General features: G+C 36.9%; 3 protein-coding genes across 3 annotated transcripts; 1 reads left to right on the forward strand and 2 right to left on the reverse strand.

Moving 5' to 3' along the window:
* Positions 1-39688: 39688 nt before the first annotated feature.
* On the reverse strand, positions 39689-58324 carry wdr3 (WD repeat domain 3). The gene is made up of 27 exons (XM_056465170.1): positions 58223-58324; positions 56132-56318; positions 55828-56037; positions 55628-55746; positions 54543-54621; positions 53954-54049; positions 53750-53845; positions 53218-53319; positions 52735-52832; positions 52547-52648; positions 52230-52460; positions 52067-52160; positions 49700-49801; positions 49465-49550; positions 49227-49365; positions 46129-46185; positions 45948-46048; positions 45598-45709; positions 45179-45313; positions 43215-43265; positions 43064-43129; positions 42886-42978; positions 42668-42718; positions 41594-41637; positions 41340-41468; positions 40069-40162; positions 39689-39975 (listed from the first exon to the last, which is right to left on the reverse strand). The coding sequence occupies exons 2-27, from the start codon at positions 56303-56305 to the stop codon at positions 39820-39822; spliced, it is 2817 nt and encodes a 938-aa protein (XP_056321145.1). The 5' UTR covers positions 56306-56318; positions 58223-58324; the 3' UTR covers positions 39689-39819.
* Positions 58325-58762: 438 nt separating this feature from the next.
* gdap2 (ganglioside induced differentiation associated protein 2) lies at positions 58763-114861 on the forward strand. The gene is made up of 14 exons (XM_056465156.1): positions 58763-58957; positions 61491-61712; positions 63131-63270; positions 63431-63584; positions 67597-67685; positions 67795-67871; positions 68156-68315; positions 76719-76869; positions 78320-78396; positions 81336-81412; positions 83827-83966; positions 88569-88623; positions 90456-90599; positions 113864-114861. Exons 2-14 carry the CDS (start codon positions 61513-61515, stop codon positions 113903-113905), a joined length of 1506 nt encoding a protein of 501 aa, XP_056321131.1. The 5' UTR covers positions 58763-58957; positions 61491-61512; the 3' UTR covers positions 113906-114861.
* Positions 114862-134320: 19459 nt separating this feature from the next.
* tent5c (terminal nucleotidyltransferase 5C) lies at positions 134321-140049 on the reverse strand. The gene is made up of 2 exons (XM_056465377.1): positions 139937-140049; positions 134321-138768 (listed from the first exon to the last, which is right to left on the reverse strand). Exon 2 carries the CDS (start codon positions 138754-138756, stop codon positions 137581-137583), a length of 1176 nt encoding a protein of 391 aa, XP_056321352.1. The 5' UTR covers positions 138757-138768; positions 139937-140049; the 3' UTR covers positions 134321-137580.
* Positions 140050-144179: the final 4130 nt, after the last annotated feature.

Here is a 144179-nt window from a genome sequence, read left to right on the forward strand (position 1 = left end):
ACGGATATGCCCTTAATGCTTTTGCGCCCTGCGCTTTAGACTTTGTGCTTAGATCATTAAAACAGAGCCCATGGCCTTTATTTTTATTCATACTCTACCTACTTCATAATTATAGTACAGACTCACTTAATGCATTCTGCATCATTTAACTACACCATTAGAGGAATAAATATGTCAATTAATTAAACTACACATGAATGATAACAGCTATTTCAGCAGTGAACAGCATTTCTTGTGGCGGCTCCATGTATTTGCACAGCAATATAAAAAATCAGGACCTAGGGGCCGATTCATACTCATGCCCAGGGCTCCTTAGGAACAGCCTCTAAATTATATGAAAGGGAAAGGGCTGCCAGACAGAAAATTAAGGAGGAAAAAACTTTTCAAGTTGAAATATTCACTGGACACAACTTCTGGGCCCCAGACGTCCCTTTACGGCTTTCAGTCCCCTGCTCTCAGAATGAGTTTCCGCCCCATTTTTCCTACATCAAGGAACTGTCTGCACCCCAATGCTCCTTACCCCCACAGCCCTCTCGATAGTTTAATTATTGTGCAGAAATGTCAGCGGATCCATTGTAGCTCTCCGATTTACTGCGAGCTTCTCACTGATGTATAGAGCCCCAGTCACAGGTATGAAGTCTCAGCCTCTCGGCATCCAATGAACACTTAGGGATTCGGTAGGGGGCTCTTAAGTCGATCGCCATTTGTGAAAGCCATCATCCTGCTTGACCTTCACATGTCTAAATGCTGTAAATATCCCAGTGGTCTTTGCAGAGAAGCACACGAGCCGCTCAGCACTCACTCAGCTCAAAGATGCCCCGTAAGGCTTTTGAATGTTATTAAACCCTGAAGGAAGGCCGCATGTCTGACCTGTAGCAATTACGGTCTTGTGTGATTTTTCACACCTTCACCTGTTGAGATTGATTTGACTGGCAGTACTTCACTTTAAAACTGAGGTGGGTCAGGAGCGTGAACTAAACGATTCCTCTGTGTACTCTCTGTTTTAAATGTGATACTGTATGTATTACAATGGATGTGATACTAAAACACCGGGCTCTGTTAAAGCCATCAGCGCGTGTCTGTCTTTTTCTTGGGTGGATAGGCAGTGTTACGGCAGCAGTGGGGAAAGTCACAGCTTTGGGTTACATGAGTTGCGGTGGTCCTGAGCAAGAATGGCAATTTAAAGAGCTCTGTGAGGGCAGGTCCCAGAGAGCGCTTCATCAGGTCCTGTTTCTAGAGAGATGGAGGAAGGGGATGTGACTGTCAGATACTGCACAGGAAAAGAGCCTGTGAAAGTTTACAAGTGTGCGTGTGTCTCTTTATCTTACAACCTTACACTGTTCTGTTTCTGTCATGTCTTTTCTTTTCAATACAATTGAATTCATCTTTATTTATATAGGGCTTTTACAATATAGATTGTGTCAAAGCAGCTTAACGGAAGTTCTAGTAATTGAAACAGTGTCAGTCCAGTTTTCAGAGTTGTAGTATAGTTCAATGTGGTTAAATATCACTGCTGAAAGCCCAAACACTGAAGAGCAAATCCATCGATGTGCAGCTCCACAAGCACCAAACCAAAAAGCCAGTGGCATGGAACAAACTTCACCAATTGTGAGGGAAGAAAAAAAAACTTGAGAGAAACCAGGGTCAGTTGTGCTTGACCATTTCTCCTCTGGCCAAACTTCTTGTTTCAGAGCTGCAGTCTAGGCTCCGGAGGTTGAAGAACGCTGGACGTCCATCGTGAAGAACTGCAGGTGTGAGCAAGTCACCGGCGGGTGTTCAGGCTGGCCCATGGGATCAATGCGATGACTCGTCTGTCACTGTGGTCTTTCAGGAATCAGTCTCATGCTCTCCACTCAGCGTCCACAGCGTCTGCTCAGGATACGGCCTGGCCCAGGATCCCTGGAGAAGTCCTCTATGGTTGGCATCATCTCTTCACAGGTCTTGGATCACATCAATCGCGCTGCACAATCTCTAGAGGCCTTGGGATGAGTATCCCCAGGTGAAAATAGAGAACAAAGAAAATAATTAGTATAATAATAATTAATAATTTATTAAATAAATATAATTTTTTCAGTTAATGGCATAAAAATGAAATGAAAAAAATAAGTTATTTTCCTCACAAGAGTTTGTGTGTTCTCAAAGGAAGGGTTTATATGGTATAAGGTATAAGTAAAGTAAGTTTAGTTTCCGACAAGTGCTGTGAATGGTAGACCCATCACATCTGACCAATCAGAGCAGAGAATTATCCATTTCAGATAACGTGAAAAAGCAGTGATCCTGTGATTTTTATTTTTTACATTGGATGGATTTAAACCTATTGTTGGGAACCTCAAAAACAAAACTATGGCTATTTAAATGGGGCATTTTCATAGTCACCAAACAGTGTAATATACTCGTTATTATGACATTTTATCAAATAGCTGATATTATAATTTGACATTTATTTCATGAAATCTTTTAACATAGAAACAGCGTTTTGTCTGTTCAAATGACATTGTTTTTCATGCAGTAGAGGTCTTCACACCTGAACTTGGGGATCCAGGGCCCGACGCTCCAACAAAGTGTTTTCCAACATCACTGGAAAATGTCTGTTTAAACCAATTTAAATCATATCTCTCATTACAAATAAGTGGGATGTAAGATAAGTAAAAATCATTCAAGGGCCCTTTTATTGTAGAAGTATGCCTGGCTTGGTTTGATTGCTCATATTGGCAGATTTTGCATTACAGTACTCTGCAGCAAAACCATGATCATTACGTGATTATCATGGTTTACTACCTTTTTCTGGTTTATCTATTGTAAAACTATGATTTATTTAGTGTTATATTTACTAAAACTTAAAAGAATCGTATTTTTCATCAACATTCTATATACCCTGACCCTGTAAAAGTCAACATGTTGCTTTTTATAAGTGTAGAAATATTGATTTATTGTAAGCAGATCTGTAGTTTGACCACACACACTGAAGAAACAATAATATATTTAAACTAACAGTGTGCAATATGGAATAATTAATAAAAACGAGAATTGTGTGATTTTTAAAATATTGTTTGAACATTCTACAAAATAACAGCTTGGCTATGGGACAATGGGATACCACTGTTTGTAAAGGCAGTTATTGTATATTACCTGACTACTACTGTATAACACTTTTTTTTCCCACAAGTACAGTATTCTGCACTGCACACAAAGACACACACACCTTACAGTATTACTAGAATATAACCAATCAGCACTGACCACCAGGATCTTATTTTAATGCTTTATGTTTATATGCAGGATTTTTTATAAGCAAGGTTTGTTGTTTTGTGTGCTTTTGGTTGGACCAGCCATAAATCTGAGCGGTCCAGAGCTACCTTGACATGTAGCTTTGCCAATGACTTCTTTAAATAGTCAATGTCATTTGTCACACTGCACATAAAGACAATAAAATGCTCAAAAATCACTGGAGTTTAAGTTTGAAGAAAGGCTAAAAATAAACGGTGATCATTTTCAAGAACTTAAAACCCATGTTTCCTAGATCCCTAGTGGTTCATGAACATTACGCATCACCTACCCACTGCATTATGCGTTTAATGTGCGGCCATTTTAGAAACCATTATACACATATATGCACGTATAGACCTCTTTAGGCATATTGAAACATGTATGGTAATTATATGGAAGGCTGTGTGTGTGGCATGCCCTACATGTGTTCAAACATTTGCAGAGGAGGCTAAAATTTTGTGTTCATGACAGCCAGGTTCCTGTCAGGATTCATATCACTCTGCAGCCTTTAGTGCCACGCGTCTGTCCAGGGGTGAAGGCGTCTCTCACCAGCACATCTGGCCAACAGGAGAAGCCTACCAATGTCCATTACACACACACACACACACACACACACACACACACACACACGCACACACACACACACACGCACATGTATGATTTGACAGAATGTTTTCAAAACATACTATTAATTCATTATGCATTGATAGAATGTCATGTATTACTTGGGACAGAGGTTAAGTGCATATTTGTCATACAAATCTAATGGTTCAAATGTGTTTTGACTTAAAAAAAAAAAACTTTGCCAGGCTTGGACAGGAAAACATGTCTCTGAGGGTTTTTTTGTGAATGACCATAACATTACCATTAAACAATTTTTCTATTATGTACTGCACGTGTGTGCATTTTTAACGATTTTTAAAAGATCCTAATTAGCAAAAGTCCCTTATGTTTCACCATGTAATGGGTTTTAACTCGTTTGGCCTATGACCTCTGAAACATGGGCTCACTTCAGCTGTGTTTAGATACTGAGACTGATTGAAAATATGTAAATAATTTAAAGCTGATGAAAGCTGTGTGCTTTTGGGTGAGGGATTGCCACTGAAGGTTCTGGAATGTTCTTGCAAATGAAAAGGAATAAATCCAAGTGCATTAACAAGATCACATAGACAAAAGATCACACAGACAAAAGGAATTCTCAGAGCAGATGTGATTCAAGCCAGTGTTGTTGTTATATAATGCTTATAATCAGTTCAGTACAGTAAATAAATTCTTAAAATTGTATGTTTTTTTCTTAGCCAAAGATAACAGTACCAAATAAAGCTGACTGCTGTACACTTCAGAGATACAAACTAATAGAATTTGGTTGCAAAATGAATCATATTTAAAATGAGCTGATTCAGTGTTCAATTTATCGACTCACTCATTGATAGATAGATTGAAGATATTGACTGAATAGGTACTAGGTACTAGCATATAACTCGCAAAGAATAGCATGCTAGTATGTAATTCCTTATTCTGCAACTTACCAGTTACATTCTTGAATGAATCTGAGCTTTGAAGGGCTTGACTACTTAATGATTCAATGAATCACTGATAAAGACAGTCATTGGTTTGTTCAGAAATAGCTTAATGATTAAATGAATGTCGACTGTGGTCCTCAACCACCGGGCTGCAGACTGGTACCAGTATGTGTATCAGTTGGTACCCGGCTGCACAAGAAATCATTAATTATGTGCATTTTATTTATTATCTGAGTCTGAACGATCTTTTATTTTGAAAAATCTTTTATTTTGAAAAATTACCATATTCTTTCAGTTACTTCTCGGTCACTTGAGCGCCCAAATTGAACCCACAAGCAGCAAAATGAGTAAGAAACAGATGCCTTTGGAAAGTTTCTTTGCTAAAGGGAAAAGGCCCAGTGAAGGACCCGCAAACTGCCGAGGAATAGATGCGCAACCCATTTGTTAACAAATCAGGTGAATCCACCATGGCTGTTCATGAAGATCAACTGCTAGAGATCACAAATGACGACGGCATTTTAGGGGCCGTTCACATATCGTGTCTTTTCTAGAGTTTGCGCAAGTTCGTTATTTCCAATGAAGGTGACTGCAATGTTTTGTCAGCTTGTCATCCTCTGAGAAAATGGTTGATAGTCGCCTACAACCTTTAAAACACCGCTCCTGAACAGATCTTTTAATCCCAGATGCTTTGCGCAGGTCTTGTCTTGTGGATACGATTATACGTGTTACTATGGAGACGTGTTAATACGCGTATGTCAATCAATTTGGTGGGCGGGGAAACCGCACTCCTACGTCATGTAGCACTGGACTTAATGTGTATATATCACCACAATATGACAGTGGACACACTATACCTACAGTTCTTTCCAAACAGCTTACAAAAGTTGATTTTTAAGTAAGTTTGTAGCAGTGTATATTCCTAATCGAAATTAAGTTTTGATATATTTACGTTGGAAATTTACTAAATATCTTCTCGGAACATGATATTTACCTTATTTTATATTTTTGGCATAAAAGAAAAATTTATAAAATTCATTATTTTTTATTATTATGCCTTTTGCCAAAAATAAATTTGTGCAATAAATAACCTTTGAAAAAAGGAGTGGGACTACATTTAGATAATGTATAAAAACCTAAAATAAATAAATGTATAAATAATCCAACCTGCGAATATGAGAAGCCACTATGTGTTTCAGAAGAGCTGTGACTGTCTGTGTGGGTGTGCAGAAACCAAAAAACGTGATTACACTTAGCAGGTAAATTTGGAAACACAGATTTGACAGGGAAGTTGTATGGAATGTTGTGTTGGATTGGGTAAATTTGCTGATGAAATCTGGGTAGGGAAGCAGCAAAGGTTGGGTACTCGTGTTTGGATTGCGTGGGTAATATTGGCAGATCAGTTTGAGCTATAAATTGACATGATGCTGACAATTCCTAACTTTCCCTTTTCAAGTAAATTGTTGGAGATTAATTCCCAGTCTTTTCTGATCTCCTCTAAGCTCATGGTGTGAACAATGCACCTTGTTTTTGAACATTGTCACCCTTGCCTTCACCACCTACTACTTGCAGTCCACCTTCATAATATTTAGCTGCACGCCCCATGACACAAACACCCCGCTGACATTTTGATTTCATCTGTCTTTGTCGGCCTGTCTGGATCCTGTGTCTGCAGACATCCCTGGGTGTGAGATAAACTTTCTGATAAGCTGTGAACAATGTTACACGTTAATGATGGCTGCCGCAGAAAGATGGATGAGTGTCCAGCACTTCACCTCTCACGCCCTTGCGATAAAACATTTCAATTATCTTGTTACCTCATTATTCATTAAAAGGAGTCATAAAGAGGAATCAAGTTTGCCTTAATCACTGAGGAGAAAAGGTCAGAATGTCTCAGCTTGGAAATATCACCGGCATTAGAAGTAGACATTAAAGATAAAAGTGAAAACTGAAATAATATACAATAATTCTTTTCAGGATTAATTCATTAATTAATTTAATTCAAAATTACAAAAGTAGAATATTTCATTGAAAATATGAATATTTTGTTACCTCATAAAGTCTTTACTGTAACATTTGACAAATATAATGCATGTGTTCTGAATCATTTCATGAAAATAAATACCTAACTCCATTTGAATGTATCATCTGGCCCTTTTGAGCAAAAATAGTTCCTTCGAACTTATTAAACTAGCTTCATTTTGGCTTAATTGTATTCAAAATGAGATCACACTAGTTTGTTTTTCATTTTTGAAGTCTATCAGCCTTTAGCGCTCGGTTTTCTCCTGAGAGAAAATAGCCTGGGCAATAACTCACCCGCACTGATGTGTAGACAGGCAGACAGATGGATTAAAGAGGATCAAAAGATGAACTGAGAGAACATGAGAGGAAAGAAAACCTGAACAATGTGTGAAAATGCGATCCCGTGGGGCACACTGTGACCCAGCCTCCATAGTTTTTAATCATTTTGGTTAGTACTTCATGGTACTTTCAGCCCAAGAAGGGTTTTTCTTAAGGCAAAATTAACTTAATTAATCTTATATATTAATAATAGTAACACAGTCTTGGTCAACACAAAAGTTATCAGTTTTGAACTTTTTAACCAGGATAAAATAAAGCGGTATACTTCCTTGTCCAAAATGCAACAGTCATTATCTTCAAAGATATTTCAGTAACATTTTACAATAACAGTACATGAATAATGATGTAATAATATGTCAATTAAATGTTACTTCATTATGATGTAACAATGAGATAAGGAATGCTCTAATAATGAACTAACTTAAACTACAACATGAATCAAATGAGTTCATCTGTGAATAATACATACCTTAATTACTTGTTAGTACATTTGTGTTAATAAGTGTTACTCCCCTCGAGATGAAACAAAGACTCAAGTCGTTTTGATTTTAACAGACATTTATTCGGACGCGAGTCTGTAGGATGTCTTGTACATTCTAGCCTTGCATTCCTTTATGTCCCAATAATGCCGTCAGAACTATGAAAAAATACATAAACTTAAATTAACCCTTTAAAGGTGATGTTGCACATAATGAACAAAATATATACAATCAAAAGATAAAGTGCACATTCAACATGTAAAGAAATACACTTAATTGGCTAATTATACATTAACATACGGACACATAATCATACATGTTCACATCCGTTAACACTATACGACACATACCTCATTGGCCTCTCTAACTGAAGAGGAATAAACTTGAGGGGTAGCAGTTTCTCTTTAACAAACTTCTTTGTACTTCTTAATCCTTAATCGGTGTTATTAGCACAGCACCTCGTGGCTGTTCTACTTGTAGTGCATCGGAAGAATATCTTGATTGCAACAATGAAATAAATCCCAAGCTAAACATAACAAGAAAAGGTTCCCCCCTCCCCCTTATAGTTTTAGTTAAATAATTTTAAATGAATTAACATGCATTAACAACAAATATACATTACTTCTTTATTCTAATGATTACTCTGAACATTTTAACTATTTATTGACCTTTTAACTGTAAAATGTATGTTTATAGAGTGTAATATATAAGAATTGCTTCTGCAACAGCTACAATAAGTGTATTAATTAACACTTTTGTTTTAGCTAAAAGGGGGCTTAGTGGTTAGCACTGTCACCTCACAGCAAGGCGTTCATTGGTTCGAGTCCCAGCTGGGCCAGTTGGCGTTTCTGTGTGGAGTTCGCATGGGTTTACTCCATATGACATACCAATGACATACATTAAAGGTGAATTGAATAAACTAAATAGGCCGTAGTGTATCAGTGAGTGTTTGTGAATAAGTGTGTATGGGTGTTTCCCCGTTCTGGATTGCAGATGGAGGGGCATACGCTGTCTAAAACATATGCCGGTATAGTTAGCAATTCATTCCGCTGTGGTGACCCCTGCTAAATAAGGGACTAAGCTGAAGGAGAATGGATGAATGTTTTAGCTAAATGTATCTAACATGAACTCATGACCTGTTAATGTCTCTTTATGTCATTACTTTACTGGGGGGGTGCAAATAACAATAGGAAATTGTTCTGTCTACTTTAAAATGTACAGTTTAAACACCGGAGTTTGTGAGTAATTAAGAATGAGTTCATGATGGTGTTCTATACATTGAAAAAGTACTACTAACGAACAGTTTCCATATTTTGTGATTTTTTTTCTGTTTATTTATGGTTGTAAATTGCATTTTGATATTGGTAAAGGTGTCTGCAACTTTTGCAAAGCATCAAATCACCGACATATTATCTGTCAAAACAAGTGTAACTACATAAATTATTATTCCTTTATAAAACACAAACAAACAAAAAACAGTTGAATATTGTGCATGTCTATTATCTTACAGAAATTGTACTAGAACTGGATCAGTATCTTTAAGTAGTACACATCTGTATCTAAAAAAATCCATATTAATAATGTTCTCTTGGATCCCCTTGGGGAGAACCACCCCGTTTTTGTACTTGTATTTACTAAGTTTTATTTATATATGTTTTTTAACGTATATGTATATAAACATAAATATTATTAATTATTTAAAATAAAATATTATTAATTATTATAAATGTGTATATATAAACTTTTTTAAAACTATTTTACTTTTTTCCCAAGTGAGTATAATCTATTACTACTGTAAGAAAATATCAGCATTTGGTACATACTTTCAGCTTGAAATGACCCGATCTAATTTACATGAAATAAACCTGCTGCCTAGCAGGTTTGAGCTACCAGAACTGTTGCTATGACAACAACTATCGGAAGAGTTTTGAAGAAGGAAATGATTCTGGATCTTGTCAAATCGTCAATAAAAAATCCAGCTAATTGAGTAATCCACGTATGAAGAACGGACCCCTGATCTCTGCTCTGTCGACGTTTGATGTTGAAAATTCAACTCTACAGCTTAACAAAGTGACTTTCATATACAGTTTGGTAATTTGAAAAGATATGTATAAGGAATAATAAAGAGAAAAGTCAGTAAAATAACAAAAAATGTACTGGCAGTTTATCACAAGGTTTGTGTATGGTAATCTACAACACCAACCCTGACAAAATAAACTTTAAACTATTAAAATGTTAATAAAAGCCACTTTTTCAAACTTTTCAAGGTTCAAAGTTGTTGTAAGTAAGATCAAAATCCCATAATGTAATTCTAAAGCATAAATAAACTAAGAAAAAGTTTATAAAAACATAAATCGCAAAATGTGGAAAACTGCTAATTTACAGATATTTTTCACAGTAGCTAACAAATCTAAATATATAAGTGATGATCTGTTATGTGAGAACACATGAAGTGCTGGACTGGCTATCATAAGATTATCTAGCCTGATCTTACGAGGAACTATTTTACGTTTTGTCAGTTTAGTGGCTGATTTGTACGAATTCGAGTTCAGTCGTCTGAAAATGTACGAATTTTAAAAGGAGGCGTGGTACCCAACCCTGCCCCTAAACTCAACTGTCATTGGGGATGAGCAAATTGTAATAAATTAGTCCTAATATTTGATTTAGCTTTGTATCATGTATAATTGGATGAAGAGGCAGATAAAAACTGTAGCCTTTACATTCTCAACCTTTTTTTGTGATCTCCCAGGTGTAGTGCACTTTTCATGCATTAATTCTTATTTACCATTGTATCAACAGCCAGCCTGATCTCACGAGGAAACGTAAGTATTTTACATTTTATCAGTTTAGTAGCTAATTCATACGAGTTCAGTCATACGAAAATGTACGATTTTAAAAATGAGGTGTGGTACCCAACCCCACCCCTAAACCCAAACGTCATTGGTATAAGCAAATCGTACTAAATCAAAAAGTTACGAATTGAGATTGCATTGGATTATCTTGTAATGTTCGTTGCTTCACATTTTTCAAAACGTGTACCCTGTGCATGTTTGAGAGACTATGAAGATCAACTACATTTTATAATCAGGATTTACGTCTGTGCCCTGAACTCGACATAAGGAAAGAAAATGTCACTTCTTCCTTCTCTACATTTGTTCCATTAGTGACGTTACTCTGTTTATGGAGTTACATGCAATGAGAATTATGCATTCATAATAAAAGGATTATAGATGCATATTAAACTGACACACTGTAAATAAAAGCCTAGTGAAAGTGTCTCTTGTGCCTTCTGCATGTGCCATTGTCGTTCTTTTAGTCCTGAAACCGCTGAGAGCTGTTAATGTGTCTATGAATGAGCACAAGAAACTCTTGTCGGTGTAAATGTGCATTAAACAGGTTTAATCTGTTGCTGCTTTGTGCGTGCGCAGTAAAGTTTCTTCGGAAAAAGTGATGATGGTTAAAGGCCAGTGGTTGATGTTGTTGATTTAAAGCAGAGGTTTAATGTCTGTGTAGGCTGTGCATGATGGAAGCGTGTATGTGTATGGTTATGTACTGGGTCCTGAGGTGGTTTGTTTTCCCAGCTGTTCAGAGGGAAAGCCCAGTCCCATGTGATCTGTGTTTCTCCAGCTGTTCTCAGATCAGCCGCCTCAGTCAGGACCCAAGCGGGACCTCAATAAAAGGCTGATTCTCACATGACTCAGTTTGTTTCTCTGATATTTAAACTCATTCTGCTGGCTTTATGTCACAGGATCTGATGGTCTGCACTAAAACTTCCTGAAGTATTGAGAAAATGTTTTGATTTGTATGTACATTTTCTGCTGTTTATTTTTTGTGTCCACAACATTTCTTTGTGATCTTTGTTTGTTGCTGATTTAAACAAATAGAATAATAATTTAGCCTGAGCTACATGTTATTGTTTGAATCTATTAATTAGATGTCATTTCTTTTCATCTATTATATTACATATGTGTGTTATTGACCTTTTTTGCAATTCCAGCACTTATTGTCTTTATTAATTGATTGATTTATTGAATAATTGATTGAATAAATGATTGATTGAATCAATTCAAAATATGAAAATGACACATTTAATCAGCAAGGAACATTTTAATTCAGTAAAAGTGACAGTAAATACATTTAAACCATTATAAATACCCTATTCTACTCTTTTTATTCATAAAATAATATTGGAAAAATATAGTAGTTTGCACAAAAATAATAAGCAGTATAGCTTGGATTTCACCCTTGTTAAAAATAATAATAAAAAGAAATGAGCATGCTCAAATTGTATATAAAAGATAATGTGACAGTTTTTTTAAAACTTGTTATTTTACATAATAATATTTAATAAAACAAAACAACTATTTTGCATTATATTTACATCTTTTACTGTATTTCTGGTCAAATAAGTATAGAAAATACTTTAAAATATTATACAGATTCCAAAGCTTTGAACATCAATACAGTATATTGCTTTAAATATGGCAAAGACAAAATACTGATTATCCATTCATTCATTCATTTTCTTTTCGGCTTAGTCCCCTTTATTAATCAGGGGTCGCCACAGCGAAATACACTGCCAACTTATCCAGCATATGTTTTACACAGGGGGTGCTATTGAAATAATGGCAACCGAAGAAATAGCATTTTAAAAATAGAGTAGCATTAAAGGTGCAGTATGCAAGTTTGACACCCAGTGGTTGAACTAGGTATTGCACCCCTGGTTCAAAACACATGCAAAAAGCAAGTTGCCAGTTTGAAGACACAGACAAATGCTAATTTAAACTGTGTTCTAGGTAAAAGCAACAAAACACAATAGAAGGAATATTTTCCATATTAAAAGGAATTTTTGTCCCAACCAACACCTGAAATTTATATTTTTTAGAAACCGCTTCTATTTCTTGCAGCTGAACAACAAAAAACTGACAACTGACAACTCACCTTGTGTGCTTTATTCAGTGTTAAATGCTAATAATGTTTGAGTTGCCAGTTTACATGACATTTATTGCCATATACTGAAAGCAGCAGCAGATAGTTCACCTCAGATCTTGAGTAAGATAGATAAAGTAAGTAAGATAAACCATTTGATATTGGCCTTTACTGAACTAAACACATATCAGTCATTCAGCATGTACATTTAATAGTGTGCAACTTGGGGTGCTGAAAGGTAATTGGCTAAACTGGCATTGGGCAGGTTAAATGACCAAAGCAAAGACAGACGTTCGGGCAAGTAACGCACATTTACAAAGCAGAATATCTGACTTTAGCATTGTTTTACAGATAGACAAGAATGTTTAGCATGTTTCCTAAATATCTGCAAACATATTATAGCATCTTTAATGCTTTAGAAAAGTGAAAAACATACATACAGCACCTTTAATAAGTGACTTGGCAAACAGTGTACCCTTGAAAGTGTACCCATGAGGTTTTGCCCAGTGTATAAAACATAAGTCCTCTAGTCTTAAAGGGTTAACGTGTTAGTGAGGACGGTCCCAGCTGGTCAGACACGTCTGTCAGCACAGCTATTACAATCCTCCCTGCCAAGGGAAGGGGAGCGAGGCCAGTGACCTTGGAGCCCGTTCTGAACATTATTTTCTGCCTGTCACCCAAATGCACATTACTTTTAGAATTCACTTGTGGACATATGTTTATGAATGTGTATTTTGATTTAATGTGAGCATGACAGTCCTGTGCTTGCACTCTGTGGTGCCGTGTTAACGTAAGTCCTCGTTCAGGAGAATGGTTTTCTGCTTTGACCCCTTAAACTTCATACAATGTGATAATGCAACAATGGGTCCATATGGTGGGTGCGAATATGTGTGAATGTCAGGGAGAGACCCCGAGGAGTGAAGGAGAGTGTTAATTTTGCTACTCAATGAAGCTTTGTGGTCTTCAGTTCGAAGCCCCCATGTGGAGATTTAGAGAGATCTCATTTTTTATTGTGAGTGATAATGGGAGCTCACTCAGTACAACGCTGAAAGATATACTGACCTGGGTTAGTATGAAGTGCATAGACTAATTTTATTTCTGAAGGGTCAAGAGGTTATGGCAAGACCTGAATTCCACAGAATTGAGCAGAACGTCTGCACAAATGTTCCAAAGGACACTTATCTTAAGTGTAGAATACGCTACATGACTTTTAAAATTGAAACAGATTTTAATGACTTTTTGAACTCAACAAATTCATGAAGAAACGTAAAAGATGAAACAAACATGGATGTAGAGGACATGGAAGCAGTAGTTCTTTTAGTCATCAGTGGCCAAAATGCAGTTTTGGGTTGATGGTGGTCACAGTCAACATGGTTTCTACAGAAGATTTCAAGAGTTAGAGATGAGAGGAGCATTTGTTAAAAAAAAAATCAGTTACAAAACTCAGATATTCTCAACTGCTCTGTTCTAGAATTGTTTGGAATTGCTTTTCACCAACAACATTGTGTCTAAGATAAAAATAAGAATTAAATCCATTTACTATTAACTCGTGATACTGATTTCATGCAATAGGTTATACAATATATCTATTTTGCTATATATTTTGCCTCCATGCGTCTCTGACACAGACAGAGCATTGACTAGTGCAACTTTGTTATGATTAATAATATCAAACATTATTTTTACCGATCACTATCATTTTGTTGTAATATAATTAATAGGTCACAGATTTTGGTATTTGTGTAATTATCCTCTTATCATGGACAAACATTAGTTAATTAGATAACAATATAGAGCTGTATTCATCTGCTATCTGAAATCAGTAGCAACAAATTACATTAAATCAAGATTTGATGTGACTAACTTCCCATTTTTGATTGCAGCCAGTCTGTGAATCTATAGCATTGGATCTACCAGTGCTTTAATCTGTTAAAAGACTCAGACATCAGACATCTGAATCACTTTATACACACAGACATCAAGAATCAGCATATGAATCACAACAATGGTGATTTTATTCTGTAGTTAATTCTGTGTACTCACTAAAACTTAAACTGCTATGGCTTTTAGCATGCATTGTGGCTTGAAGCATGTCACTGTTGTGGGGATCCATAGCCTGAATCCAAGTCAAATACAGAGTATTTTAAAAAGATATAACTTTTCAATGCAAATGTTCCAGAGAGGCTCTGCTATATAGGATTATTAGACGGTAGCAAACTACAGTATGTTGTGGTATATGTGTAACATTCTTTTGCATAGATTTTAATTCATATCTTACGGATGCTGCCCCAGAAACTGATGTACAGGAACCAGCCAGGTGGTGGAGAGGATAGCAGGGAGTGTCAGTAACAGTAACACAACTACAAGCTCTGTACTTCTACACAACGGGGATCAAGCAGTGATTGATTCAATTGATTATTTATGGGGTCCTCGAAATGCAGTCTTAGAAATGTGATACTAAAAATATTGGCTTTGTTATTGCAGGATTTCTTAGTAGTCCCTTGTCAGTCTATGAAGTTTATTTTGCTTTTTTAAATATTATTCATGTTCTGATTGGAAACACAGTTCTTTTAAAGACTGTTCTGTGTAAGGTTCTTTCTTGGACCCCAAATAGTTTTTCTATGGCACTGCTGTGAAAACACCATTTTGGGAACTATATAATAGCAGTGTATATAAAAAGTTTTCAGAAGTCTCATATACAAGTCAAGACATTGACTTCGTTAATTGAAAGAAACGGGATGGGGGTATAATGCCGCCGACAGCTTCTGTTCCTTTTTGCGCTACCAGCTGACCACATACCTCCGTTTGGATGGCTTTTCCAGTGTTACCAGTTTTCCCAGTAGCTCGCCGTGTCCGCCGATGGACTTAGTCAACAGCAAGCTGGCCTGGTCGGCTGTAATGTATATTGTGCCCTCTGGTGGATTAATGCGAGAAGAGGATGCGTGAGAGAAATTTGAAATAATCAAAAAGCGTACACATCGATCTCTGGTGGATTTGCAAAAACAAAACCTGCGTGCAGATGTACCTCCAGTTATGTATTTTGCTGTCCCAAGAAATGTAGACCTGGGTACGTAACTGTAATTAACCTGGGTTGGTAATTAACTGTAATTAACCTTCATATTTTTACGAAAGTCTTTGTTTTATTTCGGCTAGAATAAAAGCAGTCTTTAATTTTTAAACACCATTTTAAGGACAAAATTTTAGCCCCTTTAAGTTATATATTTTTTCGATAGTCTACAGAACAAACTATCATTATTCAATAACTTGCCTAATTGCCCTATCCTGCCTAATTAACCTAATTAACCTAGTTAAGCCTTTAAATGTCACTCTAAGTTGTATAGAAGTGTCTTGAAAAATATCTAGTCAAATATTATTTACTGTCATCAGGGCAAACATAACATAAATCAGTTATAAAGAGATGAGTTATTAAAACTATTATGTATAGAAATGTGTTGAAAGAATCATCTCTCCGTTAAAAAATTGGGAAATCATAAACAGGGGCTAATAATTCAGGGGGGCTAATATTTCTGACTTCAACTATATATATATATATATATATATATATATATATATATATATATATATATATATATATATATATATATATATATATATATATATATATATATATATATATATATGTGAGAAGAATTATTCTTACAATTGTACACTTGTTGACAAATTTCTACTGGCATATGGTTGCAACTTGAAAGTTTGAATGTATGGAGCAAACTCGTGAGAAGTATTGGTGAAAACAGTGGAGCACATTGACAGCTCTGACAGGTTAGGGTCTCGCAGTCCTCAAGACCTCATGTTAAATATAGATAGAGGGATTGAGTGTGCTCTTGGAGACATGAGCCAAGACAGGAGGAGAAAGTGATGAGCTCTCCACTTGTTGGACATTTCTAAACCCTTGCATGTCTGTCCATCACTTGTCTGTTGGCACCTCGACGCACAAGTCTCCTTCATCTCATGACTTCCCTCAGCAAGCATCTCCAGCTTTTAGAGCCCCGTGGTTCCGTCTTGATACAAGCTGCCAAATAAATCTTTGCGCAGGCATGCTAAGTGAGTGTTTGAATGGCTGCACTTTTGTAAATGAGTAAACGTGAACACAGTGTTTCTGGAACAAACAGAGCTGTAGTGTGTTGCTCCATTAACGTTTTCACCTTGTCATGCCTTCTGAAAGTAAGACTACACCACAGTGGTTCAATAACAAGCTGGCAGAGGCTAAACATCTGAATTGCGTGGTACAAGATGTACGTCTGGGCTTCTAGAATTCAAGTCATCATTAGAACATGCTTTAACCATGGTTCCTTGCTGCTGTTCCTGTCCCTCAAATGACATGACACCTTTAAACCCTTTAATGCCCACCGAACATGGGACTAAAGCAGTGGTTCTTCAATCCCAGTCCTTGTGACTCACCGCTCTGCATATTTTGCATGTGTCTCTTACTTACGACATGTTTGAGACATCACCGTCTTTAGAATGTATGAACGGTGTTCTGATTGACAGGGTCCCTACGCAGTGTTCATCAGTGGTGTAAAGTAAGCAATTACAAATACTCAAACGATTATAATTGAGTAGTTTTCCTCAGGAATTGTAATTTACTAAGTGGTTTTAGAAATGTGTTGTTTTACTTCCCCTTGAGTACATTTTTAGTGCAGTATCGATACTTTTACTCCACTATTTTCCTTCAACCTGCAGTCACTATTTTTTCATGTCCAATGAAAACGCACATAGAAAGTATATACTGAACAACCTCAAGACATGGGCAATTTATATATGTAGCAAACTGTTTGGAAGCATTAAAAGTGTCCAAGAAGATGTCCGAAAACTTTACACGCAATAACCCAGAGACTGCATGCCACTGATGAAATGATGACGGATATTAACTGTATGATGACCATAAATCTACTACAGAATGTTACGTTTACACACACAACCACAAATTACATGTAAACGCATCAGCTTTTTACAGCGTAATACTCACTCTTCACTTCACTTCACTAATACTACTCACTACTCTTGAGTACTTTTGAAAGGTCTACTTTTACTCATACTTTGAGTAATATTTACAACACTACAATACTTTTACTCTTCATGAACTACATATTTGGGCAAGTATTGGTACTTTTACTTGAGTATGATTTTCAGTACTCTTTGATCCCTGCTCCTTGAGTACAGGAAATCTTTACTTCACTTCAAACTGTTTATTCATGAATTTGCACAACGCCACTGTCTGGAGCACCGATGACACACACTAGAGAAGTGTGAATTGTGACAATATTCCTCTGTAAATAAATGTACGTCGGCCGACTTGAGATGCAGAGCGGACTTGACCGCGACAGTAGGGTTCGAGTCTGGTGAAGAATGGTTTCAGAAAGCAGGTAAGACAAAAACAAAAGCTAAAAAATAAAATAAAGAAGTAAATAACATAGTGAGAACGTGGTAAAATCTGAAAACGTGGTAAAAAAATCAGGGGGCTTTTCTTTTTCTGGATTGCTTTTTAAAACACTATTTGTTGGGTTCAGGGAAAGGTGTGGGTGGGGGGATCGGTCGGTCGGTCGGTTGGTCAGTCAGTCAGTCGACAGCGGCCTCTGGTGGATTTAAGCGAGAACAGCAGGTGCGAATGGCACTCACAAGAGAAATTTGAGATCTCAAAAAGCATACACAGCGGCTTCTGGTGGATTCACGAAAACAAAAGCTGCAAAAAAAACAAAAACGTAGCTCCTGGGATGTATTTTGCTCTTTTCAAAAATGTATATAGTGGTATGTAATCAGAATAAGCTTGGGTTGAGTAGATATCAACACTGCCAGGTGGAAACCATATTCATATTGATCTATTCACTCACTCACTATTATTTGGGATGAACTGCCAATTACTCTGGCATATGTTTTATTCAGTGAATGCCCTTCCAGCCATAACCCAGCACTGGGAAACACCCTTACACTCTCTTATTCACACACACTCATACACTATCGCCAATTTTGTTAAGCCAATTCAGTTATACTGCATGTCATTGGACTAAAACCGGGAAACCGGAGCACCCATGAGACCACAAGGAGAACATGCAAACTCCACACAGAAATACAACATGGCCCAGCTGGGACTCGAAGCAGCGATCTTGTGGTTAGCGTTAACCAATGAGTCACCATGCTGCCCCATATTGAACTATTTTACTTCAATAAATGTTTTCATTCCTTTTTAATATTAATACTGGCCTCTATTCAAGAGACTACGTTGACTATGATTAAAGCCCCCTTGTGGATTGAGGAAAGCCCAAGCTTCAAAGCTGTTGGTTCAATGAATGTGTGTCTTCACTGTCCTGATGGAGGTTTTAAATGAATTTAGAGCTCAAGCCTAGTGCCTTGGTTAAGCCTTTGTCCTGGCTACCAGGCCATAAAGCAGGCTCACCTCTGATCCAAAACGTGACAGAACGGCAGCCTGCTGGAGGCTCCTGGTAGTAAAGCTGGCTCAAGTGTGATCCTGGCCGTGGTATCTTAGTCTTAACATCTCTGATCTGGACAAGTCATCAGAGAGACTTTGTCTACCAGCTAATAAACAGAAAACTGTGATCTGCTTCATGCTAATACCAGCTTTTAGGGGTTTAAACTCGGAAATAGATTTATGAGGAGTTTACAGCAATAATAATTAGACTAATGCCTTACATGTGTGTCTATGATGCTTGCCTCTTTAGATTAGTTATATATATATTACAACAGAATTACTGGACATGCACTGTAAAGCCCAACAGTCAACTTTATCAAATGAAATGAGTATAGTTAACTCAAAATTGACTGAAAGTTAATTCTACTCATTTGAAAAGAGTTTTGAACTCAGTGTTGAAGGTAATGAGTTAATTAAATACCTCATTACTTTAAATTAAATAGAGGAAGTTCACAGTACTCATATTTACTAGTTTTCTAAATAATACCTTATTGGGTTTTACAATACTCAGTTGGTTTGAGTTCTCTTCATTTATCGGGTTTTACTGTGCTCAAATTGCTTCATTTACTCAAATGGATTGAGTTCACAGTACTCATTAGGATTAGTTTTTGAACTTAAATGGTTTGTTGGAATCAGTTTCCTCAAATGGTTTGAGTTAACTTATTGGGTTTTGCAGTGTAGTATTTGGATGATACGCAAAGAAAATATCGTTTGTACGAAATAGTGTTAAACAACTGTATAATTCAACAAATAGAAAGATTTTGTTGAAACAAAATGAAAATTAATTCAGAAATAAACTAAACAATTGTGTTCAGGTCATTGTATAAATAAGCTGCATATTTTGAGTGTTAATAGAAAAAAAAATTGTAATTTATTTTTTCAAAATAACAATTTACTAAGTTCTGACAGCCACTGGTACAGTAAACATGGTGGAACCTAATGGACTTATTAGGTTAAGAATAGACTGAAAAAGATGAAAATATACCAATGGCATGATCTTGATGATATCTAGAGTAGATCTTTTCTCACTAGTATCAGATGACTGGCCTCAGTTCCTTTGGTGTTTCTCTTTTTGGTTGGCATGGACGTGAGATTAGTTTCCAGCTGTCCTGCCGAACCTTATCGCACTTCAATATTCTGGTTTGTCAGAGAATGAAATAACTTTTCTGTCCCCGGAGGCCGAGTGAGAGCGGCTGGGACCACCTGACACTGGATCAGCCCTATGGAATCCTGGGAATGGCGGTGTTCATTCTGGGGAACCGCACCACAGGGGATCTGGCATCCCTGAATTGTGTTTATTTGTTGGCACCCTGTCGTGAAAACCTTCCCATCAACTGCATATTAATCTTGTCAGCAAATTTCTAAAGGTCTTTCTTCCTTTGCATCCATACCCTTCCCTGCTCAAGCGTCTGCTGAATTTATGGCCCTCTCCTCACCTCCTTGCTCGCCTCAGCCTCCTGTTCTCCTGTTTCTCTGCTCCTTTTCTTTACGGTGCATATATACATTCTCTAATCACATGTGAATAAATATACAGGTTTCTTTGGTGACATGTAGGCATCATTAACGGTCACTAGTAACTGCAGTAAAAAGAGACCATCTCTTGGCTGAAGTAATGGATACATCAGGATCTGACTCAATACGTAACTGCAGGAATGAATCATTATTGTCTAACATTTCCTCATACAGAATGGAAAGGTTAATACTAAATTGAGTCCTAAAATACACTAGTTAGTACTAAAATGCACTCGTTTTTACATTGCCACATGGTACTGATTGTGCTTTGTTTCTCTATAGTTACCTAATTTGTTGTCATGGCAACTCATTGGTTATGATTACCTGTTGCTAGTTTAATTTGCCCATTTCCCTGTGTCATGTGTTTCTGTTAAGTTGGTCAGATCTTTTCCGGAGATTTGCTTCTCCTGATTTACTGGACAATGTCACTGAGTTGAATAAACTAAATTGGCCGTGGTGTATGATTGTGTGTGTGTGTGTGTGTGTGTGTGTGTATGGATGTTTCCCAGTACTGGGTTGCAGCTGGAAGGGCATCTGCTGTGTTAGACATATGCTGGATAAGTTGGTGGATCATTCCGCTGTGGCGACCCCTGATGAATAGCAGAAGGAAAAGGAATAAATGAATAAATGAGTCACATAGTGACAAATCTAGGACAAGTCTCATCTATTTTGTATGAAACTATCCAGCGACAGTTTGATGTCATTGAGCAGCATTGACAATTGAAAGTAATTAGCAACACTGGACATTTTAGATAGACAGATAGATAGATAGATAGATAGATAGATAGATAGATAGATAGATAGATAGATAGATAGATAGATAGATAGATAGATAGATAAATAGATAGATAGATAGATAGATAGATAGATAGATAGACAGACAGACAGACAGACAGACAGACAGACAGACAGACAGACAGATAGATAGATAGATAGATAGATAGATAGATAGATAGATAGATAGATAGATAGATAGATAGATAGATAGATAGATAGATAGATAGATAGATAGATAGATAGATAGATAGATGGATAGGATGGACAGAAAGAAAGAAAGAAAGAAAGAAAGAAAGAAAGAAAGAAAGAAAGAAAGAAAGAAAGAAAGAAAGAAAGAAAGAAAGAAATACCATGCACCTAAACAAGCTTCTGATAAACATTTGAGGCAAAATCAAACTCCATGTGGCAGGAAACATTCCCCAAACCATGACACTTCTGCTTCCACCTTTCACTGACACTGACTTTCACCTGTTTGACGATGTTCATAATGTTTTCCATCAGACCCAAACAAATTGAACTTTCATTACTAGTGTTGACAAGTTCCTACTGTTGGAGGGTTTCAGTCACTTAATAACAGCTCACCATCTTGTAAAGTCAGTGAAAACTGTAAAGTTAGGCTGCTACTTAAACAAATATTGCCTGCTACATTTTCAGAACATCATCACCAGATGCCAGATTATTTGGGAGGAATCTCAAAGTGTTGCATAATTAAAAGAGTTCTTTTTCAAATACCTAATAAAATTTTTTTTAAAGGGGTGGTCCACTGCGATATCATAGCTGTGTGAACATAAACAGCATCTGTGAATGTAAAATGCTTAAAGTTCAATGCAAAGGGAGGCATTGGTTTTTAAAGAGTTAGCTTAGCAAAGCCTACAATGAATGAATTTTCGAGACTACAAAAAAATACTTCCGGGCCTTATGAGATCACAAACGTACTTTTACCACGCACACACACTGCGCAGCTAAGGGGCATGGCCAGAGGCATTGTAATGTTACAGCAGAGGGAGAAAATGCCGTCCTGCTATTTCCGCAGAGCTTCTTCTGTTTCTGTATTTGGGCTTCCAAAGAACATGACACAGAGACAGAAGTGCTTACAGTTCAATATTAATTATGTTCCAGAGAATTATAAAACACAAGCAGGCATGATTTGACAAAACACAGAATCTCCAGAATCTCTCCCAGTTCAGTGTTGGATTCGGTTAAAATCTCCTCAAAAAAGGAGCAGCCCCAACAAGCAGAAGCTGTGGACTCACAACCTGTAAGTGTTTTAATTTGTTAAAATTGATTATGATATGCACAGTGTCTAGCCTTAATGGTATGTTGTAGCAAAGATGTAAACAACAGGAAATGCTGTTTGGCACCGCTAACGATTTAGCTACAAATTCATATTTATCAGTCAAACAGCTGTAAACACAAACACACGCACACACACACACACACACACACACACACACACACACACACACACACACACACACACACACACACACACACACACACACACACACACACACACACACACACACACACACACACACACACACACACACACACACACACTTCACCAGCGCGTGCGTGTCTTTAGGCAGCTTTTCTGTGCGTTTTACATCTCAGATAATGAACTCGCAAAAGATATGTGAATGATTCATATTACTTGCACATGCATATTCTGAATATATGTGAAAGATGTTGTGTAATGCGTTGAGTTAAAAAAATACAGGAGAGCTAACTCATGTAGCAGCAGAAAAATAAATCAAGGCTCACACAGGTGGCATCCCACATCTTGCGCTTTATTCCTCTGTCAACAGTGTCACTGTATTTTACAGAACAATAACCTAATCCGAGCATCAGAGAAAAATAAAAATAAACATCGGTCCCGCGCACATGTGCTTCACGTGTTACATGCGTCTACAGATATATACACACACACACACAATGGAAAACTCTCTTAAAAGAGCCGCACCCCATTTTCACTCGTTACAGACACTTGTCAGATGTTATTTTAGAGAGCGGGCATGAGATTGACTGACTGTTTGCACAAAACGCGCATGCTTGTACGGGCGTGACGTGAAGCCAATCCGCGAATCGCAGCACATTACCACACATGACCAATCAGAGTCACTTGAGGGCAGGCCTTTCAGAGGAACTAGGAAATATATCAGTCGTTTTCATGTTAGCTGAGTAGCTGTATATAATCAAAGTGAGATTTATGAAAAAATAACGTGATTTCCTTCAAGTGAAACATGAGCACACATTGCTTTGCATCTTATTAACATAACCAAGCCTTAAAATTACATTCTGGACCACCCCTTTAATGTGCTTCAGCATATAAGTTACTCATTTAATACATTTAAAAACAACACTTTTATGATACAATTTTTAGTACTAAGCAAATAGAAGTCATGACCTCAAACTTTAGGAAACTAGGTTTCTTCCAACACGATCTCATGGCAATTCGTAACTTTTTGATTCAGTGGCTAATTCATATGAATTTGTCCGACCTTATTTGTACGATTTGCTTATCCCCAAAGGGGTTGTGTTAAGAGGTGGGGTTGGGTGCCACGCCTCCTTTTTAAATTCGTACATTTTCATACAACTGAACTCGTACAAATTTGTACGAATTAATCACTAAATCGACAATATGTAAAATAGTTACGTTTCCTTGTGAGGTCAGACTGGTTTGTTCAGTCTCCAATGTGGATGTTGTGTTAAAAAAAAATATATATATATATATATTATATATTACAGGGGTGTGAGATCACAGGCGTTTCTACACTGTTTTAAGCAAATGTATGCGAAGAACGGGGGCTATGTCATCTCTTTGGGAGATCAAAACCGGTTTATAAGGGCAGACCGCGGCTGGCAGGCAAGCCGTTGCAAAACCGCCCAAATTTTCACTACCCGCCTATGTCATTTTTTACTCGCAAAAATAAACTCAAAACCACCAAATCTGGCAACACTGTGCATGCGTGCTTACATCTCGAAGGTAAAACAACCACAGAAGAAACGTCCTTTTAAACATTTATATAAAATGCATATCAAACATTAAGCGACCGTTACAATATCACAATAATTAATCCCAAAAAAAGCAGCGCAATAACTACCAGACTGCTGCTGTTTCCGATAAGGAAAAACGCTAAACAGATGCGGGCATTTCATCTTTCTTTCTGCCAACACAACACACACAACACCTGATGTGCGAGTCCCATATCTCACACTCAATGCGCAACATTATAGTGACAGCTCGTCGGCAGCCATACTCTTATTTCACGTGGCCGCCATTTTAAAGAACCAAAGCGAGGCTGCGGTGGGAAGAAACCCGGAAGTATTGGACCAGTACTATAAACATTGCTGTAACATGCTGTGGAATACAAACCTCCAGCTGTTGCCGAGATTTCAAAAGAATTTTTTTACAGAAATTGTTTACAGAAATGGTGTAAACATCACTTTAATTTCATTCAGTAAATTTAATTTAAACAATTAAAAGTAATTTAGCATCAACAACATCACAATCTCTGTAAGAGTAATATGCTCAAGTGTCCTCCTAGGCTTCAGTTCATGGCAGCAGGTAAACACCGTGGGGACGCTTCCCTGCTTCAGTCTATGTAACCTGGTGAGCAATAAAACACTGCAGTCCTCTGTAGCACACCCTCGTGTTGTCTGTAATAGTGTTGTACCGGTACTAAAGTTTTAAAACCGTCTATTTCCCGCTAACATTGAAGCGCCGCTGCAGTCTCCGTGTATCTGTGTTTGCACTGGGTGAAAAGCGGTAAACTGAGTTCAAACACAGAAACACAGAGACTGGAAGATCAGTCGAGTCATCAAGCAGATCGCTCGGCTCGGCTGTGTTTGTGCTCGGTAAACAGCATAGGGTGAACTGATGACCTTCTCGGCCAATCATAAGCATTTCTGTTGAGCACGTGAACACAATGGCAAATCAGCCCTGTTTTAAGAAAGCCATCAACAGTGCCTTTAATGTTAGCGGGAAATTGACTGTTTTTCTTTTAATTCAGTATCGTTACAAGTCTAATATAGTGAAAGAATCAGTTCATTAACTTGAGTTTGATAAATGGCATCTAAAACGTGTGTTTGGGAAAGAAAACGTTAGCTAACTAGTGCCGTTTTCCTTAACTTAGCTGAAAATGAGCTCTGATATCCCTTTTTATTTTCACCATTCATTCAGAACGGACCTTCGGGTCACTCGGAAGGCGATGAAATTATAAATTTATGTCACTTTCTCTTCGCTGATAAGATATACAGACAAGTACACAACGTTCCTATGTAACTCCCAACGCTACTTCCGGGTTTCTTCCCACTGCAGCCTCGATTTCGCTTTTAAAAATGCCGGCCGCCTGAAATCAGTCTATAGCCTGCCATACTGAGTAGTGAACCAAAGACGGTTGACGTACAAGATGGCGACAGGACCGCATAATAGAATACAGCTTAAAAAAGACTGATAATAAGCCCTTAGAAGACTAAAACAGTGTAACTACAGCTGCTCAAATCATTATTAAACTGGTAAGTGATATTTCAAGTTGATCTCTCTCTTTTGTATGTTGTAGTGCTGTATTTATAACGTTACCAGAACTGAATAAAAAATTAAGAGTGAGCCATTTTGATGATTTATTTTATACATTTTGTGTAAACATTTCTTGTACTTTTTTGTTAGTATCTTAATGAAAAGACCAAAGCATTTAGATAGTCTTTAAAACTTTGCTAAAATCAGTGGTTCCCTATGATAAATCTGACAATAAAAGAACATCAAATCATGTTAAAACATCCACACAGAACATTTAGCTTCACGGCCTTATAAAGTTTATTAAATAGGCCGTAGACTAAAGGTGTCCAGTTTAACTCTGCACATTTTCCGTTGCTTCCCATCAAATTATCAGGTGCTTAATACTTGTGTTTTACAGGCTTTAGGCTGAACATGTGTGTTGGGAATCGGGTTACGGGGTAGTCTTGTGTTTTAGGGGTCCAGGGAGACCTGTAGTAAGAAAGAGAGCTAAGCTTATCCTCAGTAGAGCACAGCTTCCACAAACACTGCACCAGACTGCCAGAAGGAACTCAAATCGTCATCATAACAACTTACACTTTCATTTTCAAAAACAGAACTCGTAGATATTTTGGGTAATATGGAAGTATTTAACAATTCAATGGAATAATTTAATGAAGAAAAGCATTTCTTTATGATGATGCGGAATTAACAAGCCCATATATGGTGGTCCAGTGTGCATATTTTCAGTCACGGCTAAAACAAATGACACATAAACACCTGCATTGTAACACACACCCTTTGGAGTAGTATGGTACCAGTCTGGCCGTTAGAGTGCCATTCTGAAGCCCAAATGTCAGGCAAGCAACAGGGTTACAGGACACCTTTAATGCATGCTCACTCTAGACTCAAGCTGGTTAGATTTACTGAGATGTTGAAATATGGGAAGAAGATCTGGGCCTATCGGAGTACAGCAGGAGGAAGGGTCTGTCACAGTAATGAAGCAGTCCACACTTCTTAGAAAGAGGGTCAGACTGCTCAGAGAGAAAATATTATCTCCAAAATGTCTGAGGTCGTAACTCAGACCCAGCTCTGAAAATAACAAAGCATCACAGGACTGGATTTATAATGTTTTTTAGTAGTATACCTACTTTTTATGCCATTTTTACCTCTTTATAATATATATTCAACATTTGTTAGATGTCTTTTACACTATAGATGATAATATGTTGTTTTATAGTATGTTAAAATAAGAATAATTTTCCTCTTCAGAAAAAAGGCACTTTAAACTTTTAAAAAATCAAAGCTTTTCTCTGCACAATTCATAACTATTATTCAAAACTCACTGTCAATGAGGTTTTAAACTATTCTCTAGTATTTTAAATTAGAATGAATAATAGCCAAGGTTAATGAAAAAACATCTGCTTCTAATACCTAAGTAATTTGTGGAGGAAAAATATGGATTAAGTTTCAAAAATATATTAAAGTTTAAAGTTTGTGCAAAAAATAAAATCATAATATATTTCAGGAACACTTTATTACACACTATTAATTATTCATTAAGCATTAGCAAATAGTAATTCAAAATTTGTTAAGCATTAACTCTACATTAATAGATGTTAGTAAATATAGTATTTATAATGTGCTTAATAATTGTGTTTTCATACTTTATTACGTATTAATTGTTGGATTATTGGATTATGTACAAATCATTTGTATTTAAGAATAGTTTTGTGGCTTTTAGAATCATTCAGAATGAGTTAGTAAATTATTAATAAACTATTCAAATCAACATTAATATATTTTATTATTCAGGCATATAGTAATGGTTACTATGTATGTTAATAAATGGTTTATTAACTCAACTTCATGCAGTTTTGTAGCCTAATCTAAAGTGAGAACTATTTTTGCTTTGTAAATCTCTTATAAATAACAATTAAAGGCTCAGTATCAAGTGAACAATAAATGTTTGCAATCTTATCTAAAAAATAAAATTACTGGAAACTTTAAACATTACCGAATAACTTGAACGTCAAAATACAATTAGAAATAAATACAATTTTTAAAAATTGGATAAAACAACAACAATAAAATAATAAAACAATAAATTATGATACAACAATTCAATGTTATTTAGCGATGTTTAAACTGCACATTAATTTTATTTAAATATGGTTACAAAGATTTATTTTTCATTTGATACAGTTTCATTTGTGTATCTTCAAATAAATAGAATTAATTAATTCAAGTCATTTTTTTTCTTTAGAATATAACTGAGCCTTTAATAGTCATTTATGAAGCATTTATAAAGCATAAATGGTCTAGATTAGGTCACAAAACTGGATGAAGTTGACTTAATAAAGCATTTATTAACATACAATATAACATACATGCCTGAATAATAAGATATATGAATGTTAATTTGAACAGTTTATTAATCATTCTGGAGGATCTCTAAATAGCGCCTTACATCACTAATTTGTAAATAATGCAATACTTAATTAATGAAAAAAATAATCATTAACAAAGTATGAAAATACAATTATTAAGCACATTATATATGTACTAATAAGTCAAAAATACAGCATTTGTAGCTGTATTTCTAAAATGCTTACTAATGTCTATTAACGTAGAGTTAATACTTAACAGATAATGAATTAATTATTTGCTAATGCTTAATAGATGGTTCATAGTGTGTAGTTATTATAAAGTGTCACAAATATTTTATTAGGAGGCTCAATAAACATATTCATGTTATCAATTTTAAAAACCATCTTGCTTCCTAACTATTTTTGGAAATCATTATTTTGTTAATAAAAACATTATGTGATGAGTAGACCATAAAGAATCAGAGCTGTTATAATAAACACCAACACGCTCTGAGCTCTGCTCAGCCAATCAGAATGGAGAACCGGAACTAACAACTGTACAAATTCCATTTGGGCCCCATGTAAAAGACTCAAGGGAAACAAAGCCACACTTCCCCCTAACAGGACCTTAGCGAAGTGTGATCTTACATCCTTATGAGCATGAAGCTTCATAAGAGAGTGGCCACTAAATCCCTCTTTCCCCTCAGTGCGGGATCTCACTGTATAAATATTACACTGTATGCTGGTGTAAAAATGAAACTCGAAATGCGTTTGAAATGAAATACAGACTCTTCGCTGTAAAATGTGCAATGATAGATTTAAACTAGTTTCAGTTTTGTGGGGCATTTTAATAACAGCTCGGAATTAAAAGAAAAATATAATCAGTATGGTGATGTAATCGGAGCGCACAAGATATTTTATTGCTTCAGTAGATTTATGGCCCCACGGCACATTGGCCAGATTAAACGTAACTCGAGACACCAAAAACAAAAAAGGGGTTCTGATTTGACTCATTTTTTGTCGAACTAAAACCAACAAGTCCAAAGATTACATCTCAGTCTTCAAGAGAAGATCTGCAGCGAATGAAGGTGCTAAGAATACATCTTTCAGTGCGTAAGTGTGTGCGTTTGTGCAGAACTTCAGTTTGGGGGTCATTCTTAATGGTTTTATTGAATTAATCACATAAGTTGGAGATCAGCTTTAGCCAGGGGCTACAGGAGGCCCCGGCGTCCTGCCCGTCCTGCTGATGGCAGCCCATAGGAATGGCACACGGAGAGGGAACGAGAGCTTTTTAACTTAATTAAACGCTAATATGAAGCAGTCAGTGCGTCTGCCTTTGTTGTACGGGGGTGTCGGGACGGATCTGGGCCTCTTAGTGGGCGCTGAAGCTGCTGAGATGTTATTAGTGCAGGATTACACAAACCCCGGGGCTCTGGGCTCTCAGAAGGGAGATGCTGGTGGAGGGGCTCCTGTGATGTGGGACCGGCTGAGGTGTGATCACTGGCCAAAAGATTAGAGCCAGATCTACGTCTCAATCCCGGCGCGCTGACAGATGGAAGGGAGGCCGCGTGGAACCTTGAGCGCTCCCGTACAGGACGGTGGCAGGCAGCACTCCTTGGTTTGTTTTTCCGGTGGTTGTGGTGAATGAAATAGGAGGAAAGCGAAACATTTTAGGCCAGCCGATGTGTTTATATCTCTTGGTATACCTTCCCATCAGAAATGTGGGATCTTTAGTGCTAATTTGAGAAGGTTTTACTGCTTAGTCTATAAAAATGGAGGCATATGTTTGATGATTGACGGGTCGCTTTGCGGTTTGGGTGGTCTGGCGGTGGGGGAGGGATGGTTATGACAGCTTGCATGCCTTCGAGACATTTTTATTTTGTCCTATACTCCCTTTTTGTTCTTAAAAGACGAAGTAAACCTTAAAGGGATTGAACATACCCATGTCAGGCATGAATATCGCATCCCCGTAGGCACTTCTGACATGTGGAGCTCTGAGTCCACATGTTCCCAGTAAAAAGAAAACCCATACAGTCTCTAATGAATACAACCTTTCACTGACTTTTTTTGTGTATAATTCGCTTTTTACGGCTCATTTTTGACTTGGTTTACTTTCAATTCTTCACAGACTCGGCAGAATTTATCGAGTCTTGATGCCAGAGGGACTTCATAGCATTTCTTCACAGTCCAGCTGAGCTGAGACTCACAAATACACCAAGATTTTAAGCTGTTGTCCTCAGACACTACGTCTATTGTCTTTGACGCTGGGATGTTTACATAACAGACCTCTGTGACCTCTACGAACATCCATTAATTGGAGATAATTGCATGTTTCCAACTGAGAGAAACGGCATACAAAATCCAGACAGATCAGGGGGCAAAACAAAGTGATCCATAGGACAGGAGATCCCATCATCCTCACTGATCCTCTGCTTGAAATCGCGGATGTTGGATTTTCCTGCCTACACCTGTTGCTGGACAGCTGAAGCCAGTGGTCTGAAGGGGAGGCCGGGGCTAGGTGTCAAACTTTGTATACGTTTATTTTTTTGTCTGTTTAGACAAAAACCCAAAATCTTGACGCCAAAAAGTTATAATGTAAACTGCAATTAAATAACCTATTATAATGGTTTTCAACATTTTGACTCCACAAGAATATATTAAATGGACCAATGAGTGCCCCAGATGATCTACTGGAAAATAATCATGGTTAATACATTTTAAAATGTTTAGTTTGTTTGTTTTTGCTTAATTTCAACTCAATAAAATATGTTAGAGCTTGGTACAAGAAAAATAATTAATAAAATATTTATTCACTAATGTATAAGTATAGACTACTTTAATTTTTAATAAGGCTTTCTTGCATATTTTTTGCAATTATTGTAAAATTAAACTGCTGTCCTTGAATATTTGCGAAAATGGTTAAAATTGCAATTTCAGCTTATTCTAATGGCTATTTTGTCTTATTTTAGTCAAACTGTGGACTTGTTTAATGTTTGCCAAGTGCCTAACAGGAGAACCACTGGCTTTTTAATGTCATAAATCTGCAAAATTAGAAAGGTAATATACAAAATACTACTATAATAAGTTAATAATTTAATAAAATAAAATAAAAATTATCCATTCGATTTTCAAATTGTAATCATATAATTAGTTATTACTAGGGATGCACCGATACCATTTTTTGTAACTGATCTGCACAACTCCTTTATTTATTACAATATCTATAAAAATGAATATGACTGGAAAGGCAAAGTGATTTTATGAATAATTTCCATATTAAAACAAGAATCATCATTTAAAAGCATATGTTAAAAGAAACTCATAAACATTAATTATTAAGTTCTATAATACAATAATACAAAACAACTGGTTTTACATAAAACTATACAGTAGGTATTGTAAACTAAACATTTAAGGTATTTTAAATAAATGTTTGGTAAGCATTTTTAACACTGTAAGGTTCAAAGTGGTGGTACCTTCATGGGTACCTTTGATGAAGGTATACTGTATCTGCAGGTTTTAAAAACCATGATTTGTTCCCATGGTACAGATCATGTCCTTAAAGGGACAAACTGCAATGATAGATATTTGTTTCTTTGTCTTAAAGTACAATTCTGTTCCATAAAAATGTACTGCCCCAGTGACGAGGGTTTGAACCTTTTTTGGTACAACACTGGACCATTTTTTTGTGGCTTGTGTGTAGGCTTGAGCATTCATTATGACATTGATATGATCTGTAGTGTTCCAGCTTATGTTTCCTTTTTAAATATTACGATTTTTCTTTGAAATATGTAATAGGGTACCACTATTGACCCTTATCGCTGGTAAAATAACCAGCCTTATAGCAAAGCCTGATTTTTCCTACAGGTTTGACGCAGACGAAACTAAACTGTCTGAGGCCAGTTTTACTTATTAAACACTTTACCCCTTAAAGTGAGATGGAGAAATTACAATTGTATTTTAAAAGTAATAAATATGAATTAACATTTAGCTTAATCAAAAATTAAACAAATGATATGCAATATACAAAAATATCAAACTTTTTTTTGGCACTCTCAATTACAATAATATTAAAATTGTAAATTAGAATGTTAAAATTGTAATGATTTTAATATAAGATAATAATAAAACAACAACACAGTTATGCAGCTGGACTTTTGACACCGTGACATCTAGCCCCATTTTTGTGATACTTCAAAAATGTATAGGCCATAAATCTTCAGTAGACATGTCTTAAAATCTAAAGCAGGCACACTGGGTGAATAACACATGGGTGCGACAGCCTCCATTGCATTCAACCATTTTATATTAGTTATGAACGTGGGAAGAAAGTCAGGTCATATTCACCACATGTCAGTTTGTACGTCTGCCTTCATAAGTGTGCATCTATGAAGTTATACTGACATTTCAACACTGTAAAAAATCCTGTTTGCTTTAAATTTTTTAACTGAATCAAATTAACCTTATGAGTCCATTAAACTTATATTATGTAAGTTAAAACTGCTTGCATAACTTATAAAATTAAGTTAGAACATGATTAACTCAGTTCAATAAAATGAACTAAAAACATATGCTGTTATGGCTAGTTATTTATATATATATATTTTTTTTTTTTACAGTGAAACAATGTTCACTTTCATCCTCATCACTTCAGCTACTCCTCAATGTCTAAATAGTGGACCTGACGTACATATCAGTGTGCATTTTAATTGTATAATTTTCTTATAAAAGCACAAAATCATTATGAACCAGGAATCTAATTATTTAGCAAAGCATAATTTAGTGGCAAACAGAAGGCCGGTTTGCTTGTGTAATCCAGATTTACGCCAGGATATATTTAGATAATGATGTAGATCAAACCTTTGGGGGGGGGGAAAAAACATGTCAGGAGGACATATTTCATTCATCACCCCTGCTGCATGTGCATCGTAAATCTAAAGGTGTGCACTGTTATAAAAGTGTTTTGGGAACAAATCTCGACACTGTGTCCATAATCGATCTATATTTATTTTCCTTGTTTAATTGGACAAATGAACAGCATTCCTGTGTGGCGGTATAGGAGCATTATTGTTGAGGAAGGATAAACAGACGGTGGTCCAGAACGGATTGTAAAAGACTAGGATAAACAGTGAACGCTGAGGAAAGGATTGAATGTCTGTTTATAGGGAGTATTATGAAGTGCATGACTCTGAAATGACTAATTACATCAGCTGTGTGGATTTCTGGAGAGAGCTCTTAAAAATGTCTCTCTCTGCGTGTGGCTTCGCGTTTGTATTGGGCTTCACAAAGCAACGAAAACCTCTGTTTTGCTGCACACCTCTGGTGAATCAATGAACAGGGCCGTCGGACACAAATATGAGATTGGGAAATCAGATCCTGGTTGCTTTATCTCAATTTAAATGTAAACACACTGGGCCTGAGGTCATCTGTTGCTGCTTGAAATCGTTTTCATGGAGGGAGTGAATTTAGCGGTGACTTTCAACACTGAAATATGGCTGCCAGCTGGGACTGATAGAAGAAAGCAGAAAAATGAAGGTGATGGAGAGAATAAAATGAGGGCATGATAGAAAGAATGAAAGATAAATTGGTAACTGGTGTGGCAAAATTCTTTGTTATCTAGATTTCTAGTTACCTTTTTTGCATTAAATAAAATGTTAGAAATGAAAACTAGTTAGCAAATGCTGTTTACCCAAATCTTTCTAAGAAGCACAAACTTCGTAATAACAAGTGCTCAATGAGCGATTCTTACGAATCACTGACTTTGTGACAAGATTTCAGGTCTGGAGGTTTAAAGAAAACGTTTAGATAGACAGTCACTGAAATCTTGGTTAAAAAGCTTTTTTGGAAAAGCAATGCTGCCGCCCAGTGGTCAAGTAAGCTTTAGCAAAAGCTTTTTAAAAAGGGATAGTTCACCCAATAATGGAAATCATTTTTTCACCCTCCACTTGACCTTTTTTACTTTCTTTCTTCTCTTGAACACAAAAGGGCATTTTGGTAAATGTTTGAAAACAGTAGCCATTGACTTCAATAGTATTTGTTTTTCCCACTGTGTGGATGTCAGTAGTTACTAGTTTCCAACATTCTGCAAGGCAAATCTGTGGAACTACCCTTTAATAAAGCATCAGCCGAGCAAGTTCCTGATATTAAACAAATTGTATTTTATTTAAATATTAAACAAATGTAACTTTCTAATGCTGTCATAGTTTAATTTAACAAAATTATATGTTTGCAGTTTGAACAAACCCAAGTGTTGTAACAAATCTGGCATTGTGAGTATACAAACTCATGTCATCTACTTTTTACATTTTGTCTGTTTGTATTAAAAGAAAAAAAATGGATTGCATAATTGTTTATTTTTATAAGAAAATAACTTGAATCATTGCATAATGATGGTTTCTGTAGACAATCGTATATATATATATATATATATATATATATATATATATATATATATATATATATATATATATATATATATATATAGCTTAAAGGGGCTAATAATTTTGACCTTAAAATGGTTTAAAAAATTCAAACAGTTTTTATTCTAGCCAAAATAAAACAAATAAGACTTTATCCAGAAGAAAAATATTATCGTAAATACTGTGAAAAATCTCTTGCTCTGTTAAACATCATTTGGAAAAAGAAAAAGAAAAAAAAAACAATTTAATGATAAAAAAATAAATTGTAATTGCTAATAATTTTGATTTCAACTGTGTATATACACTACTGGTCAAAAGTTTGGAGTCAGTTGTTTGTTTGTTTTTTTGTTCATGTTTTTTTTAAAGAAAATGATTCTGTTTATCAAGGCAGCATTTATTAAATGTAAAAAATTATGTATTTTACATAACTGCTTTCTTATTGTATGTAGTTTCAAATGAAATTATTACTCCAGTCATTATTGCTTTTATTACGATTGCATTAATGATAATAATATTAATAATAATTATAGTTAATATTAAAGTGATTACTGAAGGATCATGTGACTGACAACTGAAGTAATGAAGCTGAAAATTCATCTTTAAAATCACTAGATTAAATTATACTACTAATTTTGAACAGCTATTTTATAGTGCAATAACATTCCACCATTTTATGATTTGTACTGTATTTTTGATTAAACAAATGCAGCAAATGCAATAAGTGATAAATGAGTAAAATTTTAGTGTTTCTTAAATTCAGACAAATGTGAACATGCAATGTATAAACAGACTTCAAAAGTGAAAAATGAGTAAAGCATTATAGGCAATGACAGCTGCATGGGAAAAAGTATGGTCATTAATTGGGATAATTTTAATTGTTATATCTGTTATTAAAATAAATGAATACAGGGTGACAAATTTAATGTTAAAAAGTTATACAAATAGCCACAATTTTGAGCAGTTCATAAAATGGGCTTAAACTGCTTATAGTTTACAGCAAATTTACATTCAGCAGTTGAAATATAAATGTTTTCAATTACAATAATGCTGTAGGTCACTACAGCATTACTGTAGTACACTACATAGCTCACTTACGTCTACAAGATGCATTTCGAAGATCATTTGGTCTGGAAAACATCTGCAGTGTTCAAAGATCTGACAAATTGAACAGTTTAAATTTGAAACATCTTAAAGACTATACTCTAAATTGATGTATTCTACACCGTAAAACCGAACAGTCAACTTTATCAAATGAAATGAGTGTAGTTAACTCAAAATTGACTGAAAGTTAATTCTACTCATTTGAAAAGAGTTTTGAACTCAGTGTTGAAGGTAATGAGTTAATTAAATACTTCAACTTAAATGGAGTAAGTTCACAGTACTCATTAGTTTTTTAAACTCAAATGGTTTGTTGCAATCGGTTTCCTTAAACAGTTTGAGTTGCCTTAATTTATTGGGTTTTACAGTACGTAGTTGGAATTGAGATCTCTTTATTTATCGCTTTTTACTGTGCTCAAATTGCTTCGGTTATTCAAGTGGATTAAGTTCACAGTACTCATTAGGATTAGTTTTTGAACTTAAATGGTTTGTTGCAATCGGTTTCCTCAAACGGTTTGAGTTACCTTAACTTTTGGGTTTTACAATGTAGATGTATTCAAAACATCTTTTTAACGTCTGAAAAAATACGCTAAGTAGATGTTTTGCAGATGAGTAAATGCTCTAATAATAAATACATCTTCCTGATTTAAACATAAAATGCACAAATGCATCTATTACTTGATGATGATGTAAATGTAAACTCAAAACCAAGACAACTGCGCATTACTTTCTTTTTTTATTTGAGTTGCAATTATTATTTTTATTAAGAAATGACACAATCACTGATGTCTAAGTAATAAAGGAGGAAAATATAGGTTATGAGGTGAAAAGCGGTCAGTAGATGCTTTAAATCAGCCGGATGACTCAAGCGTTGAGGAATAGTGGAGATGTCAGGAACATTTCAAACACACTCTCCGTATCCTGCGGACGTTATGAGCACCCTGTTATTATTAGGAATAATATCGGCCACAATATTCGACGGAATTATTTCTGGACTCGGCTATGTAGCTTTTGAAATTAGTTCAACCGAAACCACTGTTATTCTGCTGTGTTTACAACAAAATCAGGAGGTCAAAGGGTTATCTAAGGAAAACAAGTCTGATTTTCCACACGCTGAATCTACAGTCGTTGTGAGTGGTAGCGATGCTGAAATAATGTGGTTTTCCATTAAACACGGCTGCGTTTGATTAGTACGGAGATTAACACAAAACATGTTCTCAGCCGTTTAACGTCAGCCTTTTTTTCTGAGGAATTTTTAATATTGGTAGGTGTGACATTTATAGCTTTGAGACCCCGGACCGGACTCATAAAATGCTGCAAGCCTTTTTACAGCTTTATAAATATACACTTCACTTGCTTTTTAATACGGTTAGATTGAACAGGTCTGAAAAGGGTGTATTGAGGGATTTGTTTCATTATTTCCAAGACACCGATGATTAGGATGTTAACACACAGTCGAGGTGTGAGAGGTGGGTGAGAGCTGATGCTCAGAATGAAGAGCAGTGAAAAATGTCGCCGAAATAAGCAGCGTCAGATTCCCGGTTTTGAATAATGAATCTTGCATATGTACAAGCTAACTGTAAATTGAGGCCAGGTTATGAGCTCAGTGAAGTCTGGATCTCCCTCCAGCTGAAAGCAGGTCAGCACAACCTTAGACATACAGAAAGACTATAATTGAATTATTTCATTATTATTGAAAGCTCTTGTGTTTTTATAGGCTCACAGTGATCGGTGAGAATGACAATCTGTCTTGATGACTCACTTCAGGGTTTTTTTCCCCCAAAAATTAAACATAACAGAAAACATATGGGCATTAATATCGGGTTAATGTGGGACATCGAGTAAAGTGGGGCACTTGAGACCTGATGTTTACATCTCTTGCTAAATCACAGTCAAACGAATATTATCTATTATCCTATACAGGGACTCACTTGATGAAACAATGGCCATGAGCCTGTCATACCAGAATGAAAGGATTATTCTTGTATAGCTGTGTGTTGGGGGCACTATCAGTTTAATTACTGACTCACTTGCCTTTAAAAAAATGCTATATTCATTCATTCATTCATTTTCTTTTCGGCTTAGTCCCTTTATTAACCTGGGGTCACCACAGCGGAAAGAACCGCCAACTTTTACAGCATGTTTTTTTACGCAGCAGATGCCCTTCCAGCTGCAACCAATCACTGGGAAATGCTATTTATTAGTTTGGCTAATAGCTTTTGTAGTGGCATTAAATTGGAATCGAGGACTTTGAACCGACACATTTCTGTTTGTAACTGTAAAATGATGGACTGGTGTACACTGTAAAAAATGCTGGGTTCCACACAATTCCTTCATGTTGTCCCAACAGAAATTGAATAAGTTATCCCAATTGTTTTTGCAAATTTAAGTGGATTCAACATAAAACAATTAGGTTGTCCAACAAGCAACTTAAGAATTGTGTTGTTTTAACTCATTTTAAATAAGTAGTTTGAACAAACAACAAAAGGTCATTTTAAGTGTAACAACCCCTTTTTGTTTTTTAAATGCAGTTAAGATTCATTAAACATCCAAAATCAATCTCCACATATTCTTTAAAAGCATCATAAGCCATGAACCAAACCAAAGAAGACTGTAAAAGCTGAAAAGTCTGTCATCAGAAAATAAGATATTTTGAAGAATGTTGAAAACCAGTAACTATTGACTTCCATAGTATTTGTGTAATCATTGTTTTCTACTGTAGAGGTCAATGCTTACAGCTTTCCTCAAAATATATTTTCTAGTGTAAAGAAACGCATAGGGCTCTATTTCAATGATCTAAGCACAGTCTAAAGTGCATGGCGCAAAAGCATTTAGGGCGTGTCTGAATCCACTTTTGCTATTTTAAAAACGGAAAAATACGGTTTGCACCCTGGCGCATGGTCTGGGTTGTGCTTATACTCTTAAAGAGTTATGGGTGTGTTTTGAGCATAACGTGCATTAAACCAATTATTCTCATCTTCCATTCCCCTTAAGAGCCAGTTGCATTGCGCCATCGCATTTTAAATGGCGGACTTTGTAAGTGGAAAAACTGTTTCACTAATGTCACTAACTGAATGTTTCACTAGTGAAAAAATGGTTAAACAGACCATCTGCAGCGAGGATAAAGAATGAGCCTCCTCCATTCGGCCTCTTCACTTTCTCTTTTTTTATTTTTTTATTTATGTAGAAAATAATGTTGTAACATTTTAATCTTTTAATTGTTTTTATATGTAAAGATGTTTGTGTATTTCTCTACATCCTTTGTGTATTAAGTTATGTGTAAGCAATTTAAACCCACTTAAACCCGCTGGACTTCAGACCTGCTTTTAGATGGTCAATGGCGCAGTTTATTTCAGTTTCTCAAAATAGCAAAGCACCAAGAATGCACCTTAACACACCTACTTTTTAGACCAGCACACCCATGAGTCCACAAAGTGGCACAAATGGATTTGCTATTTAAACAAAGTGGTGCAAAACATGAAAATTAGGTTTGCGCTGGTCTGAAAATAGCAACAAATCACGGCAAACACATCTTGTGCCTTTTTGCGCCAGGTGTATAACAGGGCCCCTAAAGGTTTGTAACCATTTGAGTGTGTAAATATTGAGTACATTTTCATTTTTGGGTCAATAATCCCTTTAATAGTTTTAATGAGAGAAAACAACTAGTCCCGTTAAGCACTGCAAATGACAAGCAAATGACGAACTACAAAAAATATAAAAACATTAATTCAGAGCTATTGGTTTTATACAGAAACAATACATTTCAAGTTGCAAAATATTAATTTATATGCAAATTATGTACGCATTTCCACAGCATAGAGTGGGAATTTGTGTTTTTTTGCACTAATTCTGCAATTAAACATGATTGTTTTAAAACAAAGTTGAATTCATGTTAAAAGCAGAAATCAGCAAACTTCACAACCTCTGAGATCACAGCAGGTCCATTTTTAAAGGTTTATCAATTACTGTTGATATGGAAAAACACTGAAGTATAAAAGCAACACAATAGCCTCATTAAGTTGATTTGTGGATAAATTCACCTTTATGAACTTCAGACGAGTACAAAAGAACAATGAATACATACATACATACATGCTGACTGTAAAAGCACATAGCAGTAGCGTCATGTCAGTTTTGTCCTGGTTTCATGTGATTGTGAGAATAACTCTTTCCCGTTTCCTCCTCTTTCTCCTCTTTTCTTCAAAGCGGTCTGTGGCATCAGCAAAGAACGTCACATCTTCTCTGCTCTCGATCTCCCGCTGCAGGAACTGAAGACCAGCGCTGTTGAAACCCAGGACATCCTGAAAACAGTAAAATGAGAAAACACAGCCTTACCCAATCTGTTCGTATGAGAGGTGAGATCTTAGTGGCTACAGCATACAGTCCAAACTTACCCTGATCTCTCGCACTTGAGAGATCGTGTTGGCCCGTAACTCATCAATCACTGACAGCAGCATCTGATTACTGGTGATCTGACCAAAGTGGACTCTGGGTAAATGGTAAAGGAGGGAACTGTTAGTCAGGAGCCTCAAATAGACAAAGGAAAACAGCAGTAACTTTAGATTTATGCCAATACACTGCAGGTGAATAGGATAAAAAAAATACTAATACTGTAAAAACAATAATAATCACCACCATACTTTCTCAGTTGGTTTATTACATTAAGAATGGATTTTTTTCTATTACAAGTTTTCTAAAATGTCATGTTTTAAGATGCAAGGCATTATTTAAATAAATGTGTGTTCATTTGCATACATTTCTAGTACAAAAATCTGAACACTGGATGAATTCAGGTTCAAACTGATTGTTTAAGCATATTACAGTCATAATTCAGAAAATACTGTCAACAGCCAGAAAAAAAAAATCTAACTTTTGTAGAATATGTCTTATAAAATCAGGCAAGTTATGTATGAGCTACATATGTCCAGAATATAGATTATCTACACAGTATTTAGAATAAAATATTTAGTTACTTAGTTTGTGTCTCATTTAGTCCAAATATCAAAACAATTTTAAATCAAGAAGAATATTGTCTAGTTTTCAGAAAATAACACCAAAATGAAGTCAGTGTTTTCTTAAAACAAGCAAAATAATCTGCCGATGAGGTAAGCAAAATAGTTTTTTTTAAGCTTTAAAATGAGATTATTTTGCTTACCCCATTGACAGAATATTTTGTTTGTTTTATTTATTTTTACATATTACTTCCAAAAACAAGACAATATTTTTATATGTGAAGAAAATGCTTCTTGATTTAAGAATTTTTAGATATTTGGACTAAAAACGATACAAAAAGTCTGTTAGGAAAAGCATTTTTTTGTACTGCAGTGCAGGAGGAAAAACCTACTTTTAAGAAAACAGCCTTTAAATATCTATTACAATTGAAATCTTTAGACAAAGTGTGACAAAAGAAACACTTAAAAGTGTATTTTGGATGTCTTCTTTCCATTGGAGAGAAAAAAAACCTTTAAAATAAAACAAAAAGCTCAAAATTGACAGTATATTTGCATGTAGTGCCTCTGCTTTTTATTATTTAGAGCAGACACTGGACAGGGATGAATCTTTCTAGTATGCATGTGTCGAGCACTTGCTATCAAATGGAGTATACGTTAAAAGGCTGTTAATTGGAAAACTGAAGTGTGTTAATGCGACATCTCCAGATGAGCACCTGAGCAGGAAGAAGAGGCAGCGGCAAACCAGCTCAACCTCCAGACCCTCCTTTACATAAGCATTGAAGAGCTTCAGGAGATCAGGGACATATGGAAAGGGCAGCACCAGTAGAGACACCTCCAGCTCACTATCAACGCAACACAGAGACAGAGGTGAGGAAAACTCAGACTGACCCAAACATTACTATGCACGACAGATGGGGAAAAATAGATGCTGGATGTGCTTTTGACTGAGCTGAGGAAGATCTCTCACCTGGACCGAACCTTCTTCAGCACCTCCAGAACATATCGAGAGGGCTGTGGAGATAAAGGTGACCGATATCACATTAAAACTTCAGCTCTTTACAGTGGTTTATTACCAACAACACTTCATTTATATGTACATTATGTTGCCTTAAAATTACATTATGCTCAGTAACTGATAAATACCTTTGATCAAGATGGCCTTTCATTAAATATAATAAATACAACAAATAAAAGGCATCACAACAATTTTTTACATTATTAATTAACGAATAGCAAATGTATCTATTTTTAAAGGGATCATGAACTACCTCAGTTCTTTTATTTTGTATTGTTCGATGAGGTCCACTTATAATTTATCAAAGATTTTTTACATCATAAAACATCACATCGAAGTCTTTGACCCTCTTTATCAGAAAACTGTTGGAATGGGCGTGGCTGATAGTCAGAAGTAAACAGTTTTGCATATTAATAGGGCTAAACAAGCAGTGATTAAAAGTAGTCATCAATCTTCTCTGGAGGCGGGACTTATTCACCCTATTACATCACAAAGTAGAACAATCCAGATCCTGTGGTTTCGCAGACTTCAATTCAAAATAAGCTGATTTTAGAGGAAACCACAAGTGTTGAGTTCTGAAACCTACAGGATGTTTTTATAGTACTATGACCTCTAATGAGCCAAATGACCAAGTTAATTTTGGTTTCTCAGTTCATGACCCCTTTAATATATACATTAATCTAGTATTACAGCTAAATTCAATAATCCAACATACAGGTCTTTTTGAACCTATATAAAAACATTTTAATGCACGTTTTATACATAAATGTACTTACATTGTGCACCTCAAATATTAACCAAATTACAAAAAAAAAAATCATTTTTAAATTACATCTAAATATGGTAATGGTGTACACTGTACATCTCTAATTATGAAACAAATATGACAACCAACAAGCCCAGCATTAAAGCATTATTTGAAAAATATATTTAATTATTAGTATGTGCCAATACATGTTAAGCCTCTGATTACTGTATTGACCAAATCTGACAAACCCAGTACTAATAAATACTACAGACACTCACTGAGATATTTCCAAATGCCACAAGAATGGGGTTCATCTTAAGAGGTGGTAACTATGAAGAGCACAAAAAAACAAGGGTCAAAACAAGTAATGCACCAGCATCAATATGTGTAAAATCCATATTTCATGAGCTTCTCAAACCTTGCAGACTGACAAAGTTCACATTTTTTCATCTCTTAATGGGCTTTTAGCCTTTTGTATTTCAAGAAAAACTCATACCTTTTTCCCCGCTGCCTCACAAGCGGCTTTGTGCTCCTCCAGGTTTTTGCTTTCCTCTCTGTAAAGCTCAATGGCCTCCATTATTCGCTCAGCCTATAGAAACAGACGAGGGTGTCATTTCTTCATTACTGTATATAAAGGAGGGAAGCTCTTTATCTGGACAGTTCTGTAGACTCACAGCTTTCACAGTCTCAACAGTCTTTCTCCCAGCAGGCTCTGCTTCACCTTTAGTCTCTCCAGGAACCTGTAAGATACACACAGAAAGACTGAGACCATGGAGAGAGATAAAACCCAAATAACTGACCTGAGAGTATGAGAGAGACACTCACCACAGGATCATCACCTTTAGCCAATGACTCCTCAAATTCTGCTTCCCTCTCCTGAGAAGATAAACATTACACAGGTCACCTAATATATTGTATAGTCTATTTTCTGGTATTCTTGAGATTCTTTGAAATAGAAATAGCAGTTCGCAAACATATTTGATAAAAACACAGTAATCATACATAGTAATGATCAGTGAGGTACACTCAGGATGCTAAGTATTTTTTCTCCATATAATGAAAGCAATAATAGTTTTATAATTTAAATTAAAATCAAGTGAGTCAAGTCAAGTCAAACTTTAATTATAGAGCACTTTACAAACACAGAAGTGAGCCAAAGTGCTTTACAAAAATATACAACAAAATAAGCATAATCGTATATAAAATACAAGATAAAATATAGCTAAACTGCCTAAAAAGGCAAATCAATTAAAATAACCAGCTATTAAGATCAGGTGTCAAATGCCAATGAAAAGAAATAAGTTTTAGGAGCTGATTTAAATGAAAACATGGAAGAGGCCTGTCTAATGGGCAGCAGCAACTCATTCCAAAGTCTAGGACCCGCCACACCGAAAGCACAATCTCCTCTAAGCGTACGCTCAGTTTTTGGCACAATCAGGAGAAGCTGATCAGCTGATCTGAGAGAACAAGAGGGCTCATAGGGGTGTATCAGCTCAGAGATATAAGGTAGAGCAAGACTATTTAGAGATTTGAAATCAAATAAAAGAATCTTAATCTGTATTTTAAAATGAACTGGCAACCAATGAAGTGAAGCTTACACGGGGGAAACATGGTCATATTTGCGAGTACCAGTTAACAGACATGCTGCAGCATTTTGCACCATTTGCAAACAGGCAATAGCTGACCTGCTACTCCCGACATACAGTGCATTACAGTAATCTAACAGAGTGGTCACAAAAGCATGGATTACTGTCTCAAACTGGTGTTTTGGTATATATTGCTTTATTTTTTGTTGTTGTCTTAATTTAAAAAAAAAGATTTTTTTAACTACCGCTCTAATCTGATTGTCAAATTTAAAATCTGAGTAAAATTTCATCCCTAAATTTGTGACTGTAGGCTTAATATGCTGAGCTAACGAACCCAAATTAAATAGAGGAGTCCCAACGGTACCTTCAAAAACCTTTACTTCTGTTTTGTTTACATTAAAACTTAAAAAGTTAAAAGCCGTCCAAGCCTTCATTCTACTAAGACAATCAAGGAGCGAGTTTGACAGAGTCATTTTTCCTAAGCGGCACAAAGATCTGACTATCATCTGCATAACAATGGAATGACAAACCATACTTCCTAATTATTAGGTAAAAGTAAAACTTGTTTATTAATAACACAAGGTTACAAATTTTGAAAATCATGTGTTTCAATTAAAAATTGGTAGGGATTTCAATTTATTACATGTAGGTTTAATGAGTCTTAATCCATTTAGTTTTTAACAAGCCTTAATAGGGTTTTAATGAGTAGGTCATTAAATAAAGTAACATTTTATTTATGAACAATATTAAATGTCTTGTTTAATTTTTTCAGAAAAAAGGCCAAGACTGGAGGTACACCTTTGTTCAACAGCTTAAATTCCCAGATGTCTAGACTCACGTAAAGGTATATCTTACGTGGTCCCCTGATTATGCCCCTTTTTTGTAATGAAAGACTCAGGTATCCTCAGGATTGTGTGTGTGAAGTTACAGCTCTCTCAGATCATTTATTATACATGCCTAAATGCCACTTTTTTTAGGTGAAATCTATAACATAATGTTTTCATCTATGTCTCTTTAAATGCAAATGAGCTGCACTCCCCCTTTCCAGAAGAGGGCTTTACAGGTTATGTCTTGGTTACTCTAACATAAACAAACAAAACACCAGCGATCAGTTTGAACTCCTGACATATAGTATTCAAACACCTTTCAGATCCGCATATTATCACATCATACCTGTTTTCCACTGAAAAACCAAGCACTCACCATCTCTTTCTCCTCTTCCAAGATAATTGGCTCCCTCGTTCTCTCCCACAGCCTGAGGGATTTATCATGAGACGAGGACACAATGTGATCTCCATTGGGGCTGATGGCCAGGCACCAGACCTCCCGATGATGACCCTGAAGAACATCCAGAGGTCAACGTTCAAAAACAGTCAAAGTCAGAGAGCACATGTAATAATACAAGCATTCCAATTCATCTTTGTCAGTGATTACATTGATTCAGGCCTAAGCAAAAGCAGACCACAGTTTGCGTAATGCAATCAGCCTCTGTTGTATATTGACTAGGCTCTTATTATAACTCTAATCTTTCAAATATAACAGCTACTTCCACTTCGGCGGCCTATGGAAAATTCATTCCGGCTATGGAAAAATGCCTAGTCCGGGTATGGAGAGAAGGTCACCTCCAACGTCTGGATGTGCTCAAACTTGTCAGCGTCCCACTGCTTGATCTTTCTGTCCTTTCCGGCAGTGAAGAACAGATGGGTTTTAGGGACAAACTGAAGAAACATGACACTGCGGAGGAAAAGACAAACAGCGGATGACAAATAATGACCATCTGGACTGATGTCATCCAGCGATTACAGAGAGGTAGGAGGGTGACACCTGACCGAACGCTGAAAACACACTGCACTTGTCAGAGCGCTATTATAACTTTCACTAACAATATAACTGAAAACCACACAGGTAATGTGATGGAGAACAGACGTGCCAACTATGTGTCACATTATACGAGCAGCAGACTCTTTATTACCTGTCGTCATGAGCAAACATGGAGCGATGACAGTCTCCAAAGTCCAATCCCCAGATCTTCACGTTTCTGTCAGCCGAGCCTGTGGCTATTAAAGCGCTGTCCTGCAGAACCCACAATCAACATTTCAGCACAAACAGTCGAATTGACTTACAGGAACTGGAGTATTAGTAAGCTGACTCACATGTGAAATGTCCAGACACAGAACAGGCAGCTTGTGTCCATACAGTGACAGGAAGAACTACAGCACAGAGAAACAGAGAGAGGGCAAATCTTTTATTATTCTATCCTCTAGGGCCCTAATCATACTTTTTTTTGCATTGAGAGGCACATCTTTTGAATGATTTTCTAATGGCTATGAGCGAACTGCGTGCTGGTTATGCACCCTGCCAGCCTCGCATTTTAAAGAGACCCTATTATGAATTTAAAATAGGTCGTATTTTGGTTTTGAGGTTCTCCAACAACAGGCTGATATGCATGCAAGGTCAAAAAATACTTTCATTGTCTTATAATATGCATTTATTTTTACTTAATTATCCCAACGACTCCCATATGATTCGTTCAGCGATTCATTTGTTCCCAAACCCCTCCTTAGCAAGATGCTAATCTGTTCTGATTGGTCCGATTGGTCGACTGCGTTCAGCGTGAGACAGAGAGAAATACCCACTACGGCTTATCAACATTGTTATATAATGCTGAGGTATTTTTGCAAAAATAAATTTCAACCACTGACTCTTCACAGCCTCATCTTTGGGTAAAGAAAGTAACACTAACTTTCCCTCGCACTTCAGAGCACAGCGTCTAAGCGACTTGATTCAACTGGGATCTGCTACAGTGTTTGTCTTCCTCTTTTTCTTTTTACAGTTTGTGGGTGGAGTCAGGGGTGGGGTTCAATTTTACCGGGTCTGCGCGAGCAACAAATGAGTGGGCTGACACGGCTAAAGATTCGTTATAACGATGATTCATTTGAACCATTCTAAGTCGACTCTTTCATAGATGAATCAATAGTTTTAAACATGGTGCACTTTCAGATTTAAGCCTTAGCTAGATATTTTACTTCACCTAGAGCTGTGTTACACACTGCATGGAAGGTCATTTTCAAAAACCTATAATAGGGGCTCTTTAACGCCTGCTGCGCCTCGCATTTTTGCCGTTGCGTGCTGTGTGACCCGCAGTTAAAGAAAGTCAGAGCGGAAAAAGCGTGTTATATCATTCTCCGAACAAATGAAAGCAAAGGTGGAGTTTCTGTTGAGGTGACAACCGTGTTTGTGTTGTCAATATGACTATGGAGTCTTTTAAAGATGGAGTAGAGACTAGTGGTTGCTGTTTTGCGGTGTCTGGAGCTGTATGACTTCACAAATCTTGAATAGCACAATGTTAATAAATATTACAATTCTAACAATATCAACAGCAACGCTCATGCACAATACGCAGCTGATTCAGTTGTTGCTTAGCACCGCACTTCTTTTTTTTCTTGTCAACAAAACAGGCAGTACAGAGCACCTCATGTTCTGAGATCGGAAAAACGTGTTCGGTGTTATCGGCCCCTAAAGCTGTGGTTCTCCAAAGAGTTTGACAATGGGGCTCACTTTTGCCATGGTCATTAAGCCACAACACATTTACAGTATAGATAGACAGAGTTCTTTCTAAATTACAGTAAAACAGTCTCCGCACAACCCAATCAAAATGCTTCTGCAACCCACCAGTTGAATAACACTGCTCTATAGAACTGCTGTTGTTTTGGGTACAGTTACTTTATACTTGTAGCCATGACAATGCCATATTACATTATTGACAGCCCATCCATCCATCTGTCTATGTTTCCATTCATCTGACTATGTGCCCATCCATTTGTCCGTTGATCCGTCCATCTGTCATTCTATCCATTTGTCCATCTATCCATGCAACATTCATATAGCATACGAAAGACGAACACATGAATTAAAAATCAGTCAATACACATACTCAGTTAGATTTGCAGTTGATTATACCATCAACACTCTGCTTAGAACATTTGTGGCAAGATTGAATAAACTATATTTAGGAGCAACGCTTTTCTTTTTTACACCATCAACAGTATACAAAATCAGAGATTCTTTCATTCCATATAGTACAATCAAATGCAGCTCTGGAGAAGCATTTGAGACATGTAATTACTAGATGAAAATATCAGGCTTTTTAAGTTAGCGTGGTCAGATCACCCCCAAATACTGTAAATGTTTATATAGAGGATCCTTTAACTGTCATCTCTTCTGGCTGCCATTATCAGTCTACACACACACAATTTTTTTTCTCATACTTTTGAAAGTGGTATAAACACTATCATTGGGTTTCTTTTATTATTTGAGCACATTTGAGGAATACAAAACAAATAAGTTCTGGTAGTCTCCCATTCATCGCTCTTTAAGTTTACCCAACTATGATGACCCGAAAATGTGAAAAGGTTCATTGGTGGAGAAAATGTCCTTTAGTAAATCCATTCATTCATTTTCCTTAGTCTCTTATTCATCAGGGGTAGCGACAGCAGAATGAACCACCAGCTATTCCAGCATATGTTTTACGCAAAAGATGTCCTTATTGCAGCAACCTAGAACTGGGAAACACTCATAGACTCACCCATGTATTCACATACAGTTGAAGTCAGAATTATTAGCCCTCCTGAATTATTAGCCCCCCTGTTTATTTTTTCCCCCAACTTCTGTTTAGCGGAGAGCAGATTTTTTTTCTAAACATTTCTAAACATAATAAGTTTTAAGAACTCATTTCTAATAACTGATTTATTTTACCTTTGCCATGATGACAGACAGAATATTTGACTAGATATTTTTCAAGACACTTCTATACAGCTTAAAGTGACATTGAAAGGCTTAACTTGGTTAATTAGGTTAACTAGGCAGGTTAGGGTAATTAGGCAAGTTATTGTATAACGATGGTTTGTTCTGTAGACAGTCAAAAAAAATTGCTTAATTTTGAGCTTAAAATGGTTCCTAAAAAAATGTATTTAATATTAATTCTGACTTCAACTGTACATTCACTTCGGTCAATTTAGTTCATCCAATTCACCTATAGCGCCATATAGTCATTTACAGTCTTCGAACTGTGGGGAAAACTGAAGCACCCGGAGGAAACCCACACGAACACAGGGAGAACATGCAAACTCCACACAAAAATGCCAACTGGTCCAGTCGGGACTAGAACCAGGGACCTTCTTGCTGTGAGGCGACAGTGCTAACATAAGGATTTAACATTCAAGAGAGGCTACATTCGAATGCTGTGGTTTACCTTTAGCGTGTCTGTATAAAATATCTTGACCGTACAGTCGAGCAGAGAGACGGCCAGCAGTCTCTGGTCAGGACTGAAGCGAACACACAACACATCCTCATCTAACTGCAGTGTGCGCGTGTGCTTCACTGTCAGTCTCCTGTGGGTTACACAGAAAAATAATACATTAAAGCCAAAAAGAGTGATGCAGAAACCTGGATGAGAGAGCTGAGGTTTGTGATCAAAGATAATTACTCACTTGTTTTTCATAGAGTCCTCATCCTTTATGAGCTCAAAGTCCCAGAATTTCACAGTCTTGTCAGCACCCCCAGTTACAATGCCTCTCTGTATAGACACATCCAAAAGTCAAATACATTCGCATAAAGCTGAAGTCCTCAGTAAATGCTTACAGTCTTTGGAATAGAAGTAGGAATTCACAGGCTGAAGAGATAAGACTATAAAGTATTTGTGTATGGATGGAGAGGTTGATATACTTGGTCTGGAGAGAGACACATGGACCAAAGAGCTCCTTCATGGGCTTCAGTTGTCTCTAGGAGGCTTCCTGAGGCCAGGTCAAAAATCTGAATCTTCCCACTCTGACACAAGACACATAAATGGCACAATAAGGACAATGCTACATAAATGTGAAGAAAAATGTCAATAGAATCAGTTCGCACAGTAAAGAATCACATCAACAGAAGTGTATCTACATGAAATAATTTTATAATTAAAGGCTCCATGAAATGTAAAAGTTTTTTAGATGTTAGTATCAGTATTGTTAGTTTTTAGGATATCTATAAGATAGTGCGCTCCAAGGTAGTGACACAATTCACGTTTAGGAGCTATAAAACAGATAGAAACATGTAAAGCTTGTGGTTTGTCACTTCCGCCTCAATGGATTATTGTTTTCTTACACATCACCTCATACTTCAATTTCTCATCAAATCTCGACCAATGTCTCACACACTTCAAGACGTTTCACATTTGATGTGCTTGAGCTCATACACTCTCACTGGCAGAGCAGTGATAAAACAAACGCTATTGGCTGTTTTTAAAAAGGGCAGGAGCTACACTCCCACCCTCTCTTCATGTTTTGCTTGAGATTGACTCAGATACTGAATAAAAATGCAAGTTTTAAACCTTTTCACAGGACCTTTAAAAATAAACAAGTAGATGAAAAACATTGTCTTGGCCACTACCTGAAATCTAAAAAAAAAAAAAGAATACTAATACTAATACTAATAATACAAAAATAAAACAAAGAATTACAAATTATTAAAACTTAAAGTAAAATAAATGATTAATTATTTTAATATTACATATTACAAAATATTAAATGCTACAATGGTAAATTAGTGCCAAAATAATATTTGTGGACAAATATATTCAATAGACCCTTTCACACATACAGACCTTTCTGGAAAATTACCGGCAATTTTCTGGAAAGGTCTGTATGTTTGACCAGGCCCTTTTTGAAAATACCGGTAAATTCGTTGCGGCAATGTTCCTTCTTAATGCCATCTGTGGGAATAATTATCGATAAAATGCTTATGATAAACCGCTGTTTGTTTACCTTCAAGTTGCTTCAGTTGTGTGCATGTGAAGCAGCCGGTGAGCGCTGGCACACACACACACACATGTACATCTCGACATGCGGACGTGTTCCTTCATATGTTTTTATCAAAGTTGTTCACAATAATTATCCATCCACAGAATTTGTAATGTAGTCAAATGTTTACAAATACAAGCGCAGTCGTTTAGAGGCTATTTCTGGTCACCGACTACGTTTACATGGACACCAATGATTCGATTTTAATGCGATTAAGACAATACTCTGATTAAGAGTTAACCATGTAAACAGCGATTTTTGATTAATTTAATCAGATTAAGGGTCATAATCGAACTAAAGAGAAATGGAATTAGGATGTGTGGAGTATGTTGATTTTAGTCGCATTATTGAAGTGCATTACAGACATGTAAACACCTTAATCAAATTATTACCGTCATGTAAGACTTTTCGCAGCATTTGGCAACAGGATAGTCCACACACACACACACATATGCGCGCGCATGCGGCTGTTTGACACTCTTTGCACCTACTGAGTCAGTGCAGACCACAGACACCTGCATCGTGAAATGCGGACTTTGCGGAGGGTTTTTTTCTTCTTCCATTCAGCATGCCGTATGAACTTTCATTAAAACAACACTTCCAGCAGTTCATAGTTACATCCAATATCTCGTTTGTCACGGAGGGCATGCAGGAAATTTTCATGAATGAAAGTGAAAGTGCCAAACTGCAGTTAAAGTCCACAAATTAAAAATTAAACACCTGAAATTACGGATAGTGCGGTGACGCGATGACGTTAATCGAATTATGTGCTAAACATGTAAAACAGGATCATGAAAGTAACACTCAAAAAGCAACTCCTGTAAACACCTCAGTCTTATTATTCTCTTAATTAAATTAAAGCAAATCATTTGATTACTGATGTCCATGTAAACGTAGTCAATGATGACAGAATTTACCTGTATTTTGGAATGGATGTGTGAATGATCTTTTCCTGAAAAATTCCTTAACATCCTTGCCTGTGTGAACAGTGCTTTTTTGAATTTACCGGTAAAGTCATTCCGGAAATTTTACGGATATTTACCGGTATCACTGTGTGAAAGGGGCTAATGATAAACTAATTTCAATTAGTTCCTCACACAAATTTACAGCATTTTTCTGTAGACTTGTTAGAACATATGGTCTCCTTCACAGATGCCACACTTTTGTCATTTAGCAGCTTTTGCAGAAAAAAGGTTGATCTATTTTCTTTTCAAACCTTCACTGATGTTTTAGAAAGTGAATCGTTTCATACCTTCGTTCCTAAAATAATCTGTCTGTCTCCAGGAACAAATATCGAGCAGAGAGCATATTCGCATCCCATGGTACGAATAACCTGCAAGGTGGACCTGAGAGAAGAAGAAACTTAGTATTGCGAAAAAAAAAAGATATGTGATTTGTGGCTTCATCATGCTCACCTGTTCCACACTTTGACAGTGTCTCCAGAGGCAGAAAGGATGGCTATGTTATCTGAGCTAAAGGCCAGTGTCCTGACATCTGAACGGTGACCACTCAGTGTGAGGCGGGAGGTTTTATTGCCAGTGGGATTCTTCTCTGTAGTCTTCAGGGTGTACGTCTCCACTGTGTTATTTTGCAGAAGAAGAACAACTTTCATCTCTCCATTAGGAACCAAAAGGCAGTCCATTGATCTGTAGATGACAAAAAAATAGCATTGAACACTTGATAACAGTAAGACAAACAAGGACTATGCTTGAATGCAGGATTACTAACTGACCTGATCTTGGATGACGCCTTTATGTTTGTCAGTTTTATGATCTCATCCTTCAACTTCCTCTCCACGACAGGTTCAGAAGCTTCCTCTCCTCCTTCTTGAGATCTGCACAATATAACAGTTAATCAGGATACCATTCTTTCATCATTGGCATTAACAACTTCACATTTCAAAACAAGGGTCTAACATACTTGGCTTTTTTCTTGGCTTTCTTCAGTTTTCTGTCCATTTTTCGTTGGATCTCCTCCTCTGATAGTACAGTAAAAACTTCAAGGGTAGCATCCAGGCCCTGTGGAGGTTTAAAAAATATGTGTCATGATAAACGTTAAAGGGAGTTTACCCAAAATGAAAATTTCCTCATTTTTGGCTCAATTTCTTTCTTCTGCTGAGCATTAAACAAGATATTCTAAAGAATGTTGGAGACCAAAAGCCATTGGCATCCATAGTAGGAACAAAAAAAAGTACATACTATGAAAGTCAATGGCTATTTTTCTCCAAAATTACTTCAGAATAGCTTCCTTTGTGTTTAACAGAAGAAAAAAAAAACTTAAACAGGTTTGTGACAAGCGAGAGGTAAGTAAGAATTGTCATTTTTAAGTAGACTATACCTTTAAATTCCTCATTGTGCTTGGTAAGGAAAAGCTAACTAAGCTGAATATATAACACATACTTACATGACAGGCTAGGACTTTAGCTTTGGCATCTGTAACCAATGACACAACCCTGTCTCTGGCTTCCCTCAGAATAGACCCGGCTTTCTTACAGCTGAGAATCCGCTGTTGACACACATCAGATCTTCAGTAAACATGTGAAGGAAATGTTTTTAAACTAAATTAACTCTGTTCTGTCGTGTCAAATCACTGATGTCCACTGAACACAAAATGTATTTAATTTTACGACAGGGCTGTTTAATGCTTGATTCTGATTGGCTGGTGAAATTTGTTTCAGATGAAGGCACAGCTAAAATAGTTCCAGTCAGGTTTTGACCACATTACAAATCTATATCGCTAAGAGAGGAGACGATACTAATCAGCTATTTGAGGACAAAGACCTGACAAATATCTTGAAATACAACATCTGAACAGTGTTTTTAGATGTGGTAACTACAGTTTAAGCTTCACATTGTGGTCATATCACCATATTTCTAATAATTCAATATCCTGTCATCAATAATTCTTATGGAATTTAGGAAAGAAGTAATATTACTTCTTCTAGCTCTTCATCGGGTGCTTCTTCTTCCTCCTCCTTCTCCTCAAGAAGAGTTCTGACTTTCTTCTCCTGTGGCTCCCCCAATTCTTTAACCTATAAAGAAGGATAAACTTTATAGTCATACTCTACATAAAACCAAAAATCAGTCAAGACTGTACCGGAAAGCATCCCATCTACACAGCACAATAAACATCTCTTTACCTCCTCGATGTCCTGAATGTCCCAGGCTCTGAGTTCACTGTCAGCAGACCCTGTAAGCAACCTGTTCTCCTGGTTTAACAGCACCATTCCCCACACCTTCAGGGAGAAGACAACGTTAATATCAGAGAAGTGCTGGAGACACATATTTACCTTATCTTATCCCATCCTTTCATACGTGGACACGCAGTTAAGCACATTAATTCATAAAATAATTTTCATTTTTTATTGTTTTGATAAGACAAAAACAAATGTAAAAACTGTAAAGGGTCTATTTTGATTTGTATATATTCATAATTACAACAAAACAATATGTTTTTGTAAAATTAGTAAAACAGACAGAGAGTGTTTTCTTTTTCTGACGCTTCTGCCAACATGACTGGCAAAAAACAGCTGAATCTCAGCGAACATTTGCCTCACATACATGAGACATACCTGCATAAAGCCTGAAATGTGCACTCTTAGGAGTGTTTCATCCAAGTTACTACATTTTCAGTGTTTAATTTTGTGCATAACAGTTGAATACGTTTCGTGGGTTAATTATATTACAAAGATCAAGGCAGTCTCAATAGTGTACAGTGATTTGAATTACCTCACTGCGATGTCCCACCATGGTCTTAAAACAATGCTGAGTGTCCAAATCCCACCACTTTATAAAACTGTCCTTGGAACTGAGAAAACATGTAATGGATTAATAACAGGTGCCAAACCACTACATACAGCTAAATATCTGTCAATTTAGCTATATTATTCATTCAGCATTAAATATTAACACAAAACAAAGGAGCAAGTTATGAAAGTGTATTTGGGAGTTGAGTATATAACTGTATGTTTCAAAAGAAAATCTTGTTACTCAAAACAGAGGACAATAAATTAAAAATAAAACTATATACAGAGAAATTATGGTGATGTTAAACTATGGAAGTCAATGGTTACAGGTTTTCACCTTTCTTCAAAATATCTTCTTTTGTGTTCAACAGAAAAAGAAACTCGTGAAGGTTTGAAATCACTTGAGGGTGAGTAAATGGTGAGTATTTTTATTTTTGAGTAAACTTTCCCTTTAAGAATGTTTCAAAAAATTTAACTCAATTTAGATAAATTTAAGGCCCTTAAAAAGTATTAAATACAATTTTGCAGGGTAATAAATTTTTTTAAATAATTTTTTGTTTATGCAATGTATGGTTGTATGCTAATGTTTGCCTGAATGAAATCTGCGATGCTGTGTAGGTTATGAAATCAATAAAATCCAGCTAGATTTGACATCATGCTGCTTTGTTTACTGCAGTAATCAAGGCAACACCATTATTTCTGCAGTTCTATAGGCACCAGCCTGCTGAATTAGCTAGATTTAATAAATTTTCATTCAGTATATGAATAATGTTTTAGTTTTGGATTAGTTTCTTACATTAATATTTAGTAAATATACTGCAAGTTAAAATCTCGCCAGTGTTTCCGGTTGAAAAGTGGTTATAAGGTCTTAAAATGTATGGAAAGAGTCTTAAAAAAGGTCTTAAAAGGTACTGAATTTCACTCTCTGATTCCTGTACATACTCTTATAAATGTACTCTGTGATTAAATGTTTTATTGATGTGCATTGATATCTGTGACAAACTTTCATCACGTGCTGATTTCTATATAAAAATTATATTTCTATATAAAATATAAAGTCAGATTTACCTTGTAATCAGCAGGTTTTTGCTCTCCAAGAACAAAATTTGTGTGATGGCATCTTTGTGTCCTTTAAGTCTGTACAGGCCGCACTCATTGATGACATCCCACACAATCACATCTGTGTCCTGAAACACAAGTTTAGTTCAAGCTAAAAAGAAAAGCTGTATTCAAAAATGAATGAATTCTAATATGAACTGAGGTCTTACTCTTGAGCCAGTGACAAGACGAGCGCCCAGGGCATCATATTTGATGACTGAGACGGCTGATTTGTGTCCACTGAAGGAGACGTTGCTTTCACCGTTCAGCAAACTGAAGATCCGCACACCTCCATCCTCATAACCAACAGCTATATGCACTCCATCAGGAGAGGGACACAGGTATGTCACCTCATGCTTTTTACCTTCAAGTATGAGAACCTGTGAAATGAATAGATGAGAAAATCAGTGATACATTTATATAAACTGAAGCGCTGATTCAATAAATGATCTTCTAAAACATTCAAACAAATACCTTCTCAGCTTTACGGACATCCCATATGAAGACATGTTCGCAGGCCCCCACTGCAACATATCGACCCTTCTCTCCACCCCTGAGGGTCACGAAGGCGATGTTGGCTTTCTGACTGCCGATCACTCCAAACACAGCACTCGCCACATAGCGCAGGTACTGCTTAGTTAAACCCATGGCAAGCCAGAGTCTGGAGAACACATAAACAACACATTACTTCTTTATTTTTGTAAACTCAGCACAGTTTGTCACCTGCACAAAGCTGCACTACAACATGTTTTAACATGGTAGGATAAATGATTTGAGGTAAAGTTCAGAATCAGTTTTGTTGCCAAGTGTGCTTCACACACAAGGAATTTGTTTTGGCTACAGAAGCTTCCAGTGTACATAAAGTGACAACACAAAATAAATATGAGACAAAAAAGTCGATAAACATTAAACAGAGATGCAGTTAGTCAAAAAAGATTTGGATGTTGAATTGTATGTACAGATTTGTTATAAATATACAGATTATAAGGTGCTGTGTACAATTGCGTATGGAGAAAGTATTGCATTGTATATTGTTATAATGTGCTGTGTACAAGTGCGTATGAGAAAGTATTGCACGTTTATTGCACAGTAGGGGATTTAACTGTCCATGAGGTAGATGGCCTGAGGAAAGAAACTTTCTGTTTTTGTGCTTGGTGCTCTGTAGTGCCGACCATATGCCGTAACAATTCAAACAGTAAGTGTGCTGGGTGCGAGGCGTCCAGGGTGATTTTGCGAGCCCTTTTACTCACTCTGGAAGAGTACAGTATAGAAACGCCCAACGTGGGGTTTAAACCCACGACCCTGAGATTAGGAGTCTCATGGTCTACTGACTGAGCTAGCTTGGTGGTTTTATATAAACCAACTAGCCAAGTTGGTTTTATATATGCATATTCACTCAATGAAAACTTGTGACTTGCTCCCTATCGCGTTTACCATGATACTTTGAATATTTGGTCTGAAATCAGGTGTAACTATGGCTTCAAAACAATATTAGCACTATTTAATTGACTGTGAATAGTGTTGTATATTGACAGTGATTGGCTGCTAATATAGTTTGACTATTTAGAAAGTGCAAAGAATACTTTTCTTTATATTATTTATATTATTAAAGAAAAAGTCTGAGTGTGTGAATATAAAACCAACTGTATCTAAATTGTTTCATGAAATGTAAAAAAAAAATAAAACAAAAAATACACATTTTTCCTGATAAATATTAGACTTTTAAATTAAAATAATATTTTCTTAAAATCATAGTCTGTGTAGCAGATGTTTGTGGGTCAAAACCTTTCATTATAGTCATCCTAAAAACAATTTAACAACAACCATTCCTGTCTTAGGACAATTTTGAAAAACTTTGTTCATTTGCATTAGTCATTTCAACAATATACAGTGCAGTATACAGTAAAACGAAACAATGTTCCTGCAGGACCAAGGTGCTGCATCAAACAACAAAAATTGACAATGACAACATAACACAGGACTGTGCACTACTATATAAAATCTAGAGAATAAAATAGGATAAAATAAAAAATAAATAAAAGAAGAATATGAATAAGAGTATGAGAGTACGTTAGATGCTAAACTGTTGTTTTGTTGCTCTGTAACTCTTCTATGCAATCATAATAACGGTCTATCTATCTTAAACTAATCATCATATATTTCATTAAATTGTATTATAGTGAATTACGTTACGTTTTGTCAGAAGTTGCACCTAGCATAGAACATATTAATAATTAGCACTAATATAAATATAATAAGGTGTGTGGCACATCCAAATATAGCAAAATGGTATATTAAAAGTTACAGCAGATAGCTCAGTTGTTGTGACGTTTATTTTAGTTATTCGGCTGCAAACAAAATGCTTCTCATAAACACATAAAAAGCTATAGCCAGTTACAATGTCTATTTATTCTTTTAAAAGGCCATTAACTGAAGCTGTACTCCAACGCCACGCTTTGAGCTCACGCAGCTCATTTAATCGCATATACATGCGGATCTGTATATTTTTACACTTCCTTACAGTTCATAATAAGCACTGCGTATTAAAAAAACGTATTTACATACTTTTGTGAATTAGATGTCTTTTGTATTTGCAGTCCTTATGAAAGTATTTCTTCAGTGGATGGGGAGAACTTCGACATGCTTTCCAGTCGCATGTGTGACATCCTGTAAAGGCAGAAGTAGTAGATTACTGAGCAGCACAACGATGATACTAAACAAAATATTTCGCAAATTTACCGTTTTATGAATATTTGTGTGACTGATATATTATTTATTGCGTCCTCGATATTTCCTTTCCGTGTGTAGTTTGTGTGTGTGTTCTTAAGAATTACGCGCATATGTATCGACTACTTAGGTCTGTGAAGTCACAATGTTGTCCCTGAGGCCAAATGTGCTCGCAAATAAAACATGTATTTAATGTATTAATTCGTTATTTTTTATTGTACTTATTTTGCAATTCCCAATGGACGTAGAACGTCTATGACTAAAATCTGTGATCACATTTTCGAACACGTCTGTGCGTTTTCGACACGGATTGACAACACAGCCACAGTCCCTGCCGCAATCCCGGAAATGATGATTTTTGTCCTCGTGAATCAGCTGATCAGGAAACTCGCTGAATGTTACACGCACGATGTGTTGACCACAACCAGCGAAAATCACATTTTAACAATGGTCTATTTAAAAGCGGAAGGACAGGACGATGACAGTGGCATCTGACTCTGTCTTCCGTGCATGGATTTGAGCTAACGCGGTTTTGTTTTTGCAGAAGATTGGGCTGAATATCTGCATCATCTGGTAGGTTGCTGGACATTGTAGTTAATAGTGGTTGTGCTTTAGTTGCATTTTCACTTTTATAGTTGTTATATTTAGAATTAATACGAAGTGTTGTTTTCCTTTCCATCCTTCTTGAAGCAGTGTATGATTAGTATGTGGTAATGAATATGGGGACTGAACGTTTATATGTTTGGTCGAGCACTTACTTTGTTGTTGATGATGATGATGAAATCTAATTTGAGTCGACCTTTACACATGCGCCTCATTGCCGCTGAATATCTTATCTGTTCCTGGACTCCTGTGTGTGTCTGTCTGATACTGTGCCTCTCTGTTTTGCCTTAAAGTCAATTACGTTCATGAACACTGCACTTCTCACACTGCAGATCATGCTGGCCAGACACAGGAGTTGTTGCTGGAGTATTGCAATTTTATCACATACTTAAAAATCTGAAGAATACACTTTAAACATTTCGTCACCTTGGAATTATAAGATTCTGAATGATTTTGAGATCTTGAGCTTCAAAGTTTTTGTATTCCATATAGTAAACAGTATGTTTGTAACATTTGTTTCGTTTTTTTTTTAATAAAAAGTCTTAAAATGTAAACAACTTGTAAAAATCTCATAATGTAAACTAGTTGTCATTTAATAAGAATATGTCAATAACTCTATCTTGACAAATGTCTGATAGAACCTTATAATTCTAAGGTGACGAGATGTTTTTGTTGTTGTTGTTGTTTGTTATTTTATTTTTTAAAGACAGTATAACACCAAGTAATTTGAGTATAAGCATTTTATATAAGCTAATTTATGTATGTGTGTGTATTAGGGCAGCACGATATTGGAAAAATCGGACATTGCAATGTTTAATTTTGCTGCGACTTGTATTGCAATATACAATTCTGGCTTGGATTCAATGACTTGAATAGCTCTACTTGGAATAAAATCATTAACTTTGATTGGAGTTATCTTGTATAGAGTGAATTAAATAAATTGCAAGAATAAATAAGATGGAGCAAAGATAAAAGTGAAATAAATAGTCAGATATTCAGGTACAGTACGATATTATCATGATATTTTGCGCCTGATAATGATAGATCACCATATCAGTGATAAATCACAAGAAAACCATCCACAATATATCATGATATTTGTAAATGAAGAGGGAAAAATGCATCAAAACGTTATGATGTATTTCTTTTATCAACAACATAAATATTTCTTAGAATTGCAACATTTATATATGTTTGATCCACCGTTACGAGAAGCGCCACCTCATGCGTATCTCTATTTTGTCCTGTCCTTATTGAATAATCAAATGTAATGTAAAATGTAAACACTGTACATTCTTCATTGCTGATCAACTATAATAATCCCAACTCCACATTGCGAATGCACACATTGCAGTATCAATGCTGAAATAATATATTGTGCAGCCCTAGTATATATGTATGTGTTAAAAGTTTTAAAAACGATACTTCATCTATTAATAAAATTTTGTTCTATTATGACAATTTCCTTACTATTGGCTCACCATTCAAGATGTATATCACTCTTTTACATCAGCCAAAGTGAAGTGAAGATATTTTTTCTTGCCAATCGATCAGTCATTTTAAAGGGAGACAGTAATTTTTATATATGTGCTATGTCAACTATGTCAATCATTTTCTCTGGATTTAAGATTTGTGGGTTTTTCTATGAATGATTTTTTCCAAAATCTAAATAAATATGAAGTATGTTGTTGTTTAGAGGATTTTTTGTGTGCATAAAAATAACAAGGTGCCAGGTTTCAGATAGCTTTCTATTAATTGTTAGGCAACACAACGTCTGTGTTTTAACTGAAGAAAAGAAAAGCAAGCAATATTTGGTGGATTATACCTTATTTTTTAAATCCCAAAAAGTTAAAACAATTGATATTATGACTAGATCAGATTTTAAAATAAAACAAATATTAGTATTTTACTCAAACCCACGCATAAAAGTACAGTAAATCCAGAGAAACTGAGAATTGTCAAGTGTTCTCTAATAAACATATTGCTTCATTGTTTACAACTTCAAATTTAGAAAGTCAAATTTATATATATTTTATCGAAACGTTCCTTTAAAAATAAGATTTATAATTCCAAAATCAAACAAAAACAGCCCAAGGGTAGCTTAAATAATGCATTGGTGCTCTTTGGGTAAGGGATTCATCAGAATAAAAAGCAAAAATCAGGGGCACTTGAAAAATGTGGAAAATATATTTATAATTAATTAAATATAAAAAAAAATCAACTCTTAATTAAAATCAAGTGTAAAAATCCATATGTACATTACATTTTTAATAATTTTTACGCGTTACCTGTGTGCTTGAGATTCACAAGTCTGTTATCGTAGTTTTCCACGTATGTTTCAATTGAATCAGGCGTGTGTGCGTGTGTGTGCGTGTGTGTGCGTGCGTGCGTGTGTGTGTGTGTGTGTGCGTGAATGATTATATTAATGTGCTAGCATGCCTCAGGTCATTCTATAGTCTCTTTGTGAGTAAAGAAAATGCTCCCCTGTGTTTTTTCACTTCAGAATCAGATAGTAAATCTACAGAATGGATCCCTTGGGAGCTCGTTCCCAGTTTGTGGAGGTCCTGAACCTGCCCACATGGGACCAGCCTCAGGGAGTCCAGGATGAGCTGGATGGAGAAAACCACTATGAGGAGGACGAGGTGGACAACCTGACCAATCAGCTCAACTTCGTAAACTCACCGTTCACCTTCAGACAAGACATCAACAACAAGATTGTACTATTGTAAGTAACATGCTAAAATGTTTGTTTTTTATCTACAAACTTTTGAATTATTTTTGTCTATAATTTCACCCAGCCTAAAACTTCCTTTTTTTTGCTGTCTCTGTTTATCAGTAAAAAAAAATTAAATAAAAATGTATATTAATAAAGCAAATAACAATGTGAATGTAGGAAAAAAACTAAAGTTCAGTGATTGCATAATTTGGGCCAAAACAATTGTCTCTTTTTTCATTCTTCAGCCTGTGCTGTGCTCATTGCATCAGTTATTTGCACAAGATTTTCAAGTCTTTTAGTCATTTCCTCGTGCCCACAAATCCCCCTTATGGCTCAGTCACATGTCTAAAAGGTCCTTCAAGCTGTGCTTTGCCTTCTGTGCAATGTAGCTTTGTTAGGGCAGGATCAAAGTTTTCCCCCCTCTCTCAATTCATAGTTTCTGCTTTTTTCTTTTTTTTTAACGAAAGGGGAAATGCATTGCATGAAACTTCTCTATGATGTTCATTTCATAATACTTGTCCTTCTGGAAAATCAGACACGGATAGAATTCAGCAGCACACGTAGACTTATGCTTGCAGGATTTTGTCATATCATGTTATTCTTCTGATTTCCATTATCACTGGTTTTGTTTTTGTGAACATTATCTTTTGAAAACTAATTTGTTTCGATTTGTTATGATGGCACAAATATATTAAGTTAACATTAACACAACATTTGATCTAATTTAACAAATTTAATTGAGTTTTCAGTGAAGTAGTTCTACACTGTAAAACATATCTGTCAATAAACAGTTTTTGTTTTCTGTTTTTTTTTACGGTTGTGAAATGCATTATGGGATGTTGATCTCTGCTCTGTCGACGTTTGATTTTGAAAATTCAACTGCAGTTTAACAAAGTGACTTTTTTATTTACATTTTAGTAGTTTAAAATGATATAATGTATAAGGAAAAAAATATAGAGAAATAAGTCTGTAAAATAGCAGAACATGTACTAGCAGTTTATTACAAAGATTTTGTATGGTAATATACAACACCACCCTGTCAATTTATCACTTTAAACTATAAAATATTAATAAAAGCGACCTTTTGGAACTTTTCAAGTTTAACGTTGTTGGAAGAAAGAATAAATAAACAAGAGAAAAAAACAAGAATTAGAAAATACAGAAAACTGCTAATTTACGAATATTTTTTACATAGTAGTTATTTTTTTGTAGTTTTGTAGTTTTTCCTTGTAGTTTTCAGCTTGATTTCTAAATCAAGTTTATTTTTTATTAATGTTTACATTTTTTTTTTTTTTTTACCTAAAATGATTTTTAGTTTTTGTACTTTCCTTTCTACAATTGTTCTCACAGTTTTTTCATAACAAATATAATGTTCTGAGGATTCTGATATGTGATCTGCTGGCTTATATCTTTCCCTTATATTGCAGTAATGGAGACGTGGCACTTTTAAACTGCACAGCAATCGTCAACACAAGCAATGAGACACTAACGGACAAGAACCCCATATCAGACAGCATCCACAGACACGCTGGACCTGAACTAAGAGATGAACTACTCAAGCTGAAAGGTAGGGGGCGCTAACTGGATATCAAATAGATACCCACTATAGTCGAGCAACGAACTGTTGATGTTTTTAAACGCAGTGTGCATTTCTGATAGATCTTATCTCATCATTTTGTTTGTTTAGTTCTGATGATATAGGGTGTGCACATCTTTTTTTTTTCCAGGATGTCGGACTGGTGAGGCAAAAATGACAGAGGGATTCGACTTGGCTGCACGATTTATAATTCACACTGTTGGACCCAAATATAAAGCCAAGTACCGGACAGCTGCAGAAAGTTCTCTATACAGCTGCTACAGAAACGTCTTGCAGCTTGCCAAGTAAGCAGGATCATTGCAAGAACATTTGGGAGAGAAATGGCCAATGTGTTTTAAAACAGACTGGATATTCTGACATTTGTTGTACTAAGTAAAGTTCAGTTAGTTTATTTATATAGCACATTTTTTTTACAACGCAACTTTGCCCAAAGTGCAAAAAACATAAGTCCTACATCACTTGCATAACAATTAAAACACAAGACAAACCCCTCAACATTAAAAAGGCTCAAATGCTTAAGAACAAAGATGCAGCTTCACAAGGTATTTAAAAACAGATAAAGTTGGAGCATGTCTATTATGGATGAAAGCTTGTTCCAGTATTTTGCGGCGATAACAGCAAAAAACCAGCTATAAAAGTGAAATTAATCATTTAAAATCAATCTGTGAACTAACAGGCAGCCAGCCCAGAGAGGAAAGAACTGGGGATATGTGCTCATACTTGCGAGTCCCTGTCAGAAGTCTCGCAGCCGCATTTTGGACTAATTGCAGTCTATTCTGTATGATGTGAAATGGGCTTAGTACTGCTCACACTGCAAAAATTATATATTTTTTGTCTTGTTTCTAGTCCAAATATCTTGACATTTTTAAATTAAGAAGCATTGTCTATTCACCTTATTCTCCGCGTATGAGGGCGCAGCCATTTGAATCATTTTGGCTCGAGACTTCCGGTCTCAATGACTTCCATTCATTTTTAAAAGTTAAAAACAGCTCGTTTTGCTGCTTAGTGTTGCAAACTGATATTTTCTTATTATATTATTCTACTTTGTCTGAATTGTCATGCCAACACTTGTTTGTAGAGCGAGTAGTTTGACCGTTTTCTGCCGTTTATTATTCCTAATCATATCTCCCATAGGCAGCTGAAAACGGAAGTTCTAAAACAATCGCTAAAACGCACGCACTTCCGCATTGAAGAATACAAGCAAAATACAAGCAAAAATGTTGTCTTGATTAAAGAAATATAATGCCAAAATTATTTCTCTAAAACAAGCAAAATAATCTGCCAATGGTGTAAACAAAATACTTTTGTTTTTAATTTTGACATAAGACCATGTTATTTCTTAAAACAAGACCATATGTTTTGCCAGTCTAGAAAGTTCCCCTTGCTATATGAATTTTGAGATATTTTGATCAGAAACAAGACAAAAAAACTCAAGTAAGATAAGTACTTTTTGCAGTGCAGTCACTCTCTAAGATCATATCAGATATACTTTATTTTGCTTGGTGTGGCATTTCCAATGTCAACAAGGTGTTTAAGCCAAAAACAAAATAACATTCATGTTGATGATTATTAGCGATGTCTGATGATGTGAAGCATAAAACTCATGCACTATCATAATAATGTCTTGAAAACAAATGTTGTCACTTATTTTACTTAATTATTTTAATCAGGTTTCAACTAGGGATGCTCATTTCGGTTAATTTTGCCAACCCAAAAACCGCCGCTCATTAACCGAATATTAACGGTTAACTGGTCAGATTAATATTAAATTATTATTTAATAAAATACATAATTTACGTGTCTATTTTGTGTCTGACCCATTAAAGATTACATTTCAAAATACTGATTTATTTTAGTATCTGAACTACATCAGAACATCTTCAAGCACCTGCAGCATTTCCAACAGCATAGAAAAACAGAATCAACTAAATACAAAGAATAAAATAAATAGTTCTGCCCTAGATATTTTTCACCTAAATGTCAAGTTTAGATTGCAAAACGAAAACACTGACTGAATCCTTTTTAAGAACTGGCATATGCTGTTTGTCCAATCATGTCTTTGTTTCTTCCATCAAATAAAAATAGCAGGCTAACTCAAATTGATCACTCCACAGAAAATGTGCTTTTAATCAATGGAAACCCCACCTCTGCTTTCATTTGATTGAAGAAATGACGTACGATTTTTCCGCTTAGTTTACTTCATTTCAACTGCGAGCACACAGCGTACAATGGCAAAAACGTGAGGCGTGCAGGGCACCGCAAAACACTCACGGCCATTAGTAAACCATTCAAAAAATGCTCCTCTCAACGCAAAAAGCATGTTCACTGTGATCGGCCCCTGATGCAGGCAAACTTTAAAAATATGTATAATAATATTTTTTATTAATTTAACTGATACCATCAATCAGTTAAAAATGCACCCTTTCAGTTAACGGTTAATCGGTTATTATGAGCATCCCTAGTTTCAACTAAATTTAAATTCTACAAAGTTTAACTTTAATATTTCAGTCGGTTTCATTGATGCAAGTTGAGATGACTAGAATAGTTAATTTGATTGGTAACACTTTACAGTAAGGGTATATTAGCTAAAGTTAGGTAAGGTATTCACTAATATGAACAATACATTAAACACAGTATTTATTCATCTTTTTTTAACGTTTATTTATTTTATTTGTTTTTTAATTTTTAAACAGGAAAAGATTAAAAGATAACCAGGCCTGGCTCAGCATGAATGCTGTTTTTCAGCAGGTTCCTGCTCTGCAGAACATAAAAACATACAGACACACTTAACATCTCATCCATCAACACATGAGAACAACACAAACAATCACCAAACGTACAACACGAAGAGAGACAGGCTACTATCTCAGTAGCTACAGCGATAGTTGACCATCAGATGACGAGCATGGGATTTCTAAAAAAGTCTCAGTGTTGGTATTGTTTTTAGATGTTGTGGGATCTCATACCAAGCTTTTGTGAATACATGAAAGATCTCTGTCCATAACGATTTTTAAAAGTAGATAACAAGCATCCAGTTGTTGCAGATCTGGTGGAACGATCAGTCCTTGTATCATGTTTTAGTACCAAAGGACAAAGGACTGCTGAGGAAGCACTATTTAAAGTTTGACAGTAGAGTTTAATCCCTGTTTATTATGTAATTTTGAAATGATAAAGCATTAGAGAGTGATGTGGCCATCCAGAAAGTCTATTGTGGATCTTATAGGCACTATTGTACAGTGTAGCTATTGGCTCAAAGATATCATTTGTTGTGAGTGACCAAACAGGCAAACAGTATAACAAGGTGGACAAAAATATGGCATGAAGATAGGTTTCTGGAACGGAAAGAGACAATTTTGTTCTGATTTTCCAATAAACAAGTAGTTTTTGCTTCAGCTTTTTACAAACATTTTGAACATGGTCACAATAAGTAAGGTGAGAGTCCAGACTGATTCCCAGATATCGACATGTAGATACAATGGAAAGGTTGTAATTTGAGAAAGTGATGGGTTTGGATATGGATAATTTTCAAAATTACATTAGTTCTTGTTAATACACAGTGTGTTAACTAATGTCAGCAAGCTTGAATTTGGATTTTAATAATGCATTAATAAGTTGAACCATGATTAATAAATGCTGCTCTGTCAGTATTATTAGTTCATTCATTCATTTTCTTTTCGGCTTAGCCCCTTTATTAATCAGGGGTCACCACAGTGGAATGAACCGCCAACTTATCCAGCATATGTTTTACACAGCGGATGCCCTTCCAGCCGCAGCCAAACACTGGGAAACACCCATTGACTCCCATTCACACACATACACTATGGCCAATTTAGTTTATTCAATTCACCTATAGGTTTATTGTCTTTGTCTATTGTCTTTGGACTGTGGGGGAAACCGGAGCACCCAGAGGAAACCCACGCGATCACGTGGAGAACATGCAAAACCACACAGAAATGCCAACTGATCCAGCTGGTGCTCAAACCAGCGACCTTCTAGCTGTGAGGCGATCATGTCACCCTATTATTAGTTCATGTTAGTAAATACATAAACCAATGCAACATTATCGCAAAGTGTTTTCAATTGATTGAACTAAAAAAAATGTATATTTCTTTAGATTCCCAGTCTGAATGTGTTCGCTTTTGTGATTGTAAAGATAAATATTGTTCATCTAATATCTGGGAATGGGTGTGTGTCAATAGGAGTCCTCATGTAAACTACATTTCTGCTATAAGGAACCCCCTTTATGACTGACTGTCAGAAAGTTAAATCATGTATGACTGACGTTTCTGCCTGCAGGGAACATGCCATGGTTTCTGTGGGCTTCTGTGTGATCAGCACAGTCAAACGAGCGTATCCTGTGGAGGACGCCACACATATAGCATTAAGTAATTTCATTTTCTTTCTTTTTTTTACATGCGATATGTCAGATCAGCCCTCTGTGATGAAATTCAGAGGAATCTCATCAGAATGTGCTTCCCCCGTGTTTGTTTTTAGGAACTGTTCGCAGATTTCTGGAGAACCATGGCGAGAACATTGAGACGTTGGTGTTTGCTGTTTCGGATGTTGAGGAGGTGCACAACATTTCATTTTCACTGTTACGCAACAGAATCCATCCTTGAAATTTCTACATCTGCCTCTCATTTTCTTATGAAATTCTTGCTTATTTAGAGGCCGGATTTGTTGTGATTGTGGGTGAAACTGTGAGCTCCGGCATTATGCAGATTTATTAACAGTTGCATAACACAATATTCTTAAATAATATGAAATATAAAAGATTGTATCAAATGTTTAGTGTGTATCTGCATGTGAACGTGTGATCACTTGACCTTGAGTTTGTTTGTAATTGATCTTCCAGCCAGTGTACAGGAAGTTATTGCCGTTGTATTACCCACGCTCAAAGCAAGAAGAGAGGATCAGTCTGCCTCTACTTCCTGCCGACATTGGCAATTCTGAAGGAGAGCCGGTGGTCCCGGAGAGACAGATCCGCATTGCTGAAAAGCCAGTCAATCTAGAGGGTGAGCTCAGATTTAACATTTTTATAGGTCTACAGATACCATTTAACTTTCTCATCAAGGTTGCTATTATTTTATGAAGAACTGGTGTAAAACAGTTACAGTAAGTTTAAATGAACTATTTTACTATTTTAAAATGCAATATATTCCTGTATTGGCAAAGCTAAAGTTTTGGCATCATTACATCAGGCTTGTTTATTAAGAATTCTAATATGTTGATTTGCCAGTTGAGAGACTTTCTTTTTTTACGTCAATGTTTATATGTACATTTATGCATTTGGCAAACATTGTTACACAAGGCGACTTGCATTACATAACATTATGATCTAATATATTAGCTACAGGGAGAAGAAAATGTTCATATGAATGTTGAAATGCTTTTGAAAATTGCAATATCTGTCTATCTGTTTCAGAGGTCAGAATTATTAGCCCCTCTGAACAATTTCTTTTTAACAGAGAGAAGATTTTCTCAACCCATTCCTAAACATAAGTTTTAATAACTGATTTATTTGATCTTTGCCATGATGACAGTAAATAATATTTGACTAGATATTTTTCACTCTTCTATACAGCTTAAGGTGACATTTAAAGGCTTAACTAGATTAATTAGGTTAACTAGGCAGGTTATGGTAATTAGGCAAGTCATTGAATAACTAGTTTGTTCTTTATACTATCGAAAAAACATATAGCTTAAAGGGGCTAATAATTTCGACCTTAAAATGGTTTTTAAAAAAAATTAAAATCTGCTTTTATTTTAGCCGAAATAAAACAAATAAGACTTTCTCCTGAAGGAAACATAATATCAGACATACTGTGAAAATTTTTTTGCTCTGTTAAACATCATTTGGGAAATATTAAAAAAAAAAAATTTTTAAAGTGGGTTTAATAATTTTGGTTTCAACTGTATATGTATATAAATATAGAAACAAATTAATATATAATATGAGATGGCCAGCAACTGAGTAATGTAAAATATTGGTGTCTAATGCAGCATGTCCAGAGACAGTTGTGTACACCATGATTTTAAATAAAATTCACTTTAATGTGTGATATGACTAAAAAGTGGTCATCTGCAATTTTTTTTCTCAATTCAAATAAGTAGCGGCTTGAACCTGGAAACAGTATTTTATACGTCACAACTTAACAAGTGGATTTGATATCTTTGTGAAAATTTATCCGTTTTTTTTTAAATAGAACATTCAAGAGAATTTTCTTTAAAATGGAAATACTGTATTTTATAGAACAATAGTTATTTTTAAAATCATTCCATTTCATCCTTGCTGAATAGATTTTTATCCTCACCTCAAACTTAAATCTATCGTATATTTTTCAGATTAATGCAAATCACCATGCACTTCCAACTAAATAAGGTCCTGAGACCTAAGTTATTATAAATATTACAAGGCTGGTCCGCACTCATTAATTTTTATTCAAGTTACAGCAGGACACTTGAAAAAGACAGGTTTTTCTGCCACTGTCAGAAAGGAAAATTAAGTAAAGGACCAGGCTTGTTTTATTATTTATTTCAGATTACAAGACATCTAAATTAATTTGTTGAATCTAATACCGTTTCAAAATCCAAATACCAATGTCAAATAAAAACAACAAATAGTACTACTAAATAACTAATAAACCTTAATGCTACAAAATAATCATGATACTAGCCTTTATTTTTTATGCTGAAACCACAGATAGCAAAATAGTAAATTTATTTACCTTTTATTAACTGGTAATATATTGATGCCTTTAATGCAGAGAGAATGTACTGTACACTGTTTTTTTAAAGCAAGAATAAATGTGTGATGTCAATAAATTAAAAGTGGTAGTGTAGGCTTGGAACTGGAAATGCTAGATGAACTGCTAGTGTGCATCGTTTTCATTCTAAAACTGCATTTTAAAACTAAAACGGAATCGTGTAAACGGGGCCTAATGTGCTCGAATCGCAGGGAAATGGAAAGTCACACTTAAAAACGTCCCATCTCTGAACAATTCCTCTTCTTCTATTAGGTTTAATTGTAGTTGGCAACACAACTTGGTAGTTGCGTCTCTGAACAGACCGCTAATAAGAGATGAAGCTATCTCATGCATATTAATGAAGTTGCATCTCATTCACAATAGAGCGCGCTGATTGGTTTCAACCAACTCGAATTTCTCATGAATTAATGCACAGACATGTTGAAAACTCAATGATGTCACTGTGTACTGACGGCCAATCACCACGCTGGAATTTACACAACCTAATCTTTGTGACGTTGCTTTAGTGTCCCTTTAACATGAGGATGGGAGAAAATGTTTGGCCACATTCATCTGGAATGTATTTATTGCTCAGAAACATTCTGTAATGTAATCTTACCTACCACTGGTTTGGTAAGGCCATATAATGATAATAATAATAAAAAAATGTACATTATAAATGCATTACACTTTTGGAGAGTCCCCATAAACCACCAAAACCAATGTATGTGTGTGTATAGGCACTGATCTTCAAATAACTATATGAGAGTGAGTGTGCGTTTGGCTTGCTTGCTTGCCGTAGCACTCAGAGCACATGTGTATATTTATTTGTTAGTGGGAGATTAAACTTGTATATTTGTTGGCTTGCCATTATGTCAAGCCTAGATCTTGCGGACTGTGCGCCAGCTGTGTTAAGGTGATCAAGTCTCAGTAGAGCTGTTGATCCAAGTTAAACAAGCCACATAAGTCAGGTCCCATGTAAATAAACACTGCACTTTCCTGCCTTTCTTTCAATGCTTTAATCCAGGTCATGGAAAGGGAGCCCAAGGTCTTTTACTAACTGATCTATTAAATCAGCTATTTCCAACCCAATTTAAGGTCATTCAGTATTGAGCTTTATTAGTTTCGCTTCTGGATGTTTGCTTGAGTGACTGAGAGTGACAACAAGCTACTGTGTAATTGGAACTAATTTTGCCTAACCAAATTTGCCTTTCCATGTTTACTGAAGTGGCACAACACAAATGTTAAGTGTCCATTTTCTTTATCAATTGCGTTGTTAAAGAGAATAGATGAAAAATTCATATAAAAAATATCAAACCGCCATCAGTTTCAAACCGCCATCGGTCAGCCAGTCATTAACCCTTGTGTGCTGTTGGGATGTTGTCATATACTCTGGGGTGATTTTTGAGTCTTAATCTGGCTACGAATTTCTCTGTGTTTCTGCTAATGGAATGATTTTTGGTGACAAATCTCATTTTGACACACATACTGGCCACTTTATTAGGTACACTATTAGGTACACCTTACTAGTACTGGGTTTGACCTCATTTTGCCTTCAGAACTGCTTAATCCTTCGTGGTGTAGATTCAACAAGGCACTGGAAATATTCCTCAGAGATTTTGGTCCATATTGAAAGATTTGTTGGCTGCACATCCATGATGCGATTCTCCCATTCCCACATCCCAAAGGTACTCTATTGGTTTGAAATCTGGTGTCTGTGGAGGCCATTTGAGTGTAGTGAACTCATTGTCATGTTCAAGAAACCAGTCTGAGATGATTCGCGCTTTATGACATGGTGCATTATCCTGCTGGAAGTAGCCATCAGTGTACACTGAGGTCATAAAGGGATGGACATGGTCAGCAACAATACTCAGGTAGGCTGTGACCTTGACACATGGCTCAGTTGGTACTAATGGGCCCAAAATGTGCCAAAAAAATATCCCCCACACCATTACACCACCACCACCAGCCTGTACCGTTGATACAAGGCAGGATGGATCCATGCTTTCATTGTGTTGATGCCAAATTCTGACCCTACCATCCGAAGGTCACAGCAGCAATCAAGACTCATCAGACCAGGCAACGTTTTTCCAATCCGGTGTGGTCTTCTGTTGCTGTAGCCCATCTGCCTCAAGGTTGGATGTGTTGTGCATTCAGAGATGCTCTTCTGCATACCTCAGTTGTAACGAGTGGTTATTTGAGTTACTGTTGCCTTTCTATGAGCTGTAAGCAGTCTGGCCATTCTCCTCTGACCTCTGGCATCAACAAGCACCCACAGAACTGCCGCTGACTGGATATTTTCTCTTTTCTGGACCATTCTCTGTAAACCCTAGAGATGGTTGTGCATGAAAGCAGATCGTCTTGACCATGCCTACCTGCCTAAATGCATTGAGTTGCTGCCATGTAATTAGCTGATTAGAAATTTACCTTAACGAGCAGATGGAGAGGTGTACCTAATAAAGTGTAATAAAGAGTGTATTTTGACATTTACACAAAAATGTAACATTACACTCTTGGCAAATATATTACCCTTTCATTATGTTCGTGGCTGTTTTTGCCCAATTGACTTCCATTATAATGACTTTTTTTTTTAAAATTGCAAAGCCATGACAGCATATAGTCATGCATTCTTGATTGTTGCTGGTTTGCACTTTTGGGAAGAGATAACATTTTTTATTGTTACTGTTGATCATCAGTTGCAGTGCAAAAAAAGCTTAGTTTCTGCCTTCTATGCGGAGTTAAGCGTGCATGCGTGAGTGTAAGAGAAACCTTTGCGCGCTTATCTAGATATGTTTAAGAAAAAAAAAAGCTGCTCAGCTCTTAGAGCATAGTAAGTGTATTTATATACACACACACACACACACACACACACACACACACACACACACACTACAATATTTTTTTACTCCATATAACTCTGTATAAAAGCCAGAAACTTCTTTGCACAGGCCTATCTAAAGGGTTAGTGCTGCCAACGGATGATCAACAGTACAAATTACACATGTGACCTCTTTCCAACCGGGAAAACCACCAACAATCAAGAATGCATGATTATATGCTGTCAAGGATTTGCAATGTCATTTGCATGTCATGATAATGGAAGTCATTGGGGCAAAAACAGCCACAAACATAATGAAAGGGTAGTAAATTTGAACAGCACACAAGGGTTAATTCCAACATTGAGCCAAGCCTGCAGTTTCAGGCTGATTAGGTTTCTGAAACAAATAGAACCATAATATATTTCAGTTTTCATAGTGTTTACGTTTGATATGCAGTCTGATTGGCAGTCAGAACTATGTACAATGACTGTTCAATGTCAAATAATATTAAAGGAAAAATGAAACAACTTAAATGTTGTTTTAGACAGGTAACCTGTATATATTCCTATGTGATCCTATGTGAATTTAATTTCTCTCCCATCAAACATCACACAGTATTATGGTAACTAGTCATAATACTGTGTCTACAATGGAGGTGTACAACGCAACTAATAAAACACATTATAATCGCTCATAATTCTGTCTCACTGTCGATTACAAACTCAGACATTAAACTGATACCTTGTTGTAGTTCTGCTGTACTTCATTCTGACTTTGCAGGAAAAAATGGCTATGAAATGTTTATCACGTTCAACGTATGTCTCAAGTTTAACTCTTGTGGCACAAGCAGCAATGGCTGCATGTAGTGTACTTCAAATGAAATAAAAGGAGGATGATTTTCAGGCGGCTGGTCACAATATAACTTTGTTTCAGTTGGATCAGATCTCTCACCCAAAGGTTAAGCCCTTTACTTCAAATATTAATAATGTAGTCCTACAGGGTTTGGTGTTGGGTCCTCTCTGAAGTAGGCAATGTGCAGTACTGAAAGTTTAGTACTCTACTTATTTGTTTTAATATGATTTATTGAATTGTTACTTGTTCTAATTTGGGTTTGGCTAAAGTCCCGATCCTGGTTTTTATGAGGATCAGCAACGTTTGTTCTTGTATAGTCTTTCTGAAAGACATTAAAGGGCACACTTTCAAGGTTCGTAAACCGGCTGTGCTGCACCCGGTCACTGATCTGGCTGATCTTTTCAAACTCTTGTCCTCGTACATGGCCTTTCATCTTGTGATGCAGGTCTGCTTGTCATTCTTAAAGTAATATTAAAGACAGCAGGTGACTAGGCCTTCACTAATACAGCCCGCTCTTGTGGATTAGTCTGAAATGTAGCGGTTTCAAAGCATGCCTCAAACCACACACTTGCCTAATCTGCTTTCTCCTTATTCACACTTTCTTCACTCTATTCTCTTCAATTCCCTTTATTTCTTTCTGCCTGTATATTTTGTGTTATTCATTTTTATTTCTCTTAAATATATATGTTCTGTTGTGTATTTTAAGGATGAAAATTATGGTTTTGAATGGTACTGTTTTGACACCTATCAGTTTATTGTTTATTTACTATGCCATTTACATTATACTTCAAAAAATCTGGCCAAATTAAGCTATTTTCACTTCAATTCATCTTTATTTCTTGAGCGCTTGTACAATGTAGACTGTGTCAAAGCAGCTTAACATAGACGTTCTAGTAAATTGGAACTGTTAGTGCAGTTTTCAGAGTTGAATTTCAGTTTAGTTCAGTTCAGTGTGGTTTAATTACCACTGCTGAAAGTCCAAACACTGAAGAGTAAATCCATTGATGCGCAGCTCCACAAGTCCCAAACCAACCAAGCAAGCCAGTGGCAAGAAACAAACTTCACCAATTGACTAAAGTGAAGGAAAAAAATACCTCGAGAGAAACCAGGCTCAGTCGGGCACGACCATTTCTCTTCTGGCCAAACTTCTTGTGCAGAGCTGCAGTCTAGGCGCTGGAGGTTGGAGGTCCATCGTGGAGAAGCTGCAGGTGTATGTAGGTCACCAACTGGTGTCAGGCTGGCCCATGGGATCAATGCAGAGACTCGACTGTCATTGAGGTCTTTCAGGAATCAGTCTCATGCTCTCCACTCCTTCATGACCGCCACAGCATCTGCTCAGGATACGGCCTGGTCCAGGATTATGGATACCTCTAGAAGTCATCTATGGTTGGCATTATCTCTTCACAGGTTTTGGATCAATGGTGCTACACAGTCATTAGAGGCCTCGGGATGAGTATCCCCAGGTGGAAAGAAGAACAAAAAATATAATTAGTGTAGCTGCTTTTCATAGGGTATTTAAACAACAAATATAAAATATCAAGGCACAAATAAAGTGCTACAGATGAAAATAGCAGTTACATAAACAAATATGTAAAGCATATGAGAGTTTCTAACAAAATGACAGAAGGAGTGTGTCCTACAGGTGGTTGTCAAGCCCACTCACCTGCATGGAGCACACTCATGCATCATATCGTTATGTGATGCGTTGTGGGTTTGTATTCTTTACTAAAAGATGGGTCTTTAATCTAGTTTTGAACTGAGAGAGTGTGTCTGAGCCTTCGACATTATCAGGAAGGCTATTACAGAGTTTAGGAGCCATAAATGAGAAGGCCTGACCTCCTTTAGTAGACTTTGCTATACTGGGTACTACTAGAAGCCCTGTGTTTTGATATCTTAAAGAGGGGCTTTTATTGTCTCGAGAAAGAAGGTTGGTTAGATAAACAGAATCTAGATTTATAGGTAAGAAGCAATATTTAATAATCAATACAGAACTTAACAGGCAGCCAGTGTAAGGAGCATAAAGATTGAGTGAGATGATCATATTTTCTAGACCTGGTAAGAACTCTGGCAGCTAAATTTGGTACTAACTTAAGTTTATTTATGTTGCACCTTTTATTGTCCTATCATTCATTTGCTATTCTATAAGTATATTTGTATGTAATTCTTTACATTTTACTTTTGTGATTATTACATAATCAGCCTTTTATAAAATGTAATGTCACGATATGGTAAATTTGCTCAAAATCCAAACAGCTAAAAGCCTCATTAGACAGAGCAACCATTGATGCTCTCCGTTTATAAAAAGGCCCATCATAAAATGACCATATGTTATGTTGCATTACAAAAAACATAATCTTATTCTATGCTTCAACTAGCTGTTACGTTTTTTGGACTGATATCTTTCAGGATGCATCTGCATCTAATTGAATCTCAATGATTTCTCCGCCTAGTTTTGCTAGCAGCTGACTGTTTGGCTGTCATCCTCTTATTTACCTGTTAGTGTTTCTTTCATTTCAGGCTACATATTTCACAGACTGACCTGTGACCATGAAGTTGAGCTGAGGAAATGAGAATAATTGTGTTTGCTGTTGAGACTGGACTTTCTTTTCATGTCTGTTTGAATATGGCGAAGGTTGGCCCGTAATAGAGATCTGGCATATGCATGTAAACAAGATTAACAGATGAGGATTATTTGTGCTCTTTGCCTGGCTGTACATCACACACACCACTGGCGTTCCTAGCTCTGGTTGAGGGTGGGAGGTCACGTCTGGTGGAGTGGACCACATTTGTACCATATTGTAGAACTTGCTGAACCTGGTAATGTTCATTCTAAGTGTGTGAGAGTATATCTCGACCTTCATCATGGCCAAAGAATTTGTGCTTCAGTGAACTTTTATGACATGTTGGATTTGTTTTTCTTGTAATATCCAGAACTCTTAATGTAGTGCACTAATGCATGCTAATAAGCATGTAATATTAATCTTGAGCCAATTTTCTGCAGATGACCCGGAGGACGATTCACTAGAGTCAGATCTGGGGCTGGTCGGAAGTCATGCGTTTGCTCGTATGGAGGGAGATGTGGATAAGCAACGTAAACTCATCCTTCAGGGCCAGATGTCTGACGCAGCCCAGCAGAAACAGCACCAAAGAAAGTAAGATGCTTAGTTCCAAGCAAGCATTTCTTTAAAAGAAGTCTAATAGACATCTAATCATAGATGTCTTGGCTAAAACAAAGTCAAATTTGGGCTACCAGTGAAATTTTAATAGACATCTTAGAATAGCCCAAAATTAGACTAGTCATTAAACATACAGGAATGAATGAATACACACCTGAAATCTGTCTAATCTGTGTTTCAATGATTAGTCTAGTTTTGGGCTGTTCTAATCAATTAGATTTTCTCTGAATTTAGCCTGATTTTAGCCAAGACGCCCATGTTTAGATGTCTATTAGACGTCTATTAAATGTGTATTTTGCCTGGAGGGTTGTTTCATTATGCTGTTACCTTTCACACCTACATATTTTTTTAACCAAAGCACCTGCAAATATTTACTTTGGTAAGTTCTTCCAGAGTATTGTAGTTGTTGATTCTGCTGTACAATCATTGTAAATGTATATCTTTCTTTCTACATTATGTTTTGGGTGGTTTAATGTGTCAAATGTTAAAACGAAGCACCTCTTTTTTGCACTTATATCAGATTTGTATTCATTTGATAAGAAGAATTGTGTATATTAGTTTGTATTGGTCAAGTAAAATTAAAATAAGAAATGTGAACATTACAGTTGAAGCTAAAGTAGTATTTCATTTTTAACCTACTAAATTATCTAAAAATGTATGCATTACTATACTCTAATGTAATGTAAATAATTTTTAAATGAATTTACTCCTATGATAGAATATTGAAGAATTCCTAAGAAGCTTACAGAGCCTTCATCCCATCATGTTTTGTATTTACTTGGAATCATAGAGTTATTATAAATAATTACTCAGTGCACATCATTATTTTTTATTATTAATTTATGCACCATCAGAAGCTTTGACCAAAAAATTTTCCTTCAACTCTTAATGACATCTCTTCTCTGATGGCATTCATGGATGAAAAGATGAGACAATCTGTCACTCATGATGAGGTTTGCCAATAGCAAACCACAACCATCCAACCATACAATCAATTACTGTTAGACAAATCTAGGGTTTGGCCTACATATTTTCTAGCTTAAGAAGCACATTCACTCCAACATGTGACACAAATTGGAAGAAGAGCCTATCACAACTGTTTTTTTTTTTTAATGAGTAACAGCAGTTTTCCTTTACTACCACCAATTTAAATACTTTAGTTATCACAACAAATGTTTGAGACACTGGAAATTTAGCAGCATCCTAACAGCTGTCTGCCATATTTAGCTGTATGCTTGCTAAGAAAGTTTTTATGTTATGATTTCATTCATAGTCAAAATTATTGATTACAGACCTGTTTATACTGTAGAATTGCACACTTTGCGTGTGCATGTTTGTTTGTATCTTTTGCAAGAATTCCATTTCATATCAGATTATATACATTGTCATAAGTTGCTCAGATGTGGTTTCTTTTTTGTTTTTACAGCTATAACCGCTGGCTTTGCAAAGCTCGTGCAGAGGACCTCTCAGACGTAGCAGCGTTGAAGGCATTATATCAGACTGGTCAGTCTCTCTCTCTTTCTCTTTAAGTGTCTTTTATATATGTGACCATAGACCACAAAACCAGTCATAAGTGTGGGTTTTATTATTATCTTAAACTAAAAACATTTTTAAAAAATGTAGCAGCTAAAGTCAAACCCTTCTTGCCTCATGTGGAGTTTGAAACTGTAATTTAATCTTTTATTACTTCAAGACTCTACTACTGTAATGGTTTATATGTTGGATTAGATCAATCATCTCTTCAGCGCTTACAGTTAATCCAAAATGCAGTAGCTCATCTGCTAAGTAGGACTAAAAACCGTAGCATATTACTCCTGTCCTAACTTCGCTCCCTGTTCGTTTACAATTGATTGTAAGATTTTGTTAAACTTTTTTTTAAAGATTTTACATGCGTTGACACCACCTTATTTGACCAGGCTCCATGTTCATACACCTGCCAGAGCACCGAGATCATCAAATCAGGTGCTTCTAGATCAGAAATACCCAAAGTAGGGTCTGCAGGCCAAAGTTGGCCCATGGTAACCTTTGATTTGGCCCACCATTCCATCTGAAAAGAAAGGAAGAATGATACGGAGGTGGTTAAGGGCGAATGCTTTTGACAGAGATTATCATTTCGAATTTAACGTAATCCTTTGTTTCTTTGTTTTATCACTGAGCTACAAAAAAGACAACTGAAATTAAATGATTCAACTAAATGTTGTACATGAATTAGACTTTTAAAATGTAAATACTGTCACTTGACAGTTACACAAGTAATCTGCGAGCAAATCAAAGACACGGCAGGAGCAGCTCGACTAGTGTATTCAGCATTGAACGCCATTGTGTTATAAATGGAATTGTTTATGTTTTTACTGTAATAAGTTCAGTCTAAAATGTTAAAATTGATACTGTGTTAGTTGATATAAAGCACCATCTTTAGGAAATTTCCCTTGCTAAATTTATTGAAATATGGTTTGGTATACATTTGCCCCACAGCCCTCAATCAAGTTTGGTTTTTGGACCTTAATAGGAAAAACTTTGGGCACCCCTGTCCTAGATGTTCAGAGGACAAGGTTAAAAAATAAAAGCCTTTTCCATGACTGCTCCAAATTTATGGACCAGCTTGACCACTTGTATAAGAAGTGCTCAAAATGTTTGTCTTTTAAATCAATGCTTAAGATATACATGTATACTTTAGCATTCACTCCGATTTGAGATTTTCAATACGATGCTGTTGATTTTTATTTATTTTTAGGTTTTCTGACACTGTGAAGCACTTTGGTCAACAATAGTTATTTTTAAATGTGCTACACAACTCAAATTGAATTGAAAAATAGAATAAAAGTAATATTTATATTTTATTCACTATTAATACTATAAAATTAAATATTTAAAGATCTTTAAAAATATACAACATATGGAATAAGGTGTCATGGTGGCGCAGTGGGTAGCACGATCACCTCACATCAAGAAGGTTCCTGGTTTCGAGCCCCGATTGGGTTCGTTGGCATTGCTGTGTGGAGTTTGCATGTTCTCCCCGTGTTTGTGTGGGTTTTCTCCAGGTGCTCAGGTTTCCCTGACAGTCCAAAGACATGCGCTATAGGTGAATTGAATAAGCTAAATTGGCTGTAGTGTATGCGTGTGTGTGTGTGTGTGTGAAAGAGTGTGTATGGGCGTTTCCCAGTGTTGGGTTGCAGCTGGAAGGGCATCTGCTGCGTAAAACATATGCTGAATAAGTTGGCAGTTCATTTCGCTGTAGCGAACCATGATTAATAAAGGGACTAAGCCGAAAAGAAAATAAATAAATGAATGAATATGTTGTAAAAAATATTTTGTAACTCATTGCATTTAGATTTAGTTACAAGATAAATGTAAATAATATAAAGGCCAATGATTAAAATCATCAAATCATCACAATGAATACAGAAAATATATTCAGAAAGATGTATTCAAACTATAAACACTCCTAACTCATTTGTTAATTCTGAGTGTTTTTTTTTCAATGCAAATCATATTTTCAAAATGTTGATGTTCATGCAGAGTTTGAAGGTACATTTCATTTAAACATTTCAAATCATTCCAATTAGACAAAGTCAATAGTTAATTGAATTAATTGGCATATCAGTTATTTGATGAAAAATATTTTACTCTTCAGCTCTTAGTCTATGCATATTCAAGTTATTGTAGCAGTATGATACTGTCAATTGTTTGCCTGTTTTATCTAGCACATGTTCTCTTTGTGTTGCCGTTTCTCTCTGTATATCTTTCTGCACATGTGGACTTTGTGTTCTCTCCATCTGTGTGTTTGCTCTCTGGGCAGGAAACCTTTGTTCCGCCTCATTGAGCTCAACATCAGGGGGTTCTGTAATCCATTTCTCTCGTTTCTCAATTTCAGGATAAAAAAAAAAGCCACCAAAGTAACAGTTTCTGTGTCGATGAGAATTTATCTTCATTTTAAAATTGCTGTCAAAGCTAACCCACTGAGTTTAAACATCATGACATTTTACTACAGATAGCCAGAAGCTATTAGTCCTGCTAAATTATAAAAAAAAAATTCTAAAAAACACACAGCCATACTTATCATAAAACTAAATCTCTGAATCACATTAACTCTGTTGACCAAATGGGGGCAGACTTTATCCAGCTGTACACTTTAACACATACATGTTCACAGTCCACATGAGGATGGGCTTTATGAAACATCTGGCCATGCATGTGCAGATGTTTCTCATAATATGGTGCAAAAACATGCATTTCAATATATATACATAACTCTACAGTTCTGCAAGATGAGTCCATTAAACAGGGTGAGGTTGAAATGTGTAACGTGTTTCCTCAGATTTGCTGCACATGCGAATGCTTTCAGCTGAGGGAATGTGATCTTCTGCCCATATTAAGGTCTGAGTGCATGTGAATCAACCTTTCATAATCCAGTTGTATCTTTTTTTCTCTCTCATTTTCAGGTGTTGATCTGTGCGGTAGGACAGTCATGGTTGTTGTCGGCAGAAATATTCCAGTTACGCTTATTGATATGGAGAAGGTAAATGAGAAAGCACTCCTCTTTCCTACTGTTTTAAGAGATTGAGCAACAAGTCCTGCCTAATTTGGGCTAACAAGCGCTGCCTAAAGGGATTTGTTTTCAGCTAAAAGCAAGAGTTTGCTGGTAATTTACTCATTATCAGGCCTAGTAGATGACTTTTTCTTCAGGTGAACATTAAAGTCCACATGAAGTCAAAGCTAACCATATGATTTTGTTAGCCCACATTGCCAGTTTTGTGGTGAACAATTCATCTGTGCATGTCATTAAGTATAAAATTGCTCTTGTAATCTGAAAATGCCCTTACTGTTTGATTTTTCAGCTAAATTGTCAGATTACATATATTTTAGAAATTGGGCATGGCTAACATATTTAACTCTGCCCCCTCCAACTGTCAGTTTTGACAAGAAACAGAAATGGTGAGCAGGAGGTGTCTGTTAGGTTGTAATAACTCTCCCCTAACCCTTTTCCCTGTTTTCACATTTAATATTTCGTTTCTCTAGGAACTGCATCCCAATACGAAAAAGAAAAATGGTTCATGGGGACTTTAAAGTAAATTTTTAGCGGACACTGTGATTCTTAGTGATGTTTAATTTAATTTAATGACTGTTAAAACATTGAGAGGAAAATAAAAATATTTTAGACAAAACTAAATACATTTTCTGTCAGTCTTCAAGACACTGAACATTGTTCACAATTTTGGTTAAGCTGTGGTTTAAATGTGATGATATGCTATAAATAATGTTCAGTTTTTATGTTGCACAGACTGATTTATTTAGCTTTATAAGATCTTCAAATGTTTTTTTAATTGACTATCAAAGTGCTGGTAACCATAGACCAAACACCAAGGACCATAGTTTCAGGTTGGAATCTTCTTTTTCAGTTTACTATTGAGGAAATTCACATATTACATCTTGAAGGGCTTGAGGAACAGTAAATGGACTGCAAACTTTCAGTTTTGGGATAAACAATCCCTTAAATGGTTTAATGGAAGTAAAAATTTAATTAATTATGTAATGAAATGTTTGTTACAAGATTTGTATGTAAACTTTTATTGAAACGGTCATCCTTTTTTAAAGAATGTTATATGTTATTTGTGTAAAATCTTTAATTAAAGGTTTATTGTTTCACTGTAGATTAAAATAAAAAAAATGTGACTGATTAAAATATTGATTTAAGGATTAGTACATTCAAAACTGAAATTCATTTCACTGTTTACTCATATACACTACCTTACAAAACTCTTGTCGCCTATCCAAGTTTTGGGAACAACAAATAATAACTTGACTTCTAGTTGATCATTTGGCATCACAAGTGGCTTATATGAAAGGCAAAGGCCTCTAGGTTACACTTATTTTACTCCAATATGATCATGCCTTGATTTTTATTGATTTAATTAGGACAGTAAGGTCTGACTTTACTTAGACTAAAGTCTTGTCACTTAACAGAAATAATGTACAGTATAGAATATAAAGTCATGGTGCAGTGGAAAAGAATTAATATTGTGTATGACTCCCATGAGATTGGAGGACTGCATCCATACATCTCTGCAATGCCTCAAATAAGTTATTAATAAAGTCATCTGGAATGGCAAAGAAAGCGTTTCTGCAGGACTCCCAGAGTTCATCAAGATTCTTTGGATTCATCTTTAATGCTTCCTCCTTCATCTTACCCCAGACATGCTCAATAATGTTCATGTCTTGTGACTGCGCTGGCCAATTCTGGAGGACCTTGACCTTGTTTGCTTTCAGGAACTTTGATTGCTATCCTGCTGAAGAATTTGCCCTCTCCTGTGGTTTGTAATGTAACGGGCAGCACAAATGTCTTGATACCTCAGGCTGTTGATGTTGCCATCCACTCTGCAGATCTCTGGCATGACCCCATACTAAATGTTACCCCAAACCATGATTTTTCCTTTACCAAACTTTACAGTTTTCTATGACAATCTTGGGTCCATTTGGGTTCAAACAGGTCTTCTGCAGTATTTGTGATGATTGGGATGCAGTTCAACAGATGATTCATCTGGAAAATCTACCTTCTCCCACTTTTCCAAATGATCAACTAGAAGTCAACTAGAAGTTATTATTTGTTGCTCTTACAATTGGGATCGATGACAAGACTTTTGTCAGGTAGTGTAGTCTTAACAAACCTGTGTGGCTTTCTTTGGAAAACAAAAAAGTTATTTAAATGATGTGCAGCTAATAATGATAATAGAATTTTCATTATTACTCAACAAAATCTAGAAAAAAATGATTATATATTGCCATCACAAACAGTACCACTTTGCAACGATTTCCTTTATCTGCATATGCTATGTGTATTATTTTGTATATAATTCGTGCCAGGAAGTAAAGTATAGAAGTCTTTTTTTTTTTACTATTTAAATACCTGAGTAATCCTGTGTGTTTGTGTGCTAGGCTTTGCTGTATTTCATCCACGTGATGGACCATATCACAGTGAAGGAGTATGTGATGGTGTATTTCCACACGCTCACTGGTGAACACAACCACCTGGACACGGACTTTCTCAAGAAGCTCTATGACATTGTGGATGCCAAGTAAGATCTATTTCTGTTCCATTACAGAGATACTACAAACCACCCACATTTCCTGCTCTGTACGACCTTACAATGTTTGCGAGATGACTTGACCCAGTTCTTGGCGGATATTTTCTTTAAAACTATAACTCCCAGACTCTCAGACATGGAAAAGCTAATCACAGTTTCATATAAATGCTGGTTTGGTGACTGTTGGTTTTTTATGAGCTTCTTGTGCGGAACAGCACACTGTCTGTCTCCTCAAACCCAAACGTGCAGGACATGGTGTGACAAACATCTTTGTCTTGGGCTTCCTGTTCTTCGAATGTCATGAAGATTATTCACAGAAGCTTGATCCTTTTGTGGGTTTTGACAAGTTTGGAAAGCACCGTTTGATGTAACACACGGCTGAGTCATGTTTCCTCTGGTTCACCTGTATCACACCAATGCCTTTTCACTCTGAGTAATTTGGCAAATTGCAGGCGAATTGTTCTTTCACACCAAACACAAAAGAATTGATCACTATAGGAGCAGTGGGTAACATTTTATTTTCATTTCTCCATTTGAGTATTAGTAAACTGTCTGCTCAATATCTGTTGATACTGCTCCTTCAACAGGTACTTAACTGACTATAAGAAACAGTGCAAGTACATGTCAACTTACACTTACCCTTATCCTAACCCCAACCTAACAGTCTACTTATAATCTAATGAGAATTAGTTGGCATGTAGATGCAATGTAACTTAAATTCAACAAACGGACCATCAAAATAAAATGTGACCGAGCAGTGTATATATTCATTTTTTTGACAGCCAGCTGACTATTGATGAATGATCCTGATCGTCTTTTGGGTTTTTTTCTTGTCTCTTAAGAAGAATTCACCATTTTCAAAATGTCAATGTCTCTGCTTAGACCTATTTTAAGTTATCTTAAAAATAAAATCTTTTTAAGCATATTTCACATTATAAAAAAACTTGAACTACCATTACCATGAACTAACTTGTGTTTTGACAATGTTAGCAAGAAATTTAAATAAAAAAAACATCAAAAAGGTCAAAAAATTGGACCATTTCTTTGTGCTGTTTTTGACCTTTTATCAGAACGCTCTGTTTGAATGTGTGTGGCAGACTGTAGACTCCGAAGTAAATGGGCACTGCTGTGATTGGCTTGCATATAAATAAGTCTGAACAGGCAGTGGAGTAGAAGTAGGCGTTGATCTTTTGCAGAGGTGGGGCTTTTCCACTTTATTACATCATGGAGTAGAACATTCTATTTCCTGTCATCTGGACTGCCTTCAATGTGCAGTAAGTGGTTTTTAGAGTAACAGGTATTTTCTATTTTTCAAGCTCTTTCGAAACTTTATAATACTGTGATGTCTTATTTCAAAAGATTAAAGTATTTTTGATTTCTCAGTTTATGACCCCTTTAATGAAAAGTTCCTCATCATTTAATCACACTCAAGTTGTTTGAAATTTTTAGGAGTTTCTTTTTGCTTCTCTTGAACACAAAACAAGATATACGGAAGAATGTTGGGGGAAAACAACCATTTCTTATTTATTTATTAACTTTATTTTGTAACCGTTTAACTCGGGCATGGGCAAACTCGATCCTCGAGGGCCGGTGTCCCTGCAGAGTTTTGCTCCAACACTAATCAAACACGCCTGAACACCCTAATTAGTGTCTTCAAGATCACTAGAAAGCTACAAGCAGGTGTGTTTGATTAGGGTTGGTGCAAAACTATGCAGGACACCGGCCCTCCAGGATCGAGTTTGCCCATCCCTGGTTTAACTGGTCACCCAAATTTTACGTTTTCACAAATTTGCAAGTTGGTGAGCCATTCTAAAGTAACTGAAACACTTCAACAGCAAGTTGACCAGATGAAGGCCAAATTGATTAACTTTTCAGTCATTCAGGAGCAAGAGAAGCAGATCTTCTGTGATTTTTAGAATATTAAATCTCACTAACTCATTCAGGTCTCCCAAAAAAGATTGGTCAGCAGAGACAGACTAATTCTTGGGAGGACAGGATACATTTATTTCATGCGGCTGCCATTTTAAATTATTATGAAAAGAGAGGCTGAGGTGGGATGAAATTCAGAAGTAGAGGACCAGCGCTCTTAACATTGCAACAAAATGCCGTGGACTACAAACCTTCAGCTCTTGCTGCAATTTCAAAGTAGAGATGTGGTGTAAACATTACTTTAATATCATTCAGTTAAGTTTAATGTAAACAATTGAAGACATATTAGACATCAAACTAAATCACAATCTCTTTAAGAGTAATATGCTTAAGTGTCCTCTTAGGCATCAGGTTATGGCACCAGGTAAACACCATGGGGTTGCTTCCCTGCTTCAACCTATGTAACCCGGTGAGCGATAAAACAATACATTCCTGTGTAAAGGGATGGAGCACACCCTTGTGTGTTCTGTAATAGTGTTGTCACGATACTAGAATTTCGGTACTAATCAGTACTGATGTTTTGAAAAAAAAAAAACGTCCATTTCCCACTGCCATTTAAGCGCTGTTGAGCACGTTCTCAACAGAAAGGACTGTGATTGGCCGTGAAGGTCATCAGTTTACCGCTTTTCACTGAGTGCAAACACAGATACATGGACACTAAAGCATTTTAAAGCTGCGAAGAGCATCCATCAGCGGATCCATCAGTGTTGTGAACTGATGACCTTCACGGTCAATCACAGTCATTTCTGTTGAGCACTGGTGAATACTATGGCAAATTAGCGGTGTTTAAGAACACACTCAATCGCTAGCTCAATCATAAATGGACTTGTTTTTTTTTAAATTTCAGTACCGATTGGTGCCAAATTTCAGTATCGTGACAAGTCTAATATAGTGAAAGAATCAGTTCATTGATTTGAGTTTAATAAATGGCAACTAAAACATTTTTGGGAAAGAAAACCTTAGCTAACTAGTGCCATTTCCCTTAACTTAGCTAAAAATGAGGTCCCATATTCCTTTTTTCCATTGTCAATTCCAAACGGACCTTCGGGTCACTCGGAAAACAGTGAAATAATAAATTTGTGTCACTTTCTTTTTGCTGATGAGATATACAGCCAGGTACACAACAATATGCCATTGCGGACGCCGTTCCTGTGTGTCTCCAGGCGATACTTCTGGGATTCTTTCCACTGCACCCTCGCTTTCGCTTTTAAAATGGCCACTGCATAAAATCAGTCAATGGCAGAGAATCTTAATGGACAATAAGTTCAACACTGCAGCTGCTCTTGCTCACCAGTTCAGCTCTGAAATGTCTGTTTGTCTCTGCATACAGTGTCACGATGTTTGAAAACAATTTAGACTGCAAATCAACCTTTGCTGAGGAGCATGTTATGTGGACCGAGAACTGGACCAGATTCACTTTAGTGTTAAAAGCAATTTAAATTCATTTAAAATAAAGTCTTTGCTTTGCAGTGCCATGGCTGTTCACCCAAATAGGTTGTGTGAATAGTTGATCATGCGAATACAGTCGAAACCGTGTGATCTCTTGTCTTGAATCAAGAGCAAAAGATCTGTGACCATGGCTCCTAGCAAAGTTAAATAATTTTACTTTCATCCCAAGAAGCACTTTGGGGAAATTCTGATGTGGGATTTTGGTTATCAAGACTAGAACACATAGAAATTGCAATGGTTTTGACACCTTGTAAATTTAAGGTCTCGATGTTCTCCTCTCGCCTAACCAGTTCAAAATCAGCAAGCATGCCACCGCAGAGGCCTACAAACACCTGCATGGAGGTATCACCACGGAGTCCTCAATGCCGTTGTCTGCTAACAAAACTATTGTTCCTTTAATCGAAAAGACATTTTCCTGGCTTAGTCGAGAGTTTGAGTCTTTGTTGAAAGTCAAAACCCTGGGAGGTGATGGTGAGGTCAGGCATTCATCTCTTTTTTTTTTTTTCGAGGGACACTCACAGCATGCAGGCAGACGAAACCACAGTCTTGAAATAAAAAGCAGAAACTCTCTCCAGCTTCAGTCCCTCACACTTTCCGTACATCGTGGAGATCAGCGTGACTCATAACATCAAGAGCCAGGCCAATTGACTCGTGTCATTTATTATGAGGCGTCAGTGGAGCGGAGAAGATAATCATTGTGTTATTCATCCTCACACAACATTGTTCTTTAAGAAAGCCTCTTACAGATATGGTCCTGAGTAAGAACATTGAGTCTCTGTAGTATTTCAGTTAGTGATCACCGCCATGTTTACAGCTGAGCTAGCCAGTGATGCTATCAGTCTCTGTGACCCCTGCTCATGTGCTTGAACAGGGTGGGACAAATCCATCGTGGGAAAAGGGGAAAGGTTGACGGACACATCCTCGACACTTTTTGAACACCCCTCCACTTCTGGCCGTCGATATCTCTATCCATCTGTGTGTTTTGGACAACAGTGAGTGGCTTGGACGCGGCTGGTCTGCTGGACTCCATTCACCGACTTTTCCTAGTTCTTAAAAACTGCTTTTAGCTCTGGTTCTAATGGGTTTGAGCTTTGAAAGGATTATTGCCTTAACAAAAACAATAGTGCACCACAGGAATTCGCGATTTGGGTTTTAAGTAATTGGCTGAATGTGTTGATAATGTTTCTAAAACCAGATTTTCCTTTGTGTTTCAAGGTTTAAGAAAAACCTGAGGGCTTTCTACTTCGTTCACCCGACGTTCCGCTCCAAGGTAAATGTAATCAGTTCATCAACTTAGATGTAAGTCCATTAAAGGCAGTGCTAGATGCTTTTCTTTCCGAGCTCATGAGGGCCTGTGTTCTGATTCATGGTGGTCAGCTCCACATGTTTCACATTGACTGTTTTTGCGTCTGTGTAACCGAATATGTTGAAAAGCATCTCTGAAACCGCATTGAGATTCATGATGTGCCCGCACTTAGTGTTCCAAAGTGTTCCACAGAACCTTTTCAGGTAATTGAAGTGCTTACGAGAGCACGTTGCCTCTGCCAGGCTTTGCTTTCATTTGCAAAATTATTCGACAATTATGCTTTGTGCGCTCCAAATGTAGAGGAACCCCGGCAATTAAGCGTCACATAATTGTTCATTTTATAATGCATCCATTTCAGTCAGAGAATGCTAGAGCATTGTAACAGTCCCAGGTGTGAAATGTGTTCAAGCATTAAAGGTGCGTCATTGGAGAAAACACTGCAAATTATTAAAGCAACAGCTTCAGTACTTGCAATGAAACGTTGTTTTCCTTTAGAATTAGAGAAAAGTATATGGTTAGATAAATGATTGATTTTAAAGCTTCAAAGATTCATTTTTTTAATAAACGCTGTTGTTTTGAACTTACTACTTAGCATAAAATCAATGAACACGGAACACACCATTTAAAAAGATTATTAATTGCAACAATAAAATACTCATTGGTCAGCAGGACAAGTTTGTAAGCTTTACGTTTAATTAAAATGGCTCTGATAGCAGCAAAGAAATGCATTGCTATACGATGGAAATCAGTAGAACCATAATGTGTGGCTTAGAGAACTTTCGTCTTAATGTTTCTGTTGAATAAAAATTATAAACAAAAAACATCAATGTTAAAAAAATTGGGGGGAAATTTTATTGAATACATGAATAACTTTGTATGTTACATTGACTGAAAATAATGATGAAAAAGTATGACTCTTCATTGCTTTAATGTTTTATTTGTCATCATTGTTTGTTTACTTGTTTATTTCCTCACACATCAGCTTGATGTTTCACAATTCTGTCCATTTAAGGGTTCTGTCTGGTGAGGGTGGAAATGAGGGGGAGGGTGGTTAGAAAAGAATCTTTACACGTATACTGAAATGATTCTGTAAGTTGTTGATATGAAAATAATAAGCATTTTGATAAAAAAAAAGACATTTGTAAGGTCGTAAAAATAATTTAAAACTGAGATAAAAAAAATTGGTAAAGAAGGGAATAAGCTGACGAGTAAGAGTTAAAATTTGTTGTTATCATTTATTTATTTATTTATTTATTTGTTCTGCATAAATATATCTTTCAAAAGAATATAGTTTCCCCCATTGTTTCATATTTTAACGGTTTAAACATTACATTTAGACAGCATGGAACATTACAATGTTGTTCAGAATTTATCTACTGTGCATTTGTTACAAAAAGGGAGGTAAAAACTGTATCAAATAGATTGCTGTTAATAGATTCTGTTATCATTTAATCACTCTTGGCTTGTTCTAAACTTGTATCACTTTCTTTTTTTCTGTTAAACACAAGAGAAGATCTTTTGAAAAATTTTAGAACCTTTAACCATTGACTTCCACAGTGTTTGATTTTCCTTCTCTGGAATTCAATGGTCATGGTTTTTAGCTTTCTTTAAAGTATCTTTAGTGTTCAACAAAAGAAAGAAACTCGTAAAATTTGGAACCACATGAGAATTAATAATGAGCAAATTATCATTTTTGGGTAAACTACTACTTTAAATGTTTCAAGAGCCTTTCCACCTTTTCATGTTAGGGTTCATTTCATTTTCCATCTGTATATTTTCTTTGCGACTCCCATCAGGTCTCTACATGGTTCTTCACTACATTCAGCGTGTCAGGCCTTAAAGACAAAGTCCATCACATAGAAAACCTGCAGCAGCTCTTCACCTGCGTCCTGCCTGAACAGATCGACATCCCTCCTTTCGTCCTGGAGTACGACTCACGGGTCAGTGTTAAGTTCTTTCAGACACACACACACGCATGCACACACAGGCTGTTTCTCAATTCCATGAACGCAGAGAACGGACTTGTGTTCTTGTGGAGACCGGTCTTGCCAGCTGTCCTGTGAAGAACTAACTCGGGAGACCACGAGAACAGAGAACGCGTCCTGTGAGTAATGAGATGCTGTGTTCGTCTTGATGGTCACGTGACCTTTGCGCATTTTTAAATGGAAAATTATTTAAATATTACAGCATTCATACAACAATTTATTGTTTTTCCCCTTTTCAAAATATATATTATGCATAAAAACATTATAAATATACGTTGCACAATATAAATAAAACTGATTTTAATACGAATTTCAGCAAACAAACACCATTAATGTGTTTATTTCTTTATTAAGATGTCCATGTTAATGTTTATATTCACCGTTTCATTTAGGGAAACTCCTGAGGTAAATAAGTGCCATCTCTGAACTATAATAATAAATCTAAATAAAATGCTGCGCTTCCCACCTCCAGTCGCAATGACTCCTGAGACTTCTAGAGCGAGATCGGTGATTAACTCTGCATCGGTGCGTCCTCGATACAAAGAACACATCCGGAAAGTTTCACACGTCCTCCGTTTTTGCGGTATTGAGTATTGGAACTGAACTTGATGAGGATGTTAAACGAGAACACAAGGACGCAAGACCGCTGAAGAACTCGTATTGAGAAACAGCCACACACACCTCAGTCTTATCCTTAAAAATCCTTCACCAAAATACAATTGTCCATTGAGGATGAAAGATGTTACACTTCAAAAAAGAGGTGTGTATGCAATCTGACCTTTCGTAATTCTTTCTATATTTAATCTGTATTAAATAATGTCAACATTTATTCACGGTCATGTTGTTCAAAACCTTCATTGCTTTCTTCTCTGAAATGCCAAGGAGTGATATGAAGAATACAATAGCTAACTTTCTTCTGGAACTTTACAGTGCATTTAAGGCACCCAAAAAGGGGTCTGTACACCAGTATAGGGGGTAACGCATTATAAGTAACACTTGTTAAGTGATAATATTACTTTTCCAAAGTAACAAGTAAAGTAACACATTATTTTTAAAGAGAACTAATATTATTTGAATTACTTTTTAAAAAATGTAACGCGAGTTACTTTTTACCTTGCTTAATTGGCTTTTACAAAAAATATTGCGGAATAAAAATTACCTTAATCAGATTGAATCACACACTCAATGAGAGAGCGTGCTGCGAGGGAACAAACAGTTGGCTCGCACTCATCATCATCAGGTCAGCTTTTCCACAGCAGATTAGTCGGTGTACTGTTCTAGTAACTGAATAAATCAGGATATTGGTTTATTTTGAGTCAGAGGGGTATCCGGTATGTTAGTACTGAAGACGCAAATATTTCACGACAACTCCGTTCAATTTAATGTAATGGTTCGACTGGTTCACTTAGAAGATCTGGTTAAAAACAAGCGATTAATTCGCAAATCGCCCATCATCACTACAGATGCACTTCAGAAACAGAAACATACAGAGACTTACATTTTCGCAATTGATTCTTGTTATATTGAACTCATTGAAGAAAAGAAGTGGATTGTTGTTAAGTGTAGATTATGTGTAAGTAAAACTCTTGACAACTGCAAGAAACACGACATTGAAAAACAAAAACTGGACGCAAAGACAACAAATAATTGTCATCAGTTCAAGTTCTCCAGGTAAAACAAATATTTCCACAAAACTCGACTTTAAAAAATGGTTATTACTTTTATTGTCGAAGTGACTACATTTTGTAATATAGTAAGTTTTTTTTTTCTTTTGGGAAATGATTTACGCATTTGTTAAGGCCACTTCCAGCAATTTATTCAATGTATAAAGCTCAAAGATTTATTTTGATTTGGGGATTTTTTTTATCGTCTTATTATTCATTTTGTAATCTTTAACATTTTAAAGGTTTCAAATCTGTTATAAATTATTTCATGTTAGTAGACCATTCTTTGGCTTTATTGCTATCTTTATCTCAATGGACAGTGAATTTTCTTCACAAATAACACAAAACATTCAAAAGTAGCAAACACATTACTTTACATGCTTTCATTTATTTGTTTATACAGCTTGTATAGCAATGGGTCTCAGAAAGGTCTCAAAATTTAATATTATCTAAAAAAATTTAAAGGAAAATGAAGGTGTAGTTTATATACTGTAGGTGGTTGTTAAATGCAGAGCTCCTCTATACAAAAGGTGAAAAAGCACCTGCAAGTTCTGAAAGAGATCAAACCTCAGCCAGGTAAGGAAAAGTAACACAAATGTAACGTAAAACTTTACTTTTCATTAAAAACTAACTAAGTAACTCAATTAGTTCCCCTTCGGATGGGGAACTCCAATGCTATGTGGAAACTTCCACTATGGGGATTTCGTCAGAATCCAATCATCTGAAAGAGTATAAAAACGGGCCAATGAAATGCCAATGAGTTGGCAGCGTCAGCGTGCACAGCTGGCGTCAATGACAATCAGTCATGCTATAAAGACGCAGCCAGTGCCATGCTCGACATCCTTTCGCTTTCAGAGCCTTTCACGAAGCTTCTGAGAGAGTCTTTGAGGGTATCTCCAACCTGTGTCTACAGAGAGAGATCGAGAAGCAGCTTCTCCCGGTCCAGAGCGCGTATACGCAGTGGCAGATGGTCGAGCTGGGTATTTCTCCCTTGCCTGGCGTCCTTTGGGTCCGGTCCTCCAAGAGCGGTTTGTATATAGGAAAATAGCTTTCCTAAAAGAGCAACACGGTCGTGCAGCGCGTCTTTTTCAAGACGTCACTCCGACCGTGCGTTTCTGGATGCGGTGGTTTCCTATCCCCGGATGATGGGCACGAGCACAGCGTTTCATGTCTGGGGGTCCAGCATGTTAATGCGGTGCTCGCGGGCAGTGCATGCCATCACTGATGTCATGTCTGTTGCGCAGTTAAGATCGCGGCTCGCTCTTGCAAAAGAGCCACCCACCCCAGTTGTCCCCCGCACTGCGGTTGGCACTCGGGCAGATCTGAGGGTTTCAGTGGGAGTAAATCCGCCGCCCCCGGGCCGCGGACCTCTCGCTCCTCCACGCGCTCCATCCAAGCTTCAGGTGAAGAGAAGCGCTCCGTCCTTGGATGGTCGCTCTCTCACCTGATGACACCGGGAGTCAGATGTCCATCGCTGCATCGGAGGATGGGCTGTCATTGTCTGATGAGGATGCGAGCCCGCTCGCTCCCTCCCTCCGGGGTGGAGAGCGCGGCGTTAGCATCTAAAAAGCAGACGTGATGGCCGTGCTTTCTCGGGCTGCTTCGGCCGTGGGTCTGGTGATGGTTTATCCCCCAGCCCCGCGGCCGGACCGACTAGATGGGTGTGATGTGGAGGATATAAGGAGGCAAGACCTTCAAAGCCTCCCATCCCCTTCTTCCCGGAAGTGCACAGTAAACTCACGCTGTCCTGAGGGCACTTTTTTCTGCCCGATCTGCGTGCGCTTCCATCCTCACCATCCTTGGAGGTTGGGCTGTCAAGGTCTGACGAGGATTCGAACCCGCTCGCTCCCTCCGGGACTTTGAGCGCGGCGTCGAATCCAGAAGCAGACTTTGCGGCTGTGCTTTCCCAGGCTGCTTCGGCCGTGGTTCTGGAGATGGTTTATCCCCCAGCCCCGCGGCCGGACCGATTAGAGGGGTGTGATGTGGAGGATGAAGGCGAGACCTTCTAAGCCTCCCCATCCCCTTCTTCCTGGATGGGCACAGTAGGCTCACGCAGTGTGCTGCGTGCGCCTTCCCCCTCACCATGCACGCTATGGCCAAGCGCAGGCGCTGGCCCGGCTGCGCGAGGATGGTTCTGACCCAGGACTGAGCATGCGCTCCGCACCGCAACCGACTATGCTCTTACAAAAAAAAAAAAAAAAAAAAAGTCGGCTGTGTGTGCCCTGGGAAGGACGATGATCACATCCGTGATCCAGGAATGCCACCTCAGGCTAAACCTGGTGATGTGCGTGACGTTGACAAAGTTCGCTTTCTTAACTCACCCATATCCCAGGCTGGCCTGTTCGGCGACACTGGCGGTGAATTCGCCCAGGAATTCACGCCGGTGATAGAGCAGTCGGAGGCGATGGGCGAGGTCTCTATCGGCGGGATTGTATGACCGCTCCCCCCCCGCCGAGCCATCCACATCCACTGCTTTTTCGCCGAGGACGCCCGCCCGCAGCTTTGCTTCGCCGCCCCCGCCTGCGCCTCCGGCCACGCGGCTGCGCCGAGCATCGCGCCGGCAACCAGCGTCCCCCGCCCAGGGCGCCGCTAAGTTCGGTAAAACGAACCGCGAAGCGTCCCTGAGGCGGGCCATCTGGGGAGGAGGGAATTTGCTCTTTCCCCGCTGGAGGGCGGGGCACGTTATTTAAAGGCGTAAAAAAAAAAAAAAAAAAAACGCCATCAAAATCCTCAGTGAAAGAGCACTTTTCCCCTCCTCCGGATGTGACAGCCCGAACACTGCCAGTCTGGGACGCTATGCCTTCCAGCTCGCAGGATCGGTGCATTTCGCCAATGGCTCATGGAGCACGAGAGAACGGTCTCCTTTCTCTCCACTCCCAGCCCCTCTCCTGGAGTTTGAGTGCGAGACGAGAACATCTCCTCTCCTGCTCTCCTGTGGGACCCCAGCGCTCCCCGGATGAGCCCACTCACTCCACGCTGCCCCGCCGCTGGCACGTCAGCGATCGTGCGGGTGGGACCATTTGCGGGGGCTCTGCCTGCCTGGTTAGCGCGGGCCAGCCCATCGCAATGGCTCATCCATACGACCAGACTCGGCTATGCGATTCAGTTCGCTAAACGGCCTCCCAGGTTCACGGGCGACCAGGGTCAGTCCTGCGTCCGCCCCTGTCTTGCGAGAGGAGATTGCTGTCCTCCTGGCGAAGGATGCAATCGAGCCGGCCCTCCAGCCGAGATGGAGCACGGGTTTTACAGCCCGCACTTCATCGTGCCCCAAAAAAAAAAAAAAAAAAAAAAAAAAAAAAAAAAGCGGTGGGCTATGGCCAATCCTATATCTGCACATTTTGAACCGCTGCTTTCACAGGCTGCGCTTCGGAATGCCTACGCAGATGCGCATCACGCGATGCGTTCGTCCTCAGGATTGGTTTGCAGCAATAGATCTGAAGGACGCGTATTTTCATATCTCCACACTTCCACGCCACCGGCAGTTTCTGCGGTTTGCGTTTGAAGGTCGAGCGTGGCAATACAAGGTCCTCCCCTTCGGGCTCTCTCTGTCTCTGCGAGTTTTCACCAAGCTCGCGGAGGGTGCCCTCGCGCCCCTTCGGCTCGCCGGCATCCGCACGCTCAATTATTTCGATGACTGGCTGATTTTTAGCCCACTCTCGGGAGCAATTGATTATGCACAGAGACAAGGTGCTCCGGCACCTCCGCCCGTTGGGGTTTCAGGTCAACCGAGAAAAGAGCAAGCTCGCCCCCGTGCAGAGCATCTCCTTTCTCAGGTTGGAGCTGGACTCGATCACTATGGAGGCGCGCCTCTCACGAGAGCGCGCCGAGGTAATGCTGAACTGTCTGAGAGAGTTCGACAGGAAAAAAAGTGGTCCCCCTGAAATTATTTCAGAGGCTCCTGGGGCATATGGCATCCGTAGCCGCGGCCACGCCGCTCGGATTGCTCCATATGAGACCACTACAGCATTGGCTTCACGATCGGGTCCCCAGACGCGCATGGCACGCGGGCCCACACCGAGTGACTGTCACTGCGCTGTGTCACCGCACCCGCACCCCCTGGAAAGGACCCCTCCTTCCTACGGGCCAGTGTGCCCCTAGGTCAGGCGTCCAGGCAGGCTGTCGTTTCAGCAGATGCCTCCAGTATGGGGTGGGGGGGGCCGTGTGTAGCGGGCATGCTGCTGCGGACCTGTGGAGGGGAACCCAGCTGCATTGGCATATCAACTGCCTAGAGCTGTTGGCAGTGTTTCTCGCTTTGCGCCGCTTTTTACCGGTGCTGAGGGGGCAACACGTGCTGGTCAGGACGGACAGCACGGCCGCGGTAGCGTATTCCATCCGGATGGGGGGTATACGCTCCCGCTGCATGTCTCAGCTCGCTCGCCGTCTGCTCCTCTGGAGTCATACGCGGCTGAAGTCGCTGCTTGCTATTCACACCCCGGATGGGCTCAACCGTGCGGCCAACAGGCTCTCACGGCAGCTCCTTCCCCGGGAGAATGGCGACTCCACCCCGAGTCATGCGTAAGTATGCACTCCCCCCAGTGAGCCTACTCGCGCAGTTTCTGTGCAAGGTCAGGGAGGACGAGGGGCAGGTCTTGCTAGTTGCGCCCCTGGCCCAACCGGACCTGGATATCAGAACTCTCCCTCCTCGCGACGCCCCCCCTGGCGAGTCCCTTTGAGAGAGGACCTACTCTCTCAGGGACAGGGCACCATCTGGCACCCTCGCTTAGTTCTGTGGAACCTCCACGTGGGGCCCATAAGACGCGACGAGGAAGACTTAGGTAACCTACCGGTGGCGGTGGTTAATACCATCACTCAGGCTAGTGCACCCTCTACGAGGCATGCCTACGCCCTGGAGTGGAGTCTATTCACTGAGTGGTGCGCTTCTCGCCGAGAAGACCCCCGATCTTGCCAGATCAGTGTTGTGCTTTCTTCCTTCAGGACAGGTGGAGCGAAGGCTGTCGCGCTCCACACTGAGGGTTTACGTGGCCACCATCTCCGCTCATCATGATGCATGGATGGCGGCACCGTGGGGAGGCATAACCTCATCATCCAGTTCCTCAGAGGTGCGAGGCGGATGTTTTCCCCCGCCCCCCTCTCATACCCTCTTGAGATCTCGCGGTAGTGCTACGAGCCTACGTGGGGATCCCTTCGAACCACTCGACTTAGTATCCTTGAGATTTCTGTCCTTGAAGACAGCTCTGCTGGTCGTGTTGGCATCGGTAAGAGGGTCAGGTACCTGGAGGCATTTTCGGTCAGTGACTCGTGCCTAGAATTTGGGCCGGCCTACTCTCACGTTGTCCTGAGACCCCGGCCCGGCTATGTGCCCAAGGTTCCTACCACGTCGTTTTAACAATCAGGTAGTGAGCCTGCAAGCGCTGCCCACGGAGGAGGCAGACCCAGCCCTTTCATTGTTGTGTCCTGTTCGCGCTTTGCGAATATATGGGGACCACACTCAGAGCCTTAGATCCTCTGACCAGCTCTTTGTCCATTACAGTGGTCGGCAGATGGGAAGTGCCGTATCTAAACAGAGGTTGGCCCACTGGATAGTGGATGCCATCTCCCTCGCCTTTGGGCCAGGGTGAGCCGTGTCCCCCGGGGGTGAGAGCGCACTCCACTATGGAGCATCGCATCCTCCTGGGCGTTAGCACGCAGCGCCTCTCTGACAGACATTTGTAGAGCTACGGGTTGGGTGACACCCAATACATTTGCAAGGTTACAATCTGCGAGTGGAGCCGGTTTCCTCAAGGGTATTAGGCAACCCTTGGTGATTGAGGAAACGATTCGGTTGAGGTGTCGAAACACGCTTGCTGCGCCACTCTCCCTAACCCGGAGATACGTGCGCTTTTTCAGCTTTGTCAGTTTAGTTCCCCATTTCTTTGGCGAACCCTGCAGAGTTCCTCCGAGGCCCCCAGCACCTGACTCAGCGGAGGAGTCAGGTGTTGGCCCGTTACGTTGTCGGCATGCCCGCTGGTCAGCCCGCGTTCTGGGTATAGGTGCCTGCTATGTGTGATCCCCGCTGGCGATCCCATACGTTCACTCAGCCACGGTATAGTCCCCCCCTTCTAGGGCAGGCTCGTGTCTTCCCTCCCCGCTAACCATCCTTATGCTAGGACCCCCCCATCTCTGGGCTGGTCCATAGATTGTCACCAGGTCTCCCCTCTGGGTAGCAGGTGAGCTCCGCAGCGTCCTCCCTATCGGGACTGAACGCTTTCCCAACGTACTGTCGTATCAAAACCTTTTTACTGGGTTATTGCGACTCCCCAAAAAATATAACCGTTTCTGAACAGGTAAGTGAGGGCCAGGGGACACGTTGGAAGACTGTGTCTCGGGGCGTTGTAGGTGCGCTTGCTCTACTGCGTGGCACACCCTTCGCCAGGGGCGCAGTAAGGTTCTTTCGTTGTGGCGTTTTCCATAGATTTCCCCATAGTGGAAGTTTCCACATAGCATTGGAGTTCCCCATCCGAAGGGGAACGCTACGGTTACTAAAGTAACCCTTCGTTCCCCGAGGGGGGGAACGGAAATGCTATGTTCCTTCGCCACAACGATTGTCCCTTAGCTGTTGAGCGTGAAAGTCTCTTCAGCTAGAAAAGGATGTCGAGCATGGCACTGGCTGCGTCTTTATAGCATGACTGATTGTCATTGACGCCAGCTGTGCACGCTGACGCTGCCAACTCATTGGCATTTCATTGGCCCGTTTTTATACTCTTTCAGATGATTGGATTCTGACGAAATCCCCATAGTGGAAGTTTCCACATAGCATTTCCGTTCCCCCCCTCGGGGAACGAAGGGTTACTTTAGTAACCGTAGCGTTACTTTTTCAATATATCAACTCAATATAGTAATGCACTACTTTCAAAAGTAACTTTCCCCAACAGTGCTTTACACCTTGTGCCGTGTATTTATATATTTATAGTCTTTTCTTGTAAAATAATAGCTTTATATGAGATGTGAGATGGGAAACATTTTAGTAATTATTCACTAAAAAGTGCATTAGCTGAGTAACAAAAGTTGTTCATTTAGTCTCATCTTTTGAAGAATCAATTAAATATTTATTAAAGTCTCAGAAATGGAATCAAATCACTTATTTAAATTGCTGCAAAGTAAACAATATATTTCAAAACCGTATTAGCCTTCCACAGAAAACAATTCTGGAACAATGCAAGGCTGAACCAGCGATTTTATTTTTTGGGGTCAGCTATTCCTCTTAGAGAGATTAATTTTGACAAACTGGATTTCATTATTTAAGCCGGATACTCCTCAGTTACATAAATTCTCCACAACCACACGTTATCCAGAGACCTTGTTTCTTGTTTTCTCAAACTGAGAGCATCTTTAGCCTTTTGGAAGCCAGAACATATTACAATTCGTGAAAGCTTTTCTGTGTTTTTGCATTTGAAGTGAAATCAATTTTTGCCATGTGTTCAGAGAATGCTTCTTCACAGACTTTGAACAAAACAAATGCAATATACTGTACATATACAGTTGGATCCATAAATATTTGGACATCAACACAAATCTAACATTTTTGGCTCTATACTCCAACACAATGGTTTGCTTTTGGACCCTTAACAAGTGGGAGGCACATATGCAAACTGTTGTAATTCCCACAGTGCTCACCTGATTTGGATGTAAATACTACAAATCTACAATACTACAAGTCTACAAATATTTATATGCCTAACTGTATATGGAAAAAATACCCAAAATAATAACCCTGTACTATAGATAATTTTGATGGATGTGAACAAAAACAATGGTCCCAGCGTATTTCCTGTTTTACATTTTTAATTTCAACAGCTTCCGAGAATCCAAAAGTGCCACATATTGACAAATAATGTTATGATAGCTGTTTTAACGTGAAGATATGATTGAATTGCCCCTTGTTACGGTTATGAAATTGTTTGATAACAAGCTAGAAATGTTCATTGGCCAGTGATATTAACACATTGAATTGGTTTATAATCTAAAGGTGGTTAGTAATGAGCTTACAAAAGCAATATGAAAGTTTTTTTAAGCATCTCTAGGTTAAATGTATCAGCTCAAACATGACTTTCTGTGCCTAGGTTTATTTAAAATGCACAACTTGTGACCAATTTTGTGCAGAATACTTTAAAGAGGTTTCCCCGTATGACCTGTTCTTTAAATACAGCGTTTAACTGTTTTATTTTTGGTGTAGTTGCTGTATAAAAATAAGCCCTTTTTTAGGTCTTAATGAGGTCCTTTTTTGTTTTGAAATGGATTGTGTTTGGCTTGTGGAAAAGAGATGCTTTGGGTCAACGGTTAAAAATAAGTCTCTAAGTATGGGTGGAGGAAAGTGTTTCCCTTCAGACTGAAACGGGCTTCAGCCGTGAGAAACTCGGCCGCCTGCTCGCTGCTCTCTCCAAATCACTTTTCATTTCTCAAGATTACGCTTATGTGGCATAGGGTGGCATATTTAAGGAAACAAAAAATCAGTTTGTCATGCCAGAATAGGAGAAGACAAATTATGTCTGGCATTGCTGAATCTCATTACCATTATAACATGCTACTTAACATGTTTTCCCCTCGACATGGAGAACACTGTGGACAATTCAAAATGATGTGTTACATTTGTTGCACCACTGAATTTAAGCAGTAATACTGCAGAGCTGAACCATGCATTATTTTGACCCTCTGGATTGGATTTATTATTGGGTTGGTCCTTTGCTTTTAGTTTTGCTGACTGTGTTTTCCAAATACCCTATGATCCGATCACAGAAACCATGATCAGAAATTGTCCGGAAAAAAACACATATGAGGGGTGACCACCTGTCCCGCATTTTTAGAGATGGTTCCAAAATAAGCAGCTTTCGCCAAAAGTAGCGTTCTGTACTGAAAGCTTGACTGTTTTTTATTTTCAAAAGACTAAAATTAAATGTGTGTGTGTGAACTTGTTTTTAAATTCCAATAGGGACTTTAACATGATGCACACAGACGCATGGGGACTGATGAGTGTTGGGGTTAGGTGTAGAGTAGGGTTAGGGAAATGCGTATGTGTGTGTGTATAGATATGAACGTATGTAAAATATAGTTCATGAAATATCAATTGAACAGCTATTATTTTTGAGCTGTAGTGAAAAAGAGTTTCAATGCTAATGATTACTGAAACCAATTTGGATTAAAATGAACTGCTACTCCATCCAGGACGTCTAGAAATACTGGACAAGAATGTTCTGGTCAAAGCTGCCAGTTACAACAACAAAGTACAAGATAGATGGGAAAACATATTAGTTTTCATGTCTAATAAAGGGCAAAGTTGCAATAAAGAAATGATTTTAGCATAAAGTTTAGAGTAAAACTCAGTTATTTATATCTAGTCTGTCACATTCAGATCCTTTTTTTAGTAGATTAAAAGGGTTTTGGGAATTACATTGGCACTAAACTTGCTAAGACTCAAGCGATATAGTGACCAATAACAAGCTTACTTAAGATTTAAAGCATGTTTTCAGTTTTTAAATGTTTTTTTTTTTGTTGTTGTCTGGCTTATTCATAAAATTCAAGATACTACTGGAAATCAACAGCCCTAAACAATTAATATCCATAGCTCCTAATGATTGAATCTTTAACGGTTTATTTATTAATAAATTAATGAATGATTTCCAGTGTTGTAATATTGGCATTGGCCATAAATGGCAATGTTATAAACATGAAATTTATTACCAATTTTTAATAGCTAGCACCAACCTCTTACAGCTAGGGATGCTACCTAGTTAACTTTTAACTTACAGCAATATTTTATACAGTCAAATTGATCAGTCAAATTAAATTTCAGTAATACAAGACCAAATGTAACCCCAATGATAGTTATTTCTTCTGAAAAATGAAATGATATGCCTTGGCGTGTGTTCATATTTTAGAAGTTGTTTTTTTGTGTCCTTTTGCTCCTGTGTTTAAAGGGCAGTGGATTAACGTAATGAAAGCAAGAAGGAAGACACAAAGGTGAGGCAGCTGTGAAGAATTGATCATGCCACTAATGTGTTAAATGGATGCTCTTTCTCACGCCAGGTGCACGTCGCCCTGCATTTCTGTGTTCGTTGGGCAAGAGTGCAGACACACAGATTTAATTAGGAAAAGAAAAGACATTTTGTCCTTGTGCTTTTTTAATATGTTAACACAAACTCTGTGACGCTATGGGTAAAAAATGCAGGCTTTAATAGGTATGTCTGCTTTTTGTTTTTATCTCTCAACCCTTTCTATCTGAGCGAATCAACATAGAATCACATCCAACTTTAGATTATTGAAACCAAAAATCCAGTTGTACTTGACAGTTTATTTAGACTGGTGTGTTTTATTAGTTGTGGAGACTGTTATTTTTGGAGACTTTCTGGATGTTATTGTCTGTAAGGAATAATCATAGTCATTTCATGAATGAATGTGTTGGCCATTTGAATGGATAAACCCATATTATCTGCCCTAGCACATGTTTTTGGTCACCATTCTTGGGTCTTGGATTTACTTTTGGACTACCTTGCTGGAGTATTTTCTGTCATTCTTTGATTACCCAGGAAGTTAATGGGCAGGAGGGGAAATGGCAAAATGAGTAAGCTTTCAATGCCAGTTGCACTCGGCTTTCTCTCTTTGCCTGTATGAATAGATGCAGTGCCATGGAAAGTCCAGCCATAGTCACTCACCTCAAATAACCCAGTCAGCTTTCCATAAAGCATTCAAAGACTTCTAAAAGCTTTTTATACAGAGTCTCTCACCTCTGTACTGCAGGCAGTGTAATGGGCATTGTAATCTGGATTATGTTCTCAAATGACAAAAGTCTTGGATTTACATCATCGTGAACATGTAATATACAAGAGACTAAACTTGATTTAATGCGCTGATAAATACTCATGCCAAAGTTCTCCATCATTCTTTGCTTAGAAGTAAAAGGATGTTGGAATTAACTTTTAGTAGTAATATTCAATTAATTATAGTGTAAGCATTCATTTCATGCGTCACAGAATTCAAGAGATGCTCTGAAGAGCCTTTGTAAATATACCATATTTTGGTTTGCCTCAGAAAAATGTCTGTTATCCTCCAAACATGTATAGACAATCTAGAGAGAGAAGGTTGAATTTTTAATTTAAACATTTTACACTTTAGCAATATAAAAGTGATTTAAACATAAAATTCTAGACTGTTATCAACTATCAAGCCAAATCCTTTTCTTTGCTTAACCATTCCATTTTGTCCCTATCTGAACCACACAGCGTGGATACGGTTTCCTTTTTCTACTGTGGTGCCGTTAAAAGAGCATTCTGGAGTGCAATACAAATGCGCCAGTCGTTGCCTTGGTATGGTAATGCAAAGTGTAATCTAAGCAGCTATATGGACTAAGATTAGATATTTCTGTTTTTGGCACTTTTTATATTTACATCAAGTTTAATAACAAGAACTAAAGAAATAGCAGAGTTTTGTTTAGCCAGCTATAGAGAAACTGCCAGCCAGGCAACAGAGTAGCTTTATCACCATCTGTCAGTACAGTTGTCTAACGATGCCTAGATTTCTGGGCCGAGGACAGATTTCAAAAAGGTCCAAAAAATTTTAAAAAGATTAGACTTTTTATGGTGACAGCACATCACAGCACGCCGTAACCGTCCTTCAGGTGGTATAGCTGGCAATAAATTATAAAACAAGCCGTTTGGACTTTCAATTAAAAAGTGCAATCCTTTCCCAGTTGTTCAAAGAGTCTGCAAGTTCATGTTCCATGAAATAGTGATTTTATTGTGAATTGTGTACATCGATGAGGTTAAGCGTATCTTTCTTTGATGCGCAGCAGAAAAAAATCATTCAGCAGTGCATAGCCATTGGTAAAGTTCTTTCCTGGATCAGAGCGAGTTTTTGTGCTACCAAAAACAGCGCTGCATGCAATAAACTCCCGCTTAGTCAGGCGACATAAAGGTCTTATTGGCTAGGATGTCAATCAAATTAGTCAAGCTCTAGCCATGAATAACAGGCTATTTTATTTGTTTAAGATTTTAGATGACTGGTAAATAATTATATTAAACAATATATATTATACATAAAATAATAACTTTAAAAAATAAAATGTGTTCGTAAGAATGTGGTGGGCTAGTGATTCCCTTCCCTACCAGAGACTGCTGTATGGTTTAAAAATCCTTTTGTTTAGACCTGTATCTTTTTTTATATCAAATGTTGTGTTCTTGTGGATGTCTGATGACAAGCGCGCTTCCACTGAGCCACCTGTGGTAGCTTGGCAACAGAGCCGCAACGTAAACACACAGAATCTGTCGGCACAGTTCAGCACGGTTATCTGTGCCGTGAATTCCGGGACGAGAACAGTTTGTAATCGTGCCGCGCCATTCCAGGCTCAGTGGAGAAACAACTGTAACCATACCGAAGTGTTCTTAGAATGGTTTGGCACGATAGTGGAAAAGCGGCTAGTGTAATTGTGAACTGGAACCATACATAACTGTTCCTAGAACTATTAAGCACCATAGTAGAAAAGTGTTTTATAGATATAATCTCTTTAAAGTAATACAATTAATAGTTATGTGTTCAACCATGGGTGTCACGATGGCGCACTGGGTAGCAAGATCACCTCACAGCAAGAAGGTCGCTGGTTTGAGCCTCGACTGGGTCAGTTGGCATTTCCGTGTGAAGTTTGCATGTTCTCCCCGTGATCACATGGGTTTCCTTCGGGTGCTCTGGTTTCTCCCACAAGTCCAAAGACATGCGCTATAGGTGAATTGGGTAAGGTAAATTGTCCATAGTCTGTGTGTGAATGAGTGTATGGGTGTTTCCCAGTGATGGGTTGCAGCTGGAAGCTGCTGCGTAAAACATATGCAGGATAAGTTGGCAGTTCATTCCGCTGTGGTGACCCCTGATGAATAAAGGGACTAAGCCGAAAATAAAATAAATGAATGACTGTTTCCAACCATAATGCATAAAAATGTAAATGTTGGATGAAAACTTAAATGCACATTGTTACAAAAAAAGTATGTAGTTCATTGAGTCAGATCCTTTTTAACCCTATAAAAGGATATGGACAAACTACACTGGAAACAGATTTATTTAATAATCTACTCAATACTGATTTAGAAAATCAGATCTGTTGATTTAATAATAATAAGTTGACTGATTTCACCGACCCCAACTCAGATATTGTTTTAATAAACCCAACAATGTCTGAGAGAAAGTTCATCCACAAAATGATTTTGCATCAACTCTCAGAATTGTCTAACTGTTCCAATGTTCCAAACATCAGGCACCCCTATCCAAACTCAAGATAACATGACTGTTATAGCACGTCTTTTTTTTTATCTTGCTAGTTTCCTGGAAAGTGATTATTTACTTCTGTAAATGAGGTGGAAGCAGTGCATTATTTTTCAAATGTTGTATGCAATATTGCAGTTAAATTCTCAACTTTTATGCAAACACAGTTAATTAGTCAAACTTTACTTACAAGCTAAATCTAAAGCAGTTGTACCAAGACAGCAGTGTCATTATTCAGTTCAGTGCTGATTCATTTCAGTTCAATCATTAAAAAACAAATGCCAATCAACATGTTTGGCGTTATCGAATCGGTGTTATTTTAGAATATAAGGTTTCTTTTACACTTTAATAAAGTAATTAAGGCAAAGCCATACAGAGCACACAATGACATCTCTGCTGCAATTTCCAAGATGTTATTATTGAGCTTGTATTTGAGACTTGAGCCATTGATAGCAGAATAATGCAATTATGATTGCGACAGAAAGAGAGATGTGAATTACCTGGGCCTGTGCTTTCTGCAACAGTGTTCAGCAGCATTGATTCTACTAATAACGAAACTTGGTTTATCTGCCCAAAGGAAAGCATCAGTATTATCTCACTAGTGAGAAATGTCATGCAAATTCTAAGTTATTAAACATTTGTATTGGTAAAAACATCAGCGCAGCACTAACAGCACATTTCCGTGATTTGCAGACGTTTTGAAATAACTGAAATCATTTGATTCAGTGATATGGAACTGTTATGTGGTCAGAATATGCCTGGAAGTACTTCATAGCTTTACATTTCTCTGAAAATAATTGCACACGTTGAAATAAAGACAGAACACCCTGCAATAAAATGATAAATAACTGAATTACAGATATTTTTAATGGCTTACATAATTACATATCGATCATAATCAGTCAGTTGCAGGCAATGTGCTAATTGGCTCAGAGATGGTAATGTATATAGCATGTCAATGTATAATTTCAGTAGAAAACAAGAGTGGGAACAAATAGACATGGCCCCAGCATATTTGTAGCACTACACACATAGAGCTATCTGTCTATTCCTTGTTTGACCACCAACAGAAATAACCATCATGGAGACATATTGAATATGTGCAGTTCTGCCTTTGTTTCAGAAAATAATAAGCTAAATTTGGCACAGAAGTCTACTAGTTTAGGAGAACTACTAGTTTAATGTTACTTAAAGTGGTACCTGAAAGTAATTTTTGCATTTCTTGATAAATCCGAAAAGAAAAACAATAAACACTATGGATAAACTTAAATTGATAGTCCCCTGTTGAGACCAAGTGTTGACTAAAGCAAATTAGGACCACATTGACTGACTCCCATTAGAGTATTAGTAGACTTAGTAGGTTAGGGTTTATTTGCATATGGAGAGCAGGTGGTCTTTGCGGCTGTTTGAACACATTTACCCACTTTTTATTTTTAAACACATTTTTCCTTCTATTCATATCAATGCAGGAATGCTTACATGAAGTATCTAAATTAAATAAAAGCTAAATTAAATTAAAAATCGCAGCACTATAAAGGAAGATAGAGAATATTGCATGCATTTTGGATTCATTATGTGTTGAATTTATGTTTTTAAAAAATGCGTTGCAGAGATTGATGCCATATGAACATCATTGCTGTATACAAAAGAAGTTGTGCATTCTCAAAGTCCAGTGATTGCTTTAAACAAACAAATTAATATATATACTTTGCGTATTTTACTTGGGAAAACTTATAATTTATTACATTCCAAAGCTTTATATTGTACTTTTTACTCAACTAAATTAATATATTTAATTTATACATTTATTTTTTGGTGTCTAAAAGGCTGATGTGGTTTTGTACAACTGTTGGTTGATTGCAGCGACTGCAGCATAAAGCAAATTTCCCTAATATGGGGCTATAAGTTTTACCTTACCTACCTTAAAAACACACGTTGTTCCTTGTTGTTTTGGACTGGCAGAACATGATGGCAGTGTCTCATCTCGCTGATTTATTTGTTTATTTTGTTTTCAATTTAGTTCTTAAATAATAACAAACAATTATTTTGTGAATTAAACCAGTGATTTTCAACCACATTCTTGAAGGACCACTAACACTGCATCTTTTGGATGTCTCTTTGTCTGTCATACCCATTACAGGTCTTTTATTTTTTCCTCAAATGTGTTTTTTATTAAACATCTTAGATATGAAACATGCAGTAGAAATTGATTTTTAACTTTTTTCTTTTCTCGTTTAGACAACAAACAAGCAAAACCTTTCGTACACATACATTTCGGTTCTATAAAAATATATGAATAATATTGTAAGAGGCTAAATTATCATATGCATTTGTTTATATGACAAAACGTGTCTTTTTGACTCAAGAAGGTCCATACGGACTCCAAAGGCAGATACTGATAAGATCAGGGCCTGGTGTGTGGACTTTGGGGGTTTTACGATGTGGTCACATGTTGATTGGTCAGTTTGAATCTCTCAGTATTTGGGTTTTTGTCACATGATCAAGAAAGATACAAAATAGGTGGTAAAACGCTGCTCTGCCTCTTTTCTTGGCCTGTCTTTTCCTGGTCTGCTTTCCTGCTCTGCTCCTCTTCTCCTCTAGAGTCTATCTTCTCTGACTCTACTGCAATCAGGCTAACTTCTGGGCCTGCTCTCTTTGTTTCTCTCTCCCTCCCCCTGTGTCTCTCCTTCTACCTCTGGTAACTTTTATTTTACATTTAAGCTGGGTACAATTTATATCATATGTTTTATCATTTCATATTTGATCATTTTGTACAGTTATTTAGTAATTAATTCAGTTGTAACCATAGAGAATTATTGTCATTAAATCATTTCATTTTCAAGTATTTGTGAATTACTTTTGATTTAACATCAACACTTAACTGTTCCATATTGCAATACAATACAATCACATAATATCAACCCTCTCCCACGTTTTTAGCTGTTAATAATGCCCTTATTTTCGTTTTTGGTATGAGATTGCAGAAGAATGGTTTGACTAGAATGTACAGTTTTTTTACCAACATACTGATAACTTTTTAGTCATTCGGCAGAACTACAGTTTGAACCGCTGTGGTTTAAAACCCATTCTTACAATATTTAAATAAAAAACAAATAAATAATAATATTAAGTAAAAACATATTTTACTCATATATATAGAAGGAAAGAAAAGAAAAGGAAAATTATAGCAAGGAAAGGTTGTACTCTTCTAAAATAACTGAAGGGTCAATCTTCTTTATGTGATCTAAAACATGTTGCCAAGTGAGAAAGAAATATATCAGTACAACCTCTTACAGTATATCATATTTTTTCTAAGGTCAGGTGGTGTAAAGGTACCATAAAGGTTGGAGGAAGATTTTCCTTCCATTTGAGCAATATTAACCTAGCTAAAAGTGTAGCAATGCAGTCACATTTATCTTAATTTTATTAAAACATAAGTACTGTGGTGTAATACCAAATATTAAAATTATGGCCTCAGGTTTTATATAGGTACTTAATGTGTTTTACAGGTCTTTCAGTCTTTGCTAATGAGCTGAAGATCTGAATCAGGTGTGTTTGATTAAGGAGATATGGAAAATGTGCAGAGCTGGTGGTCCTCCAGGAACGTGGTTGAGAAACACTGAACTAGACTAACCTGTGGCTTGTACCTTAAAGCCGGATTAGCAAGTTAAGTTTCAGTTTGGTTTGCACCAGTCTTGAGTTTTGAGTACCATCAATGTAGCTCAGGTTTAGTGGCTCTTTGCTGCCGTAATATCTTAAACTTCAGTTAAGACTTTCTTTCTTCTCTTGAATGCAAAAGAAAAAAATTTGAAGAATGCTAAAAACCGGTAACCAGCAGTAGAAAATACTATGGAAATACCATCGAAGTCAGCAGTTACCGTTTTCCTGCTTTCTTCAAAATCTCTTTTGTGTTCAACAGAAGACAGGAGGTCAAACAGGTTTTGAACAAGTGGCAGCCGAGTAAACGATGACACAGTTAAAACAATTTTGGGGTTTAAAAGATCTGGGGTGCGTTTCCCAAACAACGATGTAACTCGTGGCTGAACTATCATAGTACGATGCATTGTTTGGGAAAAGAATGATGTAGTGACAAGTGTTTCCCAAAACCTGTAGTTTCTCTGTCACAGATTCATCGTTTGAACCATGTTAGTTATAAAGTAAAACGCCCATAATGACGCTCTAAACTGGGTGGAGTAACAACTTCTTAAGAGCTTTAATAATTTGAATAATAATGATGATGATTATTATTATTAATATTATTAAGTAGGATATTGTTTATTTATTTTTTTATTTTTTGAAAAATCCACTTTTACAGTTTGACACAGTACCGATACTTTAATAAATAACCTGCTATAACTTTAAAATTGATTATAAATTAATATAATCTAAAATATTAATATAAATTAAAAGCATTAACGTATGCTATGTTTTTTTTGTTTTCACAAGCTTTGGAGACGTAACATAAATTCCGCTTTTTAAAAAATAGATCACCTATAGCTTTTGGGATGAGCCAGGGCTGTGTTCAAAATGAGATCAATGTTTTCAATGTGTACTGCCAAGTGAGGGCAATTGTAAACGAAGATCGCTAAAACTGAACTGTAAAAATACTTTGAAAGCAAATTACACCTAAGATAGATTACATTAATGTTTTTTTTTTTTTAATAATTCCAAGTTTAGAAAGTTTCCATGTTAGAATATTCTAAACCAATAGGGCATAGGCGGCATAACTGAATAGAACACAGCCAGGAACTATGTTTTTAACTACAGCTCCAGAGGTGTAGTCGCAAGCATACAAGTTTGCGATGCAGTTTGCGAATGTTCATTGGAACGACGGATTTGGGAAACGCTAAATCAATGAACTATGTTTGTAACGACGGAACTTGCGACCTTAGTTGACCTTAGTGTTCAGAAAAACACCCCTGGTCATTTGTGTGCTCTGAGAGTGAGAGAAAACACAAATGCTCCAACTCTCTCCTCATTCAAGATTAAATCCACTCTCTGCTATTTAGCTTTTAATGAATATCCTGTGCGATCTCCAGCAGAATTAGCATACATTTGACCTGAAGCACCTCCGCTAGATTGACTTCACAGCTTCAGGAAGTGAATCATCATCCCTCCTGTGAGTCACACAACAGCAGCATCAGACACCCATTAATTCACCGCACATCACTTTTCCTAAGTGCTCGTTTGGCTTTAGGAATCCCGTACGTACGATCTTCTCCAGTATATTCTACAAACCACAGCCTTCACTTTAAATATTTACCCACGGAATATTTGTATTCCTACGGTAAATATGACTTCTGCTGTTTGATGTGCAGTACAGCTGGATTTAAATCTTCATATTTGTGCCAACAGCTTTTCTAGGATGTGGGTGTGTCTGGGGCTTATGGTGTGGTAACCAGGGCTTTAACACTTTGACTTCAGGGCAGCACGATGTTGGGAAAAAACCTTGTATTTTAGATATTTAGTTTTTCTGTAATTTTTATAAATTGCAACATACAATTTCCCCATTTGACCTGAATAGCTCTTTTTCTTTTAAGAATATAGAATTTTAGATAAATTTTGGATGTATTTTAGGAGTGCACATGCGTAAAAGAGTAAACTAATACAAGCGTAGATAAACACAACACAGCAAAGCTACAAACGACCGTGCATTGCTTTTTCCTTGAGGAATCAAACATGATTTTGACACGAATTGAATAATCAAATGTAAAATAACACTGTTTTCATTGTGTAAATAATTATACATCATTCATTTTCTTTTCAGCTTAGTCCCTTTATTAATCCGGGGTCGCCACAGCGGAATGAACTGCCAACTTATCCAGCACATGTTTTACGCAGCGGATGCCCTTCCAGCCGCAACCAAACACTGGGAAACATCCATACACTCTCATTCCCACACATATACACTACGGACAATTTAGCCTTCCCAATTCACCTATAGCGCATGTCTTTGGACTTGTGGGGGAATCCGGAGCACTCGGAGGAAACCCACGCAAATGCAGGGAGAACATGCAAACTCCACACAGAAACGCCAACTGACACAGCCGAGGCGCGAACCAGCGACCTTTTTGCTGTGAGGCGACAGCACTACCTACCGCGCCACTGCGTCGGCGTAAATAAATATATATAATTAATTTTTAAGCAACAAACATTATAAATTATTGTGTGCAAATGGCTTAAGTTGGCTTGAAATACTTCATAGTCACAGTTAGAAACAGATGCACATATTCAACTTTCACTTTAAGATGGTGGTGCTCAAAGTTGGCCCATTGTAACCCTTGATTTGGCCCAACATCCCATCTGAGAGAAGAGTGAGAATGATAGAGAGGGTTGGAGCAAATGGCTTGTTTGTTTGTTTTATTGCTGAGCTACAAAAAAGCAAACTGAAATGAAATGCTTCATTTTAAGAGCTCCTATTATGGGTTTTTGAAAATGAGCTTCCATAGTGTAACACAGCTCTAAGTGAGTGAAAACATCCAGCTGAGGATTAAATCTAAATAGTTTAAATAGTTCAATTGTTTAAAACTATTGATTCTTTAACGAAATAGCCGACTTGGAGTTGAATAAATGAAGTGTGTTGGGTTCGGATCTTTTGCCTGAATGCGTCGACTTCGATGCGGTACATCACCAAATTTGAAGTGTCGGTTCCGGTAAAAAGTGAACGCACCTTTTCCTTTTAACACTTGCGGAGCTAGGGGGATCACGGGACTGATCATGAAACGAAAATGATGATCACTGACAGATGGAGATTCGGATGCAGGGAATAAAGGGTTAAAGTTCATTTTCACAACAATACCACAGTAAAGCCAACTTAGTGCTGTGTGTGTTCCTGTCATTTTTCTGATGATTGATACAATAACCTACGCTGCAATGTGCGATTCGTTGGCCGTTTGCTATTGAAGGAGTAGCAGAGACTATAATGTACAGGACTTTGTCAGTAACTGTTACAGTTCACATGGACCAGTTTCTTCTTCCTCCAGATCATAACATGTAATGTAATTAAAATTGTTGCCTCGTTTTCTGTAGTTTGCAAAATACAGTATGTATTTATTTGTATGTTGTAACTTGTAAACGCTCCGTGCGGCTTGTAGGCACTTATATATTATAGATCAGTGATTGTACTGTATCTCTCAGGTAAAATCTGTATGGGGCTGTTCACATATTGTGAACAAAACCACACTAAAAATGTGACAAAAAAATTCCTTAACCGATTTAAATGGTTTCTGAACTGGCGATCCTCTGCCGTTTGTCATTGCTATGGCCACCATTATACACATGCGCGGCGCAGTCAATTTTCAAAATAGTTCAACTTTAGCCACTGTGTGGATTAATACTGAATGTGTGTCGTTGTTATTACTTGGGGTTAGGGTTAAGAATACAGTAATATGCTGGTGTTTACCTGCATTGCTTTAATGCATTCCTGCATTGGGCTCTCACATACTCTGTGCTACTTCATAGCCGTGGTTGGCATCTCTCTCTGGCTCACGCTGAACCCAAGTCAACCAGTCACAACAGACTGGGTCATCGGACCAATCAGTGCAGTTTAGCCTCACGCTAAGGAGGAGTTTGGCAACAAATGAATCGCTGAACAAGTCATATGGGAGTCCTTGGGATAATTAGGTAAAAATAAATGCATATTATAAGACAATGAAAGTGTTTTTGACCTTGCACGCATATCAGCCTGTTGTTGGAGACCCTCGAAACCTAATAATAGGTTTATAATAATAGGTGCATAATAGGGCTCTTTAATATGTTTTAAATTAATCTGATTTTTAAAAAAAATGAAAATACTGTCAATCGACGGATAGAGGACTATGCAGAAGACATCAGTAAGAAAGTCAAAGCAAAAACGAGTGTAATTCTGTTATAAATGAGATTGTTTTTACTGAAAGTTCATTTTTTTTAAATTAAAATACTGGAATATTTAATATAAAGCAATGTTTTCTAGTCATTTTTAAATATTATTAAATAAATTAGGAAATTATCCAGGCAACTATATTCATCTTCGGCCATCTAGCCTCAATCAGGTTTGGTTTTTGGCTCTTAATAAGAAAAAGTTTGGGCACCCCTGCTCTAAGCTGAGGGTGACTTTGCAGTGACTCAGAAATATATGTTCAGAACTGCAGTATTAGGTCAACTATAATCCTAACTCAACATTGCAGATCCTGCGATGTGACTTGCGGATTCACACATTTAGATATCGATGTTGAATGATATTCTACTTCTTACAGTGCATCTCAGCCAGCACTTTACTTCTGTTTGTTTCTATGTCTTCGACTGCGCTTCTGAATATAATCTCTCTGCTCCTCCCAGGTTAACAGCCCTTATTACTCAGCTCAATCCTCAGGCCTGTGATGCTGTCAAATAAAGCCCAGCGTCGAAGAGCTGGACTGGGAAGACATTGAACTCGATGATCCCAAACTTAAGATGGACGCAATCAAAAGTGTCTCCGCCGTTCCTGACCGGCTACGTTTTCTGTGACAGCGAGAGACTGTTGATCAATAATGCTGTATAAACACAAACTTCTGGAACATGCTGAATGTGCCACAGAACTGTACCAAACACAAGTGAAGGAGCCGCTGGCCTGACCCAAGCTTTTTTTGGAGGTATGTGTGTATGTGTGTGTGGCTGAATTTAGCAAACTTTCATAACAACCAATATTTTGTACCAATGTGAAACACGTGTACCAGTGTCTGTGTTAATAATGGCTGGGAATAGCAGAAAGGGTTCTGGCTTTAATTTCTCATGTTCAAGTCCATCCAGTCATGTGAAAGAAATGTGGTTTAATTTCATCCCATGTTTGCACAGTCACCAGAAGGAGCAGCATTTGTTTTTATCTTCATTCTCTCTTTTTTTTTTCAAGCACTTTTACAGCTTTAAGGTATTAAACATCACTACTGTTTCTTGATTTTTGGCTTTGAGCGGACAAGCAATGAAATATAGTTCAGGTTGGCCTGATGGGATTTCTTTTGCCATATTAGCATCATCGTTTTCTTTCTGTTTCTTACAATATGGCCTTCAGTGTTGCATTGGATTCTCCTGAGGTACACTAAACTCCTATTTGGTCTTTTATTCGGGGGAGCAGACTTGCATTTATGGCCTGGCGCAGACAGAGTTTATGCACTGTAAATAAATGTTTGTAGATACTACACATGCAGTCTGTTACTATTCATTCTGGTTCATTTTAGTCAGCCCTTACTGTAGCGATGAAGTGATTTATGTGTTGAATTACACACCGTTTTAAGTGAAATGTGATGTATGGATATGATTATGAAGACAGCACTATTGAATAAAAACAGAATTTGATGTTATGGGTAATCTTGTTTTCAGTGTCTTCGCTGAGTTTAATATGCTTGATCTGTGTTGCGTTTAGTTTAAAAGGCTTCGTGTTTACAGGATGAAAATGCGGCTATTTATTTTAATAATGTGGTCTGAATTATTATTTGATTTTATATACATTTAATATATCATAGGAATTGTACTTTGATTTCACAAGGAGAGTCTGCTTAGTTTTATCATTTATATTGTGGTATTTTTAAAGCTATTAGATAAGATGTCAGTACTCCTTATCATATTTGAGGCGAAAATCACCGACTAAACATCATTCTTTAAAAATGTCAGATTAGGGAACGTGTCTTTTTTTCCACACAGAGGTTTAGATTAGAAATTACATAATTTTACAATGGAGTAACTATTGCAAATTGCAGGGTTTTCATTTTTTCGGGCTTATCAGGTGCAAAAATGCTTTTCTAGGTTAAGGGAAATGCTGTGCTTTGGTCAAAATCATCATTTGTAAGACATATTTGCTCTGTCCATCAAGGAAAATCAGTCATTTGATAAAATGGTCAGCCGTTGATGTTTTAATTGATAGTTATCCTGCCATTTCAGTTCATAATGGATTGCATTTATGAAATACAGTTGTTACCTAGGATTACACAGTTGAATTTGATCATTTTTAAATGCATTAAGATGATCTGCAGGTCTGGCTGGTGCATGTTTAGCTTAGCTTAGCATAAATAATTAAATCAGATTAGACCAGTAGCGTCTTGCGCAAAAAAATAAATAAAAAAAGAGTTTTGATAAATGTTCTATTGAAAGCTTGACTCTTCTGTAGTTACATAGTGTATGAAGACAAACTAAAAATGAAAAGTTGCTATAGTCTAGGCAAAATGGGATCTAAACTCAAATTCCAGCATAATAATCATGGAACTTCAGGTGGTTCCTACTTCAGAGCTGGAGCTCCAGCGAATCCTCTGTACTACCTCTGCAATTGATGTTACTGAAGGTTGGGGGTAGGGTTGTGGTAGGTGTTGGCAATAATGAAACACAGAAGGTTACAGTAAGGCGTAGGTTTAAGTTTGTGGTAAATGAAGACATTAATAAAACTCTCAGGAACTTTGCTGCTTCAGACACAATGGGGACAATTTTCAGGCACAGAAGTTCTCCCTGCCAGTCCAAGAGATCGCCTGAATGAATTAAAAATGGTATCTTGGGGCCTTGAACAACGTGGCGAGTTCCTTTTAAGCATCAAGTTTCTTATTAAAGGGCTAACCCGCCAAAAAAGTGAAAGTTCTGTCATCGTTCACACTCTTCACAAAAGACTTCTGAGTACGCTGAATACAATTTGAGATATGAAGAGTTTAGATGCAAAAACCTCTAAATGCCGTCTGAAATTTTCCTCTAAAATGAGCATTTTTTATCCGGCTCTTGTGTTTATGTTCAGTAATATCACTTTTATGGCAAAGAAAAAGTCCTTTTCCTGGTCTTTAAAGTGAAATATCTCAACATAAACAAAGGAGGCCGAGAAAAATCTTCATTTTCGGTGGAAATTTCAGACGGCACCTGAACTCTTTATATTTTAAATAATGTTGGCAACATCAGCCATTGGATTGCATTGTTTGTTTCTTTGTTTTGTCACTTTATAAGTATTCTCATGCTTGAAGTCAGTATTTATGAGCGGTGTTGGGCACGTTCCTTTCAAAGAGTAATTAGTTATAGTTACTACTCACAAATAGTAACTGAGTTACATAATTCTAAAAGTAACTAATTACCAGGGAAAGTAACTATTGCGTTACTTTAAAAAAATCTAATGACTATAAAATAAATATTAAAATAGTGTAGATTAGTGTACAATGTTTTATGTTGTTGTGGAACAATGTGAGAGACAACCATCAAATTTAACATATCATTATAAACATTAGAAAAATGGCAAAAGTAGTGCTTATAGTTTCAGTTTTCAAAAGCGAACTGGTTTTATTTGCCATCGTTCTAACTCCTGGTTGTTGGTGTGTGCGACTAACTGTGTGTGAGCTGCTGTATGAACACCCGCACTACTCTGCCTTTGATTGGCAAACGATGAAAATGTGCTCTGTCTGAGCCAATCATCAAGTTCTCAGTTACACCATGTTCACAGACACACCAATCATCATCACTGACTGATTATGTGTCCCGCCCCACCCCTAAACATAGACACACACACCCCAGATAACCCGGAAAAGAGGTTCTATGGCTGAGAGAGACACTGCTCGCATGAAAACCACTTCAGTGTTCTTAATTATAGTAACACACATTTTACTGTCAGATGCAGCGATGGTGTTGTAACAGGGGAAACAGTAATTCATTTGATTACTCATATAGGCCCACACGGAATCTGCACGTGCAGAATTCCTCAAAATTTCCGCAGATTTTTAGCCCATCATTAATTCTATTTAATTTACTTGAGTAAATGTGTGTAAATGTATATTTATTCAGTTTTTAAATTAATTTCAGTAATATTTTTGACTAATATAAAAATGTTCATCTGATTTATGTACAGTGCAGTTTGTACAGTAATATTTTCTGTCTTTTAATAGAGATATCATATGAGAGACTTGCTTTGTTTACCAAATAAGTGAATCTAATTTGATTTGCATCTTAATAATTAAATAAAAGTTTAAAAAGGTGTTATTTTTTTATTTTACATGTTAAGGTTTTAGTTCTGATACTCCAAAAATAATTCTGCCCAAATCTTGGCTAAATTTTTAGCAAAATTCTCCTCAGAAATAGCAAAAAACATCTGCAGATTCCGTCTGGCCCTACTTAAAAGTAGTAAGAAAGTATTTCTATCACTGTTCGTGAGAGGGGTCTGGATGCAGATTTGGTACAGTTGCAAGGTGAGCTGCATACACTGCTTTTAATGCGCACCCCCTTAGCCTACCCCGTCACTAGCTCCATTGAGTGCACTGTGTCTGACATTGCAAGTCTGAGACATGCAGTCTGCATCCAGATACTATTAGTATGAGCTTTGAATGTGAAAATACCTCTGTTACCTTTGCATATCAGCCCGTGCTAATTCTTCCCCCGGTCTTAACAAAACTCATTTTTCATGTTCATCCATATATTGTCAGTCAGCCTGGTCAAACAGCTCGTTCTACACTTCTGTCCTGCTGTTTGTTTTTAATCATGTAAGCAGCGCTGGTGAAGCAGCAGTCCAGCAGAGTGCCAGTGTCTCTGAGGCGCCGCATGCAGTGAGCCAAATGAATCAGTGTTTTAGAGAGCTCTCACTATGGCGGAGGGGTCAGCAAAGCTGGACTCAACTGGAACACCTGGACAAGATTGCTTTGGCTTCAGACTATGAATCACACAGAGTATGACTACACCATCAGAAATCAGCAGGGGGATCTGGGAAATGGAGACATGACCATCATCTTCATCACATGGTCTGAGCTGTCCTCAAATAACTCTCCTTAGGTCTCCATTCATAAAATGAATGAAACTCATTTCATCTTACTACATTCATTTTTACAGCGGCATTGTGCAACTGATGTTTTCCAATAATTAGTTGCTTAGGACATGTTTCAGGAATGCCTTTTTTCCCCCCCATATGATTTTGAATGTGATAATGAACACCCGCCGGTGACCTACACACACCTGCAGCTTCTCCACGATGGACGTCCAGCATTCTCTAGCCTCTGGCGCCTAGACTGCAGTTCTGCACAAGACGTTTGGACAGAAGAGAAATGATCATGCCCACCTGAGCCTGGTTTGTTTTGAGGGATTTTTTTCATTCACTTTCGTCAATTGGTGACTTGTTCCTCACCCCTGGCTTGCTTGGTTTGGGACTTGTGGAGCTGCGCATTGATGGATTTGCTCTTCAGTGTTTAGACTTTCAGCAGTAAAAATTAAACCACACTGAACTGAATTAAACTGAACTTCAACTCTGAAAACTGGACTCACACAGTTTCAATTTACTAGAACTTCTATGTTGAGCTGCTTTGACACAATCTACATTGTACAAGCGCTATAGAAATAAAGATGAATTGAATTGAAAAGTGATGTTTTGGATGTCAATAACTCACATGCCTGTAGACTGAACAACTTAATATAGAAGTGTAAGATGTCACCATTTCAACACCATCACACTTTTGTCATTACACAGTGGTATGATTAAAAAAAAATAACATTTTGGCACCCATTTTTAAAAGTTTACATTTTAAGGCATCCACAAAACTGGAGTACATGAATGGCTATATGTCAAAAAGAAGGTTTTTAGATTTTAGTTGAAGACTAGTATTGTGTAAACCCTTTGTATTTCTGGCATTTACGCGTCACCATCATGTCACTCCAAACCTGAATGGTTTGCTGCCTTCTGTGGAAGAATAGTATTTTTGAGTAGGTGTAGAAGAGTTTCGGTTACCATTGACTGGATTTAGTTTTTCTACAGCAGAGATCAAAGGAATCTAAAAGTGTTTGATTACCAATACTCTTCGAAATATCTCATCATACCAATGCTGTTTGACTTGCTTCTGGAGAACATAAAAGATATTGCTTTCCATAATATTGGTATCTTAAAAGTTTCAAAATCCCCCTCAGAAAAAATAAATTAATTTAAAAAAGTTTGACAATACCAAGATTCTTCTAAATGTGATTTGTGCATCCAATCCTCAGTGACTACATTTACATGGACATTAGTAATTGAATTATTTGCTTTAATCTGAATAAGACAATAATAAGATTAAGGTGTTTACATGAGTTGCTTTTTGAATGTTCCTTTCATGATCCCGTTTTACATGTTGTAGCTCATAATTTAATAACGTCATTGTGTTTCCACTCTATCCACATTTCCTCTGTAGTTTCATGTAATTTCGGGTGTGTCATTTTTAATTTAACTGCAGTTTGGCACTTTCACTTTCATTCAGGAACATTTCATGCTTGCCCCTGTGACAAACGAGATATTGGATGCGAGTTGGATGTGAGTTTTAATGAAATTTGATACCGCACGCCTTATGGGAGAAAAAACCCTCCACATTTCGCAATGTGTGTGTCTGTGATCCTTCACTGACTCGATAGGTGCAGAGAATAATTATACAGCAGTGTGTGTATAGACTATCCTATCGCAAATGCGGCAAAAATTCTACACAATGGTAATAGTTTGATTAAGGTGTTTACATGTTTCAACTGCACTTAAATATTGCGACTAAAATCGGCATACGCCACATGTCTTAATTCAATTACATCAAAAATGGCTGTTTACACGGCAGACTCTTAATCAGAGTATTGTCTTAATCGTATTAAAATCTGATTATTGGTGTCCATGTAAACATACTCACTGTCTTTGTGTGAAACAAAAAATAGATATTTTGAAAAATGTTGAAACTCAAAAAGTTTTAGTTTCAACAGAATTTCACAGACTTTCAAGGTTAGATGCCATTTTGAATTTAACCCAGATGAAAACAAGCTGTGAAGCATATACTTATAAAACGGTTTAGCGAAGCGTTAACTGGATGTTTTGTTTCATCATTTGGACAATTGCTGCATTCTTTAAAAATAGTGAACAGTCTGTTGAATGTTCTGCACTTTTAGATGTCAAAGTTTCATTTTCACCTCTACCCCAGGTAAGATCTATTGTGTATTTTTGTCCTTAATCTGTTAAAAAAAATACAGGGTTCAACACAATTCGTTCATGTTATCTTAACAGAAATGGATTCAGTTAACAAATTGAAGTGATTCGAACATAAAACAATTAAGTAGTCCCAAAAATATCCCCATAATTGTGTTGTTTAAGCTCATTTTACGCAAGTAGTTTGATTAAGCAACAAAATAATTGTTTTGAGTGTACAATACAAGTCAGTGGGAATGATTGCCTCCATTTTTCCAAATATCTTCTTATTTTTGTTCTGAAGAAGAACGTCATGCTGGTTTGAAATTGAGTAAATCTAGTTTTTGGGCGAAGCATCCCTTCAAAGCCCCACTTGACTGTAAATTACGATCTCATGGCTCTTTATCAAAATGTTTGCTGACATTCAGATTTATCGATGCTCGGTCTGCGATCCAGAGTGAGTTACACTACAGTGATCTGCTTTAAGCAGAATGAAATGAAACCGACTGATTGGCTTTACAGGCAGCAGGGTGATTAACTGTGTGAATGAACATAGAAGCTCGCTCTATTCTATCAGTTCTGGAACTGGAAATGTGGCATTGATTAGCGCAGACATCTGCTTATTGTACTGCTGTTGTCTGTTGGTGCTCCAGAACTCCTCCAGATGGAGGGCAGGCGCGGGTCACTGTGCTGCAAGGATCAGTGTTCAGCGGGGGGCAGCAGTTCACTTACACTTCTGCAGCTTTCCTGACTCATAGGCTGTTAGATCTAGATTATGGCATTGTTTATGCACAAGCAGATATTAGGCCTGTCACAATAATCAATATATCGACTTATCGCACAACATATGGACATGACCACAATCATTTTTGGTGATGCAATATATATTGCCCAGACATAACCAATTCTAGCAACATTTTAGCTGATTGCACAACGTCTCTATCTCTATCGGAGGTCTCAGTGTCGGTATGGTTAAAAAAAAAACACTATAATATTTACTATAAATTACTATAGTATATTTTCATGTGGGTGTCTAAAAGCTGAAAATAGATTTGGTAGCAGATATCGCAGCCTCTGTTAGTTTTTATCTTAAACTTTTTATTAACATTATTATTATAATTAATTATTATTACAATTACAATATAATTAATTATTATTATAATTTTTGTTACAATTATATGTTTAGGATATACTTTTTCACATTCTGACTCCAATATTAAATTGTTAAAATGACGATAATTAAATAAAATTTTCTTAAGAATAAATTATTATGTGTTCTTTGTGTACTTGCATTGTGATGATGTCATTTTGGCATTATATGAGTGGCATAAAATGGTCTTAAAATGACAGTGATATCGTTTATCGCAATATATTTTGGTGCAATATATCGTACAACAAAAAATAGATATCATGACAGGCCTAGAAGACCTAGTATATGAATGTATTCAATATATTGTGATAATGCTCATGCACACTGTTGATATCATGGCAACTTCAAAATATTGTGAATAACTATTTATTGTTGAAACATTTCATGTCGTTTAGGAATGTTCAGATTGTTGTATTCAGTGGTTGTTCATCAGCAGCAAATGATGAATTAATTTTCCAAGATTCACTTTTAAACAACATAAAGATGGCATGTTTATATGGCTCTGACATTGAAAAGTCAGAATATTTACAGCCATTTGTTAACTCTGTACAGTAAGGCTCCATTTGTTAACATCAGTTAATTTAACTAAAGTCAATGAAATGACAACTACAGCTAATATTTCTTAATCTTAGCTGATGTTCATTTGCAGTGAATTCCTAATGAAATACTCAAATCAAAAGTCATAATCTTTTTATTATTAACTAATGAAATGTCAAATATTTTTTAAAGAATATTAACATTATTAATAACTAATAAATCTGACCTTTTTTGATTGATTCGAACATTAACCAGTGAGACTTCACTGTGAAAATATCACCTACTTTTTCATCCTTTTGCAATGTACACTGTAAAAAAAAAACTCAATTTATTAAGTTAACTTATTCATTTTTACAAATTTAAGTGGATTGAACATAATTAAGTTGTCGGAAAAAAATCTAAAGAATTGTGTTGTTTCAACTGATTTTAAATAAGTAGTTTTTAGCAAAAAGCAAATGCAGGGTTCCACACAATTCATTCATGTTGTCCCAACACAAATCGATTAAGTTAACCTAACACTTTTAACAAATTTATGTGGATTGAACAAAAAAAGTTGTCCCAATGAAACCTCAAGAATTGTGTTGTTTCAGCTCATTTTAATTAAGTTGTTTGAACAAATAATAATAAAAAAAAAAAACTTTTTTTGAGTGTAATTTGTTTACATTGACCATGAATAGGGTGGCATAGTGGCACAGTGGTTGGTACCATCTCGCCTCACAGCAAGATCCGGTTCTTCCACAGTCCACAGACATTCATTAAGTGAATTGGATTAACTAACTTGGCTGTAATGTATGAGTGCGTGTGTGAATGTGAGAGTGTACGGGTGTTTCCCAGTACTGTGTTATAGTTGGCTGTTCATTCTGCTGTGGGGACCCCTAATGAATAAGGGTCTAAGCCAAAGGAGAATGAATGAATGAATGACCATGTATTTACATACATTTTTAGGAAATCATAAGTTTTTCTACAGCTCTGGTCAATATCGTGATCATACCATAAAAACTTCAGCAATTAATCGCAACATGAAAATTTGATCCTGACAGAAATCTATGCGTAAGAATCTGTGTATTGTAATGTCTGGACTGTAAATGTTTCTGTTGGAACGGTCAGTGTTCACGCATGGACCGTTTTGACGCAAAGATGTTTATTTAAAAGGCGAGAGCAAGATGAGGAAACGTCATGAAACTGATGACACGGGCAAACAGTGAATCATTTTTACTGACTGACATTTATAAGGGGTCTAAGGTTGTAACTCCACAAAAGCGAGGCAAATGAATTAAAACAGTTTTCCAAACCACAGTTTTGCAGTGTTTGTTTTCTTTCCATGCTTGCAGTACGATGACAAGCTTGCACATATGAATCAAAAATGAAAAATGACTATCGGCTTTTTAATTAAAAGCAAAGTCCTGACTGTATCTTGCTGTGTGTGTGTGTGTGTGTGTGTGTGTGTGTGTGTGTGTGTGTGTGTGTGTGTGTGTGACAGTTCAGAAGTCTCTGTAATATACAGGAAGCAGCTGCATGCGGGAATCTGTTGAATATTTGATCAGTTTTCTGTAGTGTTCAGAGGACAAAAACAGAAGGCCTAATGTTTAAAACATTAAAGCAAATGTTACCTTTAGTGCTTTTTAACCATTTATTTAATTTTTTATTCCCCTTGAAAATTGCAAATATTCAAGACTAAAGTAAATAATACCAGGACAGTGTTTATCAGTTCACTATAGTTAGTACTACAGTGCAATGCACTTTACTATATAGCAATGGTTCAAAAACACTATAGTATTTCATTCATTTTCCTTCAGCTTAGTCTCTTATTTATCAGGAGTCACCACAGCTGAATGAACCACCAACTATTACAGCATATGTTTTACACAGCGGATGCCCTTCCAGCTGCAACAAACACTTGGAAACACCCATACACTCTGACATTCACACACTGACTCATGCACTACTGCCAATTGGACTGTGGGGGAAACCCACGCAAAGAACATGCAAACTCTAGCCGGGACTTAAACCAGCAACCTTGTTGCTGTGGGGTGACAGTGCTAACCACTGAGCCAGTGTCACCACCACTATGTTAAGATGGTATCTTGAGAAAGCCAGCATACTGTTATACTACATAAACTTCTTCTTCGACTATTTTAAGAACGCATCTCCTCCTTGACCGTTCATACTACAACCACCAAACTAACTCCAAAACTCCAAACTATACTGAGTTAAGTTGCTATGTCTTTTCCAACTGATCCTACTTACGGTTTTCCGAAAACTGACCGGATTCGGAAAATTCGAAAAAGTCCCATTGACCAAACTTTATGACCTCATAACTTTGCGCCAGACTGTCATACAGACTTAAGGTTGAGCTCATTTAACTCTGACTACCAATCTGCCAATCACTGATGACCTTTTAACTTTCTAGCCACACCCTAGCAACCACTTACAGCCCCCTAGCAACTGTCCCATAGACTTCCATTATAAAAAACTGCCATTGACTTAACATTGGACATACTAACAACATCCCAATATATGCTAGCAATATACTAATTCATACTAGGAACATTCTGTATATGTAGTAAACTCTCTATGTCAACTGTTTCAAACTTCTTAAAAGCTTCTTCAATTACTTAAACTTTAATACTACTTCAAACTTATCAGACGAGGCTTTCTCAAGCCACCATAAAGTCTGAATTTTACTTTTCTAGTTTATTATTTATTACTTTTTTCGATGTGGGTTATGAGACAATGAGGCTAGATGTCTATGTAAGCAATAAAATAGAATGCATGTAGGTACTTAACACTTTGTTTGTTATACAGTATATTACACAAACAGACTTTTCTTCTCAAACTAGCTATTTTAATTCGCAGCTTCAAGCCAACAAACTCTTAACTGTGAGAAACAGATACAATTGTAAGAGAATTTTCTTTTTTTGCACAACCCACTCTCAAAGACACCTGCTCTGCATCTGAAAGGGCCCACTTCATTATGTGAGCGGTACAGGATATTGACATCATAGTATTCTTAATAACTGCGCATCTGATGAACATTACTGTCTCACAGAGGACGATTTGTCATTGGCAGTGAAGCAAACTGACATTGAAAACATGGTGGATGTATCCAAATTAAAGTAGATAAAAAAGGATTTCGGGCTACATGGGGCTCAGTGGATTAGCACTGTCACTTCACAGCAAGAAGATTGCTAGTTCGAGTCCCGGCTGGATCAGTTGACGTTTCTGTGTGGAGTTTGCATGTTCTCCCCGTGTTGGTTTCTTCCAGGTGCTCCAGTTTCCATCACAGTCCACAGACATGCGCTATAGGTGAATTGAATAAACTAAATTGGACGTAGTGTGTGTGTCTGAATGAGTGTTTATGGGTGTTTCCCAGTACTGGGTTGCAGCTGGAAAGGAATCCACTGCGTAAAACATATGCTGGATAAATTGGTGGTTCATTCCGCTGTGGTGACCCCAGATTAATAAAGGGACTAAGCCAAAAAGAAAATGAATGAATGACAGTAGTTCATTTCACATTACACACATGTAGCTTTAACATTTGGCCAATAATAAGCCACCATATTGCCAAAACTGCAAAGATTTACAAATGATCTAGAAATTGTATTGAATGCGTTAAAGATGTATAAGCAAACAATATACTTCAAGCAAACAATATAAAAATTATTTTTGTTTACAGGTTTACAATACATTTTATCTTAGGAAAGAGCCTTTATTAAATTGTCAGACTTCAGCTATGTTTACTTTTGAAAGTAATGTTTGGCCAACAGAAATTCATACTTCATCCTTTATTCAGACATAATATTATGTTGCTTTTTTCACATGTAGGTGTAGTGCTTTAACTGCAGTAATACAACAACAAAAAAACTGTATAAAATATTTTGTTGTGATTTTTTTTGTACACAAAAGTCCTGGTTGCAATAAATTTTTAAGCTTAAAATATTTAAGTCCATTGAACTTATATTACGTTAAACTGACTTGCATAACTTTTGTTAGTTATGCAAAAAATATTGAAAAATTATGTTAGAACATGATTAACTTAGTTTAATAAGCTACAATGACCTAAAAACATAAGCTGCCAGGACTAATTGATCACTGCATTTTTAGTGTAAATATGCTAAAAATGTCAGAAACTGTAAGAGTAAAAAACCTTCAACCAATATAATTTTGAGGGTTTATTTTAGCGTGTGGGGTCAAGGTCCCATACATCAGCAGTTTTGGCCACTACTGTATCTTGCAGTCTTGAAACCTCCTGAATCTTTCCACTGTTATTGCCAATGGAAAAAAGATAAAAGGCCACACAGCAAGGTGAATTCAGTATAAACCAGCCATAAAATAACCTATAAAAGGCTTCTCAGTAAAATACAAATAAACAAACATATTAATGAGCAGCTGCACAGGCCTCGATAAACGGCAATTAATAAATATCTATGTGAATATTAAAATGTAGGTTAAGCAAATGAACATTTATAGTTCACCAAACAAATGAAAAATCTGTCATCATTTACTCATCCTTGAATTTTCCAAACCAGGTTGTGTTTATTTATTCTGTTGAACACAAAAGACTGTTGAATGTTGAACAACCACTGGCTTCCATAGTCTTTTTTTCTACAATTGAAGTCAATGGTTACAGATTTCCAACATTCTTCAAAATATCTTCTTTTGTGTTCAACAGAACAAGGTGAGAAACATTAAGAACAATGTTAAAAAGTAACAGCAAATCGACAGGTAAACTAATTTATTTAATTTACCTTTGATTCAGATCATCAGTGGCATTGGTTTTATCCATTTGAATGAACATTCTATAGTTTTATTAGGCCTATAGACTATTTTAGTAGATCACATGACATTGCTGTCAATTGCACATTCACATTTTAAAGATAGTCGTCCTGGGACAGGTGCAGAGTCAGTCTTACTCAGCTTGTGTTAAAGACAGATTGTGTGACTCAGCAGAGTGTGTGTGTGTGTGTGTGTGTGGAGGTGAAGCTTCCGTTGGACATGTTTCTGAGCTCCGTAACACCCGAAGGAGGTGTAATATGATTGTTTCTGAGAAATGCTACAGATAAGGTCAAAAATACCCAGGCTCAGTAAAGTTTAGCCCCCCCTTTCCTCACCCTACATGTGTCTCATTCTCTGTTTCAGCCACAAGAACATCTGGCATCCCTCCCTCCATCGCTCACCTGTTTCTCAGGACCTTGAGCACCTATAAATGGCAGCTCTTGAGAGATGTTGGTGGTGTTTGAGCAGCTTGTCCATTTCCTGGACCGCAAAGACAGTTTGCTTAAGCTGCTTGATTTCTCAGACGATTGAGAAGCTCGCAACTTGCACCTCCTGCTTGTGCAGCACAACTAAAAGGTCACGCTGAACTCTCGTGAACATCCTATCACAGCATCATGGGAATATTTTTGCCAACAAATGGATGTCAAACCAATAGTTAACTGAACTTCTAATAAAAGCATGGTGATTTTTCTAAAAGTGTATCATTTTTAAAGTGTTTCTGACAAAGAGGCTGTGAAAAAAAAGACTATCATTGATGATTTGGGTCAAAGGTGAATTAAAGGTAAATCGATTTGCTGTTACTTTCTAATACTGTTCTTAAAGGGATAGTTCACTCTAAAATAAAACTAAATCTATCATCATTTACTTATTGTTCTTAAAGGGATAGTTCACCCTAAAATAAAACTAAATCTATCATCATTTACTTACACTGTTCTTAAAGGGATAGTTCACCCTAAAATAAAACTAAATCTATCATCATTTACTTATTGTTCTTAAAGGGATAGTTCACCCTAAAATAAAACTAAATCTATCATCATTTACTTACACTGTTCTTAAAGGGATAGTTCACCCTAAAATAAAACTAAATCTATCATCATTTACTTACACTGTTCTTAAAGGGATAGTTCACCCTAAAATAAAACTAAATCTATCATCATTTACTTACATTGTTCTTAAAGAGATAGTTCACCCTAAAATAAAACTAAATCTATCATCATTTACTTACACTGTTCTTAAAGGGATAGTTCACCCTAAAATAAAACTAAATCTATCATCATTTACTTACACTGTTCTTAAAGGGATAGTTCACCCTAAAATAAAACTAAATCTATCATCATTTACTTACATTGTTCTTAAAGAGATAGTTCACCCTAAAATAAAACTAAATCTATCATCATTTACTTACACTGTTCTTAAAGGGATAGTTCACCCTAAAATAAAACTAAATCTATCATCATTTACTTACATTGTTCTTAAAGGGATAGTTCACCCTAAAATAAAACAAAATCTATCATCATTTACTTACGCTGTTCTTAAAGGGATAGTTCACCCTAAAATAAAACTAAATCTATCATCATTTACTTACATTGTTCTTAAAGGGATAGTTCACCCTAAAATAAAACAAAATCTATCATCATTTACTTACGCTGTTCTTAAAGGGATAGTTCACCCTAAAATAAAACTAAATCTATCATCATTTACTTACACTGTTCTTAAAGGGATAGTTCACCCTAAAATAAAACTAAATCTATCATCATTTACTTGTTGTTCTTAAAGGGATAGTTCCCCCTAAAATAAAACTAAATCTATCATCATTTACTTACACTGTTCTTAAAGGGATAGTTCACCCTAAAATAAAACTAAATCTATCATCATTTACTTACATTGTTCTTAAAGAGATAGTTCACCCTAAAATAAAACAAAATCTATCATCATTTACTTACACTGTTCTTAAAGGGATAGTTCACCCTAAAATAAAACTAAATCTATCATCATTTACTTACACTGTTCTTAAAGGGATAGTTCACCCTAAAATAAAACTAAATCTATCATCATTTACTTATATTGTTCTTAAAGGGATAGTTCACCCTAAAATAAAACAAAATCTATCATCATTTACTTACGCTGTTCTTAAAGGGATAGTTCACCCTAAAATAAAACTAAATCTATCATCATTTACTTACACTGTTCTTAAAGGGATAGTTCACCCTAAAATAAAACTAAATCTATCATCATTTACTTGTTGTTCTTAAAGGGATAGTTCCCCCTAAAATAAAACTAAATCTATCATCATTTACTTATATTGTTCTTAAAGAGATAGTTCACCCCAAATTTAAAAAAGTAAATAAAAAAAATAAATAAAAATCAATCGGTCATCATTTACTTGCGCTGTTTGAATTTTAGTTTTTGTTGAACACAAAGGAAGATATTTTGAAGAATGTTGGAAACCTGGATTGAAATTTACAGTAGGAAAAACAAATATAATGGAAGTCAGTCGTTGCTCAACATTCTTCAGTCTCATCTTTTGTGTTCAACAGAACAAATAACTCAAGCTGGTTTGGAAAAGTCAAGGATGAGTAAATGATGACAGATTTTTCATTTGGTGAACTCTGCGTTTGATTGGTTAAAAACTACATTTCAATATCTAGTTCACTTAGATATTTTTTAATTGCTGTTTATCTGGGCCTTTGCAGCTGCTTATTAATATGTTTCTTGTTTGTTTGTACTTTACTGAGAAGCCTTTTATAGGTTATTTTATGGCTGGTTCATACTGAATTCAGCTTGCTGTGTGGCCTTTTATTTTTCTTCCATTGACAATAACAGGAGGTTTCAGGAGATTAAGACTGCAAGATACAGTAGAAAAAAAGTTAAAATCTATTCAGATTTTTAGTCTTTACATCAATAATATGCTAGCAACCAGTGTTGGGAATAATGCATCACAAGTAGCGCGAGTTTTCTTTTCTAAGACCAATCACGCATAACTTAAAACAATTAAGACATAATATTTGAGTTATTTTTTCTAAATGTAATGCAAGCTACTTTAGTTTAATTTCCTTTTTAAAAAATTGCTGAATTAAAATGAACCTAGTCATGTTGAATCACTCATTCGCTCATTGAGTACGTGAACGCGCTACACTCAGGAACAGCCAGAAACCAAGATGGTAAAGCCATTCCTGCGATAGAAGTATTCTTATTATTCTTTATACACATGAAAGAAAAGGGGGTTGTCTCAATGGATAGTGACTCCCATGTGTCAACTATGAGATGTAAAAATACAGGATACAGACTCAAGCCAAAATAAAGCGAAAGCATATTCTCTTAAACAGCTCTTGCAATTATATCACAATTTAGAGCAGCTCTTTAATGGTACTTTCACTTCTCATAGATAAATGTAAAATACTGGAGAAATCCGTAAAAAATACTTAAACAGGATGAGATCAGGATAGAATGATACAATACGAGAGAATCCTGGCAAAACCCGAGAGGGTTGACAGGTATGGTGACTTAACTAATAAGAGAAAAAGTATGATAGTAGCAAACACATTGATTCAAATATTCATTAATCTGTATATACAGCATGTATAGCCCTGGGGTCATGAAGTTTCAGAAGATAACATTATGCTAAACTATCATTTTGTGTGTGTTTTTAAAGGTAAATGAAGGCAATAGTGTGCATTGCTAATTTCAGAGCTCCTCTACCTAAATAAAAAAAACCCTGCAAATTCAGAAAGAGATCAAGCCTCAGCCATGTAAGAAAAACCCAAACTCAAGAGTAACAATGCATCATTTACCATAAAAAGTAAAGTAATGCTAACTAGTTACTTTACAGGAAATAACTTTCAATACTTTCAAAAGTAACTTTCCCCAACACTGCTGGCAACCTCAGCTGCCAGTTTTCTACTGTGCATTTTATGGATTCTCTTCTAACAGTGTGGGAAATGTACAAATTATAAAACTATTATATTCTGAAGTTTAGCTGGTCATGACAACAACAAACCAGCAGTGCAATTGATCATTTTGTGGGAATACAGCTACAGTATTTATTTAAGGTTTAGCAAAGGTTGATTAAAATAACATTTCTCTGTTGTTCTGCATTATAGCACTGTTTTTAGGATGATTAAAAGGACAGTCCTTAAAGGAATAGTTCACCCAGAGCATTAGCCCATATCTTATTCACCCTCATCTCAGTGTATGACTTTCTTCTTTCAGACAGACACTGTCAAAGTAGTTTTAAATGCTAATTTAAATGAATGCTGTTTGGTAGTTTTTTTGGCAGCATATGGTTTGCTGCCGATTGATGAGTTTTTGGAAGCTTAAATAAATAAAAAGCATTATACAGCATGGAAGAGAAAGGATCACATTTTAAAACTACTCCTACTGTTTTTGTCTGGACGAAGAAAGTCTTATACACAGACACTTGTACATAGGTGAGTAAATTGTGAGATGTATTTTTAATTTTTGGGTGAACTACACTGAGATGTTGTATGTCTAAGAGAAAATGATTAAATTGGCCAATCAAAATCAAAGCAGGCGGGGCTTACGGTTCACAGAATCAAAACGAAGATTGTAGACCAATCAGTTTAACCTCACAAGAGCAAGGTCAAATTGATAACAAAATATTTCATATTTAGCTATTCCTTTTTTGATAGAACATCTAGTAATGCACTACAATGTTCCTCATATGCACAAATATGATATCATGAGTCATGACATTGTGTTTTGACAGAATTAGACATTAATAAAGACTGCATGCAAATGTTAAAATACAATTTGGAGTTTAAATGGTTACTTTCATACTAGAATTAGATCTACAATTTATTTTCCACTCTATTCCTTTATACTTTGTAGTATAAAAAAAAAAAAAAAAAAAAAAGCAACTATTTTTTTTTGAAAGTGAGATTTAAAGCTAAATAAATGAGCTTTTTATTGATATTTGGTTTGTTAGGATTGGACAATGTTTGGCAAAGATTCGACTACTTGAATATCTGGAATCTGGGAGTTAAAAAAATAAAAGATATAGAGAAATTAACTAAATTTGTTAAAATTTAAAGGTTATTAGCAATGCCAAAATCTGAAAAGTAATTTTTATATATTTACAATAGGAAATTTACAAAAACATCTTCATGGACCCTTACTTCTTTACTATTCTGAAGATTTTGGAGAAAAAAAAAAAAAAAAAAAAAAAAAAAAAAAAGTTATGAAACCTCCCACGAAAAACAAAATAAATAAAATAAAGTAGAATTATGAAACTTCCCACAAAAATAAATAAATAAAAAATTAAGAAGTAGAATTATGAAACTTCCCACAAATATACTCAAAAAATAAACTGGTCTTGTGGTCCAGGGTTACATATGGACAAACACATGCACACACTTCCATTATAGTAAAAGAGTAGCAACTTTGGTTTATTGGTTAAATACGATTAAACTACAGTTAATTTTGTCACCATGGTTTTACTAGATCTACCAAAAAAAAAAAAAAAAAAAAAAAAAACGTAAACTGTGTGACTAAAACCTAGTAAAAGCTGACCATTTAAAGCAGAGAACTTTCTCTTAGCCGCATGCCTCTTATAAATGATTGGACTGGAGAGAATGGAGAGGGAGGATTCTCTAGATATTGTGCGGTACTGCTGTAAAGATTGTGCTGTGTGCTGTGCTTTCATTGTTTCCCTCTACATGTTTCTATCAGCACTGTTCCAGAAATCCGACATTGTTGGCCAGTCACTTTCTTTCATTATTGTTCCCCCAGTGGCCTCCAGTGACCGAGAGCAGTAGGACTTCTGTGCGAACATGCACTGTCCTCACCCTCATACACTTACATGTACCTTTCATTTAACAGTGTGGGATATGGGGGAGTTCCAGATGATCCCAAATGAATTGTAAAACTTCAACATTTTGTTAACAGGCACAATTAAAAAGTAACCACAGAAATGCATCTAACAGGATTCCACTATCCATATTTTTTTTAAAAGGAATCACAGCCAAGAAATTTGTCTTGGGGGCAAATACACAGTAAAATACAATTAACTGACTTTACTGAAATCAGCTTAACATTCATTCGATTTCTTTGGCTCAGTCCCTTATTTATCAGGGGACGCCACAGCGGAATGAACGGTCAACTATTCCAACATATGCTTAACTCCGCCAATGCCCTTCCCAGTATAGTGGTTAGCAGCTGGAAGCATCCATACAATCTAGCATTCACACACACACACACACACACACACACACACACTACGGCCAATTCCGTAGTACACTTATTTCAATTTCTGGGCACCCAAAGGAAGAACATGCAAACTCCACCCAGAAAGGCCAACTGGTCCAGCCAGGACTTGAACCAGCAACCTCCTTGCTGTGAGGCGAAAGTGCTAATCACTGAGCCACCATGCCACCCATCAGCTTAACAGTTCCTAGTTAAAACTAGATTAATAAATTCCTAGTAAAAGTTAGTGATCTTTAACTTTCAGAACAATTTATAGTGTTTATTTTAAATAAAAATCTACTGTTAGAAATGTACAAGTTATTATAAATCATCAATATACAAGTTAACACAATTTTAAAATAAACATTGGGTTTTGGCCATTCATTTACATGACTGTGGTATTTTGGGGGCCTGAAAATGTAAACAGATACCGGTTTGGAAACAGGTCTCGAACACAATTTTGAAAAATGATCATTTTCAGCTTCCCCAAAATTCAATAAGCAGGTATGTTGAGTTTATGTAACAATTGCAGGTCAGGCACGCATATGGCACTTTAAAAGGCGTTTTTTCAGATCATTGCGAACAAGGTTTGATTCATTAACACGATTGTTTGTTTTGTTAATCTCCATGTAAATACATGCCTATTCACCTATAATTTGCACTGAAAACTGGAGTGCTTCCAGTTGAAAAATACAGCTTTATCAAATCACCAACATGAATATGTAATTCAATGTGGTTACATTTTCATTATTATTAATTCTTTTTTTTTCTCTATTGAGAATTTTTTAAATTGGCAAGCATGAAAAGTTCAGAAAAAAAAGACATGTAGTAGAGCATACTAGTGCATTTAAATTAATGAATTTTCTACAAGATTTATTTATATTAAAATAGCAAATCTAATACACAAGCAATAGGTGAGCAAAGGTTTGGATTTTTAGCCCAGTGTGACTGATATAGATCAGGACTATCTATATCAGGCCCAGTGAGCAGAGACTGCTGATTCATACTTGTGCTTTTAAGGGCAGTGGAGCAGCACAGCAGAGATGAACACCACAGGGGCCAGAGAACCCTTGAGAATAAACACCTCACTGAACACTGATCATTTCAACACTTCAAACCATCGGTCTTCATTACAAAAATAAAATAAATAAAAACCACACTGCAATAAAAGCATCCGTCTATCTCCACAATCAAATCTACAGAACAACAGTTTAGTATTAGTAAAAGAACACGCTTCAGAAGAAATATGTATAGAAAATAACTTACTTTATTATTTCAAAGAAAACAGCATGAAAAAGAATGGGCTTTCAATACTTTATTTTTCCCCTTGATACACATTTTCCTTATTTCTCAATTCCATCCAAAGGAAAAATTATAGTGAGGTAAAAAGTGCTGAGAAACAAAATGGCATAAATGAATCGACATCATAGATCACCACGCTGGCAGTAAGCCAACATAAGGATTTCAAAACAATAGTGCGACTTATTCCATTTGTCTTTTCTTTTTTTTTTTTTTAAACTCACAATCATTAGCATCCTCAGACAAACAAGACAAATGATCACAAAAATAAACAAGATCTGCTGAAATCCACAACTCTTCTTGCAACGTTGCTAAAGGGCTTCAAAAAGGCCTCAATCATCAAGACTTGCACTTTAGACAAGCATGTTCAAATTCAATAAACATTCCACACACACAACTGGGTTACAAAAGCTCCAACACATTTGTGTTCTCAAAGGCTAACACGCAGGAATCTGGAATTACAGCTGACATAATTTATTAAAAAAAAAAAAAGGGGACAAAAGAAAATGGAGAACTCAAAAAGAATGCTTTCCTATTTTCAAACACTCCCTGAAACGCACTTCATACAGACTTCAAACAGGAAATCAGCCAAGCCTCATCACATCAGGCCTCATCTATATTAAGCGCATCTGGACAAGATTAATAATAAAAATAGTCAGGTTTATTTGCTCAATTACAAAATACTAACAAATCAAAAATGAAAAGGGGCAAAAAAAAAAAAAAAAAAAAAACAGGCCAAAAAGGTAAGAGCAACTCTAATGGGCAAATATACAGATGAATACTCTGAGTATTTCCTGGTGATCTGATGTTATGCACATCAAAAAATCTCATTAACAATGCATTTTACACGTCAAGTAGTTTGTAGAACAAATTCTGTGACACGGTAGCCCTTCATGTCCCCCAGACACACACAACCTTACAGCTTGTGTGCTCACAGGGCTTTGGAGTATGACAAGGCCTGTAAAGTGCATTTATTGACATGGGTATTTCAACAATTTAGCCTTTTGAGAATGCAGTGCACAGTAATTGCTTTGATTAGGAGGGTGACGTAGAGAAGACGTGAAAAATGACAACAGCTGGAATGACTGGAACACTACACATGGGGGAGGAGGACGACGAAAAAAAAAAAAAAAAAAAAAAAAAAAAAAGTGTAACTTTTCAGATTCAATTCATCACCCTTGTTAAATCGACTGTAGAAAGTTAATGGTGCCAAACTGTTCTGAAACCAGACAGGATTGAGCTACAAGGTCTTTAGATGCTTTCATGAATTCTAAGCAAAGCTCAAATGGATGTCGACAAAAAAAAATAAAATAAAAGGCACATATGTGCTCATGTTGCTGGTTTAAACATTGGTCCACAGTCCTAAAATACACAGCAAGACAGGTATGGGAGGCCGAGAGGGAGGGGGAGAAGAAGAAAAAAAAAAAAAAAAAAACTAACCTAAACTGACGTAGGAGTAAAAATCCATTCCGGCTCGTGCGCTTTAGGGTGTGAACCAGTAAGAGGGAGGCTGTGTGACCCTAGAAGTCTGTGAGGGCAGATAACAGAAGGAACGTGGCTCTCATAGTTATCTGGTGCATATAGGCTTGTACAAGCTGAAGCAGGAGGAGCTGTAGCGCGTGAGCAGAGGAAACCTGAGGGGCAGGGGGGCAGCTGTCGGCCATTACGTAAGAGTAGCTAGCAGAGTAATAGACTTCTCTGAATGGGCCGATGTCGAAAGAGGATCTACACGTGTGCATTATGGGGAAAGGGTGGGTGGATCGAAGACAGACAGACAAGAATAGGCAATCACAAATTAATACGGTCTTATGCACAAAATAACCCAGCTGATAAATGCGCTGTTCCTTAAAGCCTTCACATCAAATTCACAGACAAACGGACCAAGAGAGGAGACACTAAAACCCAATCAAGAAGAACCGCAAGTTCAGCAACATCAATTAGATCCAAAACTGGAATGGAATCCACTCTGGCATGCTTTTACGTCCATTTGAATGAGCACGGGTATGTCTGTAACTCCTCCCAGACCTCAATTACCAGAAAAGGCTGCGTGACATACCATCGATCACTTCTCATGTACAGTGACGCTAGTCAGAAGCACAGGACAGACAGTCGGCTCACTAGAAATTCCACCCCACATGCTGTCCATTCAAGGCACATCCTGAGAGCTGCAGGAAGGGATAATTTTAGAGCGTTGTGACACCATTTGGCTTGGCAATGCTGTTAGCTGGAGGTCTCGTTACATATAGCAGTGCTAAGTCTGCTAATGGCCGCAAAAAGCTCAGGAGGACAGATCGTCAAACAGATGATCCTTGTATGGACAAGCATGATCTCTTCCAACATGAACACAATGTTAATGAGGAGAGGAAAGTTTAACTAGTAGACTCACGTAATCTGAATCATTAAATGGACTTGTTTCTGCTCCTGCTGCATTATGGGAAAAAAAGGAACTTTTCGTACACGCTGCAGCCAATTTTGATTTCAGTCTCCTCACTGATGTAACTTCCAAGACTGAACATCCTGACAAATTGAACAATTTCTCCAAAACGCATCCACACAGCAAACTGAAGCACATCGTTTTGAATACTTTAACATGGTTCAGCTCACATTTCTATTAATGGAAACGAAAAGAATTTAGCTGCCCACCAGTGTACCAAAAAAAACAAACAAAAGCTCCTGATAACGCGAGTCCTAGAACACCAAATTCACCTGTGCTCACATTTTTCATATATTTTTCCTTTCAAACATTTTTTTGTATTTTTTTTCTCCAAATTTCTAAGAACATTATTATATTTTTTTGGCATTTATATTTTGTAACACACAGGAAATATATAAATTTGTCCCAATACGCTTTACTTTTGGGGTTAGAATCTATTAAGGCACTTTGGGAATTTGTTTCTCTTCAATATGCAAAATAAATCTCTCAGATAAGGGACAGATGAGAGCAACAAACAAATCTGAAACTTCATATTAAAGTAAAAAAAATAATAATAATATCATTCAAATCACTAAAATATATCACTTTGAATTAGAAATGTCTTGGCACCTCTGCAGAGAAGGAATTAAAAATAGAAAAAAAAAAGAAAAGAAAAAAAAAACCTTTGATATTTTAAACATCCTTTATGTCTACAGAAGGAAACTTCCCTTATGACCAGTTATCTGGCGTTCTGACCAACTGATGGATTTAGTCTTCAAATAAGCATCCTTTGTGTCTTAGTTACAAGGCAACCAAGTTGGAATGGACTGGTTACAAGAGGCCACATAGTAGTTGTTGAAGTTCAGATCTTTGACATACGGAGCCGGCTGGTAGTAGCAGGTGACGCTGGACACATCAGGTATAGCGTTCTGCTCGGCGAGCACCCTGAACGCCGTCAGCGAGATGAGGTTCAGCGTCTGCCGTCTCTCGTGCCCCATGAGACACACAGTGCTCTCGTTCACCACCCGCCGCAGGATCATGAGGTAGTTGTACTTATTCTTCTCCTCACCAATGAAGTGGCTTTGAAGATAAGCCTCCAGTTTGCGCTGTTGTTCAACAATGTCGGGAAAGTCAATGAAGAAACGGGAGCACATGTAGCGTTCCAGAGCCTTAAATTCATCTGGATCTGTAGGCTTGAATTCTCTCACCAGGAGGTTGCAGTATTTGAGCAAACCACCACCACGGATTTCCTCTGGGCGTTTGGTGGCAATGGTCTTTTCCCTGAGGTGTTTCAGAGCCTCGTCAAAGTCACCAAACATGCTCTCCCCGACCACCGTAGGGTGGAAGTGCTGAGACATGGCGTTTTCTGACAAGTCATAGTATGACAGCACAGAGTCCAAAATAATCTGGAAGGAGTCCACACTGAACTCAAACTGTCTCCGGATCGAGTCCACAAACTTTAGTTCTACATTGCGGCCATTGTTGTTGGACAGCGAGATGAGGGACCAGCGGTCCTGCTCGGTGTAAACTTTGACCAGTTTCTGTACATAGGCCTCTTTCAGGGTCATCGGGGTGATCTTCTCCTTATTCACACCCTCTGGTAGAAAGTCCAACAAAGTGCTCAAGACCACATCTTTGATGAGCTGGAACTCCTCTTCCCGAGGAAGGTCTACCCTGAAGATGACGTCCAGGTCTTTGCAGCTCCAGCCAATGTCCTTAACCAGCACATGGCTGGCCGTGGAGCCATTCAGACGCACATCTTTAACCATAATGCCTCTCAGCTCCAACCGGTTTCTCACCATCTGTACAATATCCTTCAGCCGGACCTCGAGGGTGGGAAAGTTGCCACGTCCGTGAACCGGCACGGCCTCTGTCAGCACATCGTTCAAGCGGCTCACTTGCTCCCAGGTAAGCACACTTTGTGACTTACTTTCACTGCTGGATGAGGTTGAGGCTGAGGCCATGTTTGCCATCTATGCAGTTTCCTGAGATAAAATACAAGGGCAAAAAATAATTCACTGAGTCTATTTACAAAAAGAAAGAAAAAAGTTAAATAAATTAAAAGATTTACATTTTAATATCTAGTTGGAATAATGAGCCTGAAACTAAATGAAACGTACAGTACATAAGGAACATAGACACACAGTCCAACAGGTTCCCTGCTCTCATAAAACAGAAAAGCTAACACTGGTTCTCAGGCTTTCCAGAAGGCCAAACAAACTCCAAACAGAAACTGAAGCATCTACAGGGTGACACTCAGCTGCTGCTCAATTAATTCAATCACATTTTAAAAAAAAATAATAATAATAAAAAAAAATAATAAAAACAACACACAGAGATAAGAAACTCACAGACAGATAAATAAATTTAAATTCACAAATTAAACGTTATAAACATAAGATTATTATTTTGAAAAAGGAGGCTGTCAACTATACAAATCAAATAATAATAAAGGTTTGATAATAAACAGTCTTTTTTTAGTTTCCATTGAAAAGTACTCAATCACATTAGGAATAGGTTAGAAAAAGCTAATTTATTCGCATTTGTTTTATTTTTTTAATCATACATTATTTTTTTTTTAATCGTATAATAATTTTGAACTTGTTCCAAACTTGGATAAAAATAAGACAAGACACCTCAGCACACATACTCACAACAGTGAACTTTAACTCAAGCAGTCAGTGGAAGTAAATAAAAACAGACGCTTAATATCTTAAGTACAATCCATCTAACGTTAGTCGAACAAACGATTGAGGTAAAGTTGGTTATATATTAGCTCATCCGTTCGCTGACAGCTTCATATATTGTTCATTTGCTGCTATTATGATTTCACCATTCATAATTAGCAATAAATACTTTTCTGAAATTGTATTATTGAGGAGAAAGTCTGAATGTGTGAAAATAAAACCAACTTTACCTGAAACAAACAAACGAACTATCGCAGCATGGCGTATAAAAGTAAAAGCAGAGTTTGAAACAAAGTGCACGTGAGTTATCGAAAGAGTCACAGTAAGCGTCCAGGACAAACACACCAAAAACTACTAATGAATTTCATTGGAAAAGCAAACTTTGAAGGAAACCTCGCGACTGCATCCAAACCACAGACTTAACTCGCTTATATCGAGAAATACTCTTGAAATAAATTCAACCTACTGTTCTCGAGAAATCCACCTGAAGTGCTCAGCAACGTGGTTGGCACAAAGTAGTGGACGTCAAATAAGGTTTAGCAGCAGCACCTCCATCCATCTGTTCACTCGTCAAACGCCAGAGCTTTACTTCTGAAGACACACACATGCGCGCTCTCTTATAACTGCGTACAAAGCAGGCTGATCATCTGCACTTCCACCGCGCACTATTTCCCCCCAAGCCATGCACGTGGAGCACACACGACATATTAGTTTTGTTTCATTCATTAAATCTTAACTAATCCCTCTGCATTGCACTTACCCGAACTCCAACGTCAAGCTCCGTAGTACAAGACATTTATGAACTGAGGCTCCATGAGGAATTCAAAAACATACGGCGTGATATTTGCTAGTATCAATGCGCCAGGAGAAGCCTGTGATTGGCTGAATAGGTTTTTATGTTGCCAGGCGACCACAGGCACATGTCGACCATCTGACGTCCAGAGAGGTAATGAAATCAGTTGAACAATTCAAATTTCATTCGGGTAATTAAATTTTTTTATTAATATTCTTTAATCTATTTATCTATTTTTAGCCCAGACAACTGTTTGCACTTTGATTGTAGACTGTCAATAGACTTTCTTTATATTTGGTTATGTTTCTTAAGATATACTTTATATATACTTTATACGCAACTAGAGTATAGGGAACATTCTACCAGAAACGTACATTATCTGTATCTGAACTAAAAACATAAATACAGTGAATCAAATTATTTCATCCAAAAAAAAATGTCTAAAATGGACTGATGGTGGATTTCTGTGAGTTGTTCTGTAAAGGAATATGTCATTTATTCGGTTCTCAGATTTTTTTCTTTATTAAAAACATACTCTGTCATTGTCCTTGTCCTCAGCCCAACTGAACCTAGAGCTTTAATAGTTTTTAGAAATAAAGAGATAATAGAAATTAGAAATAAATTCTACAAATAAATACTACAAATGGGTGATGCAGTGGCACAGTAGGTAGTTCTGTCGCCTTACAGCAAGAAAGTCGCTGATTCAAGCCTCGGCTAGGTCAGTTGACGTTTCTGTGTGGAGTTTGCATGTTCTCTCTGCATCCGCGTGGGTTTCCTCCGGGTGCTCCGGTTTCCCCCACAGTCTAAAGACATGCGGTACAGGTGAATTGGGTAGGCCGTAGTGTGAATTGGGTTGTCCTTAGTGTATGTGTGTGTGAATGGGTGTGTATGTATTTCCCAGAGATGGGTTGCAGCTGGAAGCTGCTGCATAAAACAGATGCTGGATAAGTTGTTGGTTTGTTCCGCTGTGGCGACCCCAGATTAATAAAGGGACTAAGCCGAAAAATGAATGAATACTACAAATATATAATACAAATAAATGTGCAATCATCCACAAGTTCCTGTCAGTCCTGTCACATTGGCATTAAATTTAACATAAAATGTGTGCAATACACCTTTAAGGCTACTCAGAAGTGACATTATTTGATGCAGGAGAAGCTGACAGTGTTTTTAATAGTTCTTGGATCTCTTTACCTGCTTGCATAGGTTTTTGGAATAATCTCAATCAAAATCATTCATGTTTGCTACCCAATAATAACCAAATTAGCTAAATTTAATAATTATATTTCCCCTAAATGCTCATTTTGGACTCAATATGATGAAACACTAAATCATTTATTTTGGGAGTGCACTTACTGTCAAGTGTTTCGGGTGATTTTTCCAATTTCATAAAAAAAAAAAACTCAAATTTTTGTATTTCCCCAAAAACTGTATTCTTTGTTTGCCCTCTGGATGTAGATCTTTCTCATTGTACATTTATTATTAATTTAGTGCTTTTTTTTGGCAAAATTTTACATTCATAAATGTAAATTCTCAAAGAAACATTCTTACTCTTTATTTTCAGAAGGGACTTTGATTTATTTGTGAACTCTTTAAAAGACTCTAACAATTATATTGCATGTAAAACTCTTTCTTGGTGTAAATCATTTAAACTTGTTCAGATTGCTGGAATTTTATTTATGTAACCCTTTTCGCCTCTTTGTTCATATTGAATCTTTGTAATGTTCTTTCTTGCATAATAATAATAATAATAATAATATTAATAATAATAATTAAAAAAAGAAGCTAACAGTGACCAAGGATGCGTTCTATCATTGAATTGTATGACTTTATGCTTGTCTTGTATAATTTTTTTCAAGGATGACAAGCTTAACGGTCAGGTTCTGTCACATTTTTTATAAGTGAAAATGTACGCTTTTCGTAGAATGTCCCATACTTAACGTTACAATATAATAATTTATTTAGCTTTTTTATTTTATAATATTTAAACTTCAGCTTCTCTATTTTGTCAAAATATACAATGGTTAAAATAACTATGTGCATAAACTTTAAAATCAATTTAATCTTGAAATTTAAAGCTGAATTTGTTCTATTGTGTTTTATTATTAAATAATATTGGTTCATATCAGTCCTGAAAACATTGTTTAGCAAATATAAAGTAAAAACTAAAAAATAACATGTTTTGTAAGAATATAAATGTCCATATTGTCATATTTGATCCATTTAACATGTCCTCGATTAAGTTTTTTATAATTATTATGGCTTCAATAAAAATTTCCAGCAGCATAACTCCTTCATTATATTGATAATAATCTGACTATTTTGTAATAACAATAAAAACGAGTTCTGATCACTGATGACTGAAGTAATGATGGTGAGAATTCAGCTTTCAATTACAGGAATAAATTGCATAAATTGTATGTATATATCAACGTAAGCATGTATTACTGTAGGACTAACTGAACCCTACTTTCACACAGAACTGTTGATATCAGTTCAGTTCAGTCATTATCTGTAACAATTTATGAATCTCGGAAGCTGTGAAAAGCTCTTCAAAAATCATCCTGACCATGTATTTACAATATTGTGAGAACATTTTTTTTTTAAATGTGGCCTTCAAAACAGCCTCCGCATATACAAATGCCCTTTTGTAAGCTGCATCTTCCATAACTGAGAAAAACACACTTTAATTAATATTTTTGAAAAGCAAGCAATCATTGCACACAAACACACACACATACACACTATAAAATGTATGGTTATCTTTATGTAGATTTCCCATGCATATGATTTTTTATATTGTATAAACTTAAAAATTGTATATATTTTTATTTGTACAAACCCTAAACCCAGCACTTAATACCTAATTCTGTGTGATTTATGAGCTGTTTCCTCATTAGGACCAAAAAGAAATAATAAAAAATCCCCACAAGCTCAAAATGTACGTTTGTTGCTATACTATAAGACCAAACCAGGCTGAGGTGAGAGTCAGCGTTTGAGTTAGTAAAGCAAGAGTGTAAGTGATAGCACTGGGGAAACCCTATAGAAAAGCAGGACATTCAGCTTCTGAGGAAATGAACAGAGCTAGTGCAGCCTCCAGTGGAAATATGAGGGAGGGATATTCCTTCTACATCTTTTCTTACAGACAGCGAGGGTATGAATGACATGAGTAACCGAAACCGGAAATGATTTCATCAGAAAACTCCAGTTGTGTTTGCTGAGTCTGAATGTGCGTTTTCCTGAATGAGAGAGAACTTGTGAGTAGAGACCGAGAGAGAATTAGAAACTGGATCTGAGGGACTGTTCTGACAGTTTTGTGTTAATCTAACATGACGTCAATGGTGAGGACTTGCAATTAATTATGTTAGATAAGAAAAAAACCCGCTAACTAACAATGGACTCATACAACTGACATTTATGATGAGAGAATCATTCTGAAACTGATTTATAAACACACACAGCAATGAAAAGATACTTGCACCTATTGATTAAATATCTTAACAGTTTTATAGCGTATTTTTTATGTCATAATTCATCAGATGTGCTTGTAAACACACAATTTTGAATGAGCGGCTTCCAAACAGGATAATGCAGTTGCTTTTTAAAGTGAGAATAAAAAGTTAAAGTCATCTGGGTTATCATTACCACCCAGACTAGTTAGCAAACTGTGGAAAACTAGACCCCAATAAAAAAAAGAGAAACTTTTTAAAGAAAGTTGAAAGAGAACGACTCTAGGTGATTTAAAGGTACAGTATAGACCAGTGGTAGGGAACCTATGGCTCTCGAGCCACATGTGGCTCTTCAGCCTTACTTCAATATTATTTTACCATTTAAATAACTAGAACCATCACTAAAAAATCAGTTTCTTATTGAAAATACAATTACAATCCCCTTTTAAATTGTAATTTTATACAGC

The sequence above is a fragment of the Danio aesculapii genome, chromosome 9, assembly GCF_903798145.1.
Source record: "Danio aesculapii chromosome 9, fDanAes4.1, whole genome shotgun sequence".
Classification (NCBI taxonomy): Eukaryota; Metazoa; Chordata; class Actinopteri; order Cypriniformes; family Danionidae; genus Danio; species Danio aesculapii.

What these genes read in the sequence shown, in the direction of transcription:
- wdr3 (XM_056465170.1), bottom strand. Translation starts at nt 56,305, where the DNA reads ATGGGTTTAACTAAGCAGTACCTGCGCTATGTGGCGAGTGCTGTGTTT. An exon ending in GTCTTGTCACTGGCTCAAGA is followed by an intron (nt 55,747 to 55,827) that starts GTAAGACCTCAG and finishes CTTGTGTTTCAG; the next exon opens with GACACAGATGTGATTGTGTG. An exon ending in AAAAACCTGCTGATTACAAG is followed by an intron (nt 54,622 to 55,627) that starts GTAAATCTGACT and finishes ATGTTTTCTCAG; the next exon opens with TTCCAAGGACAGTTTTATAA.
- gdap2 (XM_056465156.1), top strand. Translation starts at nt 61,513, where the DNA reads ATGGATCCCTTGGGAGCTCGTTCCCAGTTTGTGGAGGTCCTGAACCTG. An exon ending in CGCTTATTGATATGGAGAAG is followed by an intron (nt 81,413 to 83,826) that starts GTAAATGAGAAA and finishes TTTGTGTGCTAG; the next exon opens with GCTTTGCTGTATTTCATCCA. An exon ending in TATGACATTGTGGATGCCAA is followed by an intron (nt 83,967 to 88,568) that starts GTAAGATCTATT and finishes TTGTGTTTCAAG; the next exon opens with GTTTAAGAAAAACCTGAGGG.
- tent5c (XM_056465377.1), bottom strand. Translation starts at nt 138,756, where the DNA reads ATGGCAAACATGGCCTCAGCCTCAACCTCATCCAGCAGTGAAAGTAAG.